The sequence below is a fragment of the Pan paniscus genome, chromosome X, assembly GCF_029289425.2.
Source record: "Pan paniscus chromosome X, NHGRI_mPanPan1-v2.0_pri, whole genome shotgun sequence".
Lineage (NCBI taxonomy): Eukaryota > Metazoa > Chordata > Mammalia > Primates > Hominidae > Pan > Pan paniscus.
Genome location: NC_073272.2, coordinates 71,185,152 through 71,329,330, shown reverse-complemented (window position 1 = coordinate 71,329,330; position 144,179 = coordinate 71,185,152). Strand labels below are relative to the sequence as shown.

Sequence of the window (144,179 nt, the reverse complement as noted above, 5' to 3'; positions counted from 1 at the left end):
CAGTAACCAAAACAGCATGGTACTGGTACCAAAACAGAGATACAGACCAATGGAACAGAACAGAGCCTTCAGAAATAATACCACACATCTACAACCATTTGATCTTTGACAAACCTGACAAAAACAAGAAATGGGGAAAGGATTCTCTATTTAATAAATAGTGCTGGGAAAACTGGCTAGCCATATGGAGAAAGCTGAAACTGGATCCCTTCCTTACACCTTATACAAAAATTAATTCAAGATGGATTAAAGACTTAAATATTAGACCAAAAACCATAAAAACCCTAGAAGAAAACCTAGGTAATACCATTCAGGACATAGGCATGGGCGAGGACTTCATGACTAAAACACCAAAAGCAATGGCAATAAAAGCCAAAATTGACAAATGGTATCTAATTAAACTAAAGAGCTTCTGCACAGCAAAAGAAACTACCATCAGAGTGAACAGGCAACCTACAGAATGCGAGAAAATTTTTACAATCTACCCATCTGATAAAGGGCTAATATCCACAATCTACAAAGAACTCAAACAAATTTACAAGAAAAAATCAAACAACCCCATCAAAAACTGGGTGAAGGATATGAACAGTCACTTCTCAAAAGAAGACATTTATGCAGCTAACAGACACATGAAAAAATGCTCATCATCACTGGCCATCAGAGAAATGCAAATAAAAACTACAATGAGATACCATCTCACACCAGTCAGAATGGCAATCATTAAAAAGTCAGGAAGCAACAGGTGCTGGAGAGGATGTGGAGAAATAGGAACACTTTTATGCTGTTGGTGAGACTGTAAACTAGTTCAAACATGTGGAAGACAGTGTGGCGATTCCTCAGGGATCTGGAACTAGAAATACCATTTGACCCAGCCATCCCATTACTGGGTATATATCCAAAGAATTATAAATCATGCTTCTATAAAGACACATGCTGACATATGTTTATTACAGCACTATTCACAATAACAAAGACTTGGAACCAACTCAAGTGTCCATCAATGATAGACTGGATTAAGGAAATGTGGCACATATACACCATGGAATACTATGTAGCCATAAAAAAGGATGCGTTCATGTCCTTTGTAGAGACATGGATGAAGCTGGAAACCATCATTCTGAGCAAACTATAGTAAGGACAGAAAACCAAACACCACATGTTCTCACCCATAGGTGGGAATTGAACAATGAGAACACTTGAACACAGGGTGGGGAACATCACACACCAGGGCCTGTCTTGGGGTGGGGGAAGGGGGAGGCATAGCATTAGGAGATATAACTAATGTAAATGATGAGTTAATGGGTGTAGCACACCAACATGGCACATGTATATATATGTAACAAACCTGTATGTTGTGCACATGTACCCTAGAACTTAAAGTATAATAAAAATAAATAAATAAACAAATAAAAGAGAAACAGCATAAAAGTTCAGAAAATTTGCAGCCTGACAGTTAAGTAGAAAAGAAAAACTCCTTTTTTTGAGGAGAAATTCAAGCCAGCTGCAGAAATTTGCATAAAGAGCAAGGAGACTAATGTTAATCCCCAAGACCCTGGGGAAAATGTCTCCAGGCCATGTCAGAGAACTTCAAGGCAGCCCCTCCCATCACAGGCCCAGAGGCCCAAGAGGAAAAAGTGGTTTTGTGGGCTGGGTGCAGGGTTCCCGTGCAGTGTGCAGCCTAGGAACTTGGTGCCCAGCCACTCCAGCCATGGCTGAAAGGGGCCAATGCAGAGCTCGAGCTGTGGCTTTAGAAGGTGGAAGCCCCAAGTCTTGGCAGCTTCCATGAGGTATTGAGCCTGCGGCTACACAGAAGTCAAGAATTGAGGTTTGGGAACCTCTGCCTAGATTTCAGAAGATGTATGGAAACGCCTGGATGCTCAGGCAAAAGTTTGCTGCAGGGGGGGCATTGTGGAGAACCTCTGCTAGGGCAGTGCAGAAGGGAAATGTGGGGTCAGAGCCACCACACAGAGTCCCTACTGGGGGACTGCCTAGTGGAGTTCCCATACAGGTGCACTTGATAATTATTTATTAAACTACGCACATAGATTGTGATGTTTTCTTTCTGTATGTTGCTTACTGCCATAAGCAGAGAAAAAATAGTGGTAAGGGAAGTAACATTGCATTAAACAGTCAAGTATTTTATAACCAGAAGGATAACCAAAATTATTTTCTCTATTTATAGCAGATCTCTTTGAGAGTAGTAATATCAGTTTATTGATAAAAATAGTTTTATTTTCATATTCTCATAGATTTCACTAAACATCATAGGAGTGTTGCTTACATAATTGGGATATTAATTTCGATGTTTTGGTAAGTATTTTATATTTGGGTGGTAAGTTTTCATTCACAGTTTGTGACTTTGTGCTGGAATCCCATGCACTTGGTACATTTTCTCAGGGGAGATTTGTCACCTCCCCATCCACTTATTCTCAGAGGTGGAGGACTAAGAACTGGAGAAAAAGAAATGACGAAAAAAAAAATCTAAAAACATGTGCCTTCAATGTAATACATGAATTTGACCAGGTGAGGGCAGTGCCGTTTTAAGCTGTTTGCTGGGATGCAAGTGGAGGCAGCTAGTGATCTCATGCGTTTTGAGTTTCTCCTCTTCTCTACTGTTAGCTGCTGGGATTGAAAGGGCCATTTGTGCCAATTAAAATGGAAGCAGTGTTGGCAATCCTTCTGATGGGCTGCATCTCCTTTGCCTGTTTGGCACTTCCATCCTAACGCCAACCTTGCCAGCTGCTTTCCCCAGCAACTCTTTTCTTCCTGTTTCCTCTCCTCAGGCCCAACTAAGACCACTGATGTGCTACACAAAGCACGGGGCCCTGACAAACAGAGAGATAGCAGGCTGGACTGTGCAGCCCTTTGGGGCCTTATTGTTGTGAATAAAGCCAGAGGCATTTTCCTAAAAAGTCAACCTCCATCCCAGGATGAGTTTCCCCTGCTTTTGTTTCTAGCCTTGTACTCCCCGAGGGTGGCTTGAGTGAAGGCTCCACACTGGTTTATGGCATTAATAGGGTCAAGTAGGACGAATGTTGGGATTATTTATTTCATCAATTGATGAAATGAAATAAAAACTATTCTCTGGGGCCAGGCTCAGTGGCTCATGCCTGTCTGGGAGGCCAAGGCGGGCAGATCGCTTGAGCTCAGGAGTTCAAGACCAGCCTGGCCAACATGGCAAAACCCTGTCTCTAAGAAAAATACAAAAAAATTAGACAGGTGTGGTGCCACATGCCTGTAGTCCCAGCCACTTGTGGGGCTGAGGTGGGAGGATCGCTTGAGCCTGGAAGGTAGAGCCTGGCAGTGAGCCGAGATCACCACTGCACTCTAGACTGGATGACAAAGTGAGACCCTGTCTCCAAAACACACACACACACACACACACACACACAAAACTATTACTGGTTCTGGGAGCCACCCCTCTGCCTAGAGATAAATAGCAATTTTCATGATAAGTACCACTCCATTCCCTGATTCCATTATTTAGAAGTCCAGCAACTGTAAGGACTTACTTAAGGTTGAGTGAGAAGCAGAAATCAAGGAACCACTTATGTTGAAACTTTACTTTACTACTTAAGTAAAGGGTCTTCTCAGATTCTCATTAGGGATTTTTCATCTTTTCCAACTACATTTTTTTTTTTTTTTGAGACAGGGTCCCACCCTATCACCCAGGCTGGAGTGCAGTGACATGCTCATAGCTCACTCCAGCCTCGAACTCCTGGGCTCAAGCCATCCTCCTGCCTCAGCCTTCCAAAGTGCTGGAATTCCAGGTGTGAGGCAGCACACCCAGCCTTTTTCATCCCTTTAGACTACATTTTCTTTATTGCTAATTCTATCATACCATTAGAAGAAATTTGAGGGAAAAAATAATTTTGTCCATAATTCTAGGACCCAAACACCTCAACTGATTTTTTTTCTCCATGGTTCCTGCTCTAAGATCATAGAAGTACAGAATATTGGAACTAGAAGAACTCTTGGAGAAATTTAACAGGCCAACTCATGGTCAGTGTGCAAGTGAGGAATCTAAGAGCTGGAGGGGCAGTGCCACGTCAAGGCCACCAGATAGTTCAAGGCTGCACCTCCTCAGTCTCCATTTTGTCCTTCAGCAGGGCAGAAACCACTCTATCTCCTCATACGCAGGCCTCATGTGGATTGATATCAAAGTTGGTGCAGCTTCTTCCCAACCTCTTGACTAGTTCTAAGCACTACAATATATCCCATTTGCTGTCAGTTACAGCTAGAGCCAGATTAACCCATGAGAGCATCTTGGGTGAAGGAGCAGCTATTATCTTTACTCCATCCAGAGGACCTGTGGTGTGCTGGGGTCACCCAGGATGGTTGTCTCTGGCTATTGTGCAGTTCTGTACAGGCACAACAGATGGCAGAGTAAGGTAGGACAAGCGCTAGACGAGGAATCAAAAGACCTGGCTCTCTCCTAACCTACTGAAAATCACTTCCCCTTACAAAACCTCCATTTCTCCATCTGTGAAAACAGAAAGGTGGCCTGAAACAGTGCTTCTCAACCTGAGGTCCATGAACTTTTCTGAAACTGTGTGCAGAGTTGTGGGAGGTGGTGTTTGCAGTCTCCTAGGGAGAGGGTATAGAGCTTTCATCTCATTCTCAAAGAATTCCTGTTATGGACTGAACTGTGTTTCCCCAAAATTCATATGTCTAAATATTAACCTCCGATGTGACTGTATTTGGAGACAGGGCCCTTAGGGAGGTAACTAAGGTTAAATGAGGGTGAGGCCTAATCCAATAGGACTGGTGCCCTTAGAAGAAGAAGAGACACCAGAGTGCTATCTCTCTCTCTCTCTGTCTCTCTGTCTCTCTATCTCTCTCCCCACCACCCCTTTAAGGACATAGTGAGAAGGTGACTGTCTGCAAGCCAGAAAGAAGACCCTCACCAGGAACCTAATTGCTGGCACCTTGATCTTGGACTTCTAGCCTCCAGAATTGTGAGAAAAATTTCCTTCGTTCAAGCCACCCAGCCTGTGGTATTTTATTATGGCAGCCTGAGCTGACTAATACGGGTCCTAAAACCCAGAAAAGGTTCAGAGTCACTAGATCCACTGGTCCCCAGATACCAAGCTTGGGCATTCATGTTCTGCAGCAATGTGTCTCTAGATATTTTGTAGACTTCTTAAGTTTTGAACCTTTCATACACATATTTTACATAATTGTGATTATAGCATATATACAAATCTATTCTACCTTTTTTCTGCTCAGAATTGGGCAGCATATTTATTATTGCAACATACTGTGTTTTCTATTAGTTGCATAGCACAAGTTTGGATCTATATAAACCCATATCAGTTTAAGTCCTGATTCTACAACCTACTTATTACCTCTGTGACCTTGAGCAAGTTATAACGTATCTGTGCCTTGTATATAAAATGGGGATAAGGGCTGGGTGCAGTGGCTCACGCCTGTTATCCCAGCACTTTAGGAGGCTGAGGCGAGAGGATCACCTGAGGTCAGATGTTCAAGACCAGCCTGGCCAACATGGTGAAACTCCATCTCTACTAAAAATACAAAAATTAGCCAGGTGTGGTGGCACACGTCTGTAATCTCAGCTACTCAGGAGGCTGAGGCATGAGAATCACTTGAACTCAGGAGGCAGAGGTTGCAGTGAGCTGAGATCACGCCACTGCACTCTAGCCTGGGCGACAGAGCAAGACTGCATCTCAAAAAATAAAAATAAAAATAAAATAGGGATAAGATTAGTATCTGTATTAGTCCATTCTCACATGGCTATAAAGAACTGCAAGACTGGATAATTTATAAAGAAAAGATGCTTAGCTGACTCACAGTTCTGCATGGCTGGGGAAGCCTCAGGAAACTTACAATTATGGTGAAAGGGGAAGAGGCATGTCTTACATGGTGGCAGGTGAGAAAGAGCAAGTGTGTGAAGGAGGAACTGTCAGACACATAAAACCATCAGATATCGTGAGAACTCACTCACTACCACGAGAACAGTATGGGGGAAACCGCCCACATGATCCAATCACCTCCCACCAGGCTTTGTCCTTGACACATGGGGATTATGGGGATTACAATTCAAGATGAGATTTGGGTGGGGACACAGAGCCAAACCCTATCAGTATCTATCTCATGTGGCCATGATGATTATCAAATGACATAATGTATGTAGAGGACCAGGGATATATTAAAGTTTCAACAGATATTAGTAGCTCTTATCATTGTTGAATACTGAAGTTGTTACCAGGTTTTTTGCTTTTACAAATTATACTGCTGTGATCAAATTTCTTTGTACATAGAGAATTTTTTTTCTTTTAAACAATTTCCTGAGGCTAAATTCCCTAGAGTAGTGTAACTGGGTCAATAGTTAGATTATTTTTTCTTATAATTTGGAGAATTTTTATTTTGTTTTTATTGAAATATCTCATTTATATTTACTTAACTGTAGATCTCTTCTGTGCATACATTTTTTAAATGTATTAGTCCACATAAGCAAAATAAATCAGTGAATTTATTTCTAGAAGTTCTTTATATTTAGCGTAGAACTCTTCTGAATCCTTTTTTACATTAGCGTTGTCTGCGTTGCTGGATCTGCACCCTATGCTATCCTTTGGTGGTACATCATTTATTGAAAGACTGTTTCACTGTTGATTCCAGGATTTCCTTCCAAGCTGCTGAGATCCCATCTGCACACTTTCAATGAAGATGCTTTCTTGATCTTTTAAGGGGATTTCATGCACAGGCAATGACAACCTGATCACTAAAATATCAAATGGCCAACCGTCATCACTGACTGTCAGAAGCATTCTGATTTCAGAGACATAATTTTTTTAAAAAGTGTATATTAGGATCAATGAAGTATGCTAACTCACCATTATTGTGAATCCCACCTTCTTCAGATAGAATATTTTTTAATAAGTTTTATTGTATATATTTGAGGTTTACAACATGATGTTATGGAATACATATAGATAATAAGATGGTTACTATAGTGAAGCAAATGAACGTTATCACTTCACACAGTTACTTTTTTGTGACAAGAGCAGCTAAAAATCTACTTATTTAATAAAAATCCCTAATATATACAATTTTATTAACTCTAGTCCTCATGTTGTACCTTAGGCCTCTAGACTTGTTCATCTTATGTAACTGCTACTTTAAAATCTTTTGCCTACATTCCCCCATTTCCTCCCTTTCTCCCTACCCTACCCCTGGTAACTACTATTGTATTCTCTCTATATATATATTTGACCTTTTTTAAGATTCTACATGTAAGTGAGCTCATGCTATATTTTTATTTCTGTGTCTGGTTTACTTCACTTAGTATAATGTACTCCAGGTCTATCCATGATGTGGCAAATGGCAGGATCTCCTTTTTCAAGGCTGAATAATATTCGTGTGTGTGTGTGTGTGTGTGTGTGTGTGTGTGTGTGTGTGTGAAAATAGATAAAATCAACTTAGGTTGTTTCCATATCTTGGCTATTGTGAATAATGCTGCAATGGACATGGGAGTGAAGATATCTTTATGAGGTGGTGATTTCATTTCCTTTGGGAAGGAGGTGAAAGATCTCTAGAAGAAGAACTACAAGACACTGCTGAAAGAAATCAAAGATGACAAAAACAAATGGAAATACATCCCACGCTCATGGATTGGAAGAATTGAGGCTGGGTGCAGTGGCTCACGCCTGTAATCCCAGCACTTTGGGAGGCCAAGGCAGGTGGATTTCTTGAGCCCTGGAGTTCGAGACCAGCCTAGGCAACATGGTGAAACCCTGTCTCTACAAAAAATACAAAAATTAGCTGAGTGTGGTCGCATGTGCCTGTGATCCCAGCTATTCAGGAGACTGAGATGGGAGGATCGCTTAAGCCCAGGAGGCAGAGGTTGCAGTGAGCCAAGATCGCACCATTGCATTCCAGCCTGAGCTACAGAGTGAGACTCTGTCTCAAAAAAAAAAAAAAAAAAAGAATAGATATTGTGAAAGTGACCATACTGACTGTCCAAAGCAATCTACAAATTCAATGCAACTCCTATCAAAATACCAAAATCATTTTTCAGAAAATTAGAAAAAGAGGCCAGATGCAGTAGCTTATGCCTGTAATCCCAGCATTTTGGAAGGCTGAGGCAGGAGAGTCCCTTGAGCCCAGGAGTTCAAGACCAGCCTGGGCAACAAAACAAGACCCCATCGCTACAAAAAATTTAAAAATTAGCTGGGCATGGTAGCATGCGCCTGGTGTCCCAGCTACTCAGGAGGCTGAGGTGGGAAGCTGGCTTGAGCTCAGAAGGTTGAGGCTACAGTGAACCATGGGCATACCACTGCACCCCAGTTTGGGTAACAGAGTGAGACCCTGTCTCAAAAAAAAAAAAAAAGAAAGAAAAAGAAAAGAAAAAAAAACTCCTGAAATTTATATGGAGCCAAAAAAGAGCCTGAATAGACAAAGCAATTCTAAGCAAAAATAATAAATCTGGAGGCATCACATTACCTGAATTCAAATTATATTACAAGGCTATGGTACTGGTATAAAGCTAGATACATAGACCAATGGAACAAAATAGAGAACCCAGAAATAAAGCCAAATATTTACATACAACCAGTGGATCTTCAACAAAGCATACAAGAACATAAACTGGGGAAAGGATACCCTATTCAATAAATGGTGCTGGGAAAACTGGATAGCCACATGTACAAGAATGAAACTGGACCCCTATTTCTCACCATACACAAAAGTCAACTCGAGATGAATTAAAGACATAAATCTAAGACCTGACACCATAAAAATTCTAGAAGAAAACCACTAGGCACGGTGGCTCACGCCTGTAATCCCAGCACTTTGGGAGGCTGACGTGGGAGGATCATCTGAGGTTGGGAGTTCGAGACCACCCTGACCAACATGGAGAAACCCCATCTCTACTAAAAATACAAAATTAGCCAGGTGTGGTGGCATATGCCTGTATTCCCAGCTACTCGGGAGGCTGAGGCAGGAGAACGGCTTGAACCCGGGAGGCGGAGTTTGCGGTGAGCCGGGGATCGCGCCATTGCACTCCAGCCTGGGCAACAAGAGCGAAACTCCATCTAACAACAACAAAAAAAAAATTCTAGAAGAAAACCTAGGAAAAACTCTTCTGGACATAGGCCTTGGCAAAGAATTTATGACTAAGACCTCAAAAGTAAGTGCAACAGAAGCAAAAATAAATAAATGAGACCTAATTAAACTAAAAAACTTGTGCCCCTCCCCCTCCCCCTCCCCCTCCCCCCTCCCTCTCCCTCTCCATCTCCCTCCTCCCTCTCCCACACCCCTTTGCACGGTCTCCCTCTGATGCCGAGCCAAGGCTGGACTGTACTGCCGCCATCTCGACTCACTGCAACCTCCCTGCCTGATTCTCCTGCCTCAGCCTGCCGAGTGCCTGGGATTGCAGACGCGCGCCGCCATGCCTGACTGGTTTTTGTATTTTTTGGTGGAGACGGGGTTTCCCCGTGTTGACCGGGCTGGTCTCCAGCTCCTGACTGCGAGTGATCTGCCAGCCTCGGCCTCCCGAGGTGCCGGGATTGCAGAGGGAGGCTTGCTCACTCAGTGCTCAAAGTTGCCCAGGCTGGAGTGCCGTGGCGTGATCTCGGCCCGCTACAACCTCCACCTCCCAGCCGCCTGCCTTGGCCTCCCAAAGTGCCGAGATTGCAGCCTCTGCCCCGCCGCCACCCCGTCTGGGAGGTGAGGAGCGTCTCTGCCCGGCCGCCCATCGTCTGGGATGTGAGGAGCCCCTCTGCCTGGCTGCCCAGTCTGGAAAGTGAGGAGCATCTCTGCCCGGCCGCCATCCCATCTAGGAAGTGAGGAGTGCCGCTTCCCGGCCGCCATCCCATCTAGGAAGTGAGGAGCGTCTCTGCCCGGCCGCCCATCATCTGAGATGTGGGGAGTGCCTCTGCCCCACCACCCCGTCTGGGAGGTGAGGAGCGTCTCTGACCGGCCGCCCCGTCTGAGAAGTGAGGAGGCCCTCCGCCCGGCAGCCGCCCCGTCCGGGAGGTGGGGGGCAGACCCCGCCCAGCCAGCCGCCCCATCCGGGAGGTGGGGGGCAGACCCCGCCCGGCCAGCCGCCCCGTCTGGGAGGTGGGGGGACGCCTTTGCCCGGCCACCCCGTTTGGGAAGTGAGAAGCCCCTCTGCCCGGCCGGCACCCCGTCTGGGAGGTGTACCCAACAGCTCATTGAGAACGGGCCATGATGACGATGGCGGTTTTGTCTAATAGAAAGGGGGGAAGTGTGGGGAAAAGAAAGAGAGATCGGATTGTTACTGTGTCTGTGTGGAAAGAAGTAGACATAGGAGAGTCCATTTTGTTCTGTGCTGGGAAAAATTCTTCTGCCTTGGGATGCTGTTAATCTATAACCTTACCCCCAGCCCCGTGCTCTCTGAAACATGTGCTGTGTCCACTAAGGGTTAAATGGATTAAGGGCGGTGCAATATGTGCTTTGTTAAACAGATGCTTGAAGGCAGCATGCTCCTTAAGAGTCATCACCACTCCCTAATCTCAAGTACCCAGGGACACAAACACTGCAGAAGGCGGCAGGGCCCTCTGCATAGGAAAACCAGAGACCTTTGTTCACTTGTTTATCTGCTGACCTTCCCTCCACTATTGTCCTATGACCCTGCCAAATCCCCCTCTACGAGAAACACCCAAGAATGATCAATAAATACTAAAAAAATAAAATAAAAATAAAAAAATTAAAAAACTTGTGCTACAGCAAAAGAAATCAGAATAAACAGACAACCCTCAGAATGGGAGAAAATATTTGCAAACTATACATCAGACAAAGGACTAATATCCAGAAATCTGCAAGGAACTCAAATAAATCAGCAAGAAAAAAAAAACAAATAATCATATCAAAAAGTGGGCAAATGACATGAATAGATGTTTCTCAAATGAAGATATACAAATGGCCAAGAAACATATGAAAAAATGGTCAACATCACTAATCATCAGGGAAATGCAAATTAAAACCACAATAAGATACTACCTAACTCCAGCCAGAATTGCCATTTTTTTCTTTTTTTGTTTGTTTGTTTGTTTTGAGATGGAGCTTCACTCTTGTCTCCCAGGCTGGAGTGCAGTGGCACAGTCTCAGCTCACTGCAACCTCCACCTCCCGGGTTCAAGTAATTCTCCTGTCTCAGCCTCCCAATAGCTGGAATTACAGGCGCTCGCCACCATGCCCAGCTAACTTTTGTATTTTTAGTAGAGATGGGGTTTCACCATGTTGGCCAGGCTGGTCTCGAACTCCTGACCTCAGGTGATCCACCTGCCTCAGCCTCCCAGAGCGCTAGGATTACAGGCGTAAGCCACCACACCTGGCCCAGAATTGCCATTATTTAAAAACCGAAAAACAAAGGATCGACAAATTACAGCCCACAGGCCAAATCAAACCCACCACCTGTTTCTGGACAGCTTGCAAGCCAGGCATGGTGGAGTGTGCCTGTAATCCCATAGATGTTGGCATGGATGTGATGAAAAGGGAACATTTATACATTGCTGGTAGGAATGTAAAATAGTACAATTTCTATGGAAAACAGTATGGAGGTTTCTCAAAGAACTAAAAGAATCTACCATTCAATCCAGCAATCCCACTACTGGGTATCTACCCAGAGGAAAAGAAGTCATTATATCAAAAAAGACACCTGCACACATATGTTTATCACAGCACAATTCACAATTGGAAGGATATGGAACCAACCTAAGTGCCCATCAACCAATGAGTGGATAAAGATAATGTGGCATACACCGTGGAATACTCAGCCATAAAAAACGAACACAATAATGTCTTTTGCAGTAACTTGGATGGAGCTGGAGGCCATTAAGTGAAAGCTAAGCTATAGGTACACAAAAGCGTACAGAGTGGTATAAGGGACATTGGAGACTCGGAAAGGGGGATGGTGAGAGGGGTGAGGGATAAAAATATGCATATTGGGTACAATGTACACTACTCGGGTAATGGGTGCACTAAAACGTCAGACTTCACCACTATATAATTCATTCATGTTACCAAAAACCATTTGTGCCCCTAAAGCTATTGAAATTTTTTTAAAAAGAAGTCACAAGGGAAATTAGAAGATACGTTGAAGCAAACGAAAATAAAAACACAGCATACCAAAACTTATGGGATGCAGCAAAAGCAGTACCAACAGAAAAGTTTATAGCTGTAAATGCGTACATTAAAGAAAGATCTCAAATAAACAGCCTAACTTTACACCTCATAAAACTAGAAAAAGGAGAACAAACTAAACCTAAAGCTATCAAAAGGAAGGAGATATTAAAGATTAGAGCAGAGATAAATGAAATAGAAAAACAATAGAAAAAATCAATAAAACTGAGTTTCTTTTTTGAAAAGATCCACAAAATTGACAAATGCTTAGCTAGATTAAGAAAAAAAGAGGAAAGATTCTAACTAAAATCAGAAATGAAAGAGGAAGCCTGGGAGCAGTGGCTCACACCTGCATTTCCAGCACTTTGGGAGGCCAAGGCGGGCGGATCACGAGGCCAGGAGTTCAAGACCAGCCTGGCCAACATGGTGAAACCCCATCTCTACTAAAAATACAAAGATTAGCTGGGCGTGGTGGCGGGTACCTGTAATCCCAGCTACTCGGGAGGCTGAGGAGAGAGAATCCAGGAGGCGGAGGCTGCAATGAGCCAAGATCATGCCACTGCACTCCAGCCTGGGTAACAGAGACTTTGTATCAAAAAAAAAAGAAGAGAAGAGAAAAGAGAAGAGAAGAAAAGAAAGAGACATTATAACAAATGTCACAGAAATAAGAGGGTTTTTTCTGGTTTGTTTTTGTTTTTTTTTTTGAGATGGAGTCTAGCTTTGCCACCAGGCTGGAGTGCAGTGGTGCGATCGCCGCTCACTGCAACCTACGCCTCCCGGGTTCAAGCTGTTCTCCTGCCTCAGCCTTCCGAGTAGCTGGGATTACAGGCATGCGCCGCCACGCCCAACTGATTTTTGTATTTTTAGTAGAGATGGGATTTCACCATGTTGGCCAGGATGGTCTCGATCTCCTGACCTCATGATCCACCCACCTCGGCCTCCCAAAGTGCTGGGATTACAGGCGTGAGCCACTGTGCCCGGCCGAAATAAGAGGATTTTAAGAGAAAATTATGAACAATTGTATGCCAACAAATTAGATAACCAAGAAGAAATTGGTAAATTCCCAGAAATACACAGTCCACCAAAACTGAATCATGAAGAAACAGAAAATCTGAACAGACCGATAGTAGGGAGACTGAATCAATAATCAAAAACCTCCTAAAGGGCCTGATGCAGTGGCTCACACCTGTAATCCCAGCAGTTTGGGAGGCCGAGGCTGGTGGATCCCTTGAGCTCAGGAGTTCGAAACCAGCCTGGCCAACATGGTGAAACCCCGTCTTATTAGATGGGAGCACAGAGTGGAGACAGGGAGACCAGTGAATTCTCCCTATCTCCACTCTGGAAAAAAGGAAGTCGTCTTGCCTGTGACAGTTGTCCAGGCAAGAGATGCTGGGGGCTTGGACCACAACAGACTATGGACTGGAGGAGAGGTGAAGTTTTCAAGAGACATTTAGGTAACACCACCAATAGTTTAGAGAGAAAGAAGAAGGCAGACGTGACAGATTTTAGACCTGAGTGACTGAGAGAATTATGGCACCACTAGCAAAAATAGGGAATTCAGGAAAAGGAAGTGATTTGCGGAGAGAGAAATTTTTGCCTCGAACATATTAAATTTGAGGTGAGTGTAGGAGAGCAAGTATAGCTGCCCTGTAGGCAATTAGAAGCACAGGTCAGGAATTCTAGAAAGAGGTGAGAAGGTACCAATTGGGGAGTTTTCTCTTTAGAGGTGGTGATTGAAACTAGGGGTCGACAAGCCAGGTGCAGTGGCTCATGCCTGTAATCCCAGCACTTTGGGAGGCCGAGGTGGGCGGATCACAAGGTCAGGAGTTCGAGACCAGCCTGACCAACATGGTGAAACCCCCCCCCCCACTAAAAATACAAAAATTAGCCGGACGTGGTGGCACGAGCCTGTAATCCCAGCTACTCAGGAGGCTGAGGCAGGAGAATCGCTTGAACCTGGGAGGTGGAGATTGCAGTGAGCTGAGATTATGCCACTGCACTCCAGCCTGGGCAACAGACTGAGACTCCATCTCAAAATAAATAAATAAATAAATAAAATAAAATAAATAAATAAACTAGGGATCAACAAACTACAGCCCATAGGATAAATCAAACCAACTACCTGTTTTTAGATGGCTTGCAAGCTGAAAACAGGAGATATATATATATATATATATATATATATATATATATATATATATATTTGTTTTTCTTGAGTCAGAGTCTCACTCTATCACCCAGGCTAGAATGCAGTGGTGCCACCTCAGCTCACTGCAACCTCTGCCTCCCAAGTTCAAGTGATTCTTGTGCCTCAGCCTCCCAAGCAGCTGAGACTACAGGCACACACCATCAAACCCAGCTAATTTTTTGTATTTTTAGTAGAGACAGGGTTTCTCCATGTTGGCCAAGCTGGTCTTGAACTCCTGGCCTCAGGTGATCCGCCTACCTCGGTCTCCCAAAGTGCTGGGATTACAGGCATGAGCCACCGTGCCCGGCCAGTTTTTACATTTTAAATGTTTATATAAAGACCTACAGAATTGCCTTGATTTTGCCTCTTGGCACACAAAGCCAAAGAGATTTACTCTCTGATATTTAGGAAAAGTCTGCCAAGGCCCCGTCAAAACCATGAGAGTAGAGGTGCTCACCAAGTTAGTGGTGTCGAGGGAGGAGCACCATGCTTGAGGAAGAGAATAGACAGAGGTAAAACCACAATAAAGCAGCAGTAGAGATCAAGGAAGGAGAGTGTTTCAAAAAAGACAGGTGGGCCAGGGTGGCAAGTGCTAGACAGAGGATGAAGACTGCCGTCTGAATTTGGGAGCTGAGAGGTCATCATGTTAGTGGTTGTTAGGTTGGTGATCAAGTAGAGTGGTGGGAGTAGAAGTCAGATTGCAAGGGATTAACAAGTGAATAGTCGGTGAGCAGGTTGAGGAGCATGTATAGATTATCCTTTGAAAGAGTTTAATGGACCAGCAAGGTGGCTCATGCCTGTAATCCCAGCACTTTGGGAGGCTGAGGCGGGCGGATCACGAGGTCAGGAGTTTGAGACCAGACTGCCCAACATGGTGAAACCCCGTCTCTACTAAAAAGACAAAAATTAGCTGGGCATGGTGGCTTGCTCCTGTAATCCCAGCTACATGGGAGGCTGAGGCAGGAGAATCACTTGAACCCAGAAAGTGGAGGTTGCAATGAGCCAAGATCGTGCCACTGTTCTCCAGCCTGGGTGACAGAGTGAGACTCTGTCTTGAAAAAAAAAAAGTTTAATGAAGGAATAGGTCAGCATAGGGTGGTATCTGGCGTGGAGCTGAGGTGTCTATAGAATGGAGGAGATCTGAGTGTATTATAAGCAGAGGGGAAGGAGATGTAGAAAGAACAACTGAAGAGGCAAATGAAATGTAAGATCATGGTTGGAGCAAAGCCTGGAGGTAGTGCTCTGGGGTGAGAGTCAGAGGACACTGTTGGCAAGGAAGGGGATGATTCTTCCTCAGCCATGACAGCAGGAGGCCAAGGAGAGGCAGAGAGGCTTTCTGGTAATGAGAGTGGTCCCATAGCATAAGAGGGAAGGACTTTTTCTCCTGCAAACTTGGACATTTGGAAGTTAAAACAGTAAGCAGGGGGTTATCTGGGCCTGGAGACCACCCAGAGACAGGGAGTGTAGAAATGCAAAGTAGCAGTGAGCGCACAGTGAAACGTCTGGCCACGAAGTTCTGTCTTGGCGGAGAGGTGACTGAGACCAGAAAAAGATGGTCTGGGAGAATGAGAATGGTTCAAGGGGCTGGAACCCAAGCTAGAGACAGAGTGAGTTTGGTGGAAGGAAGAGAATTGAAAGAACCAGAGGTTGGCCGGGCAAGGTGGCTCACGCCTGTAATCCCAGCACTTTGGGAGGCCAAGGCAGGTGGATCACCTGAGGTCGGGAGTTTGAGACCAGCCTAGCCAACATGGTGAAACCCTGTTTCTACTAAAAATACAAAAAATTAGTCCGGCATGGTAGTGCATGCTTGTAATCCCAGCTACTCGGGAGGCTGAGGCACGAGAATCGCTTGAAACTGGGAGGCAGAGGTTGCAGTGAGTCGAGATCATGCCATTGCACTCCAGCCTGGGCAACAAGAGCAAAACTCTGTCTCAAAGAAAAAAAAGAAGAAGAACCAGAGGTTATACTCAAATAAGAGGATTTCCAAGTTTAAAATCTTGAAAACGAAACAATGATTGAGTGAACAAGAAGGCATCCTAAGTGCGATTAAATGTGTGGGAGGCTGAATGAGAGTCAAGATGGAGATGACTGAAATTGAAAGGAACAGTTATAGGGTCTCATTTAATCCTCATCACATACATAGGCCATAGAAATGAAAAAACTGAGGCACTGAGAATTTAAGTAACCAGTCCAAAGTCACGCAGCTAGGAAATGGAGGAGGTGAGCTTTGATCAGATCTGTAACTCTCAGATCGAGTTGATTGATTGTGTCATGAAAGGAAGATGGTGCTTTGCTCTCACTGGAGATAAGATCTGGGAAGGGGGTAAAAAAAAGATGACATGGAGAGGGGAGGACAATGTCCTGCAGACGAAGGCAGGTTGAGGCAGAATTAAGCATGAAGTTAGTTTAAAGACTGGGAAAGAAATAGAGAGGATTTAATATGTATAAACAAGTTCCTAAATTAGGAACTTAATTTTTTTTCATCTCTTTTTCTGTGCCACATTTAACTAACATGGTTCTTTGGAGGTTATTAGTGTGCAGCACTTTCACTTCGTCTCTCAGTATCTACACAACAGTCTCTGAGGGTAGCTATTATTATTTTGCTCATTTTACTGAGGAAGAAACAGCCTTAAAGACTGTGATCTGTCCATGATCATACAGGAAGTGACAGATACAGGCATGCAGTCCAGATATCGTGTTCTTTTGTTGATCCAGCTGAGTGAAAGCAGGACTTACTGCCTGCGCCACCCCTCTGGTGTTGAAGTCATCTCTAAGTCCAGTCCCTTAGCCTGAGGTAACTGAGACCAGAAGAAAGTGATCTGGGAGAATGAGGAGCCGAGCCCCAGGGCCTGAAACCAAGTCCTTGGAGAGAATCACTGAGAATCTTACAAGACGGTGGGAATATAGACCTACCAGGGATAGCCTGTATCTTCAAAGAATTCTTTAAGTGGAGGAGAAAGAATTGTTTTAAAAATTACAATCCAGAAGGCTGAGGTGGGAGGATCACTGGAGCCTGGGAGGCAGAGGTTGCAATGAGCCGAGATCATGCCATTGCACTCCAGCTTAGGCGACAGAGCAAGACCCTGTCTCAAAAAAAAAAAAAAAAAATTAAAATCCAGTATCCAAAATTCTATTCTATGCTGGTGCAGACTGTCCTGTGGGAGCCCAAAAAGAAGCAGTCACTACTGCATTGGAGGTTTGAGGCCAACTTCTGAAAGGAAGAGATTCCCAATGGATAAGGCAACTGAGTTAGGACAGAGCACATGGGAACACATGCACAGAGGCATGGAGAGGAGCCTGTTGACTCATTTGGTGAACAAACTTGGCAGTATGCTTAGTAAGTGGGACTCTTGTTAAAGAGCCAGGCCACTGGGGCCTTGTGTGTCAGGCTCAGGGCGTCGACCTATACACACAGGGCCATGGGGAAGAGCACTGTCGAGTTTTGAACAGGGAAATGATATGATTAGATTTGTATCCTGAGCAATCTTTCCATATCAAGGCAAGACTGGGCACAGGGGAATCAGGTAAGAGGGGCTGTCACAGCGGGCCAGTAGAGAGATGCCAGCTTGAGCCTCGGGAGGAAGGGCAGAGAGGAGGGAACCTATTTAAGAACATACGCTTCTGAGCACTTGTGCTGGTAGGGTTGCTGAATCATCGCAGATGCACCTGTTGCCTAGATACTACCCAGCTGCTCTCCAAAAAGGCTGCACCAATTTACGTAGGAAATGTTCTTTAGAGCACCCCAGCTATTTTTCATTCTTTCTCAGTCTTCCCATAATGCTATTGCGTATTAACTGCCCTGTGAAGGAGAATCATATTCTCTGATGTGGATAAAGGAAATCAAAAGCTTCATGTTAAACTTGTGATTCCCCGTGTACTATGCATGGCTCCCCCCTGCTTTCTCTTCTACTATGCCCAGGCTCCTCAGTACATTGAAAGGTGTATCTTTCTTTATTGTTAGTCATCCCAGACTATAAATCTAGGTATACAAGAAACATTGCCTCTCTTTATTGTTTTTCTATATCAATCTAATTTCAATTCTGCACTCCGTCTTGGCAGAGTCTGGGAAATTCACCCTGAGTCATCCTCACATTTCCTGCTTCCCTGATGTCAAGAAGAGGTCTTGGGACCTTTCACGGTATCAGACATCTAGGGGCAGAGGTGTAGAGGGTCTTGTTGTCTGTAAGTTTCTGCTAAGCCATTCATTCTACCCTGTTCATTGCTGCTTCTGTGGCTGAGGAAATCTGCCAGGCAGCTGGAAGGCCTGCAGTTTCCGGTGCATCTCCCTGCACACACCAAGGGACCACTCCTCTTTGGGGAATTACCAGCTCCTCAGAGTGTTACTAGGAAGCAGGGCCCGGGGACCCACAGCTCTCTCTCTCCTCCCTCTTCTCCTTCTACCCAGGCTGTATACCTCTCCTGAGGCAATAAAGCACATAGCTGGCTTCATTTTGATAAGGTGTGGGGAGAAAGAGGGAAACACAAGGAGGGAAGATACAGGCTTCAGCCTATGGCACCTAAAGGGATAAACTGATTGTCTACTAAAAATACAAAAAAATTAGCCGGATGTGGTGGCACGTGCCTGTAGTCCCAGTTACTTGGGAGGCTGAGGCAGGAGAATCGCTTGAAGCCAGGGAGGCAGAGGTTGCAGTGAGCCCAAATTGCACCACTGCACTCCAGCTTGGGTGACGGAGCGAGACTCTGTCTTGGGAAAAAAAATAATAATAAAATAAAATAAAATGCCAACATCCAATCTAATGTTAAAATACTTAGGCCGGGCACAGAGGCTCATGCATGTAGTCCCAGCACTTTGGGAGGCCAAGGTGGGAGGATCGAGACCAGCCTGGGCAACATAGTGAAACCCGGTCTCCACAAAAAGAAAAAACCAAGCTTAAAATACTTAAGTGGGGGGTGTAGCCCAACATCATGTTTTCACAGGAAATCTCCCAGGGGACATTGCCACTTTTCCTCCTAGGCTAACGACCCTTTTCTTCCTAGGCCTCTGTGGTAGGCAGAATAATTCCCCAACTACCAAAGATATCTACATCCACATCCTAACCCAGAACCTGTGTGTGTGTGAGATTACATGTCGAAGGGGAATGAAGATTGCAGATAAAATTAAGGTTGCCAATCAGCACACTTGTGACAGGGATATTCTCTTGGATTATCCAGGTAGGCCCAGTGTAATCTCAGCATCCCTATAAGTAGAAGAGGGAGGCAGAATGAACGAACCAGAGAGATGGCAGTGTGAGAAGGACTTGGCCTGACGTTACCGGGTTTTAAGATGGGGGAAGGGGCCATGGGCCAAGGCATCCAGAAGTTGGAAAACGCAAGGAAATAGACTCTTCCCTAGAGCCTCTAGAAGAAACACCAAGCCTGCCAACACTTTGATTTTAGTCCAGTGAGACGCATCTCAGGCTTTTTTTTTTTTTTTTTTTTTTTTTGAGTCAGATTTTCACTCTTGTCGCCCAGGCTAGAGTGCAATGGCAGGATCTTGGCTCACTGCAACCTCCGCATCCTGGGTTCAAGCAATTCTCCTGCCTCAGCCTCCCCAGTAACTGGGACTACAGGTGCATGCCACCACGCCTGGCTACTTTTTTATTTTTATTTTTAGTAGAGACTAAAAATATTATTTGTTTCACCATGTTGGCCAGGCTGGTCTCGAACTTCTGACCTCAGGTGATCCGCCCGCCTCAGCCTCCCAAAGTGCTGGGATTACAGGCTTGAGCCACTGCACCCAGCCCGCATCTCAGACTTCTGACTTCTAGAACTATAAGATAATAAATTTGTATTGTTTGAAGCCACTAAATTTGTCATAATTTTTTACAGCAGCAGTAGGAAATAAATACAAGCTACAAAAGGAAATCATGGTTTTTAATTTCTTCTTATGATTTTCAGTGTAACTGTTTCCGTTCTGGGGCTTGAAGGTAGCCCTGAGCATGGCTGGTATCCTGTTTTCTCCCACACCTTAGGGTGGTGGAGGATGGGGTTAGGACACATGGTCTGCCTCTGGCCCTGGCCTCGTGGGCTTGTAGAAATCCATGTCTCCCCTTTCCCTCTAAGCCATGTAAAAGCCAAGTCTTGACTAGAGATGAGTGTTGACAGCTGCTGGATCTACAAATAGGTCCTCCTTCCAGGCCTGTGGTAGGATTGCACGTCCCAGGGAATCTCTTTAGAGTTAGGTGTGGACATGTGGCTTGCCTTTGCCAATGAAGCTTTAAGACACAGTGTACAATTCATCTTGTTCTCATCCCACTGCTGCAGTGAGCATGAAAGAATGTGCCAAGATGGGGCCACTGTCAGCGCCTGGGTCCCTGGGTGACTACAGTAAGCCAAGCCTTCGCTAACCTGTGTTGTACATTTAATGTGAATAAAAAATAAAGTTCTGTTTGATTAACGCTCTGAGGTTTGGTACTTTTTGTTTCACAGCATAGCCTAGTCTGGCTTGGCCTGACAAATCTGGGTCTTTTTTTTTTTAAGAACCAGGGTCTCAGTCTGTCACCCAGGCTAGAGTACAGCGGCACAATCATGGCTCGCTATAGTTTCGAACTCCTGGGCTCAAGTGATTCTCCTGCCTCAGCCTCCCAAGTAGCTGAGACTACAAGCACACACCACCACACCTGGCTAATTTAAATTTTTTTTTTCTTATAGAGATGGGCTCCCACTGTGTTGCCCTGGCTGGTCTCAAATTCCTGGGCTCAAGCGATCCTCCCGTCTCAGCCTCCCGAGTACCTGGGACTACAGGCGTGTGCCACCACAGCGGGCTCTGGGTCTTACCAGATTCTCTGTCTCCTAGTCAGCCTCTTCACTCATGTGGCCACGAGAGGCAGGGCCTGAGCTTTCCTCATTTCAGACACAAACATGTGCAACGCAGACTCTGGCCCCAGCCTCACAATAAAAAGTGAGAAAAAAAAATCTGCCTGGTTTCTCTCCCCAGGGAGCTGGGAGGCTAAGGGAGCTAGGCCCTGCACAGGACCCACTAGAGAAAGAAAGGAGCATTCCTTTATGGAAGTGCCAACCTCAAAAGGGTGGAAGTAAATCCTTCATGAGGCCTCATACCAGTTAGCTTGAACCTCACATGTACATTTAATACTTTGGCACCAAAAGCACTGGCCCATCCTAAAGGTCAACTTCTCTTGCAGAGAGCCAGAGGAGAGATACTGCAGTCCCTCGCCTCCAGTCTCAGCAGTCATGACAGGGTTATCCCAATCCCCCTGGGGCAGAAGGGAGTAGACACTGACCACTGGGCCTAAACCAGGGGCTTCCCTTTTAAAAAAACAAAAACAGAAACTAACAAACAACAACAATGAAAAACATCTCTTTCCTCCAGGCAACTCCTGGCAGCTCTTGCTAGTCCCCTACGTCTCCGCCGCCCCTGGTCCTGTAGTCTCCATGTAGGGGCCAAGGCTGTGGAACATCAGCGGCTCCAGGGACCCTTTTTCTCTTGTGCTTTTCACTGCCCCTCATGCTTGCTGAGACTTTCTCCCCAGCACAGCCAGTGCTCCTGGACCTTTCACATTCATTATTATCTCACCGAGAAGGTCAAGAGGGTTAATCATTGATGTCAACGTTATGAAACTTGTTACTACTCTTAAAGATGATATTAACAGCTGTTTTGAAATTCTCATTGCCTCAGCACTATGGTCTAGTGGCTTTCCACTCTTGATGTGCATTACAATTACCTGGAGAGCTCTTGAAAACCACCCAGAGCCAGACACTCTCCCCGGCCTAATTAAACGAGAAGCACGGCGTCCTCATTGCTCTCTATCAGGCATAATTACCTCTCCATGTCTTTGTGCGCTGTGGGTCCTAGTCCTTGACACACAAAAAGAATCAGCAGCAGCACTTGGTCAATATCCAGCCTCATCTCTCCCATCTTGAGGAGGGTCTGACAAGTGTAGCATTCTTTGAAATTTCCGAGAAATTGTTTCTTCCTGTACTCCCTTCCCATCTCCACCCCATTCTTTCTAAAAGCCTGTTTTCCTCAAATCAACATTCCTCAGAATATATTCTGTAGAGAGACCAGGGGAGCTGGGAAAAACACAGTAGTTAGTGACTGTGGTTGGCTGATAATGGCTCCCAAAGATAAGTCTGGTCCTAACCCCTGAAACCTGTGAATGCTGCTTTATTTAGGGAAAAGGGTCTTTACAGATGTAATGAAGTTAAATACTTGGCCATGAGGAGACTATCCTGGATTATCTGGATGGGACTTAAATGCCCTCACACACAAGTGTGTCCTTATAAAAGAGAGACAAAGAGCAGACACCCGGAAGAAGGAGAGCCCCCATGAAGATGAAGGTAGAACCTGGAGTGATGATCTCACAAACCCAGGAATGCCAGCCAGCAGCTGCCAGATGCTACAAGAGGTGAAGAATGGATTCTCCCCTAGAGCTTCTGGAGGGAGCATGGCCCTGCTGACACCTTGATTTTGGACTTCCAGCCTTCAGAACTTTGAGATAATAAATTTCTGTTATTTTAAGCCACCCAGTTTGGGGTGATTTGTTACGGCAGCCTCGGGAAGCTATTACAGTGACCAAATGAGTTTGGTGACTCTGTCTATAGCAGAATGTCCTGAAAACTTTCCTATGCTAATGGGCATTGTTTTCCAAATACAGGCCCCAGACAAGTGCTCCACAGAACACACCCTGCAATAGGTCACACCTTAGCCAGCCACCACGAACCAAGCTCCCAGCACCGCAGATTGTATGTGTGCAAGACCTTTATGCATGAGACCATTTATTCATTTTCTAACTCATTCAAATAAAGAATTATTTGTTGAATATTTATTTATTTATTTATTTTGAGGCAATCTCACTCTGTTGCCTAGGCTGGGGTGCAGTGGTGCCATCACGGCTCTTTGCAACCTCTGCCTCCCAGGCTCAGGTGATCCTCCCGCTTCAGCTTCCTGAGTAGCTGGGACTACAGGCTCACATCACCACATCTGGTTGATTTCTTGTATTTTTTGTAGAGATGAAGTTTTGTTACCGGAAAGGGGTCCCAATCCAGACCCCAAGAGAGGGCTCTTGGATCTTATGCAAGAAAGAATTCAAGGTGAGTCCATAGAGTAGAGTGAAAGCATATTAGGAAAGTAAAGGAATAAAAGAATGGCTACTCGATAAGCAGAGCAGCCCCAAGGGCTGCTGGTTGCCCATTTTTATTTTTATTTATTTTATTTTATTTTTTTTTTTTTTTTGAGACGGAGTCTCCTTCTGTCCCCCAGGCTACAGTGCAGTGGCACGATCTCGGCTCACTACGACCTCTGCCTCCCGGGTTCAAGCGATTCTCCTGCCTCAGCCTCCCGAGTAGCTGGGATTACAGGTGCCCACCACCATGCCCAGCTAATTTTTGTACTTTTAGTAGAGACAGCGTTTCGCCATGTTGACCAGGCTGGTCTCGAACTCCTGACCTTAGGTGATCTACCCTCCTCAGCCTCCCAAAGTGCTGGGATTATAGGTGTGAGCCACCGAGCCCTATTTCTTGATGATATGCTAAACAAGGGGTGTAGATTATTCATGGCTCCGCATTTTAGATCATATAGGGTAACTTCCTGACATTGCCATGGCATTTGTAAACTGTCACTGCGCTGGTGGGAGAGTAACAGTGAGGACAACCAGAGGTCATTCTTGTTGCCATCTCAGTATTTATGGGTTTTAGCCGGCTTCTTTACTGCAACCTGTTTTATCAGCAAGGTCGTTATGACCTGTATCTTATGCTTACCTCTTAACCTCTGACTAAGAATGCCTTAACCTCCTGGGAATGCAGCCCAGCAGGTCTTAGCCTTATTTTACCCAGCCCCTATTCAAGATGGAGTTGTCTGGTTTAAATACCTCCGACAGTTTCACCATGTCATCCAGGCTGGTCTCAAACTCCTGACCTTAAGTGATCTGCCCGCCTCGGCCTCCCAAAGTGCTGGGATTACAGGCATGAGCCACTGCACCCAGCCTATTTATTGAATATTTAAATAAATAAAAATGTATTTGTTGAATGAGCGCCTACTATGTGTCAGAAATGATTCAAGGCCCTGGTGACATACTAATTTAAAAAACCCAAATTATATATCTTGTGAAAAGTATATTCTAGTGGAATAATCGATCAATAAGCAAATAAGCAAATAAGTAGCAGGTGGTGATGAATGCTATAAAGAATATAAAATGGGCCAGGCACGGTGGCTCACATCTGTAATCCCAGCACTTTGGGAGGCCAAGACGGTTGGATCACCTGAGGTCAAGAGTTTGAGACCAGCCTGGCCAACATGGTGAAACCTCGTCTCTACTAAAAATGCAAAAAAAAAAGAAAAATTAGCTGGGCATGGTGGTGTGCACCTGTAGTCCCAGCTACTTGGGAGGCTGAGGCAGGAGAATCGCTTGAACCCAGGAGGCAGAGGTTGCAGTGAGCCAAGATTGCGCCACTGCACTCCAGCCTAGGTGACAGAGTGAGACTCTGTCTCAAAAAAAAAAAAAAAAAAATATATATATATATATACACACACACACACACACACAACACACACATATATATATAAAATGGGCCAAAAGGATAGAGAGGGATGCAGAGTGTATTTTACAGTGGGTGATCAGAGAAGGCAAGGCACTTCACCGGGTTATTTACCCAAATTAATCTCATGTAATGTTCTCAACAACCATTTCATCATTATCATACAAAGTAGGTGTAATCTCTACTTTGTACACAAGGAAACTGAGGCTCAGAGAAGTGAAGTGATTTGTCCAAATCACACAGCTATGAATTGGTCGATATGGGATTGGGATTGAGACCTAGGCGGGTCTGACACCAAACAAAGCCCATTTACTACTACCATGCTACACGGTTCCTGTACCCAACTGGACTCCCGTTGGAATCCTCTAGAGCCTGCCTTGGCCTTTCTACTACAATTGTTCACTGATTCCCAGTGGAGTTTGGGAAATCATTGACTAATGATTCTGAGGGTAAGAAAGCTGGAGGCAGGGGATCAGATGGCAAAGGACACTTCTAGTCAGAGACTTGCCCTGCAGAATCGCTTCAACTTAGTTCTATATTTGGAAGGCAGTCATAGGGTACTGAAACTTCCTGCTTCCTCCCCTGGGTCTCCTCATCTCTCCTTTGTGTCCTGCCCTGTCACCTGGGGCCCTCAGGCAGAGCCACAGAGTCCAGCTAAAGAGACTTTTTATGCCTTTGTGGCCCTGAGCTGCATCTCTAAGTCCTGGATGGTGGGTGGGACTCGGGCAGACAGACCAGCCAAGCAGTGGAAGCTTGGAGCAGGTCTACAACAGCATGTGGCCCAGTTCAGCTGGAATATGGGATGCTCAAGACAGACTGGAGAATCAGGCTGGCCTGGAGGCTGGGGCCAGATCATGGAAGGCCTTAATGGCCAGGCCAGGAGAACAGCCTCCATTCTCTTGGCTGGTGTTTGCCAAAGCGTGTCCTGCAGACCACTCATGTTTGGGGATAATGATAGCAGTGATAGAAGGGGGTCTGTTGTGAGAAGGTGAAGGTTCCTTGTTAAATAAGTTGAGGTTCAGTGAAAGTGAACAGATTCCTTTTGTGCAGGGTTTCTCCGACCTGGCATGAGGGCCAGAGGGCAAGCCAATGGGTCACGGTGAGTGTCATCCTCACGGCAAAGATGGATGGAACCCCGCTAGAGGCAGACTGGCCTGGGGGTGGCCAGTCAATCCTGTGGATTCGGCTCTTTATTGCCTCCTCTTTCCGCTCTCTGCCACCCTGCTACCTCCACTTTAACTAACATCCTCCTACCCTCTAAGTGGTCTCCCTGCACCTACCTGCCCCCATACCATCTCCCCTCTCCCAGACTTGCCTTCCCTGCCCGCACCACAGCCATCCTCTGCCACCATCCCATTACCCTACGCCTCTTCACATGAAAGCGCTTCTCTAGCTATTTTATAAGCTATGGTAATGGCTAAATACTCCAGGAATTAGTTATGTGAAAGACCACTACTCACTAGCAAATGTGCTAAAAATTCATCTGGAGTCTCACGGAGGGTTTGTCCTAAGCCATCCTTGAAAAAAAAATTGACTTTTTATTTTTATTTATTTATGTATTTATTTTGAGACGGAGTTTCACTCTTGCTGCCCAGGCTAGAGTGCAATGGCACCACCTTGGCTCACCGCAACCTCCACCTCCCGGGTTCAAGCAATCCTCCTGCCTCAGCCTCCTGAGTAGCTGGGATTACAGGCATGTGCCACCAGGCCTGGCTAATTTTGTATTTTTAGTACAGATGGGGTTTCTCCATGTTGGTCAGGCTAGTCTCGAACTCCCGAACTCTCGTGATCCGCCCGCCTTGCCCGCCCAAAGTGCTGGGATTACAGGCGTGAGACACCACACTCAGCCTTAACTTTTTAAAAATATCGTTTGCTTTTTTTTTTCGAATTAGACAGAGCTTTACCGCACTGTTAGTTTCCTTGGTAACCACCTCTAGTTCCCAACCCCTAGACCTCCTGTCCTCAGTCCCTAACTGCAGACCGTCTGAGGCACTCCCACACTCCCTGGCTCCAGGAAGATGCCTTGCCGTGGTTCTCACCCCAGCCCCTGCGCTATCTCAGTGCTCCACTCCAGAGCCCATCGCCAGGTCCCAGACTGGGTGTCCTCAGCCCCTAAATTCACATCATGGTCTTTTCAAATCCAGTTGGGGGCAGGAAGGGTATTCACAAGATAAAACATATTCCCAGAGACAGAAGGGCGGGCTGGTTAGGAGTGTGGACTTTGAAGCCAGAAGGCTTGGTTTGAAAGCCAGGCTTTGTCACTTACTAGCCGTTTGACCTTGGGCAAGTGACTTAGCCTCTTTGAGTCTGTTTTATCATCCTTAAAAGAGAAATAAAAATAGAACCTTTCTGAAAGAGTTTTCACGAGAATAGATATGTATAAAAGTGCTTTAAGCAGCACCTGGCACTTGGGGAGCGTTCCTGGTCAATATTATTGTTGTGGCCATCCATCTGTCCGCTCATCTTCAGATGTTTTGGCTTAGTCAGCAGTTAGTCTGGGATTTTGTGAGTGAGGAATTCATGACTGCCACAAGCAAGAGCATGTTTTTAATTTGGTGTCTCTTCAAGTTTTTTTTTTTCTTTTTTTTTTTTTTTTGAGACAGTCTGGCTCTGTCGTCCAGGCTGGAGTGCAGTGGTGCGATCTCAGTACACTGCAACCTCCACCTCCCGCTTCAAGCGATTTTCCTGCCTCAGCCTCCCCAGTAGCTGGGATTACAGGCGCCCATCATCACGCCTGGCTAATTTTTTGTATTTTTAGTAGAGACAGGTTTTCACCATGTTGGTCAAGCTCGTCTCAAACCCCTGATCTCAAATGATCCACCCGCCTCGGCCTCCCAAAGTACTGGGAGCACCCAGGCATGAGCCACTACACCCAGCCCTAGATTGACTCTTAATCCAGAAGACAGAGAGGTTAAATAACCTGTCCGAGGTCACAAAGCTAGTAAATGGCAAAACCAGGACCAGGAACCCAATCCAGACAGCCTGCTCCAGGGTCCGTGTGCTTACCCACTCTGCTGCCCTGCCTTGCATGGGACTAGCCAGGCTCTGGCCAGACTGCCACTGATGCCTATGCCTGTACAGATGGCTAGCTGCCTAGTTGGAGAAATACGGGCTCCACTCTAAGAGGAGGCAGGGCCTGGGCCATGGCACCTCGGCACAGGGCATGTGGACAAAGTCCCCAAGGCCGACACCACACATTGGGATTGTAGAAAGCGATTTTTGGCTGGTTGAGGAATTTTCCAGAAGGCCTGAGAGTCCAAGCAGGTAAAGTCCAGCCCAGAGTCAGGCCCACCATTAAGAGGCCTCGTGCAGGTCCTGGGAGGGCAGCTTCAAGCAGTATTGGGTGTCTCAGAAGGTACGGACCCAGGGAGGAACGTTACTTGGCAGCTTTGCTCAGTGGAGTGTCTTTGGGTTGGGCACAACGGTTTCCAGGGTGTGCCTTTCCCTGTTCCTGGAAGCCCAGCAGCAGCCAAGAGCCCCAGGCCGTGCCCAGTCCAGACTACCTGCTCCTCAGGAAGGGGCCTTAGCCAGCTGTGCAGGCCCTCTTCAGTTTGGGAAAAAGAACTTCAGGCTCTCAGCTGGTGACACCTTCTGAATAACACAACCCCAAATCCCTTCTATTCAGCCAGTCTGAGCCAAGGATGGGGTCAACCCGGGAGCCTCTGGTGTGGCCTGTATTCCTTGAGGGGCCCTGAGTGGCTTGGAGAAGAAGCCCTCGGGCTGCTGATGCCTTGCAGCTGGAGGGCAAGCAGCCTTCCCTCCCTGGTTCAAAAGGCTGCAGGGGAAGTCAGGAGGAACTTGGCTGAGAGGTTGGAGGTAGCCAGACAGTGAGAAAAGGGAAGAAGCCCAGGATTCTAGAAGCACAAAGTGAGGCCACGAGCAGGAAAGGTGGGGACCAACTGAGGGAGGGAGAGGTGCTTTCCTGGGACCGGGATGAGGCCAGAGGCCACTGCCAGAAAAGATGTGTTCCCAGGCAGGCTTGACCCCACCTTCTTCTCACACGGCCTCTAAGCTGATTCAGGGAATAGCATCCGATATCAAACCCATCCTGCCTGAGATTCTTCTGATACTTTTTTTTTTTTTTTGAGGCGGAGTCTTACTCTGTCACCCAGGTTGGAATGTAATGGCGTAGTCTCAGCTCACTGCAAGCTCCGCCTCCCGGGTTCAAACGATTTTCCTGCCTCAGCCTCCCGAGTAGCTGGGACTACAGGCACGTGCCACCATGCCCGGCTAATTTTTGTATTTTTAGTAGAGACGGGCTTTCACTATGTTGGCCAAGCTGGTCTCAAACTCCTGAGCTCGTGATCCGCCCACCTCGGCCTCCCAAAATGCTGGATTAGAGGCGTGAGCCACCGTGCCCGACCTAACTTTTATTTTGATATAACATAAAACTTATTAGGTTGGTGCAAAAGTAATTGTGGTTTTTGCAATTAAATGCGGTTTCTGCAATACTTTCAACTGCAAAAACTGCAATTACTTTTGCACCAACCTAATACAAACAAGTTGCAAGAATAGTACAAAGATCTCCTTTATGCACTTCCTCCATATCACCAGTTATTAGCATGCCGCCCCATTTGCTTTATCCTTTGTGCATTCTCTCTTGCTCTGCATATTTGGTTTCCAAGTCACACAAAAGTAAATTGCAGACATCATGACCCTTAACTTCTAAATATCTCGATGTGTATTTCCTACAAACAAGGACATTCTCTTACATTATCCAAATTAGCTAAATAACAGGAATACAAGGTTTTTGTCTAATCTCCAGGCCATATTCAAATTTTACCAATTGTCCCAATCTTTTAGCTTAATTTTATTCTTTCATTATTATTATTATTATTTTGAGACAGGGTCTTGCTCTGTCACCCAGGCTGGAGTGCAGTTGTGTGATCTTGGCTCACTGCAGCCCCAAATTCCCAGGCTCAGGTGATCCTCCCACCTCAGTCTCCCGAGTAGCTGGAACCAAAGGTGCGCACCACCACGCCCAGCTAATCTTTGTTTTTTTTTTTTTTTGTAGAGACGGGGTTTCACTGTGTTGCCCAGGCTGGTCTCAAACTCCTGGGCTGAAGCTATCTGCCCACCTTGGCATCCCAAAGTGTTGGGATTACAGGCGTGAGCCACAATGCCTGGCTTATTCTCCTTTTTTTTTTTTTTTTTTTGAGACAAGAGTCTTGCTCTGTCACCCAGACTGGAGTGCAATGGTGCAATCTCGGCTCACTGCAACCTCCACCTCCCAGGTCAAAGTGATTCTCTTGCTTCAGCCTCCTGAGTAGCTGGGATTACAGGCACCTGCCACCACGCCTGGCTAATTTTTGTATTTTTAGTAGAGATGGGGTTTCACCATATTGACCAGGCTGGTCTTGAACTTCTGACCTTGTGATCCACCCACCTCGGCCTCCCAAAGTGCTGGGATTACAGGTGTGAGCCACCGTGCCCGGCCTTATTCTCCTTTTTGATGACTGTTTAATCACACAGCTAATACATGAATGCAGTCTCTGAATAAAACAATACAGACAAGGCCAAAGCAGTCCTCTTTGAACAGCACTCTCGCTCCCAGCCCCTCTCACCTTACACAGTGTCCCTGTAGAGTGTAATGGGGGAAGATGAGGAGCCTGTGCCACTAACTAGCTGTGTGACTTTGAGTAAGTTCCTTGAACTTTCTGTTTCTGTCATCTGTAAAATGAGGATGATGATGATAGTAATGGCCACATAGTTACTACATAGTTGTAGGTATTAAATGAATTCATCCCAATAAAACCCTGAGAACAGTGCCTAGCACGTAGGTAATCAATAAATGTCCATCAGGCGAGGTGACTCACGCCTATAATCCCAGCACTTTGGGAGGCTGAGGCGGGCAGATGGCTTGAGTACAGGAGTTGGAGACCAACCTGGGCAACATAGCGAGACCCCTGTCTCTACAAAGAGTTTAAAAACAATAATAATAATAAGTTGGGCGTGGTGGCACATGCCGATAGTCCCAGCTACTCAGGAGGCTGAGGCAGGAGGATCGCTTGAGCCAAGGGAGTCGAAGCTCCAGTGAACTATGATCGCACTCCCCACTGGGCAACAGAGTGCGACCTTGTCTCTAAAAGACAACAACAAAAAAAAAACAAGCAAAAAAACAAAAAAGAACCAAAAAAAGCCCCAAAACAAATAAATGTCCTCAGTTCTTATGACCCTGTTTGACCTCACCCTGTGGGGAAACCCAAGGAAATGCAAGAAGCAAACTATCAACACTCCCCTCTATGGCTCCAGCCCAGCCAAGTGGGTGTCCACCCTCACCACACAAGATGCCTGATTAGGGCTGTGTGATGAGAAAGGTGTGGCTCCTGATGAGTCCTTGAGCAGCAGGATGTTTGGAGGGCTGGCAGTGTGACACAGCCCTCCTGGCTGACTAGGCTTGGACAGATCACTTCACCTCTCTGAACCTCCATTCTGCAAAATGGGCGCAGTAGCCTCTCCCTCACTGGGTGGCTGAACGGTTTAAAGGAGATCGCATGTATGAAAGTACAGCCTTGCAGAATGGAAGTCCTTTTATTTAATAGTTCCCAGGGAACTGCCAGAGACAGGATGACAGGAAGGTCATTGTGCTTGGTGGTGGGGCTTGGGTCCTGAACTGCTTTCCAGCCCCCTCTACCCTCCTGCCGTCACAAGAACGTTCCGTTCTAACCAGTCTGACCGCCCCTGGTGTGAGGAGCTCTTCCTTACTTCCTTGTCTTGGCACCTGGTGTTCCCCCAGCCTGAGAACCGCCTCGTCTCCCTTTGCCATGTGACAAACAGCAGCAACGTCCTCCAAGACCCAGCTCAAACTTCATCTCCCCTGTGAGGCCTTCTCCATTCCCCAAAAAAGCAGTGTCCCCACAGGTCTGGGAACTCACCCTCATGGGCTGGGGCTGTCTGTCGCACCTCCTGGGCTCCCAAGGCCCCAGCCCACGGCCCCCAGCACTTAAAATGGACTTGCCTCCCAGGAGGGCTCAGAGCTGCAGGACATGGGCAGAGGAAGAGGCAGTCCCCAGGCCCCAGGTCTCCCTGTGACTTCAGCTCTCTTTCAAGGGAAATTCAGGGCCAGGAGAAGGAAGCCCAGGGTCCCGGCACTGTCTGGAGCAGATACACACCCCTGCCCAGGGCTTGGACTTTTCTTGATTTCACGTAAGATAGTCTCAGCCCCAGCCTGGGCCACACGGGAACCTCAGGCCTGGCTGAGCCTGCTCCCCTAACAGCCTGGGGCTGGCGGCCAAGTCCAGTAGCTTTTGGAGTAGTGCTCCAAGAGGCATTTGGAGGAGCTGCGAGAGAGGTTGTGAAGCAGCCGACTCTGACAGAGAGGAGGAGGAAATGGCCCTTTTCCCGGGCTGGCCGGCCTGGCAGACAGCAGTAGGGGCCCTCCTTCCTGTGAGGCACTGGGCCCAGGCCTCAACCTTTGAGCCTCCCATCTCCTCAAACCACAGCCCAGAGGTGTGAAAAAAAGAAAAAAACAGGGGGAGGGGTGGCAGAGAAGAGCCAGGTGCACATTTCACACCTTGACCACAGGTGGGGCCCGGAGCAGCTTCACTCTGACTAACTTCCTCCTCAGGCTTCCCCGCCAGCTGCTCGGGAGGGCGGAGGCAGGAGGCTCACTGGCCAGAACTCTGATTGCAGGCCCTTGGCCAGGCAGCTGTCCCCTAAGCTGGGCCTGATTCTGTCCTGGTCTGGGAGCTGTTTGGGACCAGAAAGAACCAAATTAGACAGCTGGTCAAGGGTTTGGCTCAGCCCCGTAACACAGCAACCTTCTAAGACATCTCAGCTGTGCACGACGGCAGAAGCCCACCACAGACTTGCAATTGCGAGGTTAGGAGGGGTCAGTTTGGAAAGTTCCTAGAGCGGGAGGAGACTGCTGCTCACTAGGCACCTACCCTGCCCCAGACACTTTCTACACATATCATTTGCAGTCTCCAGAGCAACCCTATCAAATGTATACTATCCTTAGACCCATTTTTCAGATGAGGAAACCAAGGTACAGAGATTAAATAATTTGCCTGAGATTACACAGCTGGGCAGCCAGAGGATTCGCCTAGGACTGGCAAACTCACCGTCCCCCTCCACCCCCAGTTAAGGCAGAGGGTGGCCTCTCTGGAAAACCAGCCCTCCGGCCAAGCCCACACCTGTACGCCCCACAAGTGCCACCCTCTATCACTGGCTCCCTTGATATGAAAGGCTCCTGGTTGCTCCGGGTTTGTAGCCAACATCTCTCTCACTCAACATTCTCGATTGTACTCCTACTAAGCTATGGGCCCTGTGCTAGAAGCCTACAGCCTTGGTTATTCCAGTTCATCTTTTTAACAACCCTGCTGAGGAAACTGGCTCGACTCAGCTATGTAATTTGTCCAAAGTCACACAGCTCGAACAGGGTGGAGTCAGGGCTGGAACTCAGACAAGTTTAGCATTCTTCCCACAACATCATGGCCTCACTGGGAACAGCTCAGCCCCATAGCCCAGCTTGGGCTATCAGGACACGGCCCTGATATCAGGGAACGGCCCTGATTATCAGGGTGTCCGAGCTCAGAAAGGAAAGCTCTCTGCTCCTTTCCAAAGCTCTTGCCCTGCCTTTCTCTCATGTGTCCTTCCCAGCAACCTGGGAAGGACATGATACAAACAAGTGAGGAGACTGGAAGGACACCAGGGAGGACGCCAGGGTTACCTTTTTTTCTTTTTTTTTCTTTCTTGTCTTTTTTTTTTTTTTTTTTTGAGATGGAGTCTCACTCTGTCACCCAGGCTGGAGTACAGTAGCACGATCTCAGCTCACTGCAACCTCCACCTCCTGAGTTCAAGCAATTCTCCTGCCTCAGCCTCCTGAGTAGCTGGGACTACACGCATGTGCCAGCCTGGCTAATTTTTTGTCTTGTTTTGTTTTGTTTTTTGAGACGGAGTTTCACTCTTGTTGCCCAGGCTGGAGTGCAGTGGCATGATCTCGGCTTACCACAACCTCCGCCTCCTGGGTTCAAGCAATTCTCCTGTCTCAGCCTCCCGAGTAGCTAGGATTATGGGCATGCGCCAACACACCCGGCTAATTTTTGTATTTTTAGTAGAGACAGGGTTTCTCCATGTTGGTCAGGCTGGTCTCAAACTCCCGACCTCGGGTGATCCACCCGCCTTGGCCTCCCAAAGTGCTGGGATTACAGGCATGAGCCACCGTGCCCGGCCTGGACTTTTATCTTTCACATGGACCAGTAACATTTCAACATCTATTTAGAGCAGGGCTCCCCAGCCCATGGGTGGTGGACCAGTATTCCGGTCTGTGGCCTGTTAGGAACCAGGCTGTACAGCAGGAGGTAAGCTGCAGGGAGAGGGAGCATTACTGCCTGAGCTCTGTCCCCTGTCAGATCAGCAGAGCACAAATCCTGTTGTGAACTGCACGTGGGAGGGATCTAGGTTGTGCATTGTTTATGAGAATCTAATGCCTGATGATCTGAGGTGGAACAGTTTCATCCCGAAACCATCCCCACTCCAGTCCGTGGAAAAATTGTCTTCCACGAAACCGGTCCCTGGTGCCAAAAAGGCTGGGGACTGCTGATTCAGAGGACCCACATTGGGTTGTCAACTTCTGCCATCACAAGATATTTCCAAAACTACCATCTATTTTCCCCATCATTTCATAAAGAAAAGGCCCTTTTGATACCAAAAAAAGGGGACAAATAACATGATTGCTGAATATAAGACAGACCTTTAAATGGAACAAATGTGGCTTTCCATGGTCAATTTTCTCATTTGCAGAAGCCCATGGAACTCAAACCTCTTCACAGGTCAGCACTGGGAGACTGTGGTCCCAGCTCCCATCCCTTTTCCACCCCCATAGGTAGCTACTGGCCAAGTCCTGCTCATCCTAACTGGCCTGGTTTCTGGAATCCTTCCTGCTCCCTCCACTGGCACTGCTCCTGACCTCTGCCAGGCCCTCAGTTCCCTCTGGCCTGAACCCTGCAGGTGACAAGCTGTTTAGAGCAAGGAGAGTCACATCTGTCCACAGGAGGGGAAGGGCCTTGATGCCTTGCAAGTATGCCTCATGTGGGTGTAAATTTAATTCCAGGACCTAGCCTGGAGGCTTTGGTGGGGCAGTCTGGCTGAAAACTGGCCCCAAGACCATGGGCTAGCACTTGCTTTTCTCTCTCTCTCTCTCTTCTCTCTTCTCTCTTCTTTCTCTCTCTCCCTCCACCCCTGCTTTCCAACTAGGGGAGAGAGAGAAAGAGGAAACTGCTTGGGAGAAGCAAATTACGGGCAGCCTTGCCCACTGGTAATGAGAAGAGGGTGACAGGGAGGGGAGAAGAGGGCAAAGGGGAGAGCTGAGGGCAGGTGGGGAGAGGAATTGTTCACCATTCTCTGCCATAAAGTGACTGATGTGCTGTACCAAGGCTGCCTTACAGCTTTTCCTTAAGATCAAGAGGTTCCTATGGCCTCCTCCCCAACCCCATCCTCCTTCTTGCCCGAGAAGCAACTGCTTTTATGAATTTGTGGTATCTCCTGTCCCTGTTTTAAACCTCGAGAACCAACAGTGTTATCCAAAACAACATAGTATTGATTTTGTGGTGGTTTTTAGAGTTTATGTAAGTGGCATCAAACTATACATGCCATTCTGTAACTTGCTTCTTCTACCATGTGATCGTTGGCTTTTCTAGATGCATCCATGTTCAAATGTGTAGCTTTAGTTCATTTGTTTTTAACTGCATGAATATATCATAGCTTATTCACTTAAAAGAAACTGAAGACAGTGTTCATGAGTAGGAAAAGGAGAATCAGACAGCCGTGGGATCAATCCTCACGCCCACCTTTAATTGCCATGTCTGGGGAAGGCCTGTCCCCTTTCTGAATCATCCATGCAGATAACCCCGCACTTCACAAGTGAGTTGTGTGGTTGAAATAAGGCAGTGTCGGAGAAAGCACCTAAAGCAATGTCTATCACATAGCAAGTTCATTACTGGTAGTTCCCTTTCTTTTTCCCCACTGATTAGCAGGGAGAGGTGGTGGTAAAAAGCTAGATTTAGTGTAACGGCTTTTTAAAAAATATTTTAATTCCCTTTTTAAGAGACAGGGTCTCACTCTGTCACCAGGCTGGAGTGCAGTGGTACAATTATATCTCAAGGCAGACTTGAACTCCCAGGCTCAAGCAATCCTCCTGTCTCAGGCTTCCAAGTAGTTAGGACTACAGGCACATGCCACCATGCCCGGCTGGCTTTTTTTATTTTTGGTAGAGATGGAGCCTCGCTATGCTGCCCAGGCTGGTCTCAAACTCTTGGCCTTAAGTGATCCCCTTGCCTCAGCCTCCCCAGTAGCTGGGATTACAGGAATGAGCCACTGCACCTGGCTGAAATTTTTAAGAAGGTGGATCTCCTCTGCAGACTTATTTCTCTACCCAGCCTTTACAATCATGCAAAGATCAACTCAAGGCCAGGACAGATGAGTTCCAATCTATGGAGCACCGACCCTACCAGTGCAGGCAGCAGGGTTGCCCTTCACTTCTAAGCTGCATTGCTTCCTCTTCAGACCTCTCTTCTCAAAGGACCTACCCCCAGCCAGTCATCCTCTGCCCAGCTTTTCTGGTCCCAAGCTTGTAGCCAGCTCCTCCAGAGAGGTTTCACCCAGTCACGGAAACTCTGTGGCCTAAGGTTTAGGGAGGTCTGGTAGAGGTAACTCCCTGGAAGAGGCTGCTGCTGAGAACTGCCTGAAACTCCCACTTCCTCTGTGACTGCAGGTTTCCAACCACAAGCACCAAAGCAGAGGGGCAGGCAGCACACCACCCAGCAGCCAGAGCACCAGCCCAGCCATGGTCCTTGAGGTAAGTGCTGCTGCCCAGCCAGGCCAGGACAGAATTCGAAGGGGAAAACCCGGGGCACCAGGGGAATGCCAGGGCTGGCCCACAGCCCAGGGTCACCACAGGGTTGGGTGAGTAGCTGGAGGCCGCATGGGTTGTGGCAGAAACAGCACTGGGGAATTGGGAACCCAGCTTGGCCACTGACCCTGGGTGCCTCTCCTCTCCTCTCTGGCTTTGGTGTCTCGTCTGCAAAATGGGGGGGCGGGGGGCAAGTAGACTCGAAGGCTCCCTTCAGGAGACTTGGAACTTTGACTCTTGGCGTGCTGGACTAAATTGGTACTGGGGAGACCTGCAGGTCCATAGTGCTGGGGGTGAGGGGATAAAGAAGATTCCTTCTCAAGCTAAGTGGGGGATCCCCTTGTGGGCAGCTAAATGGCCGTGCAAGCCTCAGTGTAGGGAGGGGGAAGGACTGGGCAGACTGCATGCATTTGGGGGGCGTGGTGACTTGTAGAGAGGCCACACGGTGGGGGGGGGGGGCGCAGGAAGTTGGGGTCCCCGGACAAGGGCCAAGGAGGGAAGAGGAGGGTTAGTGACTGGAAAAGGGGATTGTGGAGAGGCGCTGGGGAGGAAGGTGGTTGAACTATGTGTTGGGGGTGGGGCACTGAGGACGCAAGGCAAGCCGTGAAGGGAGAGCAGGGAGAGAGAGGACAGTGGGCAGAGAGGGCTCTGGGCACCGGAGGGACGCTCTTCTTCCTGCCCAGGGGTCCCTGGGCCGATGGGATCACGCAGAAGAATGCGAGAGAAGCAGCCTTTGAGAAGGGAAGTCACTATCCCAGAGCCCAGGCTGAGCGGATGGAGTTGAGGAAGTATGGCCCTGGAAGACTGGCGGGGACAGTTATAGGAGGAGCTGCTCAGAGTAAATCACAGACTAAATCAGACTCAATCACAAAAGAGTTCCTGCCAGGCCTTTACACAGCCCCTTCCTCCCCGTTCCCGCCCTCACAGGTGAGTGACCACCAAGTGCTAAATGACGCCGAGGTTGCCGCCCTCCTGGAGAACTTCAGCTCTTCCTATGACTATGGAGAAAACGAGAGTGACTCGTGCTGTACCTCCCCGCCCTGCCCACAGGACTTCAGCCTGAACTTCGACCGGGCCTTCCTGCCAGCCCTCTACAGCCTCCTCTTTCTGCTGGGGCTGCTGGGCAACGGCGCGGTGGCAGCCGTGCTGCTGAGCCGGCGGACAGCCCTGAGCAGCACCGACACCTTCCTGCTCCACCTAGCTGTAGCAGACACGCTGCTGGTGCTGACACTCCCGCTCTGGGCAGTGGACGCTGCCGTCCAGTGGGTCTTTGGCTCTGGCCTCTGCAAAGTGGCAGGTGCCCTCTTCAACATCAACTTCTACGCAGGAGCCCTCCTGCTGGCCTGCATCAGCTTTGACCGCTACCTGAACATAGTTCATGCCACCCAGCTCTACCGCCGGGGGCCCCCGGCCCGCGTGACCCTCACCTGCCTGGCTGTTTGGGGGCTCTGCCTGCTTTTCGCCCTCCCAGACTTCATCTTCCTGTCGGCCCACCACGACGAGCGCCTCAACGCCACCCACTGCCAATACAACTTCCCACAGGTGGGCCGCACGGCTCTGCGGGTGCTGCAGCTGGTGGCTGGCTTTCTGCTGCCCCTGCTGGTCATGGCCTACTGCTATGCCCACATCCTGGCCGTGCTGCTGGTTTCCAGGGGCCAGCGGCGCCTGCGGGCCATGCGGCTGGTGGTGGTGGTCGTGGTGGCCTTTGCCCTCTGCTGGACCCCCTATCACCTGGTGGTGCTGGTGGACATCCTCATGGACCTGGGCGCTTTGGCCCGCAACTGTGGCCGAGAAAGCAGGGTAGACGTGGCCAAGTCGGTCACCTCAGGCCTGGGCTACATGCACTGCTGCCTCAACCCGCTGCTCTATGCCTTTGTAGGGGTCAAGTTCCGGGAGCGGATGTGGATGCTGCTCTTGCGCCTGGGCTGCCCCAATCAGAGAGGGCTCCAGAGGCAGCCATCGTCTTCCCGCCGGGATTCATCCTGGTCTGAGACCTCAGAGGCCTCCTACTCGGGCTTGTGAGGCCGGAATCCGGGCTCCCCTTTCGCCCACAGTCTGACTTCCCCGCATTCCAGGCTCCTCCCTCCCTCTGCCGGCTCTGGCTCTCCCCAGTATCCTCGCTCCCGGGACTCACTGGCAGCCCCAGCACCACCAGGTCTCCCGGGAAGCCACCCTCCCAGCTCTGAGGACTGCACCATTGCTGCTCCTTAGCTGCCAAGCCCCATCCTGCCGCCCGAGGTGGCTGCCTGGAGCCCCACTGCCCTTCTCATTTGGAAACTAAAACTTCACCTTCCCCAAGTGCGGGGAGTACAAGGCATGGCGTAGAGGGTGCTGCCCCATGAAGCCACAGCCTAGGCTTCCAGCTCAGCAGTTACTGTGGCCATGGTCCCCAAGACCTCTATATTTGCTCTTTTATTTTTATGTCTAAAATCCTGCTTAAAACTTTTCAATAAACAAGATCGTCAGGACCAGGGCATGTTCGTGCATCATTACAGTCAGCCCAGCCCACCTGGGCTCCAGGGGCACTTCCTGGTTCTCCCTGCCTGGCCCTGGGTCTGTGCCAGCCCATCCTGCCTTCATCAATGTCTGTCTGCAGCTTTGTCTCTGCCCTCGTGGGCACTCCTGTTCTACTCACAGGGAAACACCCAAGTACATGGGTGCAGAGTGAGCAGTTAGGCAGCTGGTTGGCATAATTGGGGAAGGGGCCATCAGACATGAACACGAGAGCTCTGCACTCCAGCAGCTCAGGACAGGAGGCAAGATGTGTGTGAAACTAGCGAAACCCAGCAGCCTGGGCCATGGGGCACATAAGTGGCACAGTGAACCCAGAGCTCAGGGCACTGAAGGTTGGAGCCATTTGGGAAGGCTTCTTGAAGACTTAAAGGGCAAGTAGTATTTCCAGGCATAAGGGAGGGCAGTAGCAACAGTGGGAAGGCTGAAAGTAAGACTGAAAGGTAATTTGGGATCAGGTGATGGTATTGGAGACCAGTCAGAAGGCCCTACTGGTTTTTCAGGTGAGTGATACAAGCGCTTACTAGGGAAATGGCTGTGGGCTTGAAGAAAAGCAAGGCCAGATGACTTGCCAACAGTCATTAGCACACAGCCACCTGGAGGCGGGCTGTGGGGAGCATTTTTCCAGGGCTATCAATGAGGCCGAAGTGAGGGAAAGAAATAACTGGGGTTTCCCAGAAAGGCAAGTGACAGGGCTGAGTTAAAACAGAAGGTGACAAGGTGGGTCTACTGCACTGTCAGTGCCCCCTAATTAAGTCACCAATGTGCTAGGATCCAGTTTCACAGGCCAGCTGCACCCCTGCTGAAACTGCAGAAACGGCCGGAGGTGGGAATGGGGAGGAAGAATCTGAAGAGTTACCTGGGGAAGCTCGTCCCACCACATAAACACACCATCCCGCTTTGTGGCCTCTAGACACTCCAAGCTTTTACAAAATGAAGAAAGGAAGGGAAATGACAGAACGCACCCTGCCTAGAAAAAGTATCAGGGTAGTCAAGATGCTTGTGGCCGGCTGAAAACATGGCGCCCAAGATGTCCCCGTGCTAACCCCCAGAGCTTGTGACTATGTTACCTTAGATGGCAAAAGGGAATTGAGGTTGCCAATCAGCTGACTTGAAGAAGAGGCTCCTGGATTATCCAGGTGGGCCCAAAGTAACCACAAGAGTACTTTAAAAGTGAAAGAGGCACCGGGAGCGGTGGCTCACACCTTAAATCCCAGCACTTTGGGAGACTGAGGCAGGCGGACCGCTTGAGGTCGGGAGTTCGAGACCAGCCTAGCCAGCATGGCTAAACCCCGTCTCTAATAAAAACACAAAAATTAGCTGAGCACAGTGGTTCATGCCTGTAATCCCAGCTACTCGGGAGGCTGAGGCAGAATCACTTGAAAGCAGGAGGCAGAGGTTGCAGTGAGCCAAGATCGTGCCACTGCACTCCAGCCTGGGTGACAGAGCAAGACTCTGTCTCAAAAAAAACAGAAAGGAAAATACAAGGCAACAGATTCTCCCCCAGAGCCTCCAGGAAGGTACACAGCCCTGTCAACACCCTGATTTTAGCCCAGTGACACCGGTGATGGACTATCTGACCTCCAGAACTGTAAATGTGTGTTGTTTTAAGCCACTATGCTTGTGGTAATTTGTTGTGGCAACCATAGGAAACGAATACAATGTGGATCCCAATCCACATCCTGAATCACTCCAAGAAGTAGGGAAGCTGCTAAGTCCTTATGGGCAGTCACAGAAATCCAGAGAGAAACACGGAGTGCGGCACGCTCCTCTAGACGAGTCCTGGAGGGCTTCAGATGTTCGGAGTCTTGGACAAAAGACCAGAGGGTCTGTTCTGCTCTAGGTGCAGGGATTCAATGAACAGACTTTGCTAACAAGCAAGATGCAGAAAACTTTTATTTTTTGATTACATGGCTCAGATAGTTTCAATCAATACCATCAACAACGAATTTTCTGAAACACGTTTGTCTTTCCTGTCTACATAGATGCCACAGTAGCCCTATAGTGTTTAAGTGTTGCCTCTCAAACTTGTCCTCTTTCCAGCATTCTCCTCTCTCAACCTGCCACTCTTGAAAACTCACTTTTCTTTTGCATTTTGTTCTACATGTGAAAAATATGGAACTCAAGTAAGACCCAAGGTAGATCCCAAGGGCTTCAGAAATACCCTGTCAAGGGCACAGAATGGTTAGCAATAGAGTCCCTGTTTAAGGTCAATCATCGTTAATAACATGAATCTTAAATTCTAACATTACTTACTTAACAGTACCTAAATTCTAATATTCCTAACTTCACAAAACAAACTTTTCTAAAACTTCTTACCAGTAAAGGATATAGCTCACATTAATATACTCTAAGATAACCTTAAGAATTCTTCATTGCCTTGTAATTCCTGCCAAGTGTTTTCATCACATCCCCAAGGCTAATCCTAGCCATCTCCTGCATAATTTTTCTATAATACTTCTGCACATACACAGCAAATGGTCACACGTGGGGCACAATACGGCTCCCATCTTTCCGAGTTAATGGCACCATGACCAGAGACCCCTTGCATTTGGCACAGATGAAGCGGCTGGTGTCCAACGATTTGGTGTAGCGGCCAATCCTGGGAAGGAATGGAACAACACACAACAAAAGAATCAGTCACTGCACCTCAGCATCAGCTCTGAGATGTTAGCCTTGGGCCCAAAGCAATAATTTTCTCTGGGTTCTCAGAGACCCGGGCACCAAGCGGCAGCAGTGGTCAGGCCGGCTCAAATTACGGAAGAGAAAGGAGAAAGAGAACATGGAAAGGAGGAGAGAGGTTCTCCTCCTCAGTTCAGACAGCCATCTACTTATAAAATCACTGAAGAGCCACTTGGAGGCCCCAGCAAAACGTAACTGGGAAAAGTCTGAGAAGAGTCTTACCTCATTTTGCATCCAGTACATTCATAATGGACCTTGTAGTTAATCTTATAGTTATGGCAACGGGTGACCCTGGGCAGCTCCGGGTGTATCCTGTTGGATTTCCTGGCATAATACTTCCATGCGTCACCATGAGAATCATGGATACCATCAATCAGCCAGGAGGCAGCATGGCACATTTCATGGATCAAGGTATCCCGGATTCGGTCTTGAAAGAAGAATGAAAAGAAATGTGAGCACTAAAACCAATCCTCTTTTTTTTTTTTTTTTTCCTTTTTTGAGATAGTCTTGCTTTGTCGCCCAGGCTGGAGTGTAATGGCATGATCTCAGCTCACTGCAACCTCCACCTCCCGGTTTCAAGTGATTCTCCTGCCTCAGCCTCCCAAGTAGCTGGGATTACAGGCATGCACCACCATGCCTGGCTGATTTTTCTTTTTTTTTTTTTTTTTTAGTAGAGACGGGGTTTTGCCATGTTGGCCAGGCTGGTCCCAAACTCCTGACCTCAGGTGATCCACCCACCTCGGCCTCCCTAAGTGCTGGGATTACAGGCGTGAGCCACCACACCCGGCCCCAATCCTCTTCTTATCTGCTACCCAACAACCCCTCGACTTTCAGCGCCACCAGACACAAGGCTATCTTAAAGAAGCACATGCAGGCAAGCACGAGTGTTACCTTCCCAGGATTCTCAAAGTGAATAGTGAACCTACTTCAACCCGATATTGTTTATGGCAAAGAGCCTTCGGTGAGCAGGTCTTTTCAGAGCAGCTCCAACATGCTCATTTTTTTATGAGGCACTTCTAGAAAAACATCAGGACAAGATCTAGCTTCTGCCCTCCAGGAACAGAGATGGACAGGGTGGGGAGCAATCGCTATGGCCGTGGGATTTGGTTAGGAGAAGCTCCATGGTGAAATTGAGATCTCAGGGGTTCTTACTAATTGATTGAATTTGCAAAGTTAGAAAGGCCATTCTGGGTGTGGCAAAACATGAGTATGTGGCACATTTTAAAAAACATTTTAGAGACTAAGTCTCGCTATGTTGCCCAGGCTGGAGTGAAACTGCTATTCACAGGTGCGATCATAGTGTACTACGGCCTCGAACTCTTGGGCTCAAGCAAGCCTCTCACCTCAGCCTCCCAAATAGCTGGGACTACAGATGTGTGCCACCACACCCAGCCTGTGGTATGTTTTGAAGGCCAGTGTGAAGAGAGCCTGTCTGGGGCATGGGCTAGTGGTAGAATACTGAGAGACAAGATTGGCCAAGCCAAACAGGAGCAGATTACAATGGCCTCAAAAGCCAGGCTCTAGGCCTTGAAAAGCCCTGGTTTCTCAGCAGGAAAGCAATGTAGTGGCATATGGGAGACCAAACAGAGCAGGGATGAGGGCCTGTCCTTGGATGGAGGCACAGATAGAGAAGGAATGGTGAGCTACTCTGAAGGAAGATTTGGTGATTGGCTAGAAAGAGGGGACCTTGAACCTCAGCTCCTGAGAGAATGAAGATGCTACTGCTGGCAAAGGGGAAATGCAGAGAGAAAGGCAGGCCTGGTATAAAGATCGATAGGTTTGATTCACAGGGATGGTGAGACATCCAATAACTATGTCCTCTAAGCAACACACAGCATGCCTGCCCACCCAAGAATGACAGTTCGAGCTGTGACACAGGCTACCAGCTAGGAGTAATTTCACAGGCACGGTGTCAGAAGGAAAGAGCGTAGTGGTGAAGCTGCCACACTCCTGCCATCACCTGCAGAGTCGCAGACTTTCAAGCCAATCTGGATCTTGGCAAAGCGCCGCCACTTTGGGTACCATATCTCACCAGTGCTGCATAAGCCAGCAGTTTTCACCATCTTGTTATTCCAGCCTATGCGTAGTTTCTCTGGCAGCTGAGAATGAAACGCAAATGAAAGGAATCAGAAAGCTGTTTTGGGTTTTTTTGTTTTTTTGTTTTTGAGACGGAGTTTTAGCTCTTGTTGCCCAGGCTGGAGTGCAATGGTGCAAACTCAGCCCACTGCAACCTCTGCTTCCCAGGTTCAAGTGATTCTCCTGCCTCAGCCTCCCAAGTAGCTGGGATTACAGGCATGCGCCACCACACCCAGCTAATTTTTCTTATTTAGTAGAGACAGGGTTTCACCATGTTGGTCAGGCTGGTCTCGAACTCCTGACCTCAGGTGATCCGCCTGCCTTGGTCTCCCAAAGTGCTGGGATTACAGGAGTGAGCCACCACGCCGGGCCCAGAAAGCAGTTTTAAGCAGACCAGAAAATATTAACTCCAGAGTTTTTTACCCTCTAATAAAAAGGAAAAGGAACCTTCTCCCCCAGGTTCTTGGCTCAGAGCAAGTTTGAGAAGAAATTTATTCAAAGAGCACACAAATCAAAACATTCTGAGGAGAATAAAAGCCACATTGACATCTGGGTAAAGACAACAAACAGGCAATCAGGACACAAGGGAGACTGATAGAACACGTGAGTGCAGGACTTGGGTCTCTTGTCCTTAGGGCAGCCAAGGAGAGAAGGACAACCCTGCTGAGGTGGGCGAGGCTGGACTGAAAAGGCAACTCAGAACACTTCAGTTTCCACCCATCTGATGTGACACCACTGTCATCCAGAAGGGCATCAAAGGCTGGGGAACCTTTAGGAATATGTAAGAACTTCCCTCCATAAAGTCTTGTCACCAGAGATGATGAAGTCTGAAAAATCTAATGACCAATAGGTCTCTCTGCCTCCAGATTTTCTCCAATCCAGTCCATACCCACAGGTTAGTGTCAGGTTAATTTCTTTCAGCAGGTTAATTTCATTCACTCCCTGATGCACCCCATCCCTGTGCAGTGGTGCCTACTGATGTAAATTTCACCTCCTCCAACCTGATTCCCAAGGCCCTCCGGTATCCAGTCCTACACTATCAAAAAATAAGAGCTTACTATGTCCTAGGCCCTGTTCTAGGCACTGTATGTGTATTAACTTATGTAAGGGTAACAATAATCCTATGAGGTAATACGTACCGTGTTGTCCCCATTTTACAGATGAAGAAACTGAGGCAAACTGAAGTCAAGTAACTTGTTCAAGGTCACACAGCTCTTTTCCATTATCCTTCCACAAGAATCCTCTCTTCCTGATTGTCGAGCCTCAACTCTCCCTCTCCCCCATCCTGTTTGCCACTTACCATCCTTTAAGAAGCAGAGTCTCACTTCCTCCAGGTAATCTTACTTCCTGGCTGTTGAGGCTCTTAGTGATTTCTCCCTCTGCTGATCTCCTGTGGTAACAGCCATCTGTCCTATACATTATAACTCATACACATTCTCTATTGCTTTCACCTGTACCAGGGCTCATCTCCCAACCTCAACTGCCTCTGCTCAAGGGCAGGAAGTATACATGGTTAGCACACCTCACAGCACCAAGAGTACTGGTGTATAGCAGGTGCTCAATCAGTGCTCATTCATTGATCCTACCTTTTTATCACAGACGGATCTGTTAAACAGGTCGTAGATTCTCTGAACCAATTCATCCTTATTTCGCTTTAAATTTTTTCCAGAGTATTTCTTTGACTTTTCAAGGTCTTGCAAGAAACATCCAGGGACTTTGCATTTAGGAGTCCTGCAAAGATAAATTCAACTGAGGTTTATGTAGCTAAAGAGAGAGAAGGAATGCACACCTAAGCGTCTTGTCAAGAGACCCTGAAAACATGTTGCTCCCTCTTCCATCCAGCTCCTTAGATGAGGGCATTTCCCAAGCCTTCATTTGTAGCCTTTTCTCTTCTCTCTTTGCAACCCTCAGAGGTGTAAAGCCCATGGTTTCAACCTCAACGAGACTTATCCCCACATCTGTATCTGCACTCTGGAGCTCTCTCCTGAGACCTAGTTCTGAATTTACAATTGCCCAGTGCAAACTTCCAACTGATTAACATGAATGTATCTCCAGCTAAACGTGTGTTCAATTATCAAACTTGTGTTACAATTGGCTGAAAAACCTCAAAGACATTTAAAAATTCCTCTTCTCGGCTGGGTGCGGTGGCTCACACCTTAATCTCAACACTTTGGGAGGCCGAGGCGGGCAGATCATGAGGTCAGGAGATCGAGACCATCCTGGCTAACACGGTGAAACCCCGTCTCTACTAAAAATACAAAAAATTAGCTGGGCGTGATGGTGGGTGCCTGTAGTCTCAGCTACTCGGGAGGCTGAGGCAGGAGAATGGTGTGAACCCAGGAGGCGGAGCTTGCAGTGAGCCGAGATCGCGCCACTGCACTCCAGCCTCGGCGACAGTGCGAGACTCTGTCTCAAAAAATAAAACAAAATAAAATTCCTTTTCTCTCTTTATTGGGCACAGAGACAGACTATCTTCTTCACACTTTCTCTTCCAGCCAGCACCTCCTTTCCATCCCCCTGGTTCCTACTCTAGTTCAAGTTCTTGTCCTACCCTTTATGCCTAGATATGAGAACACTCCAGTGTTCCTTACCTCCAGGCTCTTTCTCTTCTCATCCAATCACACACACCCCTCCAGATTCATTTTTGCAGGCCATGCTCCAATTAATGTCCCCCTCTGGTTTTTCACTGACTGCCTGGCCTGACATTCATGGCCAGGGTCAACCCTGTCCAAAGCTCTATTCCCAGCTACCATTGACACTCTAGCCAAAGTGGGCAACTTAAATGTTCCCTGGACACAAATTGCAATTTCCCGCATTTGTGCCTTGGTACAATCTATTTTCCCATGGCTTACAAGGACTACATCTCCACCTCTACTGAGAATAACCTTCTGTGTAGCACTTTATCATTTGCAGAGAACTTCTTTTTGCATTGTCATATTTAATCCTCACAACCGCCCTTCAAAGAAGCTGTTACTATTTTTACGATCTCCACTGTGCTCAGGGGTCAAGTGACTTGCCCAGAGGTCACAGAGACAGTGAATCTCCTGATCCAAATCTCATGGTCTTTTGATTAAACCACAATCGCTGCCCCATCTTTCAAGGCCTAATTCAAATGGCACAAAGAATAATGCTGAACACATAAAGGACTCATACTGTAATAACTACCATTTAAACAGAAGCATTTTTATTTTAGCTGGAACAGTCCACTAAGTCCAGAGATGAGCCCAAAGAGCTGGAAAGACAAAATGGGAGCAAATGCAGCAAGTTTCTGACTTAATAGAACTCCTAAGACTAAGAATTTGCCAGAACACTTATTAACCCTTAAGTCACAAACTAAACCCTACGTGAGGAAGTTGGGCTGCAGAGGGGGGAAGTACCAGACAAGACAGAGGTTACAGAAGGTTCTTCATCCCAAGCCTGAAATGGGGGACTCAAACATTTCTGCCTCCAGTTACTTAGGTCTGAAAGCAAATTTACATCAGTATTTAAGGTGGCAGATGCAAACCTGAACCCTCTGCAGACTTTGGCAGAGCCCGGACCCCTGTGTGTTTGTGCCTACAGAACGTTGGCCTTGTGGCTTAGCATACTTTCACCTCAAGGCCTGTGGCTCTTTACTGCAGGCTGAGCACCTTCACATCAGAGGAACCGACAAGACCCCAAACTGGGTACATCAGACACCATGACCAGCAAGCAGCCTACACAGGAACAATGCTAAGCGTAACAGGAAGCCTCCAGACTGACACAGGAAGTGCTAAACAACAGTTAAGAGTCCAAACAGGCTAGCCTCCTTTGGATAATGCAGACTGACAATGACACCAAGGGACAGCTTTTCCCTTCTTTTGTCACGCTCTAGCAAAGTAACCTGGGAGTTACCCAAGACACATGTCCCTGGAGGCAAAGCAGCTTAAATATGTAGTTAGGAGTCTGGAGCAGAAACCTTGCTGAAAGGGGATCCAGCTAAGAGAGTACTTGGCAAGCTGCTACCGGCTGCCTAAGCCAGTGCAGAAACAGACAGCCCTTCTGCTCAGGTCCGGGGTAACCTGGTGCCCCTATGCCTGACACATCAGTCTTTTCCCCCTCCCTTAATATATACTTATTGTCCCCAAATACTTGTTAAAAAATAACATATAGTCCTTCAAATACATTCTTTGTCTTGTAAGACAATTCAGATGTGAGTATACATTACTCTTCAATGAAAGTAAAAACAAAGAAAATTATGCTTACTGTATCAAATTTTTAAGGGAAAAACTAAGAAATTCCTGGAATCTAAATAAGAACATATATTAATTTTTTGCCTTAAGTATTAACACGTCTTTGGTCTACAGGATCAGTGGTTGTTTTCAGTATCAACTATATATAGCTTAATAAAAATAAAGGAATGATAAGCAATCCATTCCATCCTAACATTTAAGCTTAAAAATTCATACAGATATACATAGTAGTAAGAGTAACTGGGTTCAGCCAAAGCACTAGAAAAACCTGGAAGACAATCTTGACCACTCTCCCTCCAATTCCAACAGATTAATGTGTTGCTTTCGCCTTCTCACCATTTCCAGTGCCTTTGCCTTGGTTTAGCGCAAACTGGTGGCCATGAGGCTGTATCCAGCCTGAAGAAAAGTGTCTTGTTTGGCTACACATTGTTCTTTGATCTGAGTTGAAGGACATAGGCAATCTCAGAGGCCAGAGCTGCTGTGGGTGCAGAAAGGCCCCCTCCACCCAGGTAACTGCAGGCACCTTGGCGGAGAGCCCATGCCCAGCCTCAGAGAGTGGGGAAAGAAGGGAGGAAGGAGCCAGTGGGTAGTATTCTCCCTTGCTTGGGCCCTCCTACTCAAGGACAGAAACCTTGTCCCCCAGTCCCATCCCAGCCAGACTCCATCCCCTTGCAGACCACCCCCACCCAAGTGCCCAGTGGACTGCCCAGTGTGACGGCTGTGCAATAAATTCCTGTTCAACTGTACGCGAGCAGTACATACCTAGTCTTGCGTTTTTCAACTTTTGCTGCACCGGGTTTCTTCTTTGAAGGCCCACGCTTCTTATGTCCTTTACCAGATGAAAAAATAATAGGTTACTTGTACCCCGAAAATTGGTACCATCATGAGACCAACAGAAAGGTAAACCCAAAAGGAGCCCTCACAGCCAAGCCCAGTGCAACATCTCTAAACAAAACTGTCTGAAGTGGCATACTGCTGCCTTCATCATTCTCAACGATCTCACCCACGTGAATCACAGAGCTGCCAGCAGCATGAGCTGGGCAGGATTCTGTCAGAGGCACCAAGGACTATGAGGGTCCAGGAATGTGCCCTTAGAAGCTAGGTGGTGTGGGCAACTGAAGTGTGCACAGTCGAAGGGGTGCTATGGTACAGCTCACACACCTGCTCCAATGAGTGGCTCATATTCTAGGCAGCACCTTTACTCAGTGTGCAGGGCAAGGCAGATCTTTCTGCCTTGGCCTAGGACCCATCCTGCCAGCTGCTCTAGCTAAAGGCTTATGTATCAATAGTCAGTGTCATTCATATATCTAAAAAATTTATTGAACCTCTATCATGTGCCAAGCACCAGGCCAAATCCTGAGAGAGACTAAAAGATGAGGAAGAGTCCTCCCACGAAGAGGCTCACAGTCTACCGGGACGGGGTAGGGAAGGGGACAGACTCAGGAATGTATTCTAACAATGTGACTAGTGCTTTGGTAGAGATGGGCTCTAGAACTTTGGTAACCCAGGAGACAGGAGCCACCCTGACTCACGGCTTCATAGAGGAAGAGATAATTTCCTAAGAAAAATAAGATATCCTCAGAACAGAAGGTTCAGGGAGACAGCACTCTAGGCTAGTGAACAGCAAATACTAAGATACAGGAGCATGAGAAAGATGTGGGCATTCCTCCCCTGTTCCCAGAACCATCCTTGCACTGGGATGGATGCCTCCTTGGGCCACAGGGAAGTTGCTGAAATGGCACAGTGTTGGAAGGGAGGACAGGCAGACTGGATAACACAGGCACATTTGGCAGGCAAGGCACATTCAGTGGGACAGGCATACTTGGCATGACTGGCTTACCAGGTGTCACAGATACATTTTTGGTTTTCGCCTTCCTCTTCCTCAGTGGCTCCACTATATTTTTGGTCTTTGTCTGCCTTTTCCTTGGTGGCTCCACTATATTTTTGGTCTTTGTCTGCCTCTTCCTCGGTGGCTCCACTATATTTTTGGTCTTTGTCTGCCTTTTCCTTGGTGGCTCCACTATATTTTTGGTCTTTGTCTGCCTTTTCCTCGGTGGCTCCACTATATTTTTGGTCTTTGTCTGCCTTTTCCTCGGTGGCTCCACAATAGTTTTGGTTTTTGCCTTCTGTTGTTTTAGGGGCTCCATGATAGTTTTGGTTTTTGACTTCCTTTTCCCTGATTGTTCCACCACAGGTGCAGGCTCTTCCTCAGTTGGCAGCTTTCTCTCTGAAACTTCAAGGTTAGCCTCAGGATCACTTGGTGGTTTGCTGAGATTCTCACCAAGATCCTGCTCACCAGCATCATCAGATGAATCATGCTGGGAGACAGCAGCAGCAGCCTCATCCAGCTCTTCTTCATCTGAGGCAATTTGGCCTTCATTACACAAATCTTCTGCTGGCACAGGAACTTCCAAATCATCACTATTGTCATCGGGAACATCCGAATCATCACTCTTGTCGTCGGGAACATCCGAATCATCACTGCTGTCGTCGGAAGCTTCCGAATCATCACTGCTGTCGTCGGAAGCTTCCGAATCATCACTGCTGTCGTCGGGAGCTTCCGAATCATCACTGCTGTCGTCGGGAACATCCGAATCATCACTCTTGTCGTCGGAAACATCCGAATCATCACTCTTGTCGTCGGGAACATCCGAATCATCACTGTTGTCGTCGGATGAATCATCACTGCTGTCGTCGGATGAATCATCACTGTTGTCGTCGGGAACATCCGAATCATCACTATCGTCGTCGGGAGCTTCCGAATCATCACTGTTGTCGTCGGGAGCTTCCGAATCATCACTGTTGTCGTCAGGAGCTTCCGAATCATCACTGTTGTCGTCGGGAGCTTCTGAATCATCACTGTTGTCGTCGGGAACTTCCAAATCATTACCGTTGTCATCGTCATTGTCATCATCACTAATAACTATTGGAGGTTCCTGGATGGCAGGCTTCACATGACAACACTCCGGACTCTCATCTGAAATTCAAGAGACACAATCATATGTAAATGTACTCCCTCTACCACCTCCTTTATATGCTAAATTTCAGCAGATTATTTAGCACAAATTAAACAAGACAGGAACTGTGACATTTTGAATAGCAGTTAAGAATCGGTTATTTTAAAGGAGACACCAATAAACGGAAAGATTCCATGTTCATGGATTGGAAGAATCAATATTGTTAAAATGTCCATACTGCCTAAAGAAATGTACAGATTCAATACAACCCCTATCAAAATACCAATGACATTCTTCACAGAACTAGAAAAAACTATCCTAAAATTTATATGGAATCATGAAAGGCCCAGAATAGCCAAAGTTATCCTGAGCAAAAAGAACAAAGTGGAGGAATCACATAACCTGCCTTCAAATTACACTACAGAGCTACAGTAACCAAAACAGCATGGTACTGGCATAAAAACAGACAACATAGGCCAATGGAATAGAATAGAGAACCCAGAAACAAATCCACACACCTACAGCAAACTCATTTTAGAAAAAGGTGCCAAGAACATACACTGGCGAAAAGGAAGTCTCCTCAATAAATGGTGCTGGGAAACCTGGATATCCATATGCAAAAGAATGAATCTAGACTCCTATCTCTTGCTATACAAAAATCAAATCAAAATGGATTAAAGACATAAATCTAAGACCTCAAACTATGAAACTACTACAAGAAAACATTGAGGAAAATCTCCAGGACATCAGTCTGGGCAAAAATTTCTTGAGCAATACCCCACAAGCACTGGCAACCAAAGCAAAAATGGACAAATGGGATCACATTAAGTTAAAAAGCTTCTGCACAGCAAAGGAAACAATCAACAAAGTGAAGAGACAACCCACAGAATGGGACAAAATATCTGCAAACTACCCATCTGACAAGGGATTAATAACTAGAGTATATACGGAGGTCAAACAACTCTATAGGAAAAAAAAAAATCTAATAATCCAATGAAAAAATGGGACAAAAGATCTGAATAGACATTTCTCAAAAGAAGACATACAAATGGCAAACAGGCATATGAAAAGGTGTTCAACATCATTGATCATCAGAGAAATGCAAATCAAAACTGCAATGAATGACCAGACACGGTGGCTCACACCTGTAACCCCAGCAGTTTGGGAGGGCAAGGCGGGTGGATTATCTGAGGTAAGGAGTTTGAGACCAGCCTGGCCAACATGGCGGAACCCCATCTCTACTAAAAATACAAATATTAGCCAGGTATGGTGGTGTGTGCCTGTGGTCCCAGCTACTTGGGAGGCTGAGGCAGGCGAATCGCTTGAACCTGGGAGGTAGGGGTTATACTGAGCCAAGATCACACCACTGTACTCCAGCCTGGGTGAGAGTGAGACTGTCTCAAACAAAACAAAAAACAAAACCTACAATGAGGTATCATCTCACCCCAGTTAAAATGGCTTTTAGCCAAAAGACAGGCAATAATAAATGCTGGTGAGAATGAGGAGAAAAGGGAACCCTTGTACATTGCTGGTAGGAATGTAAATTAGTACAACCACCCTGGAGAACAGTTTGGTGGTTCCTCAAAAAACTAAAAACAGACCTACCATACAATTCAGCAAACCCACCGCTGCGTATATACCCGAAAGAAAGAAAATCAGTATATCAAAGAGATATCTGCACTCCTATGTTTGTTGTAGCACTGTTCACAATAGCCAAGATTTGAAGCAACCTATGTGCCCATCAACAGATGAATGGAGGTCGGGCACGGTGGCTCGCGCCTGTAATCCCAGCACATTGGGAGGCCAGGGCGCACGGATCACTTGAGGCCAGGAGTTTGAGACCAGCCTGGCCAAAATGGTGAAACCCCATCTCTACTAAAACTACAAAAATTAGCCAGGCATGGTGGAGGGTGCCTGTAGTCCCAGCTACTCAGGAGGCTGAAGCAGGAGAAATCGCTTGAACCCAGTAGGCAGAGGCTGCAGTGAGCCGAGATTGCGCCACTGCACTCCAGCTTGGGCAGCAGAGCAAGACTCCGTCGCAAAAAAAAAAAAAAAAAAACAGATGAATGCATAAAGAAAATGTGGTACATATGCACAATGGAGCAATGGAGTACTGCTCAACCATAAAAAAGAATGAGATCCTGTCATTTGCAACAACATGGATGGAACTGGAGGTCATTATGTTAAGGGAAATAAGCCAGGCACAGAAAGACAAATTTCACGTTTTTTTCTCGTTGTTGTTGTTGTTGTTGTTGTTTGAGATGGAGTCTTGCTCTGCTGCCAGGCTGGAATGCAGTGGCGCAATCTCGGCTCACTGCAACCTCCGCCTCCCGGGTTCCAGCAATTCTGTCTCAGCCTCCCAAGTAGCGGGGACTACAGGCACGCACCACCACACCCAGCTAATTTTTGTATTTTTAGTAGAGACGGGGTTTCACCATGTTGGCCAAGATGGTCTCGATCTCTTGACCTCGTGATCCGCCTGCCTTGAACTCCCAAAGTGCTGGGATTACAGGCGTGAGCCACCACACGCATGTTCTCATTTATATGTGGGGTCTAAAAATGAAAACAATTGAACTAATGGAGATAGAGAATAGAAGAATAGTTACCAGAGGCAGGGAAGGATAGTGGAGGGGTGTGGAAAGGTAGGGATGGTTAATGGGCACAAAAAAATAGAAAGAATAAGATCTACTATTTAATAGCGCAACAGGATGACTGTAAGTCACTAACTTAACTGTACATTTTAAAATAATTAAAAGAGTATAACTGGATTGCTTGTAACACAAAGGATAAATGCTTGAGAAGACAGATACTGCATTCTCTATGATGTGATTATTACACATTGCATGCTTGTATCAAAACATCTCATGTACCCCATAAATATATACACCTACTATCTACTCACAAAAATGAAAAATTATTTTTTAAAAAAGAAAGTTACTTTAGATTGTTTTTCCCCTATTTTTTATTTCACTGAGAGCAGTGACAGATCAAATAGCAACCAAACTCGTGGCAATTTTCAAATCATAGTCTCTAAGTAGCAAGATACAGTAGTTGCTTCGGGCTTCCCAAACACGGGTCTGCAGACTTGTATATTTTCACTGGTCCACAGCAAAATAAGACAAATTAGAATAATAAAGTGGTATTTTTTCTCCCATCAAGTTAAATTTCTATAATTTAAAGGACTGTCCTTTATTTTGTGATTATGTCTTGGTTAAACTTTTGGTGTTCTTTACAAAATTACAAAGATAGTAAATGGTAGCTGAAGTTTTTTTTTTTTAATTTCCTTCATTAGACAAATTAAAAATTGACAACTCTGTGTTGGTCACCAAAATTTCATTCTTTAAATTAGTTCATAAGTGCAAAGCTCTCAGAACAACTGATATGAGTCAGGAGCAGGTCCTGATGTCGGCACTCTCTGAGAGGCCTCAGGAACATTTGGAACATCACTGCCTGCACTGAAATGAAGGTCGGTGTGTCTGACGCCACACACTCTTTGAAGTCTGTTTGGAGCTCAAGTTCTAGCTTTCTATGATTCTGGATGTAAACAAAAATCTAAAAATCTAAACCATGGCATAGGCAAGATGTGAAAGATATATTTATGGTGCAAAAACTCTTTATCCTAAAACTGCAGATTTGAGATAATATATTTTGAGAGTCTTATCTGTTATTTGAATTAATTATGAAAAAACTTCAAATATGCAGTAAGGGAAGAGAAAAGGAGTAGATGTTCCTATGGTAAAAAGCCCTGCCTCCTTCCTAGAAAACTTAAAAGATTTGCCACCTGCAGTTGAAATTAAAAATTAGAAAAAGTAGGGACACACTGCTTACAATATATTTAAAAATGACTATGTACAGTGACAAAGGTTGGAGGTATGTTTTAGAGTTCACTGGGCCTTGTTTTCTGTAGAATTGCCTAAATTCATTATAACAAAAAGAAATGCCACGTAGAGAACAGCAAAGAAACATACAAAGCCAGTCCTATAGGAGCATTCTTCATCCCTCCATCGCTGCGATGGATGCCCACAGCTACAGTCCACAGGCCAGCAAGGTTAAGAGCAGCCTTAGCTAAAAGTTCACCCTCAAAAGAATCGGTCTCTTCTGATTTAAGGAGTCAAGCACCTGGTGGCCTCCGGTTGTGAACTGGTTTCTGGCTCTGTTACTCCTGCCTGCCCTCAAGCTGTCTCCTTGGAGTTCCTTTCACATTTAAACAGCTTGTCATGTCAGACCCTCTACTCTGCACTCAGACCACTGTCCTGCTCAGGCACAGCCACCCAGAGCTAGAGAGAGGAAGCAGGGAAAGAAATCCAAAAGGATGGGTGGTAGAACAATAGGAGACTAGCGTTTCAAACCACCTCTCCCTTCCCTGCTCTGATATCCCGGGTTAGCTAAGCAACTCTGGCCAACAATAGCTCTTGGGTAGTTATCTAAGAAGTAGCTGGTGCTGGTCAGGCCCAGTGGCTCACACCTGTATCCTAGCACTTTGGGAGGCCAAGGCAAGCAGATTGCTTGAGGCCAGGAGTTCAAGACCAGCCTGGCCAACATGGAGAAACCCCATCTCTACTAAAAACAAAAACAAAAACAAAAAAAAAATTAGCTGGGCATGGTGGCGGGCGCCTGTAATCCCAGCTATTCAGGAGGCTGAGGCAGGAGAATCACTTGAGCCCAGGAGGCAGAGGTTGCAGAGAGCTGAGATCATGCCACTGCACTCCAGCCTGGGCAACAGACCGAGACTCTGTCTCCAAAAAAGTTGTAGTTGGTGCTTTAAGGGTGTCCCATTTTCAGTTGAGTTCAGCTCAGCAAACATTAACTAAGTGCCCCACGTATCATGCCCTATACCTGTACTGACAGAACAAAGGTCAGTGAAATACTGTCCCTAATGCTTAAAAAGTTTCTAGTCTTCCTGTGTTTCATCCCCCACTGAGCAGGTAGGTTCTGAATTCAGTTAACCTCCAAGCCACCCAGAAGGCTAAAGGGGCTTCTGATCCAAAGAGGTAAGGATCTGCCATGGGAAACAGGCTCTAAAGAAACACAAGAATCTGTAGAAAATACAGAAGGACCGGCAAACAGCAAAGACCAGTAGCTCAATGGAAAAAGAATTTTCTCAACACGACACTGCCAGCTGGCCCATAACCACCACCCTTCAAGCTGGAAGGAAGAATGAGCCAGGCCTCTTACTCCTTTCCTCTTCCTCGTCATTCCCACACATAGAGCGGGGAAGAGAGGAAGAGGGAGTCACAGAGCAGCCTCCATACTTCCCAGCCTCAGCTCTTGACCCACCACCCCTACCCCGCTTCACTGATATAGCTCTAGGCAGGTAAGAACTCTACTGAGGGGGCCCCCAAGGTCTGAGGCAGCAACAACAGTTGCTGCTGCTGGGAAATTGACCAGGGGGTATAGGGAACCCAGCCATATCCACAGCCAGCACATACGAGGAAAGAAACGGTGGCACTCACTACTGAGGGATTCTGAATAGAAAGTCTGCGGACTCTGATCCTGAAACTACCACGTGTGATGAGGCTTTGGAGCTCAGCTACTTATCTAACAAAGTAATATATACTTGCCGTCGCTGTTTATTTCCAATAACTTAGCTTTCTTCTCCTCATGGGTGTGACATTCCTCATCAGAATCAGAGTCAATCACTACCACGGAGCTGAGTGATGAAACAGGAGAAAAACAAGAGAGAAGTATGAACACAACAGTCTTCTTTTTCATGGCATTTCTCACCTTTTCTGATCTTGACCACTTGTCAATTTTTTGTTTCCCACAGTAACTCTGTTCCCCTCCTTTGGAACTACTCAATCCTTCCATTCTACCTGATTTTCTATCTTTTTCTCTTTTTCCATCTTCCTACATCTTTCCATCTGTCTCACATCCTTCTAAAACGAGGAGTCTGTCACATACTGAGAGTGAAATGGGCTCTGTCAGATTTTATGTATTCAGATAGTTTTGGCACAGTGGTAAAATTGATCAGGGAGTTGTCATCTTTCTTTATCAAGTTTGAGATCCAGTTGTCTGAGAAGGGTAGAGGGCCACAGATGGAGAGAGGCAGCCTCAGAGTAGGGAGTTTCTCTTCAGTGCTACTCTCTGCAACCCCAAACCAGCACCACCCTCTTGAACTGACGGACTGCTCTGGTAGGTGTCAAACTCAGCAGTGCACCTGCACCACCCAGGGTGCCAGTGGTAAGCACCCCCTGGGGTCCTCATCCTCGGCTAATCCTGGTATTTGGCTCAGAAGTTCCAGCAGGATGAAATTGGCCACCTTCCTGTCCCCAAACAGTGTATAATAAGTATAATATACTTTCATAATGAAAGAAAAATACTTAATACACTGTTACAGGACATGTCTGCACCTGCTACAGACACACATGTTCATCTGCTTCCACCATGTTTACCACTTTGACACTGCCAAGTTGATGTGCCTTTGCTATCCTATTGACTACTCCATCCTTAAAACTCTTTTCTTGATTTCTGGGACAAAGTCGTCTTTTGGTTCTCGTCTCACCTTTCCATTCACTCCTCCTCACTCATCTTCCTCGACTCAATCCCAGGACTTATCCCCAGCCCTCTCATGCCAATACAATCAATTATTAATTACACCAGCCCAATTCATTATATTGAGCCCAACTTCTCTTCTGACTTCTAGCTCCACAGTTCCAACTTCCTACCTGGATATCCTGTGGGCAGGGCTGATATTTAGTCAGTATGCAGAGGTACGGCCTTACCGATTTGTTTATTGATGGTGTCTGTCCTGACCAGCAGGCAACCATCCTGACTAATTCCTGCCTGTGCTCTGTTGGTTGTTAGAAAATTTTGATTATCAGCCCTGCCTACAGGCTCCTTGATTCTAGCATGCCCAAAACCAAACTCATCACCTTCCTCCCAAATCTATTCTTCCTATATCCCATATATAGATGGCACCTGGGACTGGACCAAGACCTGTGGGCACTCCTTGCAGGTCCCTTAAAACTGATTTTCTTTAAACATTTGTTCACCATCTATCTAGCAGAGGCTGGAAGAAACTATTTTTTCTATTTAAAACTCAGATACATTTTAATTATCAAATAAGGACTTCATTATGTATAATATTATACACTGGAAGACTTCTTAGGAGCCATGATAGAACATTTAAAATATAAATAACAGCAATGGAAATACTCTGCATCTTGATAGTGGTGATGGTTACACTACCATATATGCTTGTCAAAATCCATCAAACTGTACACCTAAAAAGGGTGAATTTTACCATATATAAATCATACCTCAATAAACCAGACTTTAGAAATACAATTAACAAAACTGATCATCAACGATTAATAGCTTTATACATTATTTGGCTCTAGAATTTCAGCTGATTGCAACTGCTGACTTTATTTATTTATTTATTTATTTATTGAGAGAGTCTCACTCCCACCCAGGCTGGGGTGCAGTGACGCAATCTTGGCTCACTGCAACCTCCGCCTCCCAGGTTCCAGTGATTCTCGTGCCTCAGCCTCCTAAGTAGCTGGAATTAGAGGCACATGCCACCACACCCTGCTAATTTTTGTATTTTTATTAAAGATGGGGTTTCGCCATGTTGGCCAGGCTGGTCTTGAACTCCTGACCTCAAGTGATCCGCCCACCTTGGTCTCTCAAAGTGCTGGGATTACAGGCGTGAGCCACTGTGCCCGGCCTGCAACTGCAGATTTTAAATGACATTTCACACATTGGTGTCAGGAGTTGGTGGCTTACACGTTATAAAAATACTCAATAGAGATAAATCAGAGATAGCCAGAACAAAAATTTTCCCACTTCACAGCACTATCTGGCTTGATGGGGGGAACAAGAATGACCAATTTGCATTTGTACAGTAATTCAAGGAGTCAATGTGGAAAACAGTTATGTAGCACCATACTTCATATTTACTCCAGCAATTTTTTTCAGCACCCCCTACAGTTTGGCACCTGGGAAACACCCCTCCATCAAGCTCTGGCTAGAACAGAGGATTCATTAATAGGAACAGTAGCAGGTGAGGCTGAAAGAGAGGTTATGGCCAGATCACAGAAGGCGTTAAATATTGGGGTAAACAGCTTGATTTTTCTATTACGAGCTATTTGAATTGGGGATTGATATGATCAAAGCAGTGCCTCAGGAGATCCACCTACAAGTGGTACACCGACTGGATCAGAAGTAAGAGATCAAGGTGAGGAAGCCACTTAAAAAGAAGAAACAAGCTGGGCACGGTGGCTCACACCTGTAATCCCAGAACTTTGGGAGGCCAAAGCAGGTGGATCGCTTCAGGTCAGGAGTTCAAGACAAGCCTGAAAAACATGGTGAAACCCCATCTCTACTAAAAACACAAAAATTAGCCGGGCGTGGTGGCATGTGCCAGTAATCTCAGCTACTTGAGAGGCTGAGGAGAAAAATCACCAGAACTCAGGAGGCGGAGGCTGCAGTGAGCCGAGATTGCACCACTGCACTCGAACCTGGTCGAGCAAGACTCAGTCTCAAAACAAAACAAAACAAAAAACTAAACTAAACTAATCTAAAAACAAAAATAAAAAGGAGCAAACACCAATAAGGGCTTAGACTAGTAGAGCCTGGATGTTAAGGCATAGTTCACAGAGATACCTCAAAGAAGAAACTGACCAGTTAGATAATGGGTCAGGCATAAGGAATCTAATGTTTTCAACCTGGTTGTGATGTCAAACAGCCATCGTGATCCTGCTGAGAACCACAAAGTGTCCACAGAGGAAATGTGAAGTTTACTCTTAAATTTCCTTAGACAGAGCATGGGGTTTTCCCCCCCTTAATTTAAAAAAAAAAAAAAAAAAAAAAAGTAAAGTTTTATTAATTCTCCTACTCACCTCGCCTGTCTCTTCGGAGCTCTTCTGGCCACAGCTAAATCAGAGAAAGAGGGCATTAGAAAACATCTGAAGCATGAAAAAATCTGGGTGCCTATGTCTTTAACTCCCTAAAACCAAAGTCTATAAATTAGAGCTGCTTAAAATTTACATCTCCCGTGAAGGATAGAAAGGAAATAAAAGTAAGGAAACCCAGAGCCAAAAAAAAAGGAGGAAAGTAAGTTGGAAAAGAAGCAGAGAACCTCCTCCACTCCTGACAGTAGGGAAATTTCATTTCACCGACCTAAAGAGAGCCCTAGAGGTGACGAACTTAGAACCAACTTAGGCCAGACATCCCAAATCACAGTTGAGTCATCTCTACAAAGACACTTCAAAATGTTCCTGCTTTGAGTGGACTCTACTTACAAGACCCACTGGTGTCATCACTCCTTGACTGGACATTAAGGATGCAACTGCAAAAATAAAAGAGATACTTTATAAAAGGAGGGCTATCGACGCCATAAGCAACCAATTATCAAAAATCCCAAATAAGTGAAGAAAACAACCAATCAGAATTCCTGAAATGCAAAAAGGTTTTAAGGGCTTTAAGCCCTTAGGAAATTAGGATCACAACAGCACAAGTGAACAAAAATTGGAAGCAATGAGCTGCTCAGTCCTTACTGCTGAATCAAAAACACGGGAAGAATGTTAGCTGAGTATCATTAGCTATCAGTGAAAAGCCTGTTTTCTGCCAAGTAATTTATTTCTATTTAAAGGTATGAAAGAGACGCCAGGCATGGAGGCTCACGCCTGTAATCCCACCAACTCAGGAGGCTGAGCGGGGAGGATCGCTTGAGCCCAGGAATTCAAGGTTGCCGTGAGCTATGATGGCGCCACTGCACTGCAGTGTGGGCGACACAGCAAGACCCTGTCTCTAAAAAAAAGTAAAATAAAAAATAAAGACATGAAAGTGAGTCTTGAGAAAAGAGCCTCGGGGGAAAGGACTTGAGGATGAAGAGATTGCAGTCAAAAATTAAAGGGCAAAAGGGCAAGGAGGTCCCCATTAAGGGTGTACTTCTTGGAGATAGCCTACTGTTTGGGATTGATATCTAGGTAAATGGACAACTACTGAACCCCGTTTCATGCAGAGCCAATGAATGGATGGTTTCAAAGCTGCCACTGCTCCCTGCAGTGAGCCATGATGCTGGGGCCTCTTGCTTCTCTGTCTTACCTGCCAGGGGTCCCAGCACTCTCTCTCCGCTGCTCTGTGGCAGGCTACTTTGCCTCTTGCTATCACTTACGAGAGTTATGCAGCACCACCTGAGGTGAAGCCAAGCACTTCCTGCTCGGAACCCTTCAGCTCACCAGACAGCAGCCGGCTGGACATCCACTGTCAGCCAGATCCAAACTCCAGCCCAGGGGAGTCACACCGCAGTGATCACCACTTCACCGCCACTGCCACTCCTCCAATGTGGCGCCTGGCTACATCATAGGTCATCTTGTTATTAGTTATAGTGACACGTAGTCCACAGAGGTTATCAAAATGCTAAAGGAGGGGGACATAATAGCTCTAAGGAAGTCCAGGCTCTGCATACTAAAAGTTAGACTTAGGCCAGGTGCAGTGGTTCACGCCTGTAATCCTAGCACTTTGGGAGGCCAAGGCAGGTGGATCACTTGAGGTCAGGAGTTCAAGACCAGCCTGACCAACATGGTGAAACCCCATCTCTACTAAAAATACAAAAATTAGCCAGGCATGGTAGCGTGTGCCTATAATCCCAGCTACTCTGGAGGCTGAGGCAGAAGAATCACTTGAACCCGGGAGGTGGAGATTGCAGTGAGGTGAGATCGTGCCACTGCATTCCAACAGAGCAAGACTCAGTCTCAAAAAAAATAAAAATACAAATAAAAACTAAAGTAAACTAAAAATAAAACTAAAAGGGAGTAAACACTGATAAGGGCTTAGACTAGTAGAGCCTGGATGTTAAGGCATAGTTCACAGAGATACCTCAAAGAAGAAACTGACCAGTTAGATAATGGGTCAGGCATAAGGAATCTAATGTTTTCAACCTGGTTGTGATGTCAAACAGCCATCATGATCCTGCTGAGAACCACAGAGTGTCCACAGAGGAAATGTGAAGTTTACTCTTAAATTTCCTTAGACAGAGCATGGGGTTTTCCCCCCCTTAATTTAAAAAAAAAAAGTAAAGTTTCATTAATTCTCCTACTCACCTCGCCTGTCTCTTCGGAGCTCTTCTGGCCACAGCTAAATCAGAGAAAGAGGGCATTAGAAAACATCTGAAGCATGAAAAAATCTGGGTGCCTATGTCTTTAACTCCCTAAAACCAAAGTCTATAAATTAGAGCTGCTTAAAATTTACATCTCCCATGAAGGATAGAAAGGAAATAAAAGTAAGGAAACCCAGAGCCAAAAAAAAAAAAAAGGAGGAAAGTAAGTTGGAAAAGAAGCAGAGAACCTCCTCCACTCCTGATAGTAGGGAAATTTCATTTCACCGACCTAAAGAGAGCCCTAGAGGTGACGAACTTAGAACCAACTTAGGCCAGACATCCCAAATCACAGTTGAGTCATCTCTACAAAGACACTTCAAAATGTTCCTGCTTTGAGTGGACTCTACTTACAAGACCCACTGGTGTCATCACTGCTTGACTGAACATTAAGGATGTAACTGCAAAAATAAAAGAGATACTTTATAAAAGGAGGGCTATCGACGCCATAAGCAACCAATTATCAAAAATCCCAAATAAGTGAAGAAAACAACCAATCAGAATTCCTGAAATGCAAAAAAGGTTTTAAGGGCTTTAAGCCCTTAGGAAATTAGGATCACAACAGCACAAGTGAACAAAAATTGGAAGCAATGAGCTGCTCAGTCCTTACTGCTGAATCAAAAACACGGGAAGAATGTTAGCTGAGTTATCGCTAGCTATCAGTGAAAAGCCTGTTTTCTGCCAAGTAATTTATTTCCATTTAAAGGTATGAAAGCAACACCAGGCATGGAGGCTCACGCCTGTAATCCCACCAACTTGGGAGGCTGAGCGGGGAGGATCGCTTGAGCCCAGGAATTCAAGGTTGCAGTGAGCTATGATGGTGCCACTGCACTGCAGTGTGGGCGTCACAGCAAGACCCTGTCTCTAAAAAAAAGTAAAATAAAAAATAAAGACATGAAAGTGAGTCTTGAGAAAAGAGCCTCGGGGGAAAGGACTTGAGGATGAAGAGATTGCAGTCAAAAATTAAAGGGCAAAAGGGCAAGGAGGTCCCCATTAAGGGTGTACTTCTTGGAGATAGCCTACTGTTTGGGATTGATATCTAGGTAAATGGACAACTACTGAACCCCGTTTCATGCAGGGCCAATGAATGGATGGTTTCAAAGCTGCCACTGCTCCCTGCAGTGAGCCACGATGCTGGGGCCTCTTGCTTCTCTGTCTCATCTGCCAGGGGTCCCAGCACTCTCTCTCCGCTGCTCTGTGGCAGGCTACTTTGCCTCTTGCTATCACTTACGAGAGTTATGCAGCACCACCTGAGGTGAAGCCAAGCACTTCCTGCTCGGAACCCTTCAGCTCACCAGACAGCAGCCGGCTGGACATCCACTGTCAGCCAGATCCAAACTCCAGCCCAGGGGAGTCACACCGCAGTGAGCACCACTTCACCGCCACTGCCACTCCTCCAATGTGGCGCCTGGCTACATCATAGGTCATCTTGTTATTAGTTATAGTGACACGTAGTCCACAGAGGTTATCAAAATGCTAAAGGAGGGGGACATAATAGCTATAAGGAAGTCCAGGCTCTACATATTAAAAGTTAGACTTCAGCTGGGCACGGTGGCTCACGCTTGTAATCCCAGCACTTTGGGAGGCCGAGGCAGTCGCATTGCTTGAGGTCAGGAGCTCAAGATCAGCCTGACCAACATGGTGAAACCCCACCTCTACTGAAAATACAAAAATTAGCCAGGCCTGTTGGCGGGCGCCTGTAATCCCAGCTACTCGGGAGGCTGAGGCAGGAGCATCACTTGAACCCAGGAGGCAGAGGTTGCAGTGAGCCAAGATCCACGCCACTACACTCCAGCCTGGGCCACAGAGCGAGACCCCATCAAAAAAAAAAAAAAATTAGACTTAGCCACTTCTTTACGGCTTTTCATTTGGCCTAGAGGCTGATACTGTGCTGCCTGTATACTTTTCCAATCTTTCAAAATACATGATGGCTCAACTCCTTGATTAAACTTCCTATGCATTTCTCAACCACTGTACCTTGGACTTAGTAGTAGACTTCAAGTTTTTTTCTTTAATCAGGAAAGAAACCTTTTGCTGGCTGTACGGTTTCCCATGGATGGGTCAATATGTGATGTTAGTTGTCAGTAAACAGCACTATATATTATATAAACTAACAGCTGATTCAGACTTCATCCATCTTTTTACATACTTTTGTGTTACAAACACACCTATTTTTTTGAGAGGTCAGGCAAAAGGAACAAAGGATCAACATGAGGCAAAAAGTTACATGACAGAGAGCCCCACCCAAATCCCTAATGGCAAAATATCAAATTCCAGGTGGGACAGTAACCAACAGGTGAGGTAGTCCAAGGAAAGCACTAAGGAAGAAATACATGGTCAAAAAGAAGGCAGATTTTGTTTGGTATCTTTTCCAAGTAATATTCACCACCAGGGGAACAAGTCCCTAGAATGTATTTCAAGGCTCATGTTACTATTATTAGAAAATATACGCAGGTGGCTGAATGCAGTGGCTCACGCTTGTAATCAGCACTTTGGGAGGCTAAGGCGGGAGGATTACTTGAGCCCAGGAGTTCAAGACCAGCCTGGGCAACATGGTGAAACCGTCTCTACAAAAAAAAAAAAAATCAAACAACGAGGCTGGAGGGTTGCTTCAGCCTGAGAGGTCGGGGCTGCAGTGAGCCATGATAGTGCCACTGCAGTTCCCACCTGGGTGACAGGAGTGAGACCCTGTCTTAAAAAAAAAGAAAATAAATGCAGGCTAGCTGACATGTTAAGAATAGGGGAAAAGGAAAAAAGGAGGCTGGGTGCAGTGGCTCATGCCTGTAATCCCAGCACTTTGGGAGGCCGAGGTGGGTGATCACCTGAGGTCAGGAGTTTGAGACCAGCTGGGCCAACATAGCAAAATCCCGTCTCTACTAAAAAATACAAAACTTAGCTGGGTGTGGTAGCACATGCCTATAGTCCAATTTCTTCAGAGGCTGAGGCAGGAGAATCACTTGAAACCCGGAGGCAGAGGTTGCAGTGAGCCAAGATTGCACCACCGCACTCCAGCCTGGGTGACAGAGCGAGACTCTGTCTCAAAAAAAAAAAAAAAAAAAAAAGGAAATATATGCAGGCCAGGTACGCTGTAGTCCCAGCTATGCAGGGGGTAGGAGAGGACTGCATGAGCCCAGGAGGTGGAGGCCTCAGTGCACCATGATCACACCTGTGAATAGCCACTGTACTCTGGCCTGGGAAATACAGCGAGAAACCCCCCACCACACCTCGTTAAAAAAAAAGAATATATGCATTGAAGGAAGAAGAACCAGAACTCTATCATGAAAGGACTAAGAAATAACATTGGAAGGCTTTAAAGATACATTAAAAAAAAAAAAAAACCTCAAAAACTATAGAAGAGCTGGGAGCAGTGGCTCATGCCTATAATCCCAACACTTTGGGAGGTCGAGGCCGGAGGATCACTTGGGAGCAGGAGTTCAAGACTAGTGTGGGCACCATAGCGAGACTCTTTGTCTTTACAAAAAATATTTTTAAATTAGCTGGATGTGGGATCCTCCCAGCTACTCAAGAGTATCCCTTGAGCCCAAGAGTTCGAGGCTGCAATGAGCTATGATGGCATCACTGCACTCCCACCTGGCTGACAAAGAAAAAAAAAAAAAACTTAAAAAAAAGTTATAAAAGATCCAAAAAAGATCTATTTTATTTTATTTATTTATGAGACAGAGTCTCGCTCTGTCACCCAGGTTGCAGTGCAGTGGCGCGATCTTGGTTCACTGCAACCTCCACCTCCTGGGTTTAAGTGATTCTCCTGCCTCAGCCTGTGGAGTAGCTGGGATTACAGGCGTGTGTCACCAAGCCCAGCTCATTTTTGTATTTTTAGTAGAGATGGGGTTTCACCATGTTGGCCAGGCTGGTCTTGAACTCCTGACCTCAGGTGATCTGCCGGCCTTGGCCTCCCAAAGTACTGGGATTACAGACATGAGCCACCACGCCTGGCCAGATCTCTCCTTTAAAACTTTAAAAGACTATAAATCATAAAGATTATGTATGCTTTTATATGACTACAGAAAAATCTCTGGAAGAAATACTGCCAAATTATTCAAAATTATTACCTCAGAAGAATGGGAGGATGCATGCATGTGAAGGCCGACTTTCACTTTTTACTTTATATGCTTCTGTACTGCTCATTTTCACCACAGACCTATATTCCCTTAGTAATTTTTACAACTCAATAAATATATTATAACATGATTAGGATATCTGTGGTTCATTCATTCACTAATTAGACATTTATCGAGCATCTACTATATACTTGGTACTGGGGCTACAAAAAAGAAAAAAAGAATGACTTCTAGGGATCTCACAGTCTAGTGGCAAAGACAAAAAAACAAATAGACAATATTCATGAGCCTTACTCTAGAACAACAGGAATCAGAAACTGCATTTTTGGCCGGATGCAGTGGCTCACACCTGTAATCCCAGCAATTTAGGAAGCCAAGGTGGGTGGATCCCTTGAACCCAGGAGCTCTAGACCAGCCTGGCCAACATGGCGAAACCCCATCTCTACTAAAAATACAAAAATTTTAAGAGCCAGGCATGGTGGCGCACACCTGTAACCCCAGCTACTGGGGAGGCTGAGGAACAAGAATCACTTGAACCCAGGAGACAGAGGTTGCAGTGAGTTTGCAGTGAGCTGAGATTGTGCCACTGCACTCCAGCCTGGGCGACAGAGCAAGACTGTTGAAAAAAAAAAAAAATCCAAGAAACTACATTTTTAACAAGCACCCCCAGGCAATTCTGATCCAGGAAGCTGGCAGACCACACTTTCGGGAACACCAGTTAAGTGTGACAGCCTTCTTTTCCTTGAAATCAGGAATTGAAAATATCAATAGAATGCTAATTAAGTAACTTTGGCATTGTCAAGAAATTTAAAACATAGCCAATCCACTAGGTGACCCATTTGCTTTTCTGATTATTTTAAATTCAGCCTAACAGGATAATTTTTAAAATATAATTTTAAATATATTTTAAATATCATATCAACAAGGCTATCTTGTAATAGTATTGACAAAACAAAGAATCTTGCTTGGGCTAAAAAAGACTAGTCAGTGGGCATCAGAGAGTACCAATTAGGCTTATCAATGAAAACCAGACCCCCATCTCTTGCATTATGCATTTCGGTACAACTTCTGCCTTTGAAGTGCCAATCCCTCCTTCCCCACCCGCTTCACTGTGTTAATGACCTTGTCTCATAAGACACTAGGATAATAGAAGCAATCAGCTAGGAACTCACTCATCCTCCCACCAAGAAATCTCCAGAACTAACTGCAACCATACTAGACTCTCCGCCTTCTCTATCACTAACAAGGGAACACAGTGTCCCTACCACTATCAAAGACCAATCCCTCCCTTGTACTTTGGACCTGTCTCCCCTAGCCTTCCCAGGGATTGTATTCCAGTAGTTCCAGCACTCTGTGCTGCATCATTCTCCCCTTTCTCCTGAATCATTCATGCTACTAGCCCTAGACTCCATGTCCCCAACTTTACATTAATAGCCTTGAGCTCTTCACTGAACTCAAACTGTCTACTTGACACCTTGGATATTTATTATTTAAAAGGTAACATGGGCCAGGCGCAGTGGCTCACACCTGTAATCCCAGCATTTTGGGAGGCTGAGGCAGGCGGATCACCTGAGGTCAGGAATTTAAGATCAGCCTGGCCAACATGGTGAAACCCCGTCTCTACTAAAAATACAAAAATTAGCCAGGTGTGGTGGCAGGTGCCTGTAATCCCAGCTACTTGGGAGGCTGAGGCTGGAAAATCGCTTGAACCCAGGAGACAGAGGTTGCAGTGAGCTGAGATCGCACCACTGCACTCAAGCCTGGGCAACAAGAGCGAAACTCTGTCTCAAAAAAAAAAAGTAACATGGCCACATGGCCAACAACACAGAACTCTATTTTCTCCCTCAATCCTGTTCCTATCCCAGCCCTACCCATCTCAGTCAATAGCACCACCATCTACCCAGTAATGCCAAATAATTGAGGAGTCATCCTTGATTTCTTTCTTTCCCTCACCTCCCATATCCAACCCATCTGCAAGACCTGTTGGCTCCACTTCTCTAATATATTTCATCTAATCTAACACACATTATTACATATACCTCCTCCATGAAAGAAAAAAAACACTACCAAACTACAACCTGCCATCAAATGTATGATACATGCCAATTTCAGAAATGCAAAAATGTGAAAAGACATCTCCGAATTTATGAACTACAATATATTACATATTCATCCAAATCTCTCCAACTCCACTAGTAGCACCCTACTCTAAGCCACCATCACTTCTAGACTTTCATAATACCAAGTTCTTGGGCCTCAGTTGAAAAAAAAAAAAACATTTATTTCATAGGGCTATTGTGGAAAGTAAACAAGATCCTATCTGCCCTCCTCTGTACTCCTATGGCATCATGCACATCTGCCCCATCGCAGCGTTTATCACACTCTACTGTAACTACCTGTTTACATGTTTCTAACCCCCACCCTAGACGGTAAGCTACGCAAGGACTTGGAAGTGTATTTGTTTCACGTTGTTCCATACAAAGTCAGGATTCAATAAGTATTTTTTAAATGAATGAATGTATGAATGAATCTCAAAATCTCAAAGAGTGATTCCAAAGACCCCTTCTATTATTTTCCACCCCCTAAAAAAACCTCAAGTTGTGAAAGAATTCTGCCTACTAGATCTCACTAAGTAATAATTTTCTGTGTGTAAAAATGTAATTATACATATATGCCCATCTATGTGAAGGTTCGAGGTAAAGAGTCAGCCCAAAGTAAAAAACAAAAAAGCTAACAATCTTATCTTCGTTAATGAAAATACAATGCCCAGATCAGGGGAAGTAGCAGTTCCAATTTGGAGCTAAGATGGGTTAGAGACTGGCAGGTTGGTGTCTGGCCTCAAGGGCTATCTCCAACCAGAAGCCTAAGATCTGCTTTTTGGACCTGTAGCTTCAGAAACTCAGATTTATCAATTCTTCATTAAATGCTAAAAGCATGACTCCTGTCAACCAAATTCACAAGGGGCTAATAATAACACATAACCCATTTACCTCTCAGGACAACTGAGACTAACGATCCACCCTGGGCACTCCCTATTTGAGGGCAAGTGACTGAGGGTCATGGAGCTGCAATTTGACCTTTTGCTTTGTTTTTTTTTTTTTCTTTTTTTGAGACAGGGCTTCGCTCCCGTCGCCCAGGTGGAAGTGCAATGGCGCGATCTCAACTCACTGCAACCTCCACCTGCTGGGCTCAAGCAATTCTCCTGCCTTAACCCCCCAAGTAGCTGAGACTACAGGTGTGTGCCATTGTGCCTGGCTAATTTTTGTATTTTTTTTTTGTAGAGACAGGGTTTCACCATGTTGGCCAGGCTGGTCTCAAACTCCTGGACTCAAGCCATCCGCCCACCTCAGCCTCCCAAAGTGCCGGGATTACAGGTGTGAGCCACTGGGCTCGGCCACCTTTTGCATTTTTGATCACACACATGATTCAGGAGACTGAATCAGTAATAAAAAACCTCCCAACAAAGAAAAGCCCAGGATCATATTGATTCACTGGTGAATTCTACCAAAAATTTAACAAAGAATTAACACTAATCATTTTTTTTCTTTTTTTCTTTTGATATGGAGTCTCACTCTGTCGCCCAGGCTGGAGTGCAGTGGTGCGATCTCGGCTCACTGCAAGCTCTGCCTCCCAGGTTCACGCCATTCTCCCGCCTCAGCCTCCCGAGTAGCTGGAACTACAGGTGCCTGCCACCACGCCCAGCTAAATTTGTTTTTGTATTTTTACTAGAGATGGAGTTTCACTGTGTTAGCCAGGATGGTCTCGATCTCCTGACCTTGTGATCCGCCCGCCTCGGCCTCCCAAAGTGCTGGGATTACAGGCGTGAGCCACCGCGCCTATTAATTTAATTTTTAAATTAAATGCTATGAGGCCGGGTGCGGCAGTCACGCCTGTAATCCCAGCACTTTGGGAGGCTAAAGCAGGCAAATCGCTTGAGCCCAGGAGTTCGAGACTAGCCTGGGCAACTTGGCGGCGAAACCACATCTCTACAATAAAATACAAAAATTAGCTGGGCATGGTGGTGCATCTGTAGTCCCAGCTACTCTGAAGGCTGAGGTGGGAGGATCACTTGAGACCAGAAGGCAGAGGTTGCAGTGAGTCATGATCATGCCACTGCACTCCAGCCTGGGTGACAGAGTAATACCGTCTCAAACAAACAACAAAAAAAATTAAATACTACGAAAAGCACCTTTGGGCATTTAATTGGCTTCATAAACTGGATTTTCCTATGCTTGGTTACCAAAAATCAAATTACTCAATCAACAGTATGTCCAGCTGCACACAGTGGCTCACACCTGTAATCCCAGCACTTTGGGAGGCCGAGGCGGGTGGATCACTTGAGGCCAGGAGTTTGAGACCAGCCTGGCCAACATGGTGAAACCCCATCTCTACTAAAAATACAAAAAAAAAATTAGCCGGGCGTGGTGGCACATGCCTATAATCCCAGCATTTTGGGAGGCCAAGGCGGATGGATCACTTGAGGCCAGGAGTTCAAGACCAGCCTGGCCAACATGGTGAAATCCCATCTCTACTAAAAATACAAAAAAAAAAAAAAAAATTAGGCGGGTGTGGTGGCATGCGCCTGTAATCCCAGCTACTCAGGAGGCTCAGGCACGAAAATTGCTTGAACCCAGGAGGCAGAGGCTGCAGTGAGCCAAGATTGCGCCACTGCACTCCAGCATTGACAATAGAGCAAGGCTCTGTCTCAAAAAAAAAAAAAAAAAAAAAAAAGAATAGTATGTCCAATTTTATAGCTCTTGGTACATCTGCTTAATCATTTCCAAAGGGTTGTGTCAGTTTATGATGTCAGCAGCATTACTATGATTAAATATTTAAAATTTGCTAATAGGTAAATGATTTTTAAATTAGCATTCCTTTTTATTACTTATTAAGACGTATATTTTCCGATGTTGGCGTCATTCTTTTGCTGATCCCCTCCACACCCCCCGCTTTTTTAAACAAAAAATAGAGATGAGGTCTTGCTATGTTGCCCAGGCTGGTCTCAAACTCGTAAGTTCCAGCATTCCTCCCGCCTCAACCTCCCAAAGTGCTAGGATTACAGGCATGAGCCACCCCACCCCCTACCCACATTTTTAATGACTATGGCAAAATAATGTTTACCAGGTCATTTTTTTTCTAACTGATAAAGAACTCTGAAAACAGCAGTGAGTGACACTCTGTCCTTGCTCTTCCTGGAGACAATGTATCTTATTTATCCTTCTAGAAAGTTAAGCGTAAGCACACATCAGAACAAGTACACACACCATTTTCTTTATTTTTTTTTTACAAATAATATTATGCTATATGCATTGTTCTGCAGCTTGCATTTTTCACTTTATATTTCTTAGTAGTCTTTTCATTATCAGTACACATAGCTCTCACCACATTTTTGCAATGAACCCTAATTTATTCAAGTAGACTCTTAGGACATTTCAGCTCTTTTCAAATTTGTGCTATTACAAACAGTGCTGCAATGAATGTTCTTGTACATATTTCTCTATGTACTGGTAATTAAATCATATATCCTTCTTCCACAAAAGTGAACAAAGACCAAAATACCCTGTAAATGTCTATATATGATTACATGAACATGGAGAAAAGTATGGAAGGCTAGCTACATAAATATTTAGCATGGGTTACAGGGAGAAAGGCCATGGGAGAAGGGGAAAAAAAAAGTCAAGAAAAAATAAGACTGAATTACAATTACTGAACTACATGTATGATATAATCACATTTATGCACTCATGTATATGGGAGTACAAGTATAAAGAAATTAAATGATTTTAAAAGAAAAAGTCTCAGTAGTGGAACTGCTACTTCAAAGGACATAGGCATTTAAAATGTGATACTGCCAGACTGCCCTCCAAAAAGGTTGTACCAAATATATACTCCCACAAAGAATGTAGGAGATTTTCTGTTTTCCTATCAATTGGCAACACTGGGTATCATCAAACTTTTTGCAAATATATAAAAAATGGTATCTCATTTTAAAATTTATCATTTCTTTACTTTTCCAAGTGGGAGAAAAAAAAATAAATGAATAAGATTTATCATTCCTTTAATGAGAAGTAATATAATTAAAATTTATCACTTATTTAATGAGAAGCAATATAATTAAAAGCTGATTTTTTTTTTTTTTTTTTTTGGAGAGAGGGTCTCGGGTTGCAGAGGCTGGAGTGCAGTGGCGCAATCTCGGCTCACTGCTGCCTCGACTTCCCGGGCTCAGGTGATTCTCCCACCTGAACCTCCCGAGTAGCTGGGACTACAGGTGCAGCCGCCGTGCCCAGCTAATTTTTTTATTTTTTGTAGAGGCGGAATTTCATCATCTTGCTCAGGCTGGTCTCAGGACTCAAGCGATCCGCCCACCTCTGCCTCCCAAAGTGTGCCCGGCCAAAGCTGAAAATTTTAATGTCTGAGGTCCGTTTGTATTTTTTTTTTCCCAGAGAGCTACCTTCTAATATTCTTTGTCATGTTCCATGCGTTTGTTCACCTTTTTCTAAATTACTGATTTATAAAAAGCTTTTTGTTAAGGAAAATAGCCCTTTATATTTGTAACACAAATATTTTTCCAGTTTATTTACCATATTTATGTTTTGTTTGATATCAAACTTAGACCTTTCTACTCCAAAAACTATTGGAAACAAAATCCATCTATTGTTTTCTAACATTTTAATGGTTTCATTTTTTATTTTAAAATATTTGATCCATGTGTAATCTATTTTGGCATAAGCAATAAGGCAAAAACCCAAGTCTCATTTTTTTCCAAATGGTTAGCCAGTTATCCTCAAATGGTTTGTTGACTAATCCATATTTTTCCCCATTGATTTGAAATGCTGAAATGTCGTTTTTCTTGTTTAGTAAATTTTCTTATGTACTTAGGTCTATTTCCAGACTTTCTGTTGGTTTGTACCTTCCCCCATATCATACCCTTGCATGCATATCTGTGAGGGAGGAAAATAGGGTAGTGTTCCAGAAGAGAAAAAACTTAGAGACAGGCAGCTATCTTAAAAATAGCTCCTGATCACATCACTGCACTCCAACCTGGACGACAGAGCAGACCCTGTCTCTCACACGCACAAAAAAATACCTCATGTTGGAAGTTCTCTGAACCTTTATTGGTTCAGGGTGCATCTCCATAAAAAAATTTAAAACAAAAACACCTTGTGTTATCATGGAGAAGAAAAATACTTGTGTACCTCTAGAGGCAGCACTATCGATACTGGCGTGGAACAACAGGTTTTAATTGCATCAGAATGAAGAACTTTCTAGAAACCACATATATTCAACGATGCACTGTTGCCTCAAATGTCGTCATTTCCTGGCCACTAACAGAGAAATTATATAGCGGATTCAAGAATTTCATAGGAGGCTGGACTCCTAGTTTGTAAAATCCTTCTTTACAATTCTCATTTTATAACAAACCAAGTTATATGCTCTACAGATACTAAAGGAAATAAACATACTTCTCGAGAAAGCTGTTTTGCCAATACGGTAACACTAAACTAAAAGAAAACAGAACTTTCTAAATCTCACCAATCCTCGTCCTCCTCCGGCTCTTGCAAGCGGGGCAGCTCTTTTTTGTGCCCATCCATGTCTGTAGTGAAAGACAAAAATACACTTTCTTAAGAAAGCCAGAACTCGGCCGGGCGCAGTGGCTCACGCCTATAATCCCAGCACTTTGGGAGGCCGAGGCGGGCAGATCACAATGTCATGAGATCGAGACCATCCTGGCTAACGGTGAAACCCTGTCTCTACTAAAAATACAAAAAATTAGCCAGGCATGGTGGCGGGCGCCTGTAGTCCCAGCTACTCGAGAGGCTGAGGCAGGAAAATGGCGTGAACCCGGGAGGCAGAGCTTGCAGTGAGCCGAGATTGTGCCACTGCACTCCAGCCTGGGCGACAGAGCTAGACTCCATCTCAAAAAAAAAAAAAAGATAAAGAAAATAAAATAAAAAGAAAAAAAAAAAGAAAGCCAGAACTCAAAAGCAGAGACATCTCTACATTTACACTCTGCATTTATCTTTGGGTATCTTCCCCACCTTAAAGCCGAAACTTTGCTCTGCAAAATGAAAAGGATTTAAATTTGTTTTGTTGCAAACTTTTCCCACTCAGGCCTCTACCACCCCAATCTCTTCCCACCCTGCACCCGCCCCCACTTCCCACTCCCTCCACTCCCACCTCAACTTGCCAGTCTTCCACGTATCAGGGCTCGACCGCCCCCACATCCCACTGGCCCTCCACCTCCCTACACCTTCAGTCCCCCTACTCTTGCCCCAAGGAAGTCTCCCACCTACCGGGTGTCAACCTCTCCCCCTTCCCCTACCTCCTTACTCCCCACTCTGTCAATCTTACCCAGAATAGGCTACCACTGCCCCCTCATCACCTTCTTCCTTCTGTCCAACCTCCACTGCCCCCTTACCTCCCGCCACTCTGGCTTCTCACTGGTCTTATATGAATCCGGCCACCCCCTCCCCGCTTCCTATTCCTGCCTCCAGCCTCTAGCCAATCTTCGACCAAACAGGCCTTGACCCCTCCCCAACTCCTTCCTCCTATCAGGTCTGGACCCTACCCCCACCATTCTCACCTCAGTCTTCCACCAATCAGGCCTCAACCCCACCACCCTTCCCCCACACTCGCACCTCCAACCACCTCCAGCCACCTTCAACTGCTTCCAACCGGTTTCCCAAGCAGGCTTCCACTCCCCCACACTTCTATCCAACTTCTGCCCTACCCCACTCCTGTCTCCCACCACCACTCAGTCCTCAGCCAAAGAGACCTCGACCCCCACACACACACCCCTACCCACAACCACTAGCTCTCACCTCCCCCCAATGCTGCAACAGGCACCCCCACTTCTCCCCACAGCCACTGGCACCCCCACCCGCTCCTATGCTGCCACTGGTGCTGCCACTGGTGCCACCTCCCCCCACACTGCCATGGGCGACCCCACTTCTCCCCATGCTGCCACTGGCACCCCCACCTGCTCCTACGCCACCATTGGCACCCCCACCTCCAATGCCACCACCAGCATCCCCACTTCTCCCCACGCCCACCAGCACCACCACGTGCTCCTAGGCCACTTCCACCACCACCAAGTGCTCCTACGCCGCCACCAGAACCCCCCACTTCCCCCAACGCCCCCATTGGCACCCCCACCTTCAATGCGGCCACCGGCGCCTCCACTTCTCCCCACACCGCCAGCGCTACTATGTGTTCCTATGCCACCAACGCCACCAAGTAGTCCTAGGCCGCAACTGGCACCCCCGCCTCCCCCAACGCTGCCACTGGCACCCCTACTTCTCCCCACCCGCCACTAGGGACACCACCTGTTCCTACACCACCACTGGGGCCCCCACCTCCCCCCAGTGCCGCAACCAGCGCCCTCACTTCTCCCCGCGCCGCCACCGGTGCCACGTATTCCTACATAGCCACTGGCGCCACCACACGCTCCTACGCCGCCACCAGCGCTCCCACTTCCCCCAAGGCCGCCAATGGTGCCCCTACTTCTCCCCACACCGTCACTGGTGCTACCACATGCTCCTACACCACCACCAGCACCCCCACTTCCCCGACACCGCCACAGGCACCCCCACTTCCCCCAACGCCGCCACTGGTGCCCTACTTCTCTCCACCCGCCACTGGCACCAACACCTCCTTCTACGCCACCACCAGGCCCCCCACTATCTGCAATGACGCCACCAGCGCCCCTTCTCCCCACGCCGCCACTGGCACTACCACCTGCTCCTACGCCGCCACCAGCGCCCCCACCTCTCCCAATGCCGCCACTGGCGCCACCATATCGTCCTACACCACCACGGGCGCCCCCTCCACCCCCAATGCTACCACTGGCGCCTCCACTTCTCCCCTCGCTGCCACTTCCTCTACTCCCACCTCAGGCCTACACGGGCAACCAGAGTCCAAGGTATACAGTGGTCCTGATTTTAATTAAGTCACTCAATTAGGATTAACCTCTGGACCACTTCAGCACCCATCTCAGTCCGACCAGCCGGTCACCTACCTGGTGTTGCAGCCTCTGGCGTGGCCGGCAGCAGCTCACCTCCAACTGCCCGTGGAGTGCGTGCAAAGATCCCGAGCGACTGCGATGAACAACGCCAGGCGCAGGCCCCTTTATAGTGCCCGGACCTAGGGGGCGGTAGCAGTAATTCACGTGTGCTCGCCCGCGCTTCCCTGTACCCACCTATCACAGTGGTCACAAGTCAAATTTGAACTTCGCGCCTGTGAACTTGGCGCCTAGCTGTAACGCTTCCGGGATCAGGTCTGTCGCTTTCCACTCCCACGGATGTTGCTTATTTGTCCCAAAAGCGCCATTTCAATACTAGAGCGTGGGCACCCGAGGCCAATTCTGCGATTAAAAGTCCCTAACAACTTTCTGATAAAGAGAAACCATGTGAAATCCTTCATAACAAACTTTCATCCTGCGAGAAGTTGGATAAGCGAGCCTTGTTCCTTACTTGAATTGTCCAGACCTCTAAGTCCGTTATTGTAACCACTGGGAAAGGGCGCGGGGGGAGGGGCGGGGGCACGAGAACTGGAGCGAAGGCGCGGGAGCAGGGGCGTGGACGGGAACACCGAGGGGAGGGCGGGGCGCGGGGGGACGCGGGAACGCAGGGGGGCGGGGGTTGCAGGGAAGGCCATCTAGACCCCTAGATAAGAGCAAGGCAGCAACTCAACAGCGCCTGGCAACGGCGAACTATGATGTTTACTTCCAGAACCCTCCAAACCCTGGAGATAAAAAAAGGTTACTTGAGGCTTTTTGGCACTCACTCCATACACACCAAGAAAAACAAACGGGGAAAACAGCGCTTTCTAGATTGTGCCAGTTTCTCCAGCGAGCATCTATATATTTCGTAATGTATGCCTTTGGGTAACAGAACACACATAAAATGTCCCCGGCGTTTGATACTATTTTGTGCTAAGCATTATTCCAAGCGTCTTACGACTTAATTCATACAACACTTTAAAAAGTAGGCAACTGTTAGCACTCTCATTTTAGAGATCACACAGCTAGAAAGTGGCAGAGCTGGCCGGGCACAGTGGCTCACGCCTGTAACCCCAGCACTTTGGGAGGCTGAGGCGGGTGGATCACGAAGTCAGGAGCTTGAGACCAGCCTGGTCAACATGGTGAAACCCCGTCTCTACTAAAGATAAAAAAAAAAAAAAAAAAAATAGCCGGGTGTGGTGGCCCGCGCCTGTAATCCCAGCTACTCGGGAGGCTGAGGCAGGAGAATCGCTGGAACCTGGGAGGCGGAGGTTGCAGTGAGCCGAGATCGTGCCATTGCACTCCAGCATGGGGACAGGGCGAGACTCCATCTCAAAAAAAAAAAAAAAAAAAAAGTGGCAGAGCTGAGATTCAAACTCCAACTCTAGTTCCAAAACCTGCTCTTAAGCACCAGATTGCCTACCTAAATACAGATACTTTCTCAGTTGATAAAAAAATTGGATAAAGGGGGCTGATTACTCTCTCTCTCTACAATGAAGTTGCAAATTAACCTCTACAAGCCTCTTTATAAGAATGGGGATTACATAACTGTGCCTCAGAGGCTTGGGCAAAGAACCAGAATGTTAGCTATAATTGAGAGGCATATGCTTCAAGTAAAAGAATGGGATAGGTTTGGAATCAAATCTTAAAATGGGCAGTTCAGAAATTACACACATTTACTCAAGGTGTGCAAGCAACTCCTTTAGATTGAAGGCAGGAGGAGCTGAAGTAGACTGGAAATAATGTAGATTTTTCAACAGAAGCGAATGGGAGTAAAAACTTTTAAGTAGGCTTTCTTCCCATAATAATCTTTTAGGAAACAAACACCAATCCACATGAGGGCTTTAAGAAGTTGGGAATTAAATCATGCAAAATTTTACTGAAAAAAATCTTCCCTCTCATATCTGAGAAAACTGGCAAACAGCATTTGCCATGATATCAATTCATGATATCGATCATGAATTGATATCTTCCTCCCTGATGCTTGTGGCAGAGTTCGACCACTATACAGAGCAGGAAGGAAAATAATTTTGCCCCCAAGAGCCAAGAAAAGAATGGTCCACATGAAAACCGAGACTACAAGGGTAAATGAAAGCAGAGAGGTCACAAGCAAAAGAGGAGCAAGCATGAATGGGTGTGTTGGGGATCACAGGCTTTGTCTTTTTTTTTTTTTTTTTTTTTTTTTGAGATGACATCTCACTCTGTTGTCCAGGCTGGAATGCAATGGCACGATCTCAGCTCACTGCAACCTCTGCCTCCCGGGTTCAAGCGATTCTCCTGTCTCAGCCTCGCATGTAGTTGGGATTACAAGCGTGTGCCACCACTCCCGGCTAGTGTTTTTGTATTTTTAGTAGAGACAGGGTTTCACCACAAGCCAGGCTGGTCTTGAACTCCTGACCTCAAGTGATCCACCTGCCTCCGCCTCCCAAAGTGCTGGGGTTACAGGCGTGAGCCACCACACAAGGCCACTTTGCCTTCTTAATGGATCATAAACTAACCCCACCCTCTACCAGACCTGGCTGAGAAAACAATTCCTAATATCATAGCTACAGTAGGGAAATTTGGTCCTTTCATGCTGTTTGGAGGTGTTTAAATATAGGTTTCATCATTGGATGACCCTATTCTTCAGTCCAACACTCAATATAACAGGATACAAAATACATCAGCCGTATTAAAGGGAAATCATTCATTTATTAAGGATCGCAAGACAACATCTTAATTTCTGTAGCACGATTTAAATGTTTTACTTCTTTGATAAAGCAGAGTACAATAGAAAAAAAAACAATTAGTTTCCAGTAATATCTATATCTCTAATCAGAATTAAGTCTTCCAAGACATATTACCTGGAAATAAAAGCCTGTTACAATAAGCAAAGCTTCAACCAGAGCGGCTACTTTTCGTGCCAGGAAAAAGTTCATCCCTATAGGAGGAATGATGTGCTATGTAAAATGGCTGTAAGGTCACAGCCTTGAGGGCATTGGAAGTATATTATCCTATTCCACATTAAGTATTTCAGCGAATTTCAAACATCAGTTTATCTGCAACCATGCTGGCAACCTTTAACTGATATTTCAATCAACCGGTAAAAAATAAATTAAGAAATCCCTTCACGGATATTCCGTGATTTACACTGTTAAAAGGTACACTGTTCATTAACATGTAATTCTGGTTCAGAATTACCTTTGAGACTCCTTGCTCAAAATTTGGTTAACAGTAAGAATCTTCCAGAAATTCAAGTTCTTATTAATCAATAATTTGTCAGCTAGGATACATTCAGGCATCAGCTGCAACTACAGAATAGGTGCACAGCCTCAGCGCTTTGGAAAGACATAATCTAGAACACTACTAGCAGACAAAAAATTACCTGCAACTGGATAGCGTAAGTGCAGTATAGCAAGACAAAACATATATTCATATGTTGGCTTGTTTAAGCCTCAAACCCTCGACCCTTTGTTGAGATCCCATAATTTTATTCCTATGATTTTAATAACTCAAGTTCCAGGAGGACTATAAGTCTAATTTGTACTCCAAACCAAACAGCAGTGCAGTTCGCTACTACTGAGGCTGAATCTGTACAGACTTCAAGACCAAGTCCAGAAGACAGTTATTATCTAAAAAATAATTACTTGAATACATAGATGATCCTTCAGAGATTTTACCTATAACCTATTTCTTGATGAAGGTTATTTAATGCACTGGAGATAACTGTGACTTACTGATCAAATACTTGAATACTTATACTTACCTGGGATTTCATTTCTGCTGAAAGAAATAGGAAGAACAGGACTCACTTAAAAAAAAAAAAAAAACTTTAGAAAGGAAGGTAAAAATCTTACACACACTATCACTTTTGGAAGCAGCATAGAAGGGGCAGTCAAGGGTAAAACACTGGTGAAACAGGTCAAAATTAGGAAAAAAAAAAAAAACTATATTATTATCAATGACAGTACCACAACTGTGCCCTTGATAATTAGTAATCACTCCTAAAAATCTTCATTTGGCACCAGATGGTGTGTTTAAGAGAAACACCCTAGGATGTTTTGAATCAGGCTTGATTTTGTTAGTTGAGTTACAGGAGAATTTTAAGGGTGGGGGTATGGGGGTCAGGGAAGAAAAGGAAATGGGAAATGGACCAGAAAAAATCTTGAGTCATCATCTAAATCAACAAAGCACTGATAGCTCCAAATATTAGGTCAGACACTAAAACGACTGATATAGGCTCAAGTGGTTTATAAAACCTATAAAAAGACTACACCAGCAAAGTCCCTGTCAATCTGTCAGAGTTCAGAAACTAAAACAGGGAGTAACATTTTAGCTTAAAACCTTATCTCAAGAGAATCATATACACTTCACATGAATAAAAATACCTGAAACCAAACATTTTTAAAAGCTCCAGTACCCAAAATATAAAGAAAAAAAAATCCAGAAGACTGAATCAATCCATGGAATCACAAAGCGGCCGGACAATCTATATCTCCCCTCCACACTAACCATCCCATGGAAGACCAAGGGAGATCAGACCTTCCAGACCTATGCACCATCTGGTCGCCGCAAAATTCTACGGAGATTCCTTGTGGAAAAGCAGTTTCCCATCTTTTGTGTCTCTCCCTACCATGCAGGAAGCAAGTCTGGCTGTGCTATTCTATTACCATTATATATCACCCATCTGCAACAAGGTACTGTACAGACAAGTAAGAAGTATGTTATCTAGTTCCCTTTCCCCCAGAAGGTTGAGGCTCAGGTATAGGGGTAATTCTCCTGTGCAGTCTTTATTTATGCTGACTCAGTGACTTCAACAGGCTTAATCATGTGGTCAGGTTTGTTGCCAGCTGCATAATGCTCCCACATCTGTAGATAGAGCCGCTCTAGTTCCATTGTGTATTGTTTGGTGTTGAACAGAGGGCTAGATATTCTTTGCTTCCAGACTTTGCCACGAACTTTCTTCAGGCTGGGTAATAAAAAACGAGAACCCAGTTTACAAATCAGAGCAGAAACTCAGAAACACACCCTATAAATACCTAGTCGCATTTGTGGCAAAAAATGCATGACCAAACTCTACGCTATCTCATTTCTTGATTGGCTTCGTGCTAAAAAGGGAAGGGTCACATCTTGCATAATGCTAACACTGAAATGAGCTCAACTCCATATACTCTGAAAAAACTTAGTTCTTTCCTAAACAAGTATATCCAAGGGATACCACGCATTCTCCATTTCGTCGTTTCTACCTTTAAAATAACAAGAATTGACAACGGCACATGACTATTCCTATGTACTGTTGCTTACCTTTTTGGTAAGCAATTTAGCAATGTATGTATTAACCTTAAATGTTCATAACCCTCTGGCCTAACAGTAACACTTTAAAATCTATTAAAAAGAAATAATCAGATGCAAAAACATACAGGACCATGCAAAGATATTCATTGAAGCATCACTTACAAAAGTTAAAGCATAAACATAAGATGAAGTATTCGATTTATGGTCATTTTGATGAAACAGAAAACCACTCAAGGGGAAAAGAAATACAATAAGTCTACTCTCGTAATTTTCCACTTGTACCTGAACTGAGTTCAGATTTTTAAAAATTGCTAATATCACCAAGAGTATGGTTCTGTTCAGAAAAATAAAAAAGAAGTAATTGATTCTTCAGGAAACACAGGGGAAAAGATTTCTACTTCCCTTTTGAATATATTATTTTTCATGAGATTATTCTTAGATGAAGGGATAAATACTTTAGAACCAGAAGCCAGAACATTTCTGTGCATTTTTAAAAGCAATAATTTTTATTTATTTTCTTTTAATTTTTGAAATAGAGTCTCACTCTGTTGCCCAGGCTGGAGTGCAATGGAACGATGATGGCTCACTGCAGACTGAACCTCCTTAGCTCAAGCAATCCTCCTGCCCCAGCCTCCCGGGAAGCTGAGACTACAGGCACGCATCACCACACTCAGCTATTTTAGTATTTTTTGTAGAGATGGGGTCTCGCCATGTTGTCCAGGCTGGTCTCGAACTCCTGGGCTCAAGCAATCCTCCTCCCTCAGCCTCTTAAAGCGCTGGGATTATAGGCATGCGCCACCACGCCCAACTTTGTTTTAATGTTTGTTGTGACAGAAGCAGTAAAATGGTTGTGCATATCTGTTGGTCTCAATACAACCATGTCCATATTAATGCTACCCTCCAAAGAGAAAGACCTGTGCACTCTATTTTTTTAAAATTCTATGCCAATAGGAAAATAAACTGTAGTGCATTCATACAGTGAAATACTACTCAGCAAAAGAAATAAACTTAATGAAAGAAGCCTTTAGAGTGCATATTGACATAGTTCCATTTGGATAAAATTCTAGAAAAGCAAAACTAATTTATGGAAGGGAAAAAAACCCTTCAGAACAGTGGTTGTCTCTGGGGGTTGGTGAAAAAGACTGACTGATAAGGAGCATGAAGAAACTCTCTGGAGTGATAATGTTTTTTGTCTTCATAGGAATTTGGGTTACAAAGGTATTTCTCGGTTGGGCACTGTGGCTCACACCTGTAATCCCAGCACTTTGGGAGGCCGAGGCAGGTGGATCACAAGGTCAGGAGATCAAGACCATCCTGGCTAACACGGTGAAACCCCATCTCTACTAAAAATATGAAAAATTAGCCAGGTGTGGTGGTACATGCCTGTAGTCCCAGCTACTCAAGAGGCTGAGGCAGGAGAATCGCTTGAACCCAGGAGGCAGAGGTTGCAGTGAGCCAAGATCACACCACTGCACTCCAACTTGGGCGACAGAGCAAGACTCCGTTTCAAAACAAAACAAAAAAAGGGTTATTTCTCAAAACTCACTGAATATTTGTGTATTTCACTGTATATAACTTCCGCCTCAAAAGAAAAAAATGGCCAGGCGCAGTGGCTCACGCCTGTAATCCCAACACTTCGGGAGGCCAAGGCAGGTGGATCACTTGAGGTCAGGAGTTTGAGACCAGCCTGGGCAACCTGCCAAAACCCTGCCTCTACTAAAAATACAAAAATTAGCTAGGTGTGGTGGCTCATGCTTGTATTTCCAGCTACTCAGGAGTTTGAGGGGAAGATTGCTTGAGCCCGGGAGGCGGAAGTTGCAGTGAGCGGAGATCGTATCACTGTACTCCAGCCTGGGAAACAGAGGGAGACCCTACCTCAAAAAAATATATGTGTACTGAACTCCAGTTAATGACAGCCAATCTTAAGTATTTAAGGAGAAGTGTACTGATGTCTGCAATTTATTTCAAAATGTGTCCAATAAGATGGATTGGCAGATGAATAAAGGGAATAAATGGATGAATAGATATGTAATAAAGCAAGAATAGTAAAATGCTAATGGTAGATTCTAAGCAGTAGGTATAGATGTGTTTATTATAAAATTAAAAATTTTGAGAACAAAAATGTTGAGGAAAAGCATTGTATGAACCAAACTAAGTACCAAAGAGTCTAATAAAAATTTTAAAATGCACCACAGGCTGGGTGCAGTGTCTCACGCACCTGTAATCCCGCCACTTTGGGAGGCCGAAGTGGGTGGACTGCTTGGGCCCAGGAGTTACCAGCCTGGGCAATATTGGTGAGACCCTGTCTCCACAAAATATTAAATTAAAAAAAAAAAAAGCCAGGCATGGTGGCATGTGCCTGTAGTCCCAGCTACTGGAAGGCTAAGGTGGGAGGATCACTCGATCCCAGGAAGCAGAGGTTGCAGTGAGCCGTGATCATGCCACTGCACTCCAGCCTGAGTAACAGAGTGAGACCCTGTCTGAAAATAAAACGCACTACATTTTTTTACTATAGTTATCTCTGGGCTAATGGACATGAATCTTTTTTTTTTTTTTAATGCCTGGGTTCAAATTTCTCACTTTTCTTAGACGTATGTGATGTTCTATGGAGGAAATTCTGAAAATAATAAGTAGCTAACATCTGCTGAATGCTTACCAGATACCAACAACTATTCTAAGTACTTTACATGGAATGCCTTTTTTAATCCTCACATCATCTCTGCAAAGTAGGCACTAGCATTATGCTCCATTTTGCAAAGAAGAAACGAAGGCACAACACAGAGATTTACTTGCCCAAAGTCTCAAAACTCGTAAGTAGGAGAGCTTGGGTTCACTCAGGTAGTCTGACTCAAAAAGTATGTTTCTTTAATTATTATGTAATATGCTACTTCTCAGAAAAACACAAAGAAAAAACATCACCCATTATACCGAAAGAAAAACCTCATTTAAGAAATACCCGTCGGGCACGGTGGCTTATGCCTGTAATCCCAGCACTTTGGGAGGCCGAGGTGGATCACGAGGTCAGGAGTTCGAGACCAGCCTGGCCAACATAGTGAAATCCAGCCTCCACTAAAAATACAAAAATTAGCTGGATGTGGTGGTGGATGCCTGTAATCCCAGCTACTCAGGAGGCTGAGGCAGGAGAATCGCTTGAACCCGGGAGGCAGAGGTTGCAGTGAGCCGAGATTGTGCCATTGCACTTCAGCCCGGGCAACAGTGCGAGGCTGTGTCAAAAAAAAAAAAAAACCACCAGGCACAGTGGCTCACTCCTGTAATCGCAGCACTTTGGGAGGCCAAGGTGGGTGGATCACGAGGTCAGGAGTTCAAGACCAGCCTGGCCAACATGGTGAAACCCCGTCTCTACTAAAAATACAAAAATTAGCCGGGCGTGGTGGCGTGCACCTGTAGTCCCAGCTACTCGGGAGGCTGAAGCAGGAGAATTGCTTGAACCCGGGAGGTGGAGGTTGCAGTGAGCCGAGATCGCGCCACTGCACTCCAGCCTGGGCGACAGAGCAAGATTCCGTCCAGAAAAAAAAAAGGAAAAGAAAAAAGAAATATCCAGCCTGGGCAACATATTGAAACTTAATCTCTACAAAAAAATTTAAAAATTAGCCAGGCATGGGGCATGGTGGCATGTACCTATAGTCCTATGGTCCCTGCTACTCAGGTGGCTGAGGTGGGAGGATCGCCTGAGCCCAGGACGTGCAGGCTGCAGTAAGCCAAGATCACCCCACTGCATTCCAACCTAGGCAACAGAGTAAAATCCTATCTCAAAAAAAATAAAAGAATGAAAGAAATACTAGTTTATTGTATGGATAAATCCTCCTCATCTAAGCAACACCCCTCTAATTCCTACTCATTTTCAGGCATTTAAGTTATGCTTTTTTTATTTCTTACACTGACCATAGTGAAGAAGTGACAGTATTAGGGTCAAAGATCTTTTTCTTTTGAGACAGAGTCTCGCTCTGTTGCCCAGGCTGGAGTGCAGTGACGCAATCTCAGCTCACTGCAAGCTCCGTCTCCTGGGCTCATGCCATTCTCCTGCCTCAGCCTCCCAAGTAGCTGGGACTATAGACGCCCGCCACCATGCCTGGCTAATTTTTTGTATTTTTAGTAGAGACGGGGTTTCACCGTGTTAGCCAGGATGGTCTCCATCTCCTGACCTCGTGATCCGCCCGCCTCGCCCTCCCAAAGTGCTGGGATTACAGGCGTGAGCCACCGCACCTGGCCCAAAGATCTAACTTTTAAGGCTCTAAAAACTCTGAGGAAGGGCTGTACCAATTTATTCACCAATGCATGAAAAGGCTAGTCCTCAATGCTACAAAAAATCTTTTTATTGTATAGGCAAATAATGGATATACCTCAGGTTCTTTTTTTGGGTTTTTTGTTTGTTTTTGTGTTTTTTTTGGTTTTTTTTTTTTTTTTTTTTGAGATAGAGTCTCACTATGTCACCCAGGCTGGAGTGCAATGGTGCGATCTCGGCTCACTGCAACCTCTGCCTCCCGGGTTCAAGCGATTCTCCTGCCTCAGCCTCCTGAGCAGCTGGGACTACAGGCACGTGCCACCACACCCAACTAATTTTTGTATTTTTAGTAGAGACAGGGTTTCACCATGTTGGCCAGGCTGGTCTCGAACTCCTGATCTCAAGTGATCCGCCCGCCTAAGCCTCCCAAAGTACTGAGATTACAGGCATAAGCCACCACACCCAGCCTCAGTTCCATTTTAATTGGCATTTCTACTACAGAGCCTGAAACACTTTCTTGTTAACCTTTTGTATTTCCACTTCAGTGAGGTGTCTGGTCATTTCCATTTTTACTTTCCTATTAGGGGATTATAAAATTTAAATGTTCTGCAGTCTTTACATTGCCAGGTAATTAATACTTTGTTATCTGAGACAAAAGATTTTTTCCCCTCGTTTGCTTTTTAATTTTCTTGAATATTTTTTATTCAGCCATTTACTTTTTACATAGTAAAACCTATTGATCACTTCATTTCTAAGAGTTTAGAAGTACTTCTCCCATCCAGAGGGCATACAACTAGTTCACCTATTTTATATTACACTTATTTTATGGTTTCATTTTATAACAGCTATATTCTCTCTACTTTACCAAATAATTTGTTGAAGGAAAAGTTTACTTACTATTCTAGATCAGTTCCCAGCTTCACAGCTATGTCTTCATATTCTTGTCTGTTTTTAGCAATAAGCTCAAGACAACCTAAGCAAGTGAGCTGGGATGCTGCAACTCGAGAAGCAAGAGTCTCTCCTGTAATACAAAAGATAACAACTGCACATCTGAGAACATAAAACAGCACAGAGTTAATGTTATTTATGTTAAGCCTCCACACAACGCAGATGAAGAGAATGAAGTGAGAACAAGTCTCACTTTCTATCACCTTTCCTTTAATGTTGCTCCTAGTACATATAATTTCACCTGGAAGTTTCTCCCACAAACGGAGATTTTCAAAGGAACAAGGAAGATTCCAGTGATTTATCAGCAACTTACCTGGCATAGTCACCATGGGGGTCCCTGCCCAGAGGACATCCATCCCTGTGGTGTGCCCATTACAGAGTGGAGTGTCCAAGCAGACATCAGCCAGCTGGCCTCTCCTGACGTGTTCCTCTTTAGGAGCAACAGGTGAAAAAATGATACGGTTCTGGGGCAGGCCCATGTTTTGTGCATACTGTTGAATATTAGGTTCTCCTACTGCTGGAAAACGCAACAGCCAGAGTACACTATTGGGAACACGCTTCAGAATCTAAAATAGGGAAAATAAGAATAATTATTAATAGCAGATCTGCCTTTTTCAACAAAGACTCCCAGAGGTCTCTAATAATTCTACCACACTCTATTCTTTCCATCCAGATAGAAGCCTGCTGTGGACTTAAGTCTTTCCTTCACAGAGACGAATGAGATCAATTGAATTATCCCTCTTCTGCTTAGCTGTCCTCAAAGTGAGTTCAAAGAAAGACAGGCAAAATCTGAGGCAGCTACCTCCTGCGGGAATTGACACAGGCAGTGGGTTTTGTTGAGAGAGGAATTTTGCATTCCAAATTTCAAATCCCCCACTGTGATACAACCAAGAAAGTTACCTCACACTTGCCTAACTTTATTTTCCTAATATAAATCGGTCTTTTCTGTAAAGGGCCAGATAGCAAATATTTTTGGCTCTGTGGCCACACGGACTGTCATAGCTGCTCAGTTCTTCTGCTGTAGCTTGAAAGCAGCCACAGACAATGTGTAAACAAGTAGGCATGGCTATGTGTCCATTAAGTTTTATTTACAAAAACAAGCAGTGGGCTGGATTTGACCCACAGATCATAGTTTGCCAACTCCTGATTTAGATTTACATCTACTCTATGTACCGTGTAAGTTCAAAATCGCTTTCTGTGAAAGCTATGAGAACAGATGAATTTCCAAATTCAGAATATTTCAGATTTTAAAAAAGTAGTACTGTGTGTGTATGTATCACATAACACCCTCAGCAGCAACTTCCTATAAATATATTAGTACCTCTGCATTGAGATGCAGGAACAGTCATACTAAATGAAATAAATAAAAGACTACAAATACCCTGACATAGTTTGACTGTGTCCCCACCCAAATCTCTCTTCTTGAACTGCAGTTCCCATAAGCCCCATGTGTCATGGGAGGGACCCAGTGGTAGGTAATTGAATCATGGGGACAGTTATTTCCAATGCTGCTGTTCTTGTGATAGAGAGTGAGTTCTCACAAGATCGGATGGTTTTATAAGGGGCTTTCCCCGCTTTGGCTCAGCACTTCTTCCTGCCATCACGCGAAGAAGGACATGTTTGCTCCCTTTTCCGCCGTAACTGTAAGTTTCCTGAGGCCTCCATAGCCACGCGGAACTGTGAGTCAATTAAACCTCTTTCCTTTATAAATTACCCAGTCTCGGGCAGTCCTTTATAGCAGCATGAGAACGGACTAATATATACCCTAATGTTAGTTCAGGTAGTTTTGCTGCCAAACAAATTTGCCACACACTTATGAAAAAGCTTTTGATTTTCAGAGTTTTTGTAAACATCAGGAAGTAAGGATTAAGGACAGTAGACCTGTACTCATCTGCTTCCTCTTCTCTTCTATCCTCCCCTCTCCTCTAAACATAAAACAAAACAGATATCGGGGAAAAAATTAACCAAGGAATTATCTCCAGATTACCTAAAGGTAAAACATGCCATTTTATTTTAGTTCTATGGATTAAGAGCCAGTTACAGCTATCCGATATCCCACTTATGCAAACTTGTCTGATGAACTGAGAGACAATCATATGTACAGATCGACTCCTTCTTGGTTATAACTCTACAATACTACAAGAATGTTAAAAATGGGTGGATGTACATGACAGCATATGCTATCAGTTTAGACCAGGAGTTGGCGAACTACACAGCCTGTGAGCCAAATCTGGCATACTGCCAGTTCGTATAAATAAAATTTTATTGGAACACAGCCACACTCATCATTTACAAAATGCCTATGGTTATTTTCGTGCTACAACGGCAAAGCTGAGTAGATGTGAAACAGCATGGACCACAAAACTGAAAATATTTACCATCTGGCCCTTTAAGAAAAAGTTTGCTGACCCTTTAGACAGAAGAATGCTTTGAATATGTAAATTTAAAAGGTTCACAATGTCATATTTAGACACTGGAAGGAGAAACCAAAAATGCCTGAAAAATCTACATCTCTTGAAGATTATAAATGAGCACAAGGCCAGGTGCGGTGGCTCACACATGTCATCCTAGCACTTTGGGAGGCCAAGGCGGGCAGATCTCTTGAGGCCAGGAGTTGGGGGCCAGCCTAGCCAACATGGTGAAACCCCGGCTACTAAAAATACAAAAAAAAATTACCCAGACATGGTGGCACATGCCTGTAATCCCAGCTACTTGGAAGGCTGAGGCACAAGAATAACTCGAACCTGGGATGCAAAGGTTGCCATGAGCCAAGATCACACCACTACACTGCAGCCCGAACAACAGAGTGAGATTCTGTTTTTTAAAAAAAGGGCATAACCCAGTTGAGTCACATGTAAATAAATAAAATATTTTTTAAAAAGTATTTTTTTAAAAAAATTTTTTGAGACGGAGGTTTGCTCTTGTTGCCCAGTCTGGAGTGCCATTGCACGATCTCGGCTCACTGCAACCTCCACCTCCCGGGTTCAAGTGATTCTCCTGTCTCAGCCTCCCGAGTAGCTGGGATTACAGGCGCCTACCACCATGTCCGGCTAATTTTTTGGTATTTTTAATAGAGACGGGGTTTCGCAATGTTGGTCAGGCTGGTCTCAAGCTCCTGACCTCAGGTGATCCACCCGCATCAGCCTCCCAAAGTGCTGGGATTACAGGCGTGAGCCACTGCACCCAGCCAAAAAAAAATTTTTTAAAGAAATGAGCAGAACAGCTCCTAAATGGGAGTGGAAGGACCATCTTCAGCAAGAAGCTCTAGATACAAAATCTTTATTAGTCTCTAACACGGTAACAATGAGTCTATGCATACTCACGTTTGCCCACATCTGCAAAGTAGAAGGGTCAATTTTATACAACTGATTAAAGTTACAGTATACGATGGCATCTTCTGGTAACCCGTACTGAGAACGGGTGGTTACAATAATGGTACGGGGAACCTCCTCTCCAGTTGCAGCCTTATTGTTGATCTAGAACAAGAAAAAAATGATGGTTATATTTAAAGGCAAAAGGAGTCCAATATTTCAATCCATAAGATCCAAAATGGTATAACCATTAAAAGTCACTGAACCATGAGAAAATATTCATGATATATGAAGTTTAAGAAAAGGCAAACCGTTGCAGCATTATCTTAATTTGGGGGAGACTGCACTATGAAACTTCTTGCTCTAACCAAAAAAGGTCTCAAAATCCTATTAACATTCCAACAGCTTTTGATCACTCTTTTCTTCATGAATGAAATGTCCTTTTCTAAATCACATCTACTCTTCAAGGCTAAATTACTCCTCCAAATGGTCTCTTCTCCCAAGAGTGTCTCTCTTCACATTGATCCTCACCGTTTCTGAGCTTCTACATACATAATTAGTTTCATCTTGTAATTCTCACACATTTGAGTACTGCCTTACATTGTTATATAACTATTCCAGGTGTGCAAGGACATCTATGACCTCTAGAGGTCAGTGATCTTTGCCTTACACTCTCTTGATAGAGCTACTTATTTAAGCATGCAATATATTATTTATTGAGTACATACTACATTACTGTGATTAAGACATGGGCTCAGTAATTCAATTCAGTAGAGGATACAAACACAGGGAATTATCATCTGTTGTGCTGTAGGTAATGATATATTCCAAACATTACAGAGGTATAAAAGACAGGTACCAATGAAGTAGGGATGGAGACGTTAGCGGTAAGTACGGAAATGGATTCCTGGAAGAGCTGTCTGAACTGAACGTTTGAGTAGGATTTAGCTAGGGAAAGGATGAGTTTACAGAAGCAAGAAACTGTATGGAATCTACACATAGTTCATCATATAAGAGAGTAAAGCCACAGGCAGGGAATAACAAGATATTAACACAGCAGTTTCTCAGTAAGTAATAATCTGCTGGCTGAATCCAGGAGACTTTTAAAATCAGACACACCTATATAAGATGCACGTTTCCACTAAACTCATTTCCTCATCCATAAAAATGGTGATAATGATACTTGCCTCCTAGAGTTATCATGAGGTTAAGGGAAATAAATGCATACTTGGCGGGACATATAATGGTGTATTATTATCTTCTCACCTGAGTAGTTGCCAGTCCATTGCTAATACTGAATCCATTAATTGTTATTTGAATCTGTCCTCTGTTAATCATTTCAATAACTGCTTCTGCAATAGTATTCATAGGAATAACAGGCATATTAAGAGCTGTGTTACTGCTATCTGCATTGTCTCCTCCATCAGGACACTTCATCTGAAAAAAAAAAATGCATCATTAGGGAAAAGATCGTGAATGCAGTTAACTTTATTTCAATGACAATACTGACTAGGTTCTGACCTTGACAATTTTCACATCTGGTAGACTATCAAGAAATGCTTTGAGGTCGATGCCATTCAGAACTATCCGATTGTCATAAATGTGCCCATTGGACTTAAAATCGATGACTGCTTTTTTCTAATGGAAAAAATAGTTTCAGACATGTCTTTTAGGATTTACATAGACAATAGCAAGGAAATAAAAAGCTACAGTTCTTTGAAATTCGTCCATAGCACTGTTTCATACCTACCTTCAGGTGAGGGAACATATTAGCATGATCACCAATAAAAAAAGTGTGGGGCATATAAGCCAATTTCTCAGAATACTGCTCAGCAACTTCAGCTGGCGAAGTTTCCTGATCAGTGATAATATAATCCATGAAAAGCGCACCACTCGTCCCAGGGTATCCCAGCCACATTGCCTTAAAAAAATCAGATCAAAAACTGATTAAGAACTTTTATCAGTACACTTATCTCTAAATTCATCAAGTCACATACATTAAATATGTACAACTTTTTGTATGTCAACTGTACCTCAATAAAGTGGTTTTTAAAAAAAGAACCTAAAGGTGCCAAAATTAAATAAGTAAATAAACAAGGAGGTCTAACTCTTTTTCAGAGACAGGATCTCACTCTGTTCCCTAGGCTGGAATACAGTGGTGCAATCGTAGATCACTACAGCCTCAAACTCCTGGGCTCAAGCAATCCTTCTGCCTCAGCCTCCAGAGTAGCCAGGATTAGAGGCACTTGCCACACGCACAGCAAGGCTGACTTCTTTAGCCGAAAGCAATGAAGCAGTTCTATAAGAGAGACTCTCACTCTGTCACCTGGGCTGGAGTGCAGTGGCACAGTGATAGTTCACTGCAGCCTCAAACTCCTAAGCTTAAGCAATCCTTCCACCTTAGCCTCCCAAATAGCTGGGATCACAGAGGCACACCACCACTCCGGCTAATTTTTTAATTTTTTGTAGAGATAGGGTGTTTTGCTTTGTTGCCCAGGCAGGTCTCAAACTCCTGGTTTCAAGAGATCCTCCTGCCTAAGCATCCCAAAGTGCTGGGATTACAGGCGTGAGCCACCATACCCGGCCTGTATTTCAGACTAACTTTCAAAATGCTAAAATGTTCTTCAAATTTGCAAGACAGAGTAACTGTTCATAGCCAACCATGAATTGCATGTCTCTATATACATGTACCTATAAGCACTGTGCTCTACACTCTTTTTGTCCTGTGCATTTCAACAACTTAAAAAAATTAAAAGTATGTCTGCCCTACAGTTTCAAATATCAGTTAACCAGAGGGAGGAAAAGCAGCACATCACTGTATTCTTAGCCAAATACATGTTATAAGTGATGACTGTTAATTTGTTTACCTGAATAGGAGCTGGCCTGAGAGCAAAAAGCTCATTTCGAGCGCCCTTAGTATAGCCATTCATATTTACAAGGATATGAATTCCATCCTGATGGATGCGATCAGCTGCTTTTCCATTGCATGGAATCTACAGAATACAAAATAAGAACTCACTATGTATAATCTCAGATCAACTAGTTTTAATGACATTTAGTTTTAATGGCATTTAACATAATTCAGATTCCCAGATGGAAAAGAGGTAAGAACACAAATTAACTACATTAATTCGGGCACAAATATGGTTGACTGTCATTAAAATGGGCCCAAAGCATTAAAGAAACAGAACACAAAGGAAGGAGAGTTCACTTCTGGATTGAATGTATGAATAACAACATATCACAGAGAAATTGGTATTTGAAATTTGTAATCTTTTTTTTTTTTGGTAGGTGGGGTCTCACTATGTTGCCCATGATGGCCTCAAGCAATCCTTCCACCTCAGCCTCCCAAAGGATTATACACGTGAGCCACAGCACCCAGCCTAGAATTGGTATTTGAAAATAGGTCTTCAAAGATGAATAGGAGTTTGAAGGAGTTTAACAGAATACAATCTCAGTAGAGAACAGTATGAATGAAGAACTAGAGTAAAGTGTGAGGGAGTTTAGAAAATGGTGAGTAGGCCGGGCATGGTGGCTCACATCTGTAATCCCAGCCGTTTGGGAGGCCGAGGCGGGTGGATCACCTGAGGTCAGGAGTTCGAGACCAGCCTGGCCAATGTGGTGAGACCCCGTCTCTACTAAAAATACAAAAATTAGCCGGGTGTGGTGGCAGGCGCCTGTAATCCCAGCTACTCGGGAGGCTGAGGCAAGAGAATCGCTTGAACCTGGGAGGCAAAGATTGCAGTGAGCCGAGATCGTGCCACTGCATTCCACCCTGGGCGACAAGAGCAAAACTCCGTCTCAAAAAAAAAAAGGGTGAGTAATTCACTTCTATTTAGTATAGCGTATACAAGATGTTGAATGGTGAGTTAAAGTATTGACAAAGTTGTGGCAAACAGAGAAAGGTTACAAAAGCTATGCTGAAGAGTTTAGACTGCAATCAATCAGCAGTGAGTCCCTAAAGGTCTCAGAGGTAGAAAGAGGTATGCTTCTTGGTCACAAAGAGTCCAACTGTGTATCAAAAATGGCCAGGTATACTTTTGAAGCAACAGCTATATTGCAAAATTTGTTAGTACATACTATTTATTAAATGAGAAGTCTCAAAACCTTTCTGCTAGGACTTCAGTGATTCATATATATATACACATACACATGTATATTTATATATATGTATACATACCATACCTGCATGTGTATGTACATACATACATGTGTGTACACACACATATAAAGAGTATATTATCTCTATTAGTCAAAGTGGCTAATAGAGTCTACAAAGAAAACACTGTAGCCTACATACTCAGCAAATTAATTCCCCCATAGGTTTCAATCTTAATTTATCATAAAACTTACTCTCCTAGAGGATACAACAATAGAACAAGTACAGAAATAAAGATAACCAAAGGCAAAGGCCCATGGAAACTGATGAACCATAGTTCATCTATTTTTTCTTTTTTTTTTTTTTTTGAGAGAGTCTTGCTCTGTTGCCAGGCTGGAGTGCAGTGGTGCGATCTCAGCTTACTGCAACCTCTGCCTCCCGGGTTCAAGCGATTCCCCTGCCTCAGCCTCCCAAGTAGCGGGGATTACAGGAATGCACCACCACACCCAGCTAATTTTTTGTATTTTAGTAGAGACGGGGTTTCACCATGATAGCCAAGATGGTCTCATCTCCTGACCTCATGATCTGCCCGCCTCGACCTCCCAAAGTGCTGGGATTACAGGCATGAGTCACCACACCCGGCCCTATTTTCTTTAAAAGACCTATTTATTCTTCTCCCAAGTCACCATTTTGTCAATATTTATTAAGTATCTTCTGTCACAAGTGCTGGCTCAATCTCCAGAAAAGTTGTATGTCCAAGCACAAGCATAACACATTTCAGTTTCATTTGCAACCTCGGAAAAAGCCATGCTGATTAACACAAATGATCAAGGAAATAAGATCAACACAATTGCCTATATGTGGTACTACAGCATTTAATACTTATCATCAAAAATAAACTATACGCTAATAGTTTTATTTAAACTTGCTCAAAATAAAAAGTTAAAGTATGAGAGTTTCATCTACCTGAGAAAGATCAATGAAATGATTGGCTTCTGCCATCACCTTCACTCGGAAGTTTGTGCCATCGTCTGGGCTCAGGGCATAACAGAACACCTGAAAGGCAGCACATGGCATATTTAATAACATTGGCTCAAATCTTTCTGGCTCAAATCTTTCCAAAAGACACTAGGTTTCCATGCCTCATGGTGACAAGCCAACATTGTGGGTTTTTTCTTTTTTAAACAAATAGTGATTCTAGAGAAACACTAGTCTTACCTCAAATTTATCAGGATTGTGCATGCCTGGAATGGACTGCATAAGGTGAGAAGTAGGATGATTCCCAAAGTCGGAACTCACATATCCTACACGCAGCCGACCATCACTGAGCTTCAAGTCTTTTGGATGTTCATATGGTGGTTTATGAAGAACATTAATCTATCAACAGAATCCAATGCTTGTTAGTAAAATCTACATAAATTTTCATCTAGGAAAACTGATGAAAAACACACCAAACCTATACCTCACACCTGTTGAAAAAGGTCTGCCCAGAGCATTTAGTTAATATTGCCAGAGAGATGCAACCTCAGCACTTTATGTAATATGCTTCATACTTTGACCTGCTCCTGAGATCTATAAAGCATGAGCAAATCCCAGCACTCTGGGAAGCCAAGGAGGTGGATCGCTTGAGGTCAGGAGTTCGAGACCAGCCTGGCCAACACAGTGAAATCCAATCTCTACTAAAAAAAAAAAAAAAAAAAAAAATTAGCTGGGCGTGGTGCACGTGCTTGTAGTCCCAGCTACCTGGGAGGCTGAGGTGGGAGAATCGCCCAAACCTGGGAGGTGGAGGTTGCAGTAAGCCAAGGTTGTGCCACTGCACTCCAGCCTGGGCAACAGAGCAAGACCCTGTCTCAAAAAAAAAAAAAAAAAAGTACGAGCAAATCTAAAACTTGTAGGTATGAAGCAGTATGGACAGAGCATGGTTTCCTCCCGCATTTTAGAAAATTCTATAGGGAAACATTTTCTAAAAACAAAATTATGGCTGGGGGCAGTGGCTCATGCCTGTAATCCCAGCACTTTGGGAGGCTGAGGCAGGTGGATCACCTGAGGTCAGGATTTCGAGACCAGCCTAGCATGGCAAAGCCCCATCTCTACTAAAAATACAAAAATTAGCCGGGCGTGGTGGCACACGCCTGTAATCCTAGCTCCTCGGGAAGCTGAGGCACGAGCATCACTTTAACCTGGGAGAGAGGTTGCAATGAGCTGAGATGGCACCACTGCACTGCAGTCTGGGTGACAGAGACACTCTGTCTCAAAAAAAAAAAAGTACACCTAGCACTCCAATCTATTATCCAACCTTTGATCCAATCCTTGATCAAGTACTGCTCTAATTCTCAAAGGTGAATACAAAATACCAAGCACTCCATTAAACATGATGGCTGGCCAGGCGCGGTGGCTCACACCCGTAATCCCAGCACTTTGGCAGGGCGAGGTGGGCAGATCACTTGAGCCCAGAGGTTCGAGACCAGCTTGGGCAACATAGCAAAACCCCATCTCTACAAAAAACACAAAATTAGGTGTGGTGGCATGCGCCTGTAGTCCCAGCTACTCAGGAGGCTGAGGTGGGAGGATCACCTAAGCTCGGGGAGGTCAAGGTTGCAGTAAGCCATGATCACACCGCTGCACTCCAGCCTGGGCGACAGAGCAAGACCCCGTCTCAAAAAAAAAAGAAAAAAAAGATAAAAGAAAAAAAAATTATGGCTTTCAACTTAAAGAAAAGTACCATCAGTCTATCATTAGTGTTTAAGTGAAGGAGTTAAGGATTCCGTCTTATGAAGTGCAGGGGGTTATACTCAGGACACAATGGAAGGGGTTCTGAAGTGGCCCACAAAAGTTTTATTTCTCGACTTGGGTGGTGTTCACTTTATAATCGTTCATTAAGCCACAGATTTGATTTTTACAGTTTTCTGTATTTGTGTTTTAGTTTACAACAAAAAGATTAAAACAAAAGAATCACACCTTATCTAAGCACAGGTTGCCGTGCCTCTCAGCAATAGCCTTCCTGAAGCCATGAGAAAGAGGATATAGCATACTATGATGAGGATGCACAGAAGGCAACCTATTCTTCTCTAACTGGTCAGCCACAATACTGACCAACTTCTTCATTCGCTCATCATAGTCTGTCCAATCACAGACAATCTAGAGAAAGCAAAAACAAGTTATTATTCAGAAAGTCCTATTCCAGGATTTAATATTTGATATGTCTTTGGCCTAAAGTAATGTCAGATAGCCTATTAAAAATACTATTTCCAGTCAGGCTTGGATTCTTATGGCATACAACAATTAAAAAGCTATTACAACACTGAAAGCCAATTACTGGCCTATTATTCTTTACCTGCAGGCAATGAGCCAAGTTACAATAAGCATCAGGAAAATCAGGCTTAAGTTTCAGAGCCGTGCGGTAAGAAGCTATAGCTTCTGGAATATTCCCTGAATCCTGGAAAATAAATAAAGCAGGATGGTAAAAAGTTTCCAAAAGTTAAATTTTAGGTGTTAAACTGCACATATTATAATAAACAGTAGTACCTTATGAATGGAAGCCAGATTGCTATGCGCATCTGCAAATGCAGGATTAATTTGGATGGCACGCGTATAACACTGCAAGGCTCCCTGAACATCCTGCATCTCCTTTAGAGTGTTTCCCATATTAGAGTAGGCATCAGCAAAGGTAGGACTGATTCTAAAAGAGAAGCCAAAGGTTTTATTTCTCCAATACAAAAATCTTTAACCCACTGTAATGCTAACTTATTCTGTTGTTATTTAAAGCCATTTTAGCATCTGCAATGTGCCGAATGTCAAACATTTTAAAATTAAAAATAATTTTAAAAATAAGGCTGTTAGTGTCTCTTACCGAATAGCCTCCTTATAATGCATCAGAGCTTCCTGCAGTTTTCCCTGCTGCTGCAGTACACTTGCTAAATTTGAATGGGCAGCAGCAAACTCTGGGAAGACCTATAAAGAGTCAAGATCAGAACCGAGGTTAAAAAAATTGCTAAAGCAGCAGTAATAATTCACCACAACCTTAAGAACTTTGCTCAAGTACGTTTAAACCCCTAAATTTGTCTCTACCTTTTCCAAGTCTATTCATTCTCAAATTCTACCTCTTCCTCTATTTTATACCTCTTCTTGTTTCAAACATAATGAGGTACGCCTCTTCTCCTCTTAGTTTATCCTGACCACTCCAACACCACTGAAATCTCTCTCTGCTAAACTCCTACCACATCTACTAACCACTACCATACAGCCATCAGGCACTAAGATTATATACTTATAAGTAACTTCTCTTGAACTGTGGGTTAATGTTTAATTTTTTTTGTACAGATCTTATCCACAGAATAATGAACTCTGAATGCAGGGATTTTCTGGAATGTCACATAGGGCCTCACATCATACCTTAGGTACTCAATTGTTACTTCAATGAATAATCCTCTTGTAAATGATTCAACCACTATTTTTACAAAAGAGGTGTATGATGGTAAACTTAACTGCTTTCCCTCTACTATCATGCTAAATGCCCAGCTACACCACCCTCACATACTTCTAATGCTTTACGATACAAGCGAACTGCCTCTTCAATGTTTCCCTGTTCTCGTTTGATATTGGCTAGGTTATTCAGAGAGTCTGCATGGGTGGGACACAGACGGAGAGCTGTATTATAACAATCTTCTGCTTCAGCAACCTAGAAAACAAAACAAAGTCTTCAAAAACTGTAGAGAATCATAAAGCCTCCACTGATACTGTTCTAATAATTGCTTAATTAAGCCTAATGGCTGGTAATGCTACAGAAAATTGATATTTTTTGGTATTCTTACCCTCAACCAAAACTCTAAAGTAAACCAATATACCATCTCAATACTTGTACAAAAGACTTTCCTTTTTTGCTGTTTTTTGGTTTTTGTGATTTTTTTGAGACAGAGTCTCGCGCTCTGTTGCCCAGGCTGGAGTGCTGTGGCACAATCATGGCCCACTGCAGCCTCAACCTCCCAGGACTCAATCGATCCTCCCACCTTGGCCTCCCAAGGAGCTGGGACTACAGGTGTGCACCACCATGCCCAGCTAATTTTTGTATTTCTTGTAGAGACAGGGTTTCGTCATGTTGCCTAGGCTGGTCTCGAAACCCTAAGCTCAAGCAATCCTCTGATCTCGGCCTCCCGAAGTGCTGGCATTACAAGTGTGAGCCACCACACCTGGCCAGAAAAGACTCTTAATCCTACCAGATAACAAATAGAATGAGTAAAAATCCTTACACTGCCCTTCTCTTTGAGAGCATTGGCTAGGTTGCAGTAAGCATCAGGGAAATGTGGTTGTAGTTCGATAGCCCGCCTGTAGGTGTCTATTGCCAGATCTATCAGGCCTTGCTCATAGTATACACAAGCCAGGTTGCCGTGCACCACTGCGTGATTTGGACTCAAACTTAGGGCACGAAGATAAGCTGCCACAGCTCTGTAAATAAACACACACACACACACACACACACACACACACACAAAATGTAACTCATTCTTAATGGATGGTTTGTTACAACTCATTCAAGCTGTACTATATCAAAATATATCAAGTCATTGTAATTAATTACATAATTCATGCTGTATTACATTTTAACCTGAAACCAAAATCACACCTTTATAAAATGTGTCTTTACACTGGGAAGTTTTCTACTCCCACATAAAAAATAGGCTTTCCTTTGACAACAACAAAAAATTTAAAAGTCAGGATTTACTTTGCTTTCTAAAGTCAGGTCAAAGGAATAATTTAGTCTAAGAAAGAACCATTTCAACCATTTTAACAATAAAAAAATTTCAACTAAACTCCCAATGAGAAGGATAACGGCTTTGAGGAAAGCCAACAACAAAAAGTCAGGCAACGAACAACATCTATAAATAAAAGGCAACACAGGACATGGGCAGAGAACAACGTACTAGAAAAGGCAAATATGCTTCAATGGACTATTGTCATCATTTCGGTCCAAACTGTCAAGTGTCAATACAACAAAGATTCAAGAAAATTTATTAAACAGAACATTCTCTCACCTGTCAAAAATGCGTGCCTCTTTCAAGACATTTCCTAAATTGATATAAGCATCCAGAAAGTTTGGGTCAAGGGTGACAGCCTAAAAATTTCAAGACAGTTAGTTACTCAGAGCAAGTTAGGATTTCACCAGATCAACTTCCCAATTACAATTTTTTTACTCCAAGGTCCTTGCAGACTTTCAATTACATTTCATTTTAATAAACCAATTATTTATTTAGTGTCTTCTCATTATTTTTACAAACCTCAACATTATCAAAATAACTTCTCATGCCTCATGTTCTCATGAGCAAAATGGGTCCTGAAGAGAAAAATTAAATATTGGGCCTGCTCCAATTTCATTAAACTGAACACTTCTAATGATTGGCCCTATTTTATTCACAATTAACCAGTCTAACTCTTCTGAAAAATAGTGGCAAAAGAGGCAGCAAACTCTTACTGAAAAGGTAAATATATACCTCAGTTGTATGCATACAAACTACATGCTCAGCAAGACCTTATTAAGACATGCAATTAGAGCTGTATACACAGTAAGATACAATACTTCAAGGAAATACTAACCATTACACGGTGTCATCCAAATAGCTGTCATGTTGTCTAGAGCAGTGATTCTCAACCCTGGCAATATATTAAGAATTTGCCTCCCAGAAAAGGTACCTAGGCTCTATCACAGGCCAGTTAAATCAGACCCTCTGAAGATAGGGTCAGGATATCCAGATCTTTTATAAGCTCCTCATGTATAACCAAGGAAGAGAAACACTGATCAAGAAAGATACTCCTACAGCATGGTAAATGCAAACTTCAATCAAAACACCGGCCAGGTGCAGTGGCTCACACGTGTAATCCCAGTACTTTGGGAGGCCGAGGTCAGACCACTTGAGGTCAGGAGTTCAAGACCAGCCTGGCCAACATGGTGAAACCCCATCTCTACTAAAAATACAAAAATTACCTGGGCATGGTGATGTGCAACTGTAGTCCCAGCTACTCGAGAGGCTGAGGCATGAGAATGGCTTGAACCCGAGAGGCAGAGGTTACAGTGAGCCAAGATTGCGCCACTGCACTCCAGCCTGGGCAACAGAGCAAGACTGTGTCTTCAAAAACAAAAAACAAAAACAAAAAAAAAACACACACACCGAAAAGGTATTTGATTAAGACACTGAGTAATTGTATGTTTATTAAAGACTGATAAAGAACACTTCATCTGCTGGGCGCGGTGGCTCATGCTGTAATCCCAGCACTTTGGGAGGCCAAGGCGGGCAGATCACTTGAGGCCTGGAGTTCAAGACCACCCTGGCCAACATGGCGAAACCCCGTCTCTACTAAAAAATACAAAAAATTAGCCGGGCATGGTGGCTCACGCCTGTAATCCCAGCTACTCAGGAGGCTGAGGCAGGAGAATTGCTTGAACCTGGGAGGCGGAAGCTGCAGTGAGCTGAGATCGTGCCACTGCACTCCAGCCTGGGCGACAGAGCAAGACTCTGTCTCAAAAAAAAATAAAGAAAGAACACTTCATCTTCACTTAGATGACAACTCTGTAGTAAACACGGCATGATGCATTTAATTTAGATTGTCTATAGTGATAGATGTCCACCCCAAGAACTTTTAAACTTTATAATAGAAATGTTTAAACATATACAAAAGCAGAGGAACATTACGTCCAAGTCTCCATTATCCATTTTCAACAATTCATATATATCATGTTTGATCTTATTTAATCTATACTCCAACTTACTCCCCCTCTTCGCAAGATCATTTTGAAGCAAAGCCCAGACATATTCCATTCGAAAATACTTCAATATGTATCTCAGGGACAACACAAGAATGCTTTTTCCTCCCAACCTAACCACAATACCATTATCATACCTAACAGAAAAAAAAAAAAAAGACAGCAATTCCTTCATATTAAATATCAGCTGGGCGTAGTGGCTCATGCCTGTAATCCTAGCACTTTGAGAGGCCGAGGCAGGCAGACTGCCTGAGCTCAGGAGTTCAAGACCTGGGAACATGGCAAAGCCCTGTCTCTACTAAAAATACAAAAAGCTAGCCGGGCATGATGGCGCACGCCTGTAGTCCCACCTACTCCGGAGGCTGAGGCAAGTGAATCCCTTAAGCCTGGGAGGTGAAGGTTGCAGTGAGCCAAGATCACACCACTGCACTTCAGCCTGGGCGATCAAGTGAGACCCTGTCTCAAAAAAAAAAAAAAAAAAAAATCCATTCAGTGCTCCAATTTCTCATTAACCGAGTCAGGATCCAAATAAGACAGATATAATTTGTCAATGTGCCTCTCTGAGTTTCTTTTAATCCTTTAAAAGTTTGTGTGTTTATTTATTTATTTTTGGAGACGGAGTGTCACTCATTATTTATTTTTGGAGACGGAGTGTCACTCACTCTGTCGCCCAGCGGCTGGAGTGCAGTGGCACGATCTTGGCTCACCGCAACCTCCTCCTCCTCCCGGTTTCAGGCAATTCTCCTGCCTCAGCCTCCTAAGTAGCTGGGATTACAGGCACACGCCACCGCACCGCACCCAGCTGTTTTTTTTTCTTTTGTATTTTGAGTAGAGATGGGGTTGCACCATGTTGGCCAGGCTGGTCTCGAACTCCTGACCTCAAGTGATCCACTCGCCTCAGCCTCCCAAAGTGCTGAGATTACAGGGGTGAGCTACCGCACCCGGCCTAAAAGTTTAATTTAAATCTCCATTTTTATTACAATTTGTTGAAGTAAGAAGGTCAGCTTCCCAAAGTTTGAATTTTGCTGACTGCATCCCTATGGTGTCCTTTAACACGTTTCCTGTCCCGTGTATATCTCCTGTAAATTGGTAGGTAGAACCAGAAGCTTAATTAGGTTTGTGTTCTTTTCTCTTTGTGCAAGACTACTTCACTGGTGAAATTGTTTACCACAAGGTACTTAATACCTGATTGTATCTCGTTTTTGTCACTGATAAATGCTTTAACTTTTTTTTTATTTTTTGAGATGGAGTCTTGCTCTGTCGCCCAGGCTGGAATGCAATGGCGCAATCTCAGCTCACTGCAACCTCCACCTCCCAGGTTCAAGAGATTCTCCTGCCTCCTCCTCCTGAGTAGCTGGGATTACAGGCTCCTGCTACCATGCCCGGCTAATTTTTGTATTTTTAGTAGAGATGGGGTTTCGCCATGTTGGCCAGGCTGGTCTCGAACTCCTGACCTCAGGTGATCCACCTGCCATGGCCTCCCAAAGTGCTGGGATTACAGGCGTGAGCCACCAAGCCCAGCCTAAATGCTTTCACTATTAATGGTGATATTCTATCATTCCTTCTTCACTTATTAGCTAGAATGCTTTTATAAAGAAAAGCTTCCCCCATCAACTATTGGGTTACTCTATGGTCTAGTTCATACAGGAGAGGGAAGACATATGCTTTATTCTTTTAATTTTTAAATTTAAAGTTGATATATAATTGTGTATATTTATGGCATACAATGTGATGGTTTGATCCACGTATACATTTTAGAAAGAGTCAACCAAGCTAATTAACATACCCATCACCTCACTAACTTATTTTTTTGTGGTTGAGGACATTAAAAACCTATTCTTTTTGCAATTTTGAAATATACATTATTAACAACTGTGGTCACCATGCAGTACTACAGATCACTAAAACTTATTCCTCCAGTCTAACTGAAACTTTGATCAATATCTCCCTTTTCCCCATCCCTCCTCCACCCCCCCAAGCCTCACCACCCTTCTACTCTCTGTTTCTATGAAATCAACTTTTTTAGATTCCACAAATAGGTGACATAATACAGTATCTACTTTCTGTGCCTGGTTTATTTCACTTAGCATAAAGCACAGATAACAAAAGCAAAAATATGCAATGAGATTGCATCAAACTAAAAAGCTTCTGCACAGTAAAGGAAACAATTACACAGAGTGAATAGGCAACCCCGGATTAGGAGAAAGCATTTGCAAACTATACAACTGATAAAGGGTTAAGAAGCTCAACTCAGTAGCAAATACGCCCATTAAAATACGGGCAAAGGATCTAAACAGACATTTCTCAAAAGAAGAGGTACAGGCCAGACACAGTGGCTCATGTCTGTAATCCTATCACTTGGGGAGGCCAAGGTGGGAGGATCACTTGAGCCCAGGAGTTCGAGGTTGCAGTGAGCTATTATGGCGCCACTGCACTCCAGCCTGGGCAACAGAGCAGGACCTCATCTCAAAAAAACAAAACAAAACAAAACAAAAAAAACAAATGGCAAGCAGATATATAAAAAATATGCTCAACATCACTAATCATCAAGGAAATGCAAAATAAAACCATGAGTTAGCATCTCACACTTGTTAGTACAGCTATCATCAAAAGGACGAATAATAACAAGTGTTAGTGAGGATGTAAAGAAAGGGAAGCCTTGTAACTGATGGGGGAAGTATAAATTGGCACAGCCATTTTGGGAACTAGTATAAAGGTTCCTTAAAAACTTTATTCTTCTCTTTTTAACCAGTTTTCAAAATTAATTGTTCCTTATAAGTCTTCCAAAGATGACCAATGAATTTTTTAGCATAATTATAAGCTCATAGATTTAAACATACTTGATAAGTTTTAGTATATTTCAGTTATTATTCCTATTGATGCTCAAGTCTGCATCTTTAGCCAGTGGGAGCCTCCTCAAGTTGCTTCCTGAGTCCTTTTGATGCAAAGTAATATGTCAAAGCTTCCTTGCTTTCTGGTATGACAAGACACTCCAAAAATTTTTTTAAAATTCCTGCCCCAGACCTGGAATCTGCCTTTTCACCAAGAAGCCCTGCTTCTTTAAAGCCCATTTATAAAAATCATTTTTAATTACTAAAGTACATTTTTTTTGAGACAGGGTCTCACACCGTCGCCCAGGCTGGAGTGCAGTGGCATGATCACAGCTCACTGCAGACTCAAACTCCCATCTCAGCCTCCCCAGTAGCTGTGTGTGTGTCACCACGCATAGCTACTTTTTGTATTTTTTGTAGAGACAGGGTCTTACTATGTTGCCCAGGCTGGTCTCAAACTACTAGGCTCAAGCAATCCTCCCACCTCAGCCTCGCAAAGTGCTGGATTACAGGTGTGAGCCACAGCACGCAGCCTAAAGTACATTTTCAACACAAAATTGGAAACTGCCATACCATGTACTATCCAGCAGATGCTGCAATAAAGATGTTTCTCAACTTAGGATGGGGTTATGTCCCGATACACCCATCATAAGTTGAAAATATCTTAAGTCAAAATGCATCTGTAACACTTAGTGAACATCCTAGCTTAGCCTAATTTTTTTTTTTTTTTTTTTTTGAGACAGGGCCTCACTTTGTCGCCCAGGCTGGAGTGCAGTGGTGCAATCTTGGCTCACTGCAACCTCCAGCCCCCAGGCCCAAGCAATCCTCCCACCTCAGCCCTACAAATGGCTGGGACTACAGGAGCACACCGCCACACCCAGCTCATTTTTGTAGAGACAGGGTCTCGTTATGTTGTCCAGGCTGGTCTTCAACTCCTAAGCTCAAGCAATCTGCCCACCTCGGCCTCCCAAAGCACTGGGATCACAGATGTGAGCTATCACACCTGGCCCGCCTAGTCTCATTTTAAACATGCTCAGAACACATTAGCCTACAGTTAGGTAAAATTACCTAATACAAAGCCCTTTTTTAAAACTTTAATATGAGTTTTATTTTAATTCCAACATTTATTTTAGGTTTGGGGTACACATGCAGGTTTGTTAAATGGGTAAATTGTGTCACAGCAATTTGGTATACAAATGATTTTGTCACTCAGGTAGTGAACATAGTACCTGGTAAGTAGTTTTTGTACCCTCACACTCCTCCCACCCTCCACCCTCAAGTAAGCCCCACTGTCTCTTGTTCCCCTTTGTGTCCATGTGTACCCAATGCTTAGCTCCCACTTGTGAGAACATGCAGTATTTGGTTTTCTGTTCCTGTGTTAATTCACTTAAGATAATAAACTCCAGCTGCATCCATGTTGCTGCAAAGGACATGATTTCATTTTTGATGGCTACATGGTATTCCATGGCATATATGTACCACATTTTCTTTAGCCCACCGTTGATGGGCATCTAGGTTGATTCCATGTCTTTGCTATTGTGAAGTGATGAACATACGCATGCATGTGTCTTTATGGTACCTTTTTATTTTTTAATCTTAGAGACAGGGTCTCACTCTGTCACTCAGGCTAAGTACAGTGGCATGGTCACAGCTCACTGCAGCCTCAAACTCCTGGGCTCAAGTGATCCTCCTGCCTCAGCCTCCTTCTTATTTTATAATAGTGTGTTGGGCACCTCATGTAATTTACTGAATCTTGTACTGAAAGGGAAAACCAGAATGGCTGCATGGGTACCCGAAGTATGATTTCTATTGAATATGTATCTCTTTTGCACCATTGTCAAGTTGAAAAAATATTTAAGTCAAATCATTGTTCTCTGTAAGTCACATACTGCCTATACCGCCAGAGAAACAAAGATATAATGTCACTGGTTAAGACCTATTATTCAGTTCTAGTAAAAACACTACATGCATAAGCACTTCAAAAATACCAATTATTAATTTAATGACTAACCTTTTCAAAGTGATGAATCGCAAGCCAAATTTCCCCTTGTGCATTGAAAACACAGCCAAGATTACTCCAAGCTACTGCAAAGTTCGGTTGCGTCTCAATTGCTTTCAAATAACATGCCTTAGGAGGGGTTAATGAAAGAAGATGGGAGGGAAAGGAGGTAAAGGGAAAGGGGAAAATTTGTAAAGGGAAAAAAAAAAGATTGGGGGGAGGGGGGGAAGAAGGTGATATCATTATTCCTTCTCTGACCAGCCAAAAGTGACCCTGCAGCATAGGCTCGCTTGCGCCAAAACTAATGCGCTGCCACAGCTGGCTGCTCCTGCGCCTGCGCCACCAGAACCCAAGTGCAAACCACCATGTTCAGTTCTGCCAACCAAAGACCAACCCTTACACTGGGACTTAACTGGGAAGTCAGTTGCTATAAGGCTCTATGCTGGAGTTCTCTTATCCAAACAACTACGGGCCCTTGTCATGTTTTCAAGTGCTACCTAGAGGGCGCAACTTGAGGCCGAGTTTTCCTACCCCCACTGTTTCCCAAAGTGTGTTCTATGAGGTGTTAAGAGGTATGGCTGAAAAAAAAAGGAGTTCATGATCAAATAAATTCGGAAAATAGGTTTCTTTACTGGACTTCCCTAAGCCTTTTATAACAGGGTTCCCTGAACTTAGTTGACCATGGAACTCTTCTTTCATTGGGCATTTTATTAGAATACTATGAAACACATTTTGGGAAATGCTGCTCTTCAAAAATGTTCCTCACTAACATCAAAACTATGCTACTGAGGAGAAAAATATCTTTCTGCCAAGTAGGATATCATAAAGCCAGGCTTTAAGTTACATTCTCACAATGCCCCTGTCTCCCAAGGAGGACTGAAGCTGAAACCTCACATGACAGGATTGCACCTAGGTTGAGGTCCCTGTAATGCGAGCGCAAACATCGCTTGCGCAACCTAACAGCATCGCACTGCGCAATCGCTGCGAACTGCTGCGCTACATAGAACACCCCTAGACGCAGCAAACGGCCAACCAGATCCATTAATCTACTAGACAGGCCCATGGAGAATATTTGTTTAATGAGATTAGTTGGACTCGAGGTATGTTAAAACCCAATTTTATCCAAAAAGGCTACAGAATAGGACTGAGGGAGCCAGTCAATCAGATTACTCATCTAGTCAACCGTTCACAGGGGTTCATTCGCACGCAATGCGCATTAACGCTGCGCAGCCTTTGCGCTACTGCAGGGTCACAGCGCATCATCAGAAGAGCAGAATGCTGCAATCCAAACAAAGAAGAAAAAAGGAAAAAAAATGAACAACAAGAAGAGTTAGAAGCTTTTACTAAGTAAATTATCTCTAATAATTTTTAATATCAATTAACTTTTACTTATCTTTGACAGAATTGTGGCTATAGTATAAAACATTCTCTTACATAACTTGCTTGTAAATAAAATTATTTTAAGCTGTTTCTGAAGCCACAAGACAGAAGATTCAGGCATGGAGGCAAATTGTTTTGCTGTGGCAGTTACAAACCCGTTACCATATTTCTCATCATGTGACTTTTCGGTGCGTTCCTTGCTGGAAGAGGAGGAGGAGGTTGTGTGTCTGCCCTAGATCCAGGCCTCGAGCTCCCTTCAGCGAGGCACCTTACGCATGGAATAGGAGGTTTCACCCACCTGAAACCTTCTAAATACAATATCAATGGTGAAAAACCAAAAACAAGAGAGAAAATAAAAACAAGATCATTAGTAAAAGTTCAACAAAGCAATTGAAATTCTTTGGATGTCTATTACATATGGGAATGAGGACAGTCTCAAGTCTGTAATATGGGAAACATGCAGAAGGGAGAGGGTTAATCAGGGCTATTGCATACAGCAGGGATTTTTGCTGGAAGAAAGGCTCTTCATTTTCTACAAAGACAACTTAATTTTGCTTCCATCTACTAGGAATATGCTGGCTTGAATTTTCAAATGCACTGATTACAAAAGAAATACATTGCATTTCACTCAAGAGTATTTTCTTGTTTACTAAGTTCTCACAAAAAAACAGAATAACATTTTTCAAACTAGGTGTCTCCAGAGCTCTGAAATAAAGAAGTCAGCAACCTAAGGCAGGCGCAATGTCTCAGCCTAAACCGATCTCTAAAGCTGCAGTGAAGTGCAATTCATGTTAGCTGTCCGCTTGGTGGGGTGACAATTAATAGGAGCTTATCAAATATTTGTTCTATAAATTACCAATTAGATTTATCAGCTAAGATTGAAATCAATTACAATTCATTAGCTGGCAACCTACATAAGGTTAATTCAAAATGTCAGCAGAATTTATGAGCTGTGCACTTAAAACTAGTGCCTTTTAAAACATTAGATGGTGCTGAAAAGCCTTCTCCCTCCCTGGATGAAGCAGTCAAACAGACAGCTACGCTGCGCATACACTCCACGCATTAGCATGCGCGTGGGGCTCAGAGCAACAGGTGGGAGTTTCAGAAGCATTCTGGTTTCTCCCCACTCCTCACCCCTGCAGCGCGGTTGCGTAAGGTGGCTTGTAACAAGACAACTGCATTTATAAATTTAATTTTAAATTATACCAAAAGCTTTAATTAACCCAACCTGGTGTTCAAATTCATTATTTGGAAACACAGAATGCTAAAAGCCACCTTTCCACTTTGGCAAGTTTTCTTTCGATCAGTCCATTTCCCAAACAAACCAGCTTTGTCCTTCTGACCTTTTTTTTAAGGGGTTGGGGTGGGGAGGAATAAAAGAAGGAAATGAGGAAGAAAAGAAGGTAGACAACTAGGATTGGAAAAGAGGAAAAAGGAACTTGGGAAGGGAGTGGGGACAAGGGACAGGATGTTCCAATTATTAATTTGTAATCATTTTAACAGCCTTTCTTCCACTGTAAAAAGGGTGAGGAAGATGAAGGGAGGAAGGTTAAATAAGAATTTTAAATGCCAGTATTACAGGGTAACATTTGGATGAAATTCTTCTCCACTTACAAGCCACAAAGGACTTAGAAGAGCAGCATTTTCAATGGCACCTGCATCATATAGGAGTCTTGAGCCAAATCACAGGCGCTCTGCTTGTCACCAGCAGGCAAGCCTCAGATTTGAAGGAATGTTATTTATTCCCACATAAGATCATGACGGAGCCCAGTGTTATAAAGATGGTCTAGCTCAGCAGAAAGGCTCCAAAATGTTCAGGTTCTTGCTTTACCCCCAGATTTAGAACAGATATGCCAAAGCCTGGCCCTGCTCTATTCTGAGGCGATTCGTGCCGTCAGTTTTCCTCAGTTTCAAAGGACTGTTTTGTGAAGATAGCTCAATGAAGAGTTGAAGACTTGGCAAAAAGTACAAGTTTTCATAATACTGATGTTTAAATGTGTTCTATCAAACACCTACCTTGGCTTCTTCCAAGCGACCCAGGGCTTTGAGCAGGTTCCCCAGGTCACTGCGAACACAGTACAAATCCTAGAAACCCAGAGACGCTGTCATTAATTATACTCTGCTTTGTCAATTAAAAATATCTTGAAATCACTTTTAAGCATCTAGCTCCCTGCCATTTTATTCTATCAACTAAAGATACTGCCTGACAAACTTCAGTGCAGGACCACAACCCCTCATCCACAATTCCAAATCCCAAAAAGTTCCAAAAACTCATTTGAGGGTTAAACCTGACTTGAGGTGACATGAAACTATTTATAGAATTTAGTTATCTCACTTAGTACGAATACTGTCTTTTGCTGCGGAAATATAAATGTGTTTTACTAAAAGGTGCTGCTCCAGACTTTTCTGGGTGTTTTATATATGGTATTATCTTTCTAATATCCTAAAAATTCTGAATGTTGAAATGCATTTGGCCCCATTAGCTTCACATAGAATACTATGGGACCTTACTAGAGCTTCTTTCTCTCTCCCCAAATGTCAGTCACATTAAAAATATATATATCAGGCCGGGCGTGGTGGCTCATGCCTGTAATCCCAGCACTTTGGGAGGGCGAGGTGGGAGGATCACCTGAGGTCAGGAGTTCGAGATCAACCTGGCCAACACGGCGAAACCCCATCTCTACTAAAAATATGAAATTAGCCAGGCATGGTGGCGTGTGCCTGTAATCCCAGCTATTTGGGAGGCTTAAGCAGGAGAATCGGTTGAACCCAGGAGGCAGTGACTGCAGTTAGCCGAGATCGTGCCACTGCACTCCAGCCTGGGCGACAGAGACTCTTGTCTCAAAAAAAAAAGGAAATATATATATATATATATATATACACACACACACACACACACACACACATCTCAAATATTTGTCCAACTATGTTATTCGAGGTTATGATGAATCACTTCTGTATCAAGGACCGAAAATTTTCCAGAGTGGAAAAAAACATATTTAGCAAATGACTACCTATGAGCAAACCTACCCTTAGGCTGTCAGGCATATTTAGAAACTCTGACTTCATTTCACTATCGGGCAGAAGAATTATCCAACCAAAGCCTCAATCCTGGCACCTGCCACTAGATTACTCATTAGTATTAAGTGCCATTAGAGTTGAGTGGGTGAATAATGAAAAGCAGTTGACTCTGCTTTTTATTAGCAGCTCAATTGTGCTGCTAGTCATCTGACTCATCAGTCCGTTCATCTGGATGAGACACTCATCACAACAGTGAGCTTAAATTTTTATTTGCCCTATTTTGCCATTGTCAGTCACATCTACCAGTCAACAGGCAGAAACAATGACAACAGGAAGTATGCTTATTATTCCAAACTGTTCCATGGGTGAAAGAGACTTAAGTCCTAGAAAGTGAAATTTTGTCAACTGTGCCGAAAAATCATCATATATATGATTTGCTCTGGAACTATATTATGGTTTCCAAAATCACTTAATTCTACTGATAAACAGCTTTTGTGGTTGTATAGTATCATCCATCAGGTGAACCAAAAAGTCTGCCAACAAAGTACAGGCTGCCACACAACAATCTTACGGTCAGCCAGCCATACTGGGTCAGTTCCATGATCTCCCTGACTCAATACTGTCCTTCAAGCAATGACTGATGTTCTAGAGAGTAAGGTTGTCTCCCATCACTTCAAGCACAAAAGGCTAATACTAATCCTCAAAACATCAAAGGTACCATTTATCTTATTTGACTTCTCCTCTAATTAGCCTGAGCACTTTTTAACACTATACTCTCAGAAGTAATGAATTACATAATCTTGCTATCTACTTTGTATGGTTATGTTTTTTTCTAAACTGAAAGGGTTACCCCTGTTTTGGCAGACCATGACTGCATAATCCAATCCATGCATACAAGCTCCTTCTACTACTTGATAATTGTGGTTATACATGTTTGGACTTTTACCAATTCCTATGCCTTTTCTAAGTCATAATAATCAGAAGTCTTGCAATAATTCTCCAACAATGACTGTAATGGCCATACATAGTAGCCAGCTGTTGCGTAATTTTATTACCCTCTAGTTTCTATGAACTCTTGGATGGATGCCACTTAAGTCCTGACAGCATATCTATATTTTGTTATCATCTAGATCCATTACAGTATACTATATCAAGTTAACACAATGCTCATAGTTAAAAATACATTATCTTCAAGATTACTATAAGATAATCAATAAGGCAGTTTTAGGAAAAGCTAAAACATCATATTAAATGTAACGGTGAAATCCAATTCTCCTGTTTGGGGATCCAAACCTATGTGCATGAACAGCTAATTTCTAGAAAACGCACGGGCACCACCATTCTCCCAAAAGTTCAAAACCCAAGACATCACTTCTGCTTCATCTGTCAAATCAAAATGTTTCTGACAATTATATTTCTCAAAACTAGCCCATTTTATCCATCCCAGGTTAATACATTTCAGGCAAACTGTTACTCAATTCAATAACATGCCTGGAACTATAGGGAAAAGATATAGAATCCTTATCATCAAGGGGCTTACAATCTACGTGAAAAGACAAGGCACACACTAAATGCCCACTCAGTAGTAAAGAATTTTAAGAGAACTAGATGATGAGCTTATAAGAGAAGTTTAAGCTGGGCCTTGAAGGATGAGTAGGGTTTTAATAGACAAAGGAGGAGGGCACTGTATACAAGGGAAAATCGTGAGAATAAAAGGAGATGGAAATGAGCAAGATTTTCCTGTAGAACTATTTCTCCTAAGATTGCATCAGTTTCCTGCCTTTCCTCCTAGAGCCTCCCACCCCCACCAGCCACAACATCTAGACACGTACATACATATGAAGTAAAATCAGGCCGATAAAAACCTACAGTAATTCTCAATTGCCTCTCAAATTAAATTCAAACTCCTCAGCCTCTCTATTCTTTATAAATCTTCCAAATGACTCTCCTCTACTACATTCACTTCTTGTTACTACTTGACTCACCACTTCAGCCAAGGAAGTCTACTTGCTATTTACCTTCCTACAGAATGCTTAGGTCATAAGCACCCACTCGAGGAAATCTTCTGATTAATACTCTCCAACAATTATCATCCGAGGAACTTACACCATTTTTTCCTTTACGGGTCAGGTCCTGTCTTATATTATAACCCGCAACTTCCCCACAACACATCTCCCCATTTCCTAACAAAGCATTGTATGCACAATAAGCACTCACATATTTAAATGTGACATTTGCACAGCAACCTTAACAAAAAGCAGAACAGAGAAGAATCGAAATATACAACAGAAAGCAGAACAGAGAAGAATCGAAATATATGGTTTTCTACAGTGCAGCTGTATAAGAGAGGCTCAGCAGTAACAAGTAACAAATAACATGACAGGAACACACATGATGGCCAGGATGCCAGCAGCTCTCCATTCTGTGCATCCACAATCAAAGCACAAGCAACAATTCAACAACCTATAGATTCAGAAACAGACCTGTTTAAAACAACTCAGGGTTATAGCCGTTACAGAAAGGACAATTTTATACATAATTTGCAAAAGGAATTGCCAGGTATAGGCAACTCTAGTGAGTCACCATGTAAAAGAACATGTGCTGTCACTGTAAGGTGCTATCTGCAATAACACCTTCAAATACAACAGACTGGCCAGGCACAGTGGTTCACGCCTGTAATCCCAGCACTTTGGGAGGCTGAAGCGGGCGGATCACCTGAGGTCAGGAGTTCAAGACAAGCCTGGCCAACATGGTGAAAGCCTGTCTCTACTAAAAATACAAAAAATTAGCCAGGCATGGTGGTGGGCACCTGTGATCCCAGCTACTTCGGAGGCTGAGGCAGAAGAATCGTTTGAACCCAGAAGGCAGAGGTTGCAGTGAGCCAAGATCGCGCCACTGCACTCCAGCCTGGGTGACAAGGGCAAAACTCCGTCTCCAAAAAAAAAAAAATATATGACAGACTAAAATCTTACCAAAATTATGAAAACACCCAACATTATAGAAGATAATTCAGAATGAAAAAAATGAGATAGCTGTCTCAAAGATAATTTCTATAATCAAGTCACAGAGAACAACTTCTAAATTGACATATCTATTAACTTAAAAAGATAAACACTGTTGAAAACAGTTACCAAGGTTACCAAAGATACCACCTTAACATTCTACTCTTTCACTGCTGCAAAACCAAAATAACCTGAGTTTCTTTAACCATTTTTCATAGAATGCCAACTACATCTATGATTCAGGTACACAATGTACTAATGATGCATTTAAGCACTGTCAACAAGAACATAAGGAACAGACGCAAGATTCTACCAGTACTGAACTGACAACGGGCATTTGACAGTAAGTTTAAATCTAGTTAAGACTTTAGATATCCTGAAATAAATTAAAATATGATCACTGTGGCATGTTTAGTTGAAATCAAGGGAACTTGCACAATCCCATTTTCATTCTTATTGGTAAAAACAGTAATAAATAAGTAAAGCAGCACCTTCCACTAGAAGAAACATAGAACCAGATGACAACACATGGCCATTCAATGCATTCAAGAGGTAATCCCATGATTTATTTTAGTACTATCTCACTTCCTTGGTAGGGTACAATAATAAGCTTCCTGCTAACAGCAGGTTAGATATTAAATAGCAAGGTTCCATCTCTCACTTTAGTTTTCCTTCTCAGCATAGTCCTACTGCTTGGGTACACTATCAGTAGCAATGACTGCTCTGCTACACACATAGGCAACTGGAAACCTGAGCCAAGGGCATTAGAGTTAAAGATGGCAAGAACCACAGCTGTGTAAGAGGGTACACTATCAATAAGAGTAGAATCAACCTGATTAATAAAGGGAAAGAACTTACTGTGACAACCGGGTACAGAGGTGAGCCCTGAGCCCTGGGAAAAATGGGGTCCAAGGCCCAGTGGCAGTACATACCGGGCTCCCTAAAACTTTATGTGGGTAACTAGCTAGATTAGTATTGCAATAAAACTTACAAAAAGTCACTCAAATGTACATATATATACACTGAGTGTCTCAGAAAAGATAGACAAGAAATTAGTTTCATTTGCTACCTCCAAGAGTGCTAACTGGAGGTATTCACTGTATCCATTCAAAAACCAATAAATTTAGAAGCTGGGTGTGGTGGCACACACCTATAGTCCCAGCTACTCTGGAGGCTGAGGCAGGAGGATTGCTTGAGCCCAGGAGTATGAGTACAGCCTGGGCAACATAGCAAGACTCCATCTCTTAAAAAAAATGTTTTTTAAAGCAATGGATTTTCTAAAAAGGACACGTTTAAACTCTCAAAATTAACTACAAAAATTGTTAATAGATGTCATCATGAGAAGTGACTTCGGATCTTTGAACAAACTACTAAATTTAGTTTCAGTTTCCTAACCAAAAAATAAGGGACAGCAAGATATGATCAATGGTTTTTTAACTGTGCTCAAGGGCTGCTTTGATGGGTGAGTGCCCTCTGGGCACATCATCCCACTTTTATTTCTTTTCACTTCAACATTTGCTTTGAGGATATTCAGACTCAGGTTTTAATATCTATTAATACTTCATTACTAGCTTTGTCCCCATGAAAGCCACATAACCCTGAGTCCATGGTTTTTTTTTTAATTGATAAAAATCAGAAATAATATCATCTATTTTGAAGAATTATTGTGAGGATTAACTAAGACCAATCATTTAAAGCTGTCAGTAGAGTGTCTGACCACACAGACTTTCAGTAAATGGTAGCTAAAATAAACTATTAGCCATTTCCAGGTTGGTTACAAAACTGAATGTTGACAATGTAACTTGGGAACTTTTTCTAGATTTCTATAACCCCACTATCATTTACCTCTTAAGTTTACATCTACTTTCTCTAACTACATCATAAGTTCTGAGGGAAAGTCTTATGTTTTTGTATCTTTCGGAGATCCTAAACACAGTATGAATTTAAGGTCTGCCAGCTGAGCCTTACTTGTTCCCAGAACACATCTGCAACTTAGACAAAAAAATTTTTAAACTAATCGAAAGCCCAGTATAAGTAGTATCATCTAAATTCTATGACTTCTAATTACATTGAAAGAGAAGAGAATAGGATATTGAGGAAGAAATTTTGTAGCCTAATTTTCACATCATTCCATATAGTGGCATCTTGTTTCAAACTATTTTATATTACAGATTTTACAGATTAAGACCCATTATCCACCATTCCTTGAAAATCAATTAACTTGCAAACACTTATCAGAATTTATCCAAAGTTAATCACAACAGAAAAAAGTCATGTGCTCTGTACTTTATACGTGTTATTTTAAAATTGATGTAGTTTCTTGCAATAAGAATTTTTATGCTTTTTAATATACCTTGCTAAATAAAACAAATATTTTAGCATAACGCAGACCAGCTAAAAGCAGTTTCACCATTTTAAGTACATACGCATTTCTAAACTTTTGACTTTATTCCATGTGAAAACCTACTTTAGTGTCTGAAATATCACACTATGTTTCTTTCTGGGTTTCTAGGAAGGGAAAGTAACCATTAAAATTTTACTCACAGGATTGTACTGAAGAGCAGAGACGTAAGCTTGTACTGCCCCTTCCATGTCACCCGCTGCTACCAAGGCGGCTGCCAGGTTAATATAACCATCGATGAAATCAGGTTTGAGACGCAATGCATGTCGATAATGCTCAATTGCCTCCTGCAACTGCCCTCTTTCCTTGTACACATTCCCCAAATTCGAATAAGCTTCTGCCAGAAGGGGGTTCTGTTTAATTGCCAGAGTGCTAAAGTGAGCAGATCTGGAAAAGGCGACAAGTGTTAATGCATGGGTATGCACGTTACAGAAAAGAAGGTATGGCCCATATGCAACTCAAACAGTTTGAGATCTGTGCTATTGCTCATTATATAATACCTTATCTTTTAACTAGTGCATAGCAAGAAAAATTTGGGAAATCAAAGATTTTCAAAAGTGGAGGTATTCTAGATTTCAAAATGAAAAGCTTTTTCTTATTAAATAAAATTATTGGCTGGGCGCAGTGGCTCACGCCTGTAATCCCAGCACTTTGGGAGGCTGAGGCGGGAGGATCACCTGAGGTCAGCAGTTCGAGACCAGCCTGGCCAATATGGTGAAACTCCGTCTCTACTAAAAATACAAAAAGTTAGCCACGCATGATGGCGGGCGCCTGTAATCTCAACTACTCGGGAGGCTGAGGCAGGAGAATCGCTTGAACCCGGGAGGCGGAGGTTGCAGTGAGCTGAGATTGCGCCACTGCACTCCAGCCTGGGTGACAAGAGCAAAACTCCACCTCAAAAAAAAGAAAAAAATTCTAACTAGAGTCTTGTTACAAAACTACCACATTGGCCGGGCGCGGTGGCTGATGTCTGTAATCCCAGCACTTTGGGAAGCCAATGCGAGCAGATCACCTGAGGTCGGGAGTTCGAGACCAGCCTGACCAACATGGAGAAACCCCGTTTCTACTAAAAATACAAAAATTAGCTGGGCGTGGTGGCACATGCCTGTAATCCCAGCTACTCAGGAGGCTGAGGCAGAAGCATCGCTTGAACCCAGGAGGCAGCGTTGCGGTGAGCCGAGATGGCGCCGCTGCACTCCAACCTAGGCAACAAGAGCGAAACTCCGTCTCAAAAAAAAAAAAAAAAAAAAACCCACCACATTGGAAATCATGATCATTAAGATAAAAAATGGAAAGCTATGTGCACGAGTTTCATTTTCCATTTAAGATTTAATGATGCACATCTTTAAGTGTCTAAATATGCCAGAATAACAATTATTAAAAGGACAGGAACACAAATTCTTCCCTTTTGATTAATTCAACTGATTAACTAAAAGCAACACACCATAACAACTTAATGAAACTCCAGGTATGCATCTCCTGCCACAGCATACATAACCATCATTTCTGAGCATTTCAGTCCCTCAAACTGACAGGTCTCATGAAAGGAAGACTGGATGCTCAGATATACATTGATAATAATTTATTACCTGAACAGAGTCTAGAAAGCAGCAGACCAAGATAGAAAAATCTAGAAAAGGTCCCTAGTCATACTGATAATATAACCACCACCACAAAAGGAAGGAGAAAAACTGGCAGCTGGGCATGTCACAAGTGGGCAAGAGAGCAGATGTGCGTTGGCGGCTCAGTTGAAACCCGGTACTGGAAAAATTTCAAGTTCAAATATTTAAGTATCATTTTTCAAGCTCAGCACCCAGAGGCAGCAATCACGAGCAGGTACCCCAACATCTCCTACCTGTCCAGCCTTCGACACTGGAAGTGTATAGATGAAAGTAATAAAAGCACACCAGTATTGTCTGGCTCTTGTCTCCAGAGCTGCATGCAGTGTCTCTCAGCTGCCTCAAAATCTCCTGCCTGATATTCTCGATGTGCCAACTCAGCTAACCCTTGGAAGGAAAGCATACGTTTCGTTGGTTCTGGAGAATCATCAAAACATTTGAGGGAAGGAGGGGGGAAAACAAAAAGTTAGAAATGTAAACCAAAAAAATGTAAAAATATGGTATATTTAACTTAAAAATGGAAATGCTTGAAACTATGTAAAGCACTAGAGTGTTCTGCACGTTATTTATATCTTCAAGTTAACATCAAGTGCAGAATTGGCATTTTTAGAATTCACCCATTAATACTTTCTTTCCCAGACTAGAAAGGAATATTTACTTCCATATGAGATTACATTTTATGACCAAAAATACTTTGTACTTTTAAATTATAAATCATAGGTAGCATCTAAGGATTCACTGAACATTATTCCTTATACCTTAGTTAACATACAGAAACAAAATATTAAACATGTGATTTGCAAGGTCACAAAGACTTAATAATATCAGAATAACATATTGGGAAACGTAATATTTTGTGCCATATTTCAGGTTGGATTTGTTGAGGTGGAGTACTGGTAACAATCTATTAATCTTAACCTCAGTGAGGACACCAGATGTGTTAACTCTTTAAATTATATCAATTTTTGTATATTTCATAATTTAATTCTTTAAAAGGACAAGTAGAAACAAGCCTAAGGGAAAAACCAAAAAGTCAAAGTGCTATTTTTAAAACAGCTGATAAACAAGATGTTTGTCATTTGACAACAGCCAAAATAGTTAAAGGGGTCATCAAACATTTTAAATAAAGACCCAAGATTACACTGCTCCTCTACCATCCCAAACTCACAAGGAGACTAAATTGGCTAAATCCCACCCACGTTGGTTTAGCACTAACATTTTCCAAACAGCTCTGGTATTGACTAAAGGATTAAGACATTGCAAACAAGCCTATATAAGCCAGGCAGTTACCTGCAACTGCAATGGTCAAAACGTTGGGAGGGAGGGAGGATGGACGCTAAAATATATTTGATAAAGCGCAACATAATGAATAAATAAAAGCACTTCGCTGCAAGTGACTTAATCCAGATACACAAAGATCTTTAAAGGATATAGCTAAAGCCCAGAGAGGGGAAAAAAAAAAAAAAACTGCTTGTCACAACTGTAAATACTTAAACTGGGAATTCGACCGTAGCACTTCACTAGCTGGTTGAAATGGGAAACCATGGACAAATTATTTAATTCTACCAAGGTTAAGGTGACTAGTTCAAATTTGAGCCCAGCTCCCCAACCATCAGAGCTGATGAGCGTTCCGGATACTGAGGAAAGCAAAGTAAATTTCCTGACAGAATGCACAGCTGACCACCAACACAAAGAGCATTGAGACTTGCATCCACATCTGGGAGAGGTTATATCTTTAACAGAAACTAAAATTACATTTTAGCTAAGTCTCTAGAACTTCCTAGCTCCTTGTTTTCACACACTACTTTGTCACTTTTCAATGCCGCTTATCTGCTATTTTAACACTTGAAACGACAGCTTTCTCAAATAAATAACACATTAAAAAGGGCAAGCTAGTACAGAATCCAGTACAGAATCTTAAACCTTTGAAAATCACGGTGGAGACGTAGGGAGAGGAGCACGGACTAATTATTAATCCCACTCCCTACAATTACGGATAAGACACTATTGACGATTCACCTACTACTTACAGCACAACTTCCAGAAACAGTAGCTAAAACCCTCCACACATCTCAACTGAGAAACAACCAAAAAATAACCTCGCGGAAAACCTCAGAAGCGCAGCCCCAATTCCCCACCCCCTTCCGCCCAAATCGCCTCAATATGGAAAGGCAGCTGAAGGACACTCCTACAATTTGGTTGTTTTCGTATTTTTAGTACCAAATGCTCGCGACTGAAGTGTCTAAAAGGGCAACCGCCTTGTACTTGTGCAGCTACACTCCAGTTGCTTTACAAACTCTTCAAGCAGGGATGGAAACTTAAAAAAATATTACACCCTGTGAATAAAGAGATACTGGGCTGAAGAATGGGGATGGCAGACCCAGAGGCGGCGGCGGAGGAATACATCGAGAAAGTAACACAAAGCGAGAATTGGGCGGGCAGGGTGGTCAACGCCAAAGCAGCAGCATCGGGGTGGTTTCTCCCCCAAGGATAGGAAGTGAACAAGGCTGGCAACCTCGCGAAGGGAAGGGTGTGGTTCCCCGCGGACAGGGTGGGAAATCCAGGCTGAGGGCAGCGGTGGAATTGGGCGATGGCAAAGGAAACCCCTGGAAATTTCCAATCTAAACCGGGACCGCTCAACCGAAAGAACACCAGAAAGGCACTGCCTAGCGGGGTGCTGCTCAATGTCCCCTCTTCTCGAGGTGACTTGTGGCACCATCGACGAGCTTTTGATCGTCCTCGGGTGATGCAAAGTGAGGATATGATTACATCGGAACGGCACCCCCGCCCTAGATTGGCAGAGAAGGACCAAATCTGGCTAAGGGGAAAAGACTGGGGGGGGGGAGATGAAGGGGGAGATGGAGGGGAAAAAGGAGAGGCGATGAGCTGGAATTAGGGGAGAAAACCGCTGCAAAGGAGTGAAAGGGCAGGGATTCCAATGCAGTCCATTCCACGACATTCTAAGCGCGCACGTGTGATAAAAGCGCCCGGAGAGAGTGGAATGCTAGAACATTTAAGAAATAAAAACAAAGCAAGAAAGGCAGCAAAAAGCAAGCAAGGGAGGAGGAGGAAATATTCGAGAAGCGGACGACAGCGGAAAACCCGATGTGATCAGATGCCAGTAGACCACGAAAAGCTTAGCAATGTCACTGATGTAATGGGGATGGTTCGAGGGAAGGGAGGGAAGGAGTGATACAAGGTAGAGGACGGCGCGAGACCCCAAGGGGGCATCTGCCAAGGTAGAACGGGACACCGGTACCTGTGCTGTCGGCCACGTTGCCCACGGAAGACGCCATCTGGAGCTTCTCGAGGGAGAGCAAAAAAGAGGTAATTGGTCCTGCTGCCGCCACTACCGGCAAGAACGTATTTGGAGGTAGTAGTACAAGGGCAGCAGCCGTAGCAATGCTCTGGAGGGCTTGAGCGGCGGCAGCAGTTACAGGCTTCAAACCCTAGGAACTCTAATTGACCATTTACCTAGTACGGTCTTGAAATGGCGGCGACGGCTCCTCGGCCGAAACAACATGGGCCGGAACTACTTTCTGTTACAATCAAGTGCCCGCGCGGAGGTAGCCAGTAACCAGCGCCGCCAACAAAATGACTTCAAGCTGCAAAGTCGAGATTCCATGTAGTCCTCCGCGCAGCGCCCATTGCGACAAACACCACGGTGGAGACCGCGCATGCGAGCAGCCCTGTCAACACGACTCGTGGTTAGGGCACTCTCTGGGGCGGAAGCGGCCAAGTTTCTTAAGAGTGTAGCGGAAGGGTAAAAACAAACACACACACGGGACGGATACGTTTTTGCCACCGCGATTAAGAAGAGTGTTACTTAGCAGGTGGTGTAGTTTTAAACATAAATGCCAAAGGCGTCTAAAAAAGTTTATCAACCGTATTCGTACAAAAACGGATGGTTACGACTCTCACGGATCAATTCTGAGCCAGTCAATTCAGAAGATTGCCTCTCAAAGACAGCTGCTCAAAACGAGGAGCGAGAGGGTTCCGATTTGAGCCCGTCTTCATTGTGACTCGGCCATCGATTTCAGCACTTCGATGAAAAAGACTGAAGCTTTCACAGGGCCAGTTGAATGCAGACACCTTCAATGTTGGCCGTATAGCCTGAAATTTCAAAATCGTTTTGGTATTCAGAATACTCCTGCCCACGGTGATAGGGCAAATGTTTAATAACTCAGGGACATGCTGGGCGTTTGCACTCCGAAGGCAGCCATAAAAATGTTAAAGGTGATTCACGTTCGTCAAAATCCATGACTCTCCTCGAGTTGTGACTTCATTTCAACCAGCTAGCTCTGCACATTGTCACAGTCGGCGATTCCACTGAGCTCAAAGCAGATCAACAATGATAAATGAATTCACTTGCCATCTGCCTAAACCACACGTCTAGATTGAGTCATGAATTGCCTCTACTTCCTTGAACAAATCGGTTCTTACGATCTTCCTGCAGTTTCAAGTCTACTGTTCAGATATTTTGTCACATTGGTATTTATACCTCACCTCTTGTTCTAGAAACGACTTAAGGTAGCTTGCCACATCAGCAAGAAAGTATTACAAGCCACTGGAGGCTACAAGTTGGATCTCTGAGAGCCTTTTTATTTCAAAAAGTCCTTGATCTAAGAAAGCAGGTCAATGAATTTCTTCAAAAAGTTTTTGCTACCTAGCCCCTTCACTATATTTTTTAAAAAACTAAGTCCTCAAATTCTGCTTAAATTTCTTCAAAACAGTCAACAAACAATTAATTATGGAAATGGCACAGAGAAAATTCATAATGCTAATTTCTTCCATCCCATAATCAAGAGTCACATCATGCAGTGAAAAAGACAAAAATCACTACACAAACTCTCCTGAAAATTGGGCACCAACCTCTTGTAATTTGATTTAACTGGTAAAACCTCCCCCCCGCACACACACACCTACTACAAGTTCCCTATCTGTAATGAGTAAACTCAGCTTTTCAACTTTTAGAAGAGACTTCTCAGATTCCACTGGCAGATGTTTAGGCCTTGCTGATGAGCGGGTGCTAGCTAATTAACAAAAACTCTTTTTGTTGTTAAATGCAGGTCATGTTCCTAATTCTTCAGCCAATAAGTAACATTTACCAGAGTCTGTATGTGCAAGGCACTGTGGGGGCACAAAAATGAACAAAAATCCTCGCCCTCAAGGAATCTGAAGCCTAGTTAGGTAGACACAAAAAGCTACTAGAGAGCAATACAGAAGACTATTTAGATGATAAAATATATTACTCTCTATGAATATCTAGGGAGGAAACAGGTAAGGTTGGAGCGGGTGAGAAAGAAGCCTTGATCTAGACATTGAAGGAAGTGCTTTTGTATGTGTTTTATTGTTGTTCACATTGATTTCTGGGTTTTTTTATGTGCAATTTTAAATTTAGAACCAATTATAATTAAATCAGCTGGGTCTTCAACCCCAATCCCAAACTTTGTCACCCAATAACACCACTGATGTTGCATTACTTTTTTTGCTGCTGTGTAACAAAGTATCACAAATACAGCTGCTCAGAACAACACACATTTCACAGCAGTAGCACCAGCGCTGGACGAGACCCGGGCTGGTGGCTGCTGTTGCACTGCTGCTGAAAAAAAATGGCTCCAAAGGTTAAATGAAGCCAAAGAAATACATAGTTGTGAGAGGAGAAGCCAGCTGGACTTCCTGGGTTGGATGGGGACTTAAAGAACTCTTCTGTCTTACAAGAGGATTGTAAAATGCACCAATCAGCACTCTGTAGCTAGGATTGTAAAACGCACCAATCAGCGCTCTGTGGCTAGCTAGAGGTTTGTAAAATGCGCCAATCAGTGCTCTGTGGCTAGCTAGAGGTTTGTAAAATGGACCAATCAGCAGTCTGTAAAATGGACCAATCAGCGCTCTGTAAAATGGACCAATTAGCACCTTGTAAAATGGACCAATCAGCACTCCGTAAAATGGACCAATCAGCAGGACATGGGTGGGGACAAATAAGGGAATAAAAGCTGGCCACATTCCGCACCCACCCACCCACCAGGCCAGTAGTAGCAACCCGCTCGGGTCACTTTCCACACCATGGAAGCTGTGTTCTTTCCGTCTTCACAATGAATCTTGCTGCTGCTCCCTCTTTGAGTCCGTGCCACCTTTAAGAGCTGTAACACTCACCGTGAAGGTCCGTGGCTTCATTCTTGAAGTCAGCGAGACCAGGAACCCACCAAAAGGAACCAACTCCAGAACCACCTCCGGAGGGAGATGCAGCCGCACAGGCTCTCCAGGGGTGCGGGACTAATATTCCAGAGAGAAATTGGTCCCCTGGATGAAGTAACCAGTCACAAAGACTAATTAAAATTGATCTTAAAACCTTCCAGAAATCTTGTAACCTGAATAAAAGTAAAGAAGAAACTGATTTCATGGTAGTACAACAACCATCACTAACTAGTGAATGTGGAAAAGATGATTTCTTATTTGGTAGCTGCACTGGTAAAGATATGGCCACCTGTGATATCAACAGTGAAAGATGAAAAAGGTAAAAAAGGAAAAAACAATGAAAGCCTAATGAGTACATTGAAAAAGGCAGCTTTCTGCAAAACAAAAGCAGAACAGCAAGGGGAGCACACCCTATGGGAGTTCTGCCAGATGAGGATACTTTTTCTCTCAGCACCAACAGTCTTTAAAGATGTGAGAGCTCAAAGACCAATAAGGTCCACTTCCCTCCGCAATCCTCACTGTAGTCCTCTCCTTGGCTTACAAACTAAGGAGACACGTATCAAAACGGAGATGAGACGAAGAGACTCAAAGCCTTGGTTCATTCTTCCAATCCAAGTCTGGCACGGATTTTCACTATCTTCAGCCTGAAGCTGCATACAAAGAACAAAATAAAGAGTTCAAAATTTCAGAATGGAGACTTGCATCTTCACTTCAAGGAACATGTGCCTGTACTTATTGGACTTATGCCTCAAGACTATATTCAGTATTCTATGCCTTTAGATGAGAGGCTTTATCCTTTGCAAGGGTGTCATGCTATTGTCTGGACAGTTCTCCCATGGAAGTGAGTGGTGAAGCCAGCTGGACTTCTGGGTTGGGTGGGGACTTGGAGAACTTTTGTGTCTTACAAGAAGATTGTAAAATGCACCAATCAGCACTCTGTGTTTAGCTAAAGGATTGTAAATGCACCAATCAGCACTCTGTAAAAATGCACCAGCCAGGCGCAGTGGCTCACACCTGTAATCCCAGCACTTTGGGAGGCTGAAGCAGGCAGATCACGAGGTCAGGAGATGGAGACCATCCTGGCTAACATGGTGAAACCCCGTCTCTACTAAAAATACAAAAAATTAGTCAGGCGTGGTGGCGGGCACCTGTAGTCCCAGCTACTCGGGAGGCTGAGGCAGGAGAATGGCATGAACCCAGGAGGCGGAGGTTGCAGTGAGCTGAGATTGCACCACTGCACTCCAGCCTGGGCGACAGAGCGAGACTCTGTCTCAAAAAAAAAAAACAAAAACGAAAACAAAACGCACCAATCAGCGCTCTGTTTCTAGCTAAAGGATTGTAAATGCACCAATCAGCACTCTGTAAAATGCACCAATTAGTGCTCTGTGTCTAGCTAAAGAATTGTAAAAACACCAAAGAGCACTCTGTAAAATGGACCAATCAGCACTCTGTAAAATGGACCAATCAGCAGGATGTGGGCGGGGACAAATAAGGGAATAAATGCTGGCCGCCCCCAGCCCCAGTGGCAACCTGCTTGGGTCCCCTTTCACGCTGTGGAAGCTTTGTTCTTTTGCTCTTCACAATAAATCTTGCTGCCGCTCACTCTTTGGGTCTGTGCCACCTTTAAAGAGCTGTAACACTCACCGCGAAGGTCCACGGCTTCATTCTTGAAGTCAGCAAGACCAAGAACCCACTGGAAGGAACCAACTCCGGACACAGATGTTTCTGGGAATTCTATCCCCAAAGCTGAGAATCGGGTAGAGCAGGACCTGGTCATTGCTCCAGAGATCTTTGTGGATCCATCTCTGAATGGCTTGTTCATTGGTACCTGTAGGAGTTACAGGTACCTGTAGGAGTTACAATGCAGAGCCCAAGAGCAAGCCATGAAGACATTCCTGAAGACACTTTCATCATTACTTTCATCATTACTACCTCCAATACAGAATCTAAAGGAACTTCTGTGGACTCACAGGTGCAGTTGTCTATGTGTGTGTCTGAAAGTATCCACTGTCATTTGAATTCTAATCCTGACTGTCCTCCTGGGGTTGCAAGAGTTGATGATTCTGTCCAAAGTAGTGACACTATGGTTGTGACAAGCCTTACAGAGGAGCTGAAAAAACCTGCAAAATAACAGTGGTGCTGGGGGCAATCATACACTGACAGACAGAAGAAAAGTGAGCAAATGTGCTAGATGGTTTTTTTCTTGTCCCAGATAGCCATAATGACTGTTATCTTTCAAGCTCAAGCTTTTGCTCCCATGGTAAAACACTTCACACTAGAATTGAACACTCGAATGGTAGGTTTTGCTTTTATGAGCAACCAGATGTGAAAGGACAATTAGTTGATCTAATTGAACATTCAACCAGGGACTCTGGAAAATAGAGTTTTTTCTTATTGAAGGTCTCGGTTACCTGGATCTGCAATTTACCCTGTAAGACTGACCAATCCAATATTACAATTCATACAGGTTTGTTCTTTGCAGCACCCATGACATTTGTTTTATGTCAGCATACCAGAATAGACTTATTTCAAAAACTGCCTTTGCCAAACAAAATGAAGGCTTATTTACAGGAGGAGCATTGCTAAAGGATTATGAAAACCCTGCATCTTGCACTTTGGAATCAAGAAAAAGAGACTGAAATACAGTTTTACAAACTTTCGTTGCTATCAATTTTGATGCCATAACTGTTTCAGTTTTATGTGTAAAAGAGTAATCAATTTGTTGAGAGGTGGGGAAGTGTTGGCAAGGTGTCTTGAGTTTATTTTGGTCCTTTAAAAAGTAAAGTCTTGAGTTCTTAGAAGTGTGAATTATCTTTATCAATTTCCAAAATAATTACAATAGGAATTCTCAGATTCTCCTTAATCTGCCACAACTCCTCCTCCACTGCTACTCCCACTCCTTTGCTGCTGTCCACTGTGATTTTTATGTATTGAAAGCACATTTCATATGTATTCAATCCCAGGTAAAGTTGAATGAAATTTTTCTTTTCTTTTTTTTTTTTTTTTTTTTTTTTGAGACGGAGTTTGGCTCCTGTTGCCCAGGTTGGAGTGCAGTGGCACGATCTCACCTTGCTGCAACCTCCACCTCTCAGGTTCAAGCAATTCTCCTGCCTCAGCCTCCCGAGTAGCTGGGATTACAGGCACGTGCCACCACACCCAGCTAATTTCTGTATTTTTAGTAGAGACGGGGTTTCGCTATGTTGGCCAAGCTGGTCTCAAAGTCCTAACCTCAGGTGATCTGCCTGCCTCAGCCTCCCAAAGTGCTGGGATTACAGGTGTGAGCCACCTCACCCTGCCTGAATGAAATTTTTCAAATGAAAATTGTTGTCTTTATTTTTGAGACAGGGTCTCACCCTGTCACCCAGGCTGGAGTGCAGTAGCATGATCACAGGGCATGGTGGTGTGTGGTAGGAGGATCACAGTGGGAGGATCCTGGGCTCAAGTGATCCTCCCACCACGAGCCACCACACCCAGCTAATTTTTTTTTTTTTTTTTTTAAGAGACTGGGTTTCACTATGTTGCCCAGGCTGGTCTTGAACTCCTGGCCTTATGTGATCCTCCTGCCTTGGCCTCTCAAAATGCTGGAGATTACAGGCATGATGGATGCCTGTAATTACTGGCCTAAAAATTGTTGTCTCTTCAAATGGCCCATTTTCAAAAGCTAGTGTTGAAGAGACATACATATGTGATAAAACACAGAATTTACATATACCTTGTACATTAGATTACATATTTTTAATCTTACACTTTAGAAAGATTTAGAATTATGCATTGATATAATCTTAGACAATAGAACACAGATCTGCAACATATCTTTTAGAACATCGTTTTCCAAATTATTTTAAGGTTGCACTAATTTTTTGGTTGTGAAAAGTTGAATTTTTCTGTCGCCTTCATTTTCATCTGTGGTTTGTCCTCTTTTTAAGTGGCCTTGCACATAAAAATCTTAAATTTATCCCACCAATATAGACATTGTTGCTTTTTCTGTTATTAAACTGCTATAAATTGTCATAACATATAAAGACAACTAGAACTATTATTTTTTAAAGTATTAGATGATCTTAGATTCCTATGATAGTATTTTTTGTGTTATCTATATTTTCCTTTGCTAAATGTTTTATCTTGATCTTGTTAGATTAGTAAACATTATCTTGGTTAGAACTTGATTGTACAATTGGTTTTTGTAAGTGATTGTATTATCTTGCAACATTAAAATTTTTATAAAGTTTGAATTGATTTGAATAAAAAGAAAACATTGTTTAAAAAAGAAAAAGCATTGAAGATGGATTTATATTTTTCTTTAATGTAGTCACTATTAAATATGCTACATTTGACCCCTGCCCTCCCTACTTTGCACAAAAAAAGACTCTGCCAGGTTTATGGGAGTCTTGTTGCATACCATACACACTGCCATTTAAAAAATAGTTATTTTGTGGGGAAGCACAGTGGCTCACACCTGTAATCCTAGCACTTTGGGAGGCCAAAGTGGGAGGATCGCTTGAGCCTAGGAGTTTGACATCAGCCTGGACAACATGGTGAAACCCCATCTCTACAAAAAAAAAAAATACAAAAATTAGCTGGGTGTGGTGGTGCTTGCCTGTGGGCCCAGCTACTCAGGAGGCTGAAATGGGAGAATCACCTGAGCCCAGGGAGGTGGAGGTTGCAGTGAGCCAAGATCACACGACTGCATTCCAGCCTGGGCGACCAAGCAAGACCCTGTCTCAAAAAAAAAAAAAAATAGTTTTTTGTTTGTTTATTTTTATTTTACCTAAGTCTCAAGTAATTTGGAACCATTAATCTTTTTATTCTCTGAATCAGTAGTAATTGGAGGTGGTTATCCCCAATAGTTTTCAGTTATTGTGAAATGCAGCATGTGTATTCATTGCACAATGCTGTAATGTAGTGTTTTTGTATTGCCTTGTTCAGAAGATGTTTCCAGTTACACAGCTTTAAAGGAAAATGTTTTCATCTCACAAAAAACATGTAATTCAAGGTGTTTCTTCCTTTGTCTTTTACAGTTTTCCTATCTCTACCCTCATTTAAACACAGAGGCAGGGCCAGGGGTGGTGGCTCACGCCTGTAATCCCAGCACTTTGGGAGGCCGAGGCAGGCGGGTCACCTGAGGTCAGGGGTTCGAGATCAGCCTGGCCAACATGGTGAAACCCCCTCTTTACTAAAAATATAAAAATTAGCCGGGTATGGTGGCGGGTGCCTATAATCCCAGCTACCCTGGAGGCTGAGGCAGGAGAATTGCTTGAACCTGGGAGGTGGAGGTTGCAGTGAGCCAAGATCACACCACTGCACTCCAGCCTGGGCAACAAGAGTGAAACTCTGTCTCAAAAATAAATAAATAAATAAACACAGAGGTAAAGGTCTTAAGTCAAACTTAATGGCTTTGTCATTCAAACATATCTATATCCCCACTTCTTATTAATTTTCCTTTTTTTTTTTTTTTGAGACAGAGTCTCACTCTGTCGCCTAGGCTAGAGTGCAATGGTGCGATCTCAGCTCACTGCAAACTCTGCCTCCCGGGTTCAAGTGATTCACCTGCCTCAGCCTCCGGAGTAGTTGGGATTACAGGCAACCGCCACTGCGCCTGGCTGATTTTTGTATTTTTAGTAGAGATGGGGTTTCACCATGTTGGCCAGGCTGGTCTTGAATTCCTGACCTCGTGATCCACCCTCCTTGGCCTCCCAAAGTGCTGGGATTACAGGCGTGAGCCACCACACCCAGCCATTTTTTTTTTTTTTTTTTAGAAACAGGATCTTGCTCTGCCACCCTCCCACCTCAGCCTCCCAAGTAGCTGGGACTACATGTGTGCACCACCACACCCAGCTTTTTCTCTGTTTTTTGAGATCAGACTGAGATATTATCAGAAAAGACACAAAGCCATAATATCATGGTATTATGCTATTTTGACTTAAAGGGGAAAAGGTACTTAATTTTGGATAAACATTGGTTGTACCTTGTTAATGAAGATTCATTTTCTGATATATTTTCACCTAATATGACACAATATGGAGTGTGTTGTAATATGTGTTCACTATAACACTATAAGAACTATTACAGACTGGGTGAGGTGGCTCACATGTGTCATCCCAGCACTTTGGGAGGCCAAGATGGGCAGATTGCCTGAGCTCAAGAGTTCAAGACCAGCCTGGGCAACATGGCAAAACCCTGTCTCTACAAAAAAAAATTAAAAATACAAAAATCAGCTGGGTGTGGTGGCATGCTCTGGTAGTCCCAGCTACTCGGGAGGCTGAGGTGGGAGGATCACTTGAGCCTGGGAGGTCGAGGCTACACTGAGCCGTGTTTGTGCCACTGCACTCCGGCCTGGGTGACAGAGCAAGAATCTCTAAAAAAAAAAAAAAAAAAAGAACTATTACAGTTGTGAACTTGTTCTCAAATTAATGCAGACATTTAAACTACTTTTTTGGCAAAACTGTTTATATGTAAACAATTTAAAATGTATCTAGGGTGAGTTAAAAGTTCCTGTGCATCTATATTAGGATGGCAGGTATTGTCAGAGAGCCACTGTATGTTAATAGTAAATGTTGAAATGGCTTCTTCATGTTTCGAGAAGCACTTACTTGTACTATTTGTGAAATCATGGCGCACAGAGATCTTTGAATTGTCCTGAATCCCATTGTATCATGTGAACATAACTTGTCCCCTGAGTTTTCCTTATGATACTATGTGTTTAAGATCTGGCTGTTTAGTGTCAACATTATTCAAATTTTCATCTAAATGTTTTTAAAGTTGTATTTTATGTTGTTTTGGAGAACAAATGTAAATACTGTTCTCTGTCATAAAGTAAATATTTGATGTGCTTTTGTATAGCCATAATATATTTAAAGAAATATACCCTGTCATAATACAATTTGAAATTGTTAAATTCTGATAGCATATTGATGAAAATAAAAGTGTTTCCCAAGAAATTAACTGAATTTACAAACAGAAAGAAAGGAGTATTGCAATATTTTCTGCTTTTGTATGGCAAGATAGTCATTTGACATAGGTAGCACAACATTATGTGAAAGATTAACTTTATATGATACTAAAACAGTCTGGTTAAAAATGGAAAGGAAAAGGAGAAATAAAACTTCATTCCGTAGTTTGGTCTAAATACATTTTGATCATAGTTTTGGATGGTAGCTGAGATGACATATGGACACAACCTATAACGGATTTTTTTTTTTTTTTTTTTTTTTTTTTTTTGAGAGGGAGTCTTGCTCTGTCTCCAGGCTGGAGTGCAGTAGTGCGATCTCGGCTCACTGGAACCTCTGCCTCCCGGGCTCAAGCGATTCTCCTGCCTCAGCCTCCTGAGTGGTGGGGACTACAGGCGCACATCACCATGCGCAGCTAATTTTTGTATTTTTTGTAGAGACAGTGTTTCGCTATGTTGCCCAGGCTGGTCTTGAACTCCTGAGCTCAGGTGATCTGCTTGCCTCGGCCTCCCAAAGTGCTGGGATTACAGGCGTGAGCCACTGCATCCAGTCTTATACCTGATTTTTAAATATGTGCTTCTAAAAATCTAAGCTCAAAGGAAAAAAAAGAAAAGAAAGAAAACAGGCAGGAAAGCTCTATCCATTTGCCATGATAAATAGATCAGAGGTTTTTTTAAATCAAAAGTTTTATCACAAAATATGATGAAGACCAGAGTTATTGTCAAACCTTACTAGGACACTGTTATGCATTTCTACAAATAAGAACGCTATTGAAAGAACACTAAAGTTCTCATTCCCTCTTTGTCAGAAAAAAAAAAAAGGAAGAAGAAGAAAAGAGAAAAAACCTACTTTCTACTTGGTGCAATATTCTGAAATTTTAGAAGGTCAAAATATTTATCACAGGAAATTATGATAGAACTAAAATAGTTTTCAAGGAGACCAACTGCACAGGGCAGCTATCTTGCTCTTGAAGAAAATCAAGTGTCATCTAGGAAGTAAATTATAAAGTACACATTATAGTTTCTGAGTCAGTATTATTAAAACAGGATAAAAGTTACTAAAATCTTTTTTTTTTTGTTTTGAGACTGAGTCTCACTCTGTTGCCCAGGCTGGAGTGCAGTGGCACAATCTCAGCTCACTGCAGCCTCTTTCTCCCAGGTTCAGGCAATTCTCCTGCCTCCCCAGCCTCCCGAGTAGCTGGGATTACAGGTGCCCACCCCCACACCCAGGTAATTTTTGTATTTTTAGTAGAGACGGGGGTTTCACCATGTTGGCCAGGCTGGTCTTGAACTCCTGACCTAGTGATCAGCCTGCCTCGGCCTCCCAAAGTGCTGGTATTACAGGCGTGAGCCACCGTGCCCGGCCAGTTACTAAAATCTTAAATGGGTTATGAGCAATCTCTCTGTTAATGCTACATCTCAATATTTTCTTTAAAATGCCTTCAGTTACAAAAAATTCGCCGGGCATGGTGGCGGGCACCAGTAGTTCCAGCTACTCGGGAGGCTGAGGCAGGATAATGGCGTGAACCCAGGAAGCAGAGCTTGCAGTGAGCCGAGATCACACCACTGCACTCCAGCCTGGGCGACAGAGCGAGACTCCATCTCAATAAATAAATAAATAAATAAATAAATAAATAAAATAAAATGCCTTCAGGCCAGGGGCGGTGACTCACACCTGTAATCCCAACACTTTGGGAGGCCGAGGTGGGCGGATCACTTAAGGTCAGGAGTGCAAGACCAGCCTGACCAACATGGCGAAACCCCATCTCCACTAAAAATACAACAACAAAAAAATTAGCCAGGCATGGTGGTGGGCACCTGTAATCCCAGCTACTCTGGAGGCTGAGGCAGGAAAATCGCTTGAGCGGGGAGGTAGAGGCTGTAGCGAGCCTAGATCGAGCCACTGCACTCCGGCCTGGGTGACAGAGCTAGACTCTGGCTCAAAAACAAACAAACAAACAAACAAACAAAAAATAAATAAAACAAGGAACAATTGCCAGTTCCATAAATAAATTTCTAAAATAAAGTATTGGTACACTAGCAATCACAAATTTAGTTTTTTATAATACTCTTTAACCTTTTTATAAACATCCTTTTTATTTGTTTTTATTTTTTTATTTTTATTTTTTTGAGATGGAGTCTCGCTCTGTCTCCCAGGCTGGAGTGCAGTGGCGCGATCTCGGCTCACTGCAAGCTCTGCCTCCTGGGTTCATGCCATTCTCCTGCCTCAGCCTCCCGAGTAGCTGGGACTACAGGTGCCCGCCACCACGCCCGGCTAATTTTTTGTATTTTTAGTAGAGACGGGGTTTCACCATGTTAGCCAGGATAAACATCCTTTTTATTAATCAATTATAACATGGCAAAATACGTAGTTGCTGTTTCTGAAGAGAGTGTTCCAAACTCTATATTTAGGAGTAATGAAAAATTATTACTTTTTTTTTTTTTTTGAGACGGAGTCTCGCTCTGTCGCCCAGGCTAGAGTGCAGTGGCTTGATCACCGGCTCACTGTAACCTCCGCCTCCCGGATTCACGCCATTCTCCTTCCTCAGCCTCCCGAGCAGCTGGGACCACAGGCACCCGCCACCACGCCTGGCTGATTTTTTGTATTTTTAGTAGAGACGGGATTTCACCGTGCTAGCCAGGATGGTCTCGATCTCCTGACCTCGTGATCCGTCCGCCTCGGCCTCCCAAAGTGCTGGGATTACAGGCATGAGCCACCGCGCCTGGCCAGGGTAATGAAAAATTCTTATAGAATTTTATAATAAGTAGCTGGGTTCAGTGGCTCAGTGGCTCACATCTGTAATCCCAGCATTTTGGGAGGCTGAGGCGGGCAGATCACGAGGTCAGGAGTTCGAGACCAGCCTGACCAACATGGTTAAATCCCATCTCTACTAAAAATACAAAAAATTATCCGGGCATGGTGGCACGCGCCTGTAGTTCCAGCTACTCGGGAGGCTGAGGCAGGAGAATTGTTTGAACCCGGGAGGCGAAGGTTGCAATGAGCCGAGATTGCGCCACTGCACTCCAGCCCAGGTGACAGAGCCAGACTCCGTCTCAAAAAAAAAAAAAAAAAAAGAAAGAAAAGAAAAGAATTTTGTAATAAGTATACATTGGATTAAAGAAATTTTATAGTCATGTTGGAGTGTTATGAAATTAACACTTGCAATCAGACTTCTGTAATTAACACCTTTTCTCTGTTTCAAATCAGGTGTGTACCATTTGTATTTAGAATCCCACAGAATTATCCCAATTCCATTGATTTCAACATGTTTTGGTTTGTAAACAAAGTGATTTATTGGCCTGGCATGGTGGCTCACGCCTGTAATCCCAACACTTTGGGAGGCTGAGGTGGGCAGATTGCCTGAGCCTCAGGAGTTGGAAACCACCCTGGGCAACATGGTGAAACCCTGTCTCTACTAAAATACAAAAAAAATTAGCTGGGCATGGTGGCACTCACCTGTAATCCCAGCTACTTGGGAGGCTGAGGCAGGAGAGGCTTGAGCCCAGAAGGCAGAGGCTGCAGTGAGCCAAGTTCATGCCACCGCACTCTAGCCTGGGCAATAGAGCAAGACTCCGTCTCAAAAACAAACAAAGTGATTTCTTATACACTTCTGGGAATTAATTGTATAAGAATTTATGTATCTGTTTCTAGATATAGTCTATATATATACATTTTTTAAGTGGAGATGGGAGTTTCACCATGTTGCCCAGGTTGGTCTGGAACTCTGGGCTCAAGCAATCTGCCTGCCTCCGCCTCCCAAGGTGCTGGGACTACTGTGCCCAGTCTTAATTTTTTTTTTTTTAATTTTTATTTAAGGGTACAGTAGTGTGCACTTGTGGTACCAGGTACTTGGGAGCGTCAGGAAGGAGGATTGCTTGAGCCCAGGAGTTTGGAGCTGTAATGCAATATGATTACACCTGTGAACAGCCACTGCACTCCAGCCTGGGCAATGTAGCAATACTTTATCTCTAAATAAAAATTCATTTAAAAAACAATAAACCCCCCTACACACACACACACACACACATTTATTTTCTTACACTTTCCATGGATCAAGAATCCAGGCACAGGTTAACTGGGTCCTCTGCTCAGGGTCAAGGTGTTGGCCAGGCTTCAAACTCATATGAGGCTAAAGGTCTTCTTCCAGACTCATGTAGTTGTGGCAGAATTTAGTTCCTTGTGGCTGTAGGACTGAAGTTCCCATATTCTTGCTGGCAGTTGGGGTGGTGGGTGCTCTCAACTGTTAGAAGCCACACATATTCCTTGTCTTGTTTTGTTTTTTAATTTTTAATTTTAATTTTTGTGGGTACCATAGTAGGTGTATATATTATGGGGTACATGAAATATTTTGATACAGGCATACAATGCATAATAATCACATCAGGGTGAATGGGGTATTTGTCACCTCAAGCATTTAACCTTTGTGTTACAAACAATCCGATTATATTCTTTTAGCTATTTTTAAATGTACAATAAATTATTGACTATAGTCGCCCTATTGTACTATAAAATACTAGAACTTATTCATTCTATCCAACTATATTTTTCTATCCATTAACCATCCCACCTTTCCTCCCCCCTCCACTACCCTTCCCAGCCTCTGGTAACCACCTTCTACTCCCCACATTCTGGTGATGTGGCCTCCTCCCTCTTCGAAGTCAGCAATGGAGAATCTCCCTTGTGTCAAATTCCTGTCACGCTTTGAATCTCACAAGAAATAGCCCAGTTCCCTCCCGCCCTCTTAAAATTGTGGTTAAAAAACACCCAACAGCCTGTAAATCCCAGCACTTTGGGAGGCCGAGGCGGGCAGATTGCTTGAGCCCAGTAGTTTGAGACCAGCCTGGTCAACATAGTGAAACCACGTCTCTGCTAAAAATAAAAATTAAAAAAAATGAAATTAAGAAAAAATGAGCTGGAAGTGGTGGCGGGAGCCTGTAGTCTCAGCTACTGGGGAGGCTGAGGCAAGAGAATCACTTGAGCCCAGGAGGTGGAGGTTGCAGTGAGCCAAGATCGCGCCACTGCACTCCAGCCTGGGCGACAGAGAGAGACTGCATCTCAAAACAACAACAACAGCAACAAAAAACCCCACAACATAAAATTTACCACCGTAACTTTTTTTTTTTTTTTTTTAAGACGGGGTCTCACTCTGTCGCCCAGGCTAGAATGCAGTGGCGTGATGACAGCTCACTGTAGCCTTGAACTCTTGGGCTCAAGTGATCCTCCTACCTCAATCTCCCAAAGTATTGGCATTACAGGCGTGAGCCGCTGCACGTGGCCCATCTTAACCCTTTTTAAGTGTGCAGTTCAGTAGTGTTAAGTAGATTCACATTGTTGTGCAATGGATCTCCAGAACTTTTTCATCTTACAAAACTGAATCTCTATCCATTCAAAAACAGCTCAGGCTGGGCACGGTGGCTAATGCCTCTAATCCCAGGACTTTTGGAGGCCGAGGCTGGCAGATTGCTTGAGCCCAGGAGTTTGAGACCAGCCTGGGCAACATGAAGAAATCCCAACTCTACAAAAAAAAAAAAGAAAGCAAAAAATCAGCTGAGCATTGTGGCCCGAACCTATAGTTCCAGCTACTCGGGAGGCTAAGGTGGGAGGATCACCTGAGCCTTGGAATTCGAGGCTGCAGTGAGCTGAGATTGCACCATTGCACTTCCGCCTGGGTGACGGAGTGAGACTCTGTCTCAAAAATAATAATAATAATTAATAAAAATAAATTTTAAAAAAACTCCCTCCCTCCCCCAACCCCTGTTGACAACCCTTCTACTTTCCGTTTCTATGGATTTCACTACTTTAGATACATCCTATAGGTGGAATTATACAGTATTTGTCTTTTTGTGACTGAAGAGCTCAGTCCTTTTTAAGAATTCACTTGATTAGGTCAGGCTTACCCAAGATAATCTTTATTTCTTAAAATTAGCTGACTTAATTACATCTGCACAATCCCTTCACAGCAGTTTCTAGATTCATGTTTGACTAAGTAACAGGGAGAAAGTATGTATACACCGGGATGAGGGAATATTGGGGATCATCTTAGAATTTTGCCTACTACAAACAGCAATGAGTAACCCTGAAAAAGTGGGGAGAGTGCTAAGTGGGGGATGGGGGAGAGGATCTGTCGGTTTCATATACTGAGTGTAACTTTCATATATAGTATTAGCCCTTTCAATTTGTCACATACGAACCTCTAGGCAACAGAGCACTGAAAAAGAAATAACCTGATTCCATAATGTTCAAGGTATGAAATTCTTGCCTCAGATTAACTGAAGGATTTGGTAGAGAGAAACAAAAGCAAGTAAAGAAAAGTAAATTAACTGAGACCAAAAAGCTTTGGATAATTTCATCCCCTGCCCTATGGAGTGGGCATAGCAGAGATATTAGTGATAAGGACCCCATCCTCAAAGGTCTGAAGGCTGCCTCTGGGGTGAAGAGCTGGGACATTAAAGAGCATAAACTGAACGGAAAAACCTACCAGGCCTCACACTGCATGCTGAAAATAGGTGAAAGGGTGTAGAGCTGCAAGAACACATGTGGGATATCAAAATAGCTCTGGAATTCATCCTCCAACTCCACTGCCAGTGCCACGCCCCTCATCCTGGCTTGGGCAATTGCAACAGCCCTGTAACTGGTCTCTGGGGCTCTATTCCTACCTGAATCTAATTTTCCACACTTGACCTTAGAAAATCTAAAATACAAACCAGAATTAAGTCAATACTCAGCTTAAAACCCCTCAGTGGCTCTGCATCATTTGGTTTAGTGCACAAGGCCCTCCATATGTCAGCTCTGCCTACTAATCCAGTCTCATCTGCTGCCACATTCCTGTACTCACACTTAGCGTCACTCATACTGGTTTTAGTTCCCTAAAAAGATCAGGCTGTTTCACACTTCCAACCATGCCTTTTCCCAGTCTCCTCCCTCTAGCTAGAATGGCCATCCCCTCCATCCCAGTCTGCCTAGCAAATTCTTACATATCCTTCACTCTCCTCTTTTTAAGTAAAGATACTGGCATGTGGCCCATCATCTCCCTCCCGACTCTTAATTCCTGACTCTTTTACGAGGGGATCTCATTGTCTATGAAGATGACACAATCAGCAACTTCTCATTTCCTTGACTCTCTCAATTACCTTCTCTGTTGCACTTCAGCCACACACAAAGCACCACATCTTGAAGTTTATTGTGGTCTGGAACTGCTCACCTCTAACATCTATAACCCCAGTGTTTCATTTGAACCACAGCGCCCTCTCCTTTCTGCTCCCTCAGGCCCCCGCCTACATGTGAGGGTTTTTTTTTGTTTGTTTTTTGTTTTTTTGGTTTAGTTTTTTAACCTCTTATGGACTCCTCTAGTCCTTTAAGCCCTCTTTTTTCTCCCAGTCTGTCAGTCCCTCCTGGCCTCTTTTCCTTCCCCTCTCAATGGTTTTTGTTTTGTTTGTTTGTTTGTTTGCTTTTCTGAGACAGGGATCTCACTCTACCACCCAGGCTAGAGTGCAAAGGCACGATCCTAGCTCACTGCGGCCTTGAACTCCTGGGCTCAAGCGATCCTCCCACTTCAGCTTCCTGGGTAGCTAGAACTACAGGTATGTCCGGAATTCGTTCCTTCTGGTGGGTTCTTGGTCTCGCTGACTTCAAGAATGAAGCCGTGGACCTTCACGGTTAGTGTTACAGCTCTTAAAGGTGGTGCGGACCTAAAGAGTGAGCAGCAGCAAGATGTATTGTGAAGAGCAAAAGATCAAAGCTTCCACAGTATGGAAGGGGACCCGAGCGGGTTGCTGCTGCTGGCTGGGGGTGGCCAGCTTTTATTCCCTTATTTGTCCCTGCCCACATCCTGCTGATTGGTCCATTTTACAGAGTGCTGGTTGGTGCATTTACAATCCTTTAGCTAGGCATAGAGCGCTGATTGATGCGTTTTTACAGAGTGCTGATTGGCACATTTACAATCCTTTAGCTAGACACAGAGCACTGATTGGTGCATTTTTACAGAGTGCTGATTGGTGCATTTACAATCCTTTAGCTAGATAGAAGAGTTCTCCAAGTCCCCACTCAACCCAGGAAGTCCAGCTGGCTTCACCTCTCACAGGCATGCACCACCTCACCTGGCTAATTTAAAAAAAAGAAGTTTTTATAGATGGGGTCTCACTATGTTGCCCAGGCTGGTCTCGAACTCCTGGCTTCAAGTCATCCTCCTGCTCTGGCCTCCCAAAGTGCTGGAATTATAGGCATGAGCCACCATGCCTGGCCTCAACCTTTCTTAACCCCATGCTTGACTCTCTGAACTACTCCGTCACCAGCGCCCTCAATTCCCTTTCATCCCTGTCTACCACACCAGCCCCACAGACCTCTAACGTTGAGTGGGTACAGCTAACCACTCTTCTCCCCTTCTTCATCTGGATGTTTCTACCCTACAAAACAATACAAATCAGTGCCACTAGAAATACAGGGTCTTCAGCCTCAGTGGAACGACTACAAGCAACAGTGCATTTACATCCATCCCTATCTCCATTCCATCTTCTGTTCAAGGTCCACCCATCCCCCTGTGTCCCAAATGCCATCTTTTTCCATCTCTTTCAGCAGACTGCTCCATGAATTATCCATTCTCTGATTTCAACTTGTGGTGTCTGCTCCTCAGCCTTAAATACGTTAGGGCCTTACTCATTAAGAAAAAAATTACAAAACTCTCCCTTAATCCTGAATCTTAATCAGGTGCCAATTCCTTTCCTTCTCAGCTTTAAGCTTCTCCAAATAGCAATAGTCTGATTTGCAGTCTCTACTTCCTGAAATCCATTCATACCCCTACCTACTGTACTGGAAACTGGTTCCACTGAAATTGCTTTTAGCAAAGTGACCTCCAAACTGCCAAAGTCAATAGCTACTTTTCACTCTTAATGTTGCTGGACCTCTCTAAGCATTTGACACTGCTGATCATTCCTTCCTCATTGAAAGCTCTTATTCATTGACTTCCATCACCTTGAATTAATTCAGTTTCCTGGTTATTCTGTATGTACTATGTACTTTTTTTTTGAGACTGAGTCATGCTCTGTTGTCCAGGCTGGAGTGCAGTGGCACAATCTCGGCTCACTGCAACCTCCACCTCCCAGGTTCAAGCAATTCTCCTGCCTCAGCCTCCTAAGTAGCTGGGACTACAGTCATGAGCCACCATGCCCGGCAAATTTTTGTATTTTTAGTACAGACGGGGTTTCACCATGTTGGCCAGATTGGTCTCGAACTCCTGACCTCAAGTGATCCACCTGCCTCGGCCTCCCAAAATGCTGGTGGGATTACAGGCATGAGCCACCGCACCTGGCCTATTCCATATGTACTTCTGACCATTCCTATTTGGTCTCCTTTTTCATCTCCTCTTCCTCTTTCCACCACTTAGATGTTAATGTCCCCCAGTGTTTTGTCAAGAACTGTGAAGGGTCTGAGATACTCACACAACGAAGTACTTTGTATGTGTGAATACTAAAGAAATGTGAGGCATCTGGATCAGAAGAGTTTTTTGTTTTGTTTTGTTTTTTGTTTTTGAGACAGAGTCTCGCACTGTCGCTCAGGCTGGAGTGCAGTGGCGTGATCTCGGCTCACTGCAAGCTCCGCCTCCCAGGTGCACGCCATTCTCTTGCCTCAGCCTCCTGAGTAGCTCGGACTACAGGCGCCAGCCACCACGTTTGGCTAATTTTTTGTATTTTTTAGTAGAGACAGGGTTTCACCATGTTAGCCAGGATGGTCTCGATCTCCTGACCTTGTGATCCACCCGCCTCAGCCTCCCAAAGTGCTGGGATTACAGGTGTAAGCCACAGTGCCCAGCCCCTTTTTTTTTTTTTTTGAGACAAGGTCTCATTCTGTCACCCAGGATGGAGTGTGGTGGCACATCTCAGCTCACTGCAACCTCTGCCTCCCAGGATCAAGTGTTTCTCCCACCTCAGCCTCCTGAGTAGCTGAGACTACAGGCATGTGCCACCATGCCTGGCTAATTTTTTGAATTTTAGTAGAGAGAGCATCTCACCATGTTGCCCAGGCTGGTCTTGAACTCCTGAGCTCAAGCAATCCACCCGCCTCAACCTCCCAAAGTGCCGGGATCACAGGCATGAGCCACTGCGCCCAGCCAAAAGTTCTTTATTAATACTCACGAACAGAGCAACAGCCAAAGTCACATTGTCATGTAGGTTCCCTACACCTAGACCTACAGGTGATACGATGAGAACTGTTGGAAACTTTCTGGGTGAATTACAAGTTTCACCCCATAAAGGAATGAATAACAGTGGATTTTCTCCATTTATACATAGAAGAGAGACAGCTGTCTTGCTCCCTTCCAAAAAACCTTTCACTCCTTGAAGATGGGATTGAAATGATCCTGGTTCTTACCTTAACCTTTTATAATGTAAACACATCTTTCCAAGGGCCAGATTTGTGTCTCCAGCTTTTACAGCCTAGTGATGTCTCCAAGGTCTGGGTTTCATCCCTTTAGAAGCACAAATACCTAGGAAAATAGTGATCCAGTGGTCCTGGCCCCTAGGGACCTAGCCCTGGCTATAAGCATTTGGATCTCTTGGGGAGAAAAGTTTTTTCTTTTTAGAGCAGGGCAATTAGCTAGACAAATGGCTACTACAGATATCATCCTCATGGTATGTGAAAAGTGAAATGTGTCTAGGGGAAGCAAAAACAAACATTCTCTATGTTGTGTATATTCCTGTAGCCCAAGTGGCTAGGGCTTTATTTTTTATTTTTTTTTTATTTTTGAGACAGAGTTTCACTCTTATTGCCCAGGCTAGAGTGCAATGGCGCGATCTTGGCTCACTGCAACCTCTGCCTCCCAGGTTCAAGCAATTCTCCCGCCTCAGCCTCCCAAGTAGCTGGGATTACAGGCATGCGCCACCACGCCCGGCTAATTTTGCATTTTTAGTAGAGACGGGGTTTCTCCGTGTTGGTCAGGCTGGTCTTGAACTCCTGACCTCAGGTGATCCACCAGCCTCAGCCTCCCAAAGTGCTGGGATTACAGGAGTGAGCCATCGCGCCCGCCAACTAGGGCCTTTTATAGGGGCACCAAGAATCCAGGCAAGCTTTCTTTCCCACACCCAGGATTCTGTTTTCTTTCTTCTTCTCATCTCAATCTACATGCTCTCCCTGGACCATCCTACCCATTTTTGTTGTTTTAACTGCTACCTGAATGCTAAGGACTTTAAATATCCCACCACCTGCTAGACATCTATATCTGAATGTTCTACAGACACCTGAAATACCACATGTTAAAAATGGAACTTCTCACTCCTGCCCCCAAACTCTTCTATTCTCTACATTGCTTGATAGCGGCACCATCTGCATCGCACTGTGGCTGCCCTCAGAATTTGAAAAGCTTTTCTATATATGGAAGAATGTCCATGTTATGAGCCCCAGCTCCGCAGTGTAAGTCAGAGATATTTGCCAGTCTCCCTTGTGACCTTGTGAGGAAACCTGCTCTATGTGGATATGTGGAGTGTGGAGCTTCTCTTCCTTTTTTTTTTCTACTAGGGAATTTCCAGTGTTTTCAAGGTTGACTTCTCACAGCAGTGGGGGCATCTATATCATCCAGCCACTTCTGCAATGGTTTGAGGCATTGTTCCTGAAAGCTTAGCCTCTAACCTGATTCTCCAGCTCTCCCAACAATTGTGGGAGCTCCCCAATATCCTTTATTTCTTTTTAAGAGACAGGATCTTGCTCTGTCAACCAGGCTGGAGTACAATGGCATGATCATGGTTCACTGTAGCCTCAAATTTCTGGGCTGAAGTGATCCTCCTGCCTCAGCCTCCTGAGTAGCTGAGACTACAGGTGTGTGCCACCACACTCAGCTAATTTTTAAAATTATCATTATTATTATTATTATTTTGAGACAGAGTCTCACTCTGTCACCCAGGCTAGAGTGCAGTGGTGCAATCTTGGCTCATTGCAACCTCTGCCTCCCAGGTTCAAGAGATTCTCGTGCCTCATTCAGCTGCCTCCTGAGTAGCTGGGATTACAGGTATGCACCACCACACCCAGCTAATTTTTGTATTTTTAGTAGAGACCGGGTTTCACTGTGTTGGCCAGGCTGGTCTCAAACTCCTGGCCTCAAGTTGTCCACATGCCTCAGCCTCCCAAAGTACTGGGATTAAGGCATGAGCCACCACACCCAGCCTATTATTTTTGTTTTTTAGAGACAGGGTCTCACTAAGTTGCCCAGGACTGATCTCGAACTCTTGGGCTGAAATGATCTTCCAGCCTTGGTCTCCCAAAGTGCTGAGATTACAGGTGTGAGCCACCATGCCCAGCCCCTAATATCCTTCAAAAATAATAATAATAATACCCTTTATGCTGAGTCAGCCTTTGTTCCTATCAACTAACATCTCTGACAAATACACACTCCATCACACAAAACAGGAACCTGGAGTTATCTTTAACACTCTCTCACCACCAATATCCAATTAATCCTCAAGTCCTATTAATTTTACCATCTAAGCATTTCTTGATTCTGACCTTTCCTTTTTATCACAATTACCACTTCCCTGCCTGGCTAAGACCCTGATAATTTTTCATTTGGATTATTTTAACAGCCTTCTTATTAGTCTCCCTGCTTCCAGTCTTGTTCCTCTTCTAATCTTAGACTTCACACTGTTAATAGAAGAATTTACCTAAAACATAAGCCTGTTGTTCACTTGTTTGAAACCCATGACTTGCCACTTCCTAGTTTGAATTTTTTGTTTTACAAGATGGAACCACTTGACCGGGCACAGTGGCTCATGCCTGTAATCCCAGCACTTTGGGAGGCCGAGGCGGGCAGATCACTTGAGTCCAGGAGTTTGAGACCAGCCTGGGTGACATGGCGAGACCCCACTTCTACAAAAAAAAAAAAAAATTTAATTGGCTGTGGTGGCACGCGCCCATAGTCC

At 44.3% G+C, this 144,179-nt stretch overlaps 3 protein-coding genes and 1 pseudogene across 8 annotated transcripts; 2 read left to right on the top strand and 2 right to left on the bottom strand.

Moving 5' to 3' along the window:
* The first annotated feature begins 36,509 nt into the window (after nucleotides 1–36,509).
* On the top strand, nucleotides 36,510–40,924 carry CXCR3 (C-X-C motif chemokine receptor 3). Its single transcript, XM_003820129.4, has 2 exons — nucleotides 36,510–36,583; nucleotides 37,565–40,924. The coding sequence occupies exons 1-2, from the start codon at nucleotides 36,572–36,574 to the stop codon at nucleotides 38,657–38,659; spliced, it is 1,107 nt and encodes a 368-aa protein (XP_003820177.1). The 5' UTR covers nucleotides 36,510–36,571; the 3' UTR covers nucleotides 38,660–40,924.
* A 102-nt stretch (nucleotides 40,925–41,026) lies between these two features.
* Nucleotides 41,027–78,446, bottom strand: GCNA (germ cell nuclear acidic peptidase). Of its 2 annotated transcripts, none has more exons than XM_034949764.3 (13): nucleotides 76,273–78,446; nucleotides 73,788–73,848; nucleotides 62,530–62,576; nucleotides 62,123–62,156; nucleotides 60,320–60,366; nucleotides 59,918–59,951; nucleotides 56,636–56,724; nucleotides 49,958–51,094; nucleotides 48,880–48,946; nucleotides 45,493–45,637; nucleotides 43,791–43,929; nucleotides 42,053–42,257; nucleotides 41,027–41,750 (listed from the first exon to the last, which is right to left on the bottom strand). In XM_034949764.3, exons 2-13 carry the CDS (start codon nucleotides 73,844–73,846, stop codon nucleotides 41,630–41,632), a joined length of 2,124 nt encoding a protein of 707 aa, XP_034805655.1. In that variant the 5' UTR covers nucleotides 73,847–73,848; nucleotides 76,273–78,446; the 3' UTR covers nucleotides 41,027–41,629. The 2 variants fall into 2 exon arrangements, with proteins under 2 accessions (XP_034805655.1, XP_054962718.1); XM_055106743.1 differs by lacking the exon at nucleotides 76,273–78,446 and adding an exon at nucleotides 74,607–75,504.
* A 479-nt stretch (nucleotides 78,447–78,925) lies between these two features.
* On the bottom strand, nucleotides 78,926–121,655 carry OGT (O-linked N-acetylglucosamine (GlcNAc) transferase). Of its 5 annotated transcripts, none has more exons than XM_003820131.5 (22): nucleotides 121,395–121,655; nucleotides 118,372–118,552; nucleotides 116,660–116,903; nucleotides 110,109–110,177; nucleotides 106,725–106,841; nucleotides 100,159–100,238; nucleotides 99,376–99,571; nucleotides 98,667–98,807; nucleotides 97,980–98,080; nucleotides 97,655–97,808; nucleotides 97,464–97,565; nucleotides 97,088–97,267; nucleotides 95,348–95,506; nucleotides 95,096–95,185; nucleotides 92,898–93,023; nucleotides 91,781–91,951; nucleotides 91,552–91,668; nucleotides 91,297–91,467; nucleotides 90,043–90,195; nucleotides 87,033–87,285; nucleotides 86,669–86,792; nucleotides 78,926–81,202 (listed from the first exon to the last, which is right to left on the bottom strand). In XM_003820131.5, exons 1-22 carry the CDS (start codon nucleotides 121,429–121,431, stop codon nucleotides 81,028–81,030), a joined length of 3,141 nt encoding a protein of 1,046 aa, XP_003820179.1. In that variant the 5' UTR covers nucleotides 121,432–121,655; the 3' UTR covers nucleotides 78,926–81,027. The 5 variants fall into 5 exon arrangements, with proteins under 5 accessions (XP_003820179.1, XP_003820180.1, XP_063457887.1 ...); XM_003820132.5 differs by having other exon boundaries at nucleotides 118,372–118,522; nucleotides 121,395–121,651; XM_063601814.1 differs by lacking the exon at nucleotides 78,926–81,202 and having other exon boundaries at nucleotides 85,387–87,285; nucleotides 121,395–121,654.
* Nucleotides 121,656–121,812: 157 nt separating this feature from the next.
* On the top strand, nucleotides 121,813–128,299 carry LOC100985673 (suppressor of cytokine signaling 6-like; annotated as a pseudogene).
* Nucleotides 128,300–144,179: the final 15,880 nt, after the last annotated feature.

What these genes read in the sequence shown, in the direction of transcription:
- GCNA (XM_034949764.3), bottom strand. Translation starts at nt 73,846, where the DNA reads ATGGATGGGCACAAAAAAGAGCTGCCCCGCTTGCAAGAGCCGGAGGAG. An exon ending in TGATGACACCAGTGGGTCTT is followed by an intron (nt 59,952 to 60,319) that starts GTAAGTAGAGTC and finishes TCTCTGATTTAG; the next exon opens with CTGTGGCCAGAAGAGCTCCG. An exon ending in TGTACTGGATGCAAAATGAG is followed by an intron (nt 41,751 to 42,052) that starts GTAAGACTCTTC and finishes ATTCCTTCCCAG; the next exon opens with GATTGGCCGCTACACCAAAT.
- OGT (XM_063601814.1), bottom strand. Translation starts at nt 121,431, where the DNA reads ATGGCGTCTTCCGTGGGCAACGTGGCCGACAGCACAG. An exon ending in ATCTGGCTTCCATTCATAAG is followed by an intron (nt 97,566 to 97,654) that starts GTACTACTGTTT and finishes TTTATTTTCCAG; the next exon opens with GATTCAGGGAATATTCCAGA. An exon ending in ACAATCCTGATAAATTTGAG is followed by an intron (nt 95,186 to 95,347) that starts GTAAGACTAGTG and finishes GCTGCCTTTCAG; the next exon opens with GTGTTCTGTTATGCCCTGAG.